Below are 110,973 nucleotides of genomic sequence, written 5' to 3'. Positions count from 1 at the left end.
GCCGCCTTGCCCTGGCACGGTGTGAGAGCCCCGGCTAGTGGCGCGAGCTTCGGAATAAGTGGGATCCGCGTGCGCGAGACCGAGATCGCGGGTAAGGAGCTCAGCCCTGGGCAGGAGGAAGCGGGGCCGCGCGTGCGGGCCACATCCCCACAGAGAGCGAGCCTTCCCCGGCCCACCACTCCGGGCAGGTCCACTCGCATGAGGGGGCGGCGATGGCGACGGCCGGCAGCTTGCCTGCAATGCCATCCCTCGAGCAGGCGAGGAGCCCGGAGGCTACCAGATGCGAGTCCTCTTTCCCACCCTGCTCGGGAGTCCAGAGCACTTGGTCGCATTCAGGATCTAGAGTGGGGAAGCGGGGCTTGTGTCTGGGCTGGACACATTGGGCTGCCTGTGCCGCTCGACCTGCGGGGAGAAATCAGGGTGGGAGTCACGACCGTGAGGCAGGGCTGCCAAGTGTGGCAGAAGAGGACACGGCCGTCTCACCTGTCCTTAGGTAGGAGCTTCTTCCGTGTCGACCTGCTGCCCTAAAGTCTTGGCTTTTTTCTTGGCTTTTTGGCGGTTGGCACAGAAGGAAGGCAAGGGGGAGGGGGAAAAATTGAAACTTACACTTTCGTGCGTCCCTCCCGGCGTGACGCTGCGCGCTGACGTCACGGGGCTGTAATGGTGGTGTGCCTCGAGATTTTTTTCATGAAACAAGTGTGCCTTTGCCCAAAAAAGGTTGGGAAACACTGCTGTAGCAAAACACTTCCTTTTATCTGATTTGAATGTCTCATTTCGTTGATGGTATCGGAGCCAGTATGAGAGATGTGATCTAATTTCATCAAAACTTTTTAATCTAAGCTGGTTTTCCTCTTCTTCTAAGAATATTCTATATAGGTTGGCCAGTTTCCTTTCATAATTTTTTTCTTTACTGCATATGCCACTAAGGGTGATATACACCAGGGTGTTTTTGGTTCAAGTAGATCTTTGTATTTGGCCCATACCACATATAGCAGTTTGCTTATATGACTCAAAAATCCTTTGTGGACCTTAACGTTACCATACCCTCAATAGGCGTGCCATCCATAATGGTTATTGAAGCCTTCCAAATCTAATAAATCCATATTCTGTCATAGCAACTGTTAAGGTGTGGGTGAACATATCAGACGACACAGCGATTCTTCAAACAGCTCTTGTTTATTCACAGGCCAGAACAAAACTGAACTGAAGGGTTCAGCCAGCCTGCTTATATAGAGCTCCAGTAGAATGCAACAGTAACCATTTTCGGTAACTATCCAATCACTGAACGTCAATTTCAATCCCTTATTTGCATATGTGGACCTGAACTATCTACAGTATCCTGCTGGCCCAGGGTGAGAACTTCAGTACATAACAGCAACCATTCTCTGACCCAGGAGAGGCAGGCTGCCTCATGGTATTATTTCAGATCTGGCAGGGGAAATCCCCCTCTTTCTTTTATATTTATTAATAATTTGTGCTTAATCCTGGGTGCCCCCCCCCGCCAGATGAATCTAGAGATGTCTCGTTGCCATTCTTTGAAGCAGCCCAATCCCCCTATCATCCGAATTGATTGGAAGAAAAAAAGCATTTTTGGAAGTACTTTCATTTTTATGGTGGATATTCTTCCCCAGAATGATCATTTTAACCTACTCCAAATCTCCAGGTTCCTTTTGATTTTTTTCCATGTTTTTATATCGTTATCTTGGAATAGATTTATATTTTTTGCCGTTAGCCATATTCCTATGTATTTTACTTTCTTACAGGTTGTCAGTTTCGAAGTTCTTTCTAGTTCCTCTCTTTCTTGGGCTCCCATATTCTTAACCAATAATTTCGTTTTGCTCCTGTTCAGTTTGAAGCCCGTCACCTGACCAAATTCCTTGATTGTTTCCGACACTTTTAATAAGCTTTCCTTTGGATTTTCTGTCACGATTATAAGGTCATCAGCAAAGGCTTTTAATTTGTATGACTTCTCCCCTACTACAATTCCTCTTATGTTTGTACAGTGTATTCTCATATTTAGCAGTTCCAATACTAGTGTAAATGGAGATAATGGACACTCTTGCCTTGTCCCTTTTCCTATATTACAGCTGTCTTTGACATTTCCATTTATGATTAGTTTAGCTTGCTGATCTGAATATATTGCCTCAATTCCTTTACAGAAGGTCTCTCCACAACCCATTCTCTACATTAATCTTTTCATAAAGTGCCAGGATATGTTGTCAAAGGCTTTCTCCGCATCTACTCGCATTAGTGCTGCTGGTTTATCACTCCTGCTTTCTAAATATTCCAAAATATCAATCACATTTCCAATATTATTTTGCATCTTCCTTACCAGAAGAAAGCCCACTTGATCTTCATAAATGATCTCTTTCAGCGTCTTTTTAAGTCAAAAGTTCTTTTGAAACTGATTTCCCCCTTTAAAAAGACTTAAAAAGGGAAATCAATTTCAAAAGAAATTGATTTTTTTTTTGATGTTGCAAGCACCAGCTGGCTTCTTCTGCAAATTGGTGAGAGTGTTTTTTTCTCTCTGAGATTAATCCTGGAGAGGGAATTGTATGTTTGTATACAACATTGTGAGCGTATTGCCACAGCAGCTTGATTGCTAAACTACCATATGTCTGTGTTCATTCATAGGCATACTAACAGGAGCCATACCATTAATTCACACAGGCGGGGGTGAAACGGAATGCTGTGTACAGCATCACTGTCAAATAATGTTGTGTGGAGTCTAAGGTCCACTTATAGCTCAGCCCAGAATTCCTACATCCCAGAACTAGTCATTATGGAAAAAGGAACAATACAGTGGTACCTCGGGTTACATACGCTTCAGGTTACACACTCCGCTAACCCATAAATAGTGTTTCAGGTTAAGAACTTTGCTTCAGGATGAGAACAGAAATCCTGCTCCGGCAGCGCGGCGGCAGCAGGAGGCCCCATTAGCTAAAGCGGTGCTTCAGGTTAAGAACAGTTTCAGGTTAAGAACGGACCTCCGGAACGAATTAAGTACTTAACCCGAGGTACCACAGTACTTCATTGTTTAGAATTCTGCTTAAATGAAAGAACATGGTACTTGATGCAGACCCTGGGAGAGTCCATGGAAAAGAGACTATTTTGCTTAAAAACTTAAGGAAGCGAAGGCAGGTTTTGCCAAACTTTTTGAAAACTAAAAGCGATTTGAATAGGGTTGCCCAAATCTGGTCTAAAACTAGAAAGAAATCAAATTCTGGACAAAGGAAGCAAAGTGACAGATTGGGTAACACATTTCAAGCCTGTCTAATGCTAAATTCTGAACATAGAGTTTACTTTCTGGTCATGAGACTTGGGCTTGTTAAGGGGAAACAATTGGACTCGCACGCAGGCTGTGATCTGATAAAAAAAAAGTCACCAAAATGTTCACCAGAAATGAAGACACCACACTGAGGAGCCCCGCAGAGCTGAAGAGATGGTCCTTTATGTATTAGAATACAAAGCATACGGCCTAGCAATAGTGTTGAGATTTGAATTCACTGATGGAGATATGGGTAAGGATCACTGGGGTTAAATGGCTATGCTGCGCTATCTGCCTTCTTGCAGATTCTGCTCTAGGTTGCAGAGTCCCGGATGAGCCTGAAGGATTTGGGTGAAGATGGTTGGTGCTATAGAGACACATTTTAGCTGTACAGCGAGAGTATCCACAGTGACATCACTCCTAATACCAAGCAAAGGACAGAAGAGACCAGCAGAGTCTGTGCCCTGCCGAATGCCTTGTATCAGATGAGCATCACACACTGTGCCTGCGTTTGTCTCTATGTGCTGCATCTTCTCTGCCTCACCGCCTCGCCATTGGAGCCACTGCTTTCACTCTCTCCCCTCTCCATTACTGAGAAAGAATTTCTTGTTCCAAAGCACCACTTCCTCTTCCCCTTCCTCCCTACTTAGCACTCGGTAAGTCTGGTTTTTTTGGCAAGGCTTCCGCATCACCTGAGGACAAAGGGGTGAAAGAAGAAGAACAGAACATTAGAGTTTACTTCTCCTCTTCTGATGAAGGATCAAATCACCTTGCCCCAAACTAACCCCAGGGTTAGGGTAAAGCCACCAGTTCGGTCGCACTGGGCACTGCGCTGCAGAGGGCACCATAACAGTGCTGTAGAACGGAGCGCAAGAGGCAGGGGAGGGCGCCAGGTTTTAGCATCGCACAGGCTGCTGCTGAAATTTGAGAGACCAAAGTTTGCCAGTACTAGCCAAGTGGAACTTGGCATCCTCTAGAATTGGTGTGGGGAACCCTCGGTCCTCCAGATGTTGCTGGACTACAACTCCCCTCAATTGCAATGGCAATTGTAGTTTATCAACATCTGGAGGGCTAAAGTTGCCCTGCACGTTTTCAGGTTGCGTCCCGCGGCGACCCGGAAGTACCGGAAAGGGTTACTTCCGGGTTTCACCATTTGCACATGCGCAGACACGCAAAATGATGTCACACGCATGCGCAGAAGCGGCTCATTGCGACCCACGTGTGCACAGACACGGGCTGCGTTCTATTCAGGTTGTGAATGGGCCTCCAGAACGGATCCCGTTCGCAACCAGAGGTACCACTGTACTCTGCAAAGACTGAACCAAGATGGGGAACAGAGCTGCTGACTAGCTGGAAATGACTTGCAAAAGAGCAGCCTCCAGATTTCTTGTTGCGCCACACTTTCCAGGCACAGGTCTGAGCTTTAAAGCTCCATGTCCAAATGGTTTTTGTTTTCCCAGGGAAAACCTGCATTTTACCACTGAATTGGAGCAGGCAGCAATCCATGGGAAATCACATTGATTCAGCAGCAAAAAAAGACTTCCCCCAGGGTGCAAGCCTGGGCAGTGTGCATGGAAATCCTGGGCTGTCTGGATGACAAGACGCCATTCTCAGTCTCTCTGGTGTGCTCCAGAGGAAAGCAGAGCAATACGTTTGGCACCAGCTTGGCTATAGGACGTGCCAGAAGGAGGCGTACAAGGTGCCATCCAAATGTCTTAGGGACGCCACACCGGATTTGTGTAGGGTTTGTTGTTGTTGTTTAGTTGCTTAGTCGTTTCCGCCTCTTCGTGACCCCCTGGACCAGAGCACGCCAGGCACTCCTGTCTTCCACTGCCTCCTGCAGTTTGGTCAGACTCATGTTTGTAGCTTCGAGAACACTGTCCAACCATCTCGTCCTCTGTCAGCCCTTTCTCCTTGTGCCCTCCATCTTTCCCAGCATCAGGGTCTTTTCCAGGGAGTCTTCTCTTCTCCTGAGGTGGCCAAAGTATTGGAGCCTCAGCTTCAGGATCTGTCCTTCCAGTGAGCACTCAGGGCTGATTTCCTTCAGAATGGAGAGGTTTGATCTTCTTGCAGCCCATGGGACTCTCAAGAGTCTCCTCCAGCACCATAATTCAGAAGCATCAATTCTTCGGCGATCAGCCTTCTTTATGGTCCAGCTCTCACTTCCATACATCACTACTGGGAAAACCATAGCTTTCACGATTCTTCGGCGATCAGCCTTCTTTATGGTCCAGCTCTCACTTCCATACATCACTACTGGGAAAACCATAGCTTTCATGATACGGACCTTTGTTGGCAAGGTGATGTCTCTGCTTTTTACTCCTGAGTTTTTTTTTCTCCCAAAGATATGCTGCAAGGTTTAGGATCAGAGTTTTCCTTCTACCTTCCCAGGCTGACAAGCCCCATCTGCCCCTATCACTGCACCTTTTCTTCTCAGTAAAACGCAGGTGTTCCTGGGGAAATCGCCATGACAAAAACAAGCAAATGCTCAGGCACGGTGCTTGAAAATGCAGACCTGTGCCCAGAAACATGGCACAAAAGGAAGTCTGGGTGAGCCCTCAATGCATGATCCAACTAAACAAAGGCAGCCTTGTTGCTTTCTACCTCTTTTCTTTTTAGTTGAAAGGAACGGGACGAGGATAAGCTTTGCCTTTCTGTAATGAGGGAGCACTCAACAAACAACTGATTTCTTATACTTAAGCTTCAAGAAGGGACCTTGAAGGTGTCATCTCCCACCTTCTCTCCAGCATGGCTGTCTTTCAGACACTGCTTGCTCTTGAAAGCGCAGTAGGTGGGGTGTTGAACTCCTGTCGAGTCGCAGATCTGGGAAGAAGGAAATGACAAGGTGGCAGGGGTGACAGGAACAAACCAACATGATGGGGGCAAGGGACAGACATTCCATTAATACTCACTTCTTTTGGGAAATCTCCTTTTTGGAAGGAGGAATACTCCGTCTTCAACCACAGAGACACCCGATAATCATCACAGCCTCGAGCAGCCAAGCGACCGCACCAATAGTCTGCTTTCAAGCCTGCATATGTCTCAACCCCAAAATACTCTTCTACCCCTGTGGGGACCTGGTGGTAAAAAATGAGGAGGAGGGAAAGGGGCGGAATCAATGGAACTTGTCCGTAAGCGAAGCTTTCTCTAATATCTGGGCAACCAAGACGTTTGGCTTACCCTGGATTGCATAGCCTGGTGTTGAGCCAAGATCCCTGGGTTGATGTAGGATGTGAATATGCCACCAACACAGTGGGTACGCTTCAGATTGGAGGCTCCTTGGCACTGCTCTGTCTTCAGGGAGCAGAAAGCACACTCAGAGCACAGGTCGGCATGGCGTCGGCCAAGGCTATCACACACCTAGGGAGTGACGGAGCAATGAGAAGGACCAAAACATAGCCGCGCCTGCTGGAACTATCTACCTCTTTGTCTTGAAGCATGTGGCAAACCGCTGTTGCGGGCGCAGTCCTTCCCAACATGTTGGTCCTTCTGTTCAGAGTGTGGCGCCTTGCCTACCCTGCAACGTTCCTCAGATGAAAATAGGGACAAATGTCTGGCGGCTTCTCCTCCTCCTCACCCATTCTCCAGCAGCCACTAGAGAGGAGGCTGGCAGTGGCAGCCATAGAGAGCCCATGAGATTCTCCTTCGCAGCTGCCACTGCTGTTGCCTGGGACAAGCACTGGCTCATCCTTCTCAGTGGCAGCACCATGGGCAGGGGAAACAGGGACATTTCGGGATCAAGTCAAAAGCCAGGATGGCTTTCGTAATTCCAGGACTGTCCCTGGAAAAAAGGGACTCTTGAAGGGTATGCCCTTGTAACTGAACTGGATCCAAAAATTGATTTGCTGCAAGGCCAGGTTCAAGGTACTTGTGTGAATTCTCAAAGGCCTAAATAACTTGGGCGCCAGTTGTCCTGTGTTCCACTTCAGTCACTGAGATCTTCTGATGGGACACTTCTGGTGGTGCCACACATCCCTGAGGCCTGGTTGACCATCACTAGAGACTGTGGAACTGTTTATTCTTCCCTCTGAAGTTTTTTGAAACCTTTGTATAGACAGGAATTTACCACATGAATGTTCTTTTTGTTGTTGTTGTTGTTATGTTTTATTCGGATGGTCTCTTTATTTTATTTTTATATGTTGCATTCTGCCTTGCTGCATTCTTTTTAAAATGAAAGTGAGGATTATAAATTCACAAATAAAGTTCTGTTCAACCAAACTGCCTCCCCTCCTCCTCTTATCAGGACCTCTTACTAGCTCAGAAGGTGGCACCGAAATTTAAGGTGGGCTTGGAGATCTCCCCGTTTATCAACTGCTGGGCTCTACTGTGAGAAGGTATGAAACTGGCATCCAGCACGGAGCTTACCAAATCCCCAAAGCCAAAGGTTTTTGACTCCATTTGTTTCCAGGCCTTGCTAACAGCTGAGGATATGCAAATGTCTTGCAGCACTGCATAGCAGAGAATCACCAGAGCTTCTTCCTTGTCAAGAGCTAAGAGGCTAAGGCAACAAAGGAGAAACGGAGAGAAGGAAATTGTGAGAAGGAGGGCCATTTTGATCTCCCAACCCCCTCACAATATCTCTTGGAGGCAGCTCCGATACCTGGGTGCTCATCAGCCCAAGAAGAAACCCCTGAAAATGGCAGCCTTCTATGTCAATCCCTGCCCCCTTCTCATTGTAACTAATTAAGGAAACATGGGGCTAAGATGACTCATGTGTGGGGAAATGCATGCTGCGCTATCTAAGTAGATAGAGTAAGGGGAAGTTGATATCCAACTGCCATTTTCAGTGGCAAACCCGTATCTACTCTCATGCCTTGTTTGAGCCTCAGAAGAGGTCCTTATTTACCGTATTTTTCGCTCCACAAGACGCACCAGACCATAAGATGCACCTAGTTTTTGGAGGAGAAAAACAAAACAAAAAAATATTCTGAATCTCAGAAGCCAGAACAGCAAGAGGGATCGCTGCGCAGTGAAAGCAGCAATCCCTCTTGCTGTTCTGGCTTCTGGGATAGCTGCGCAGCCTGCATTCGCTCCATAAGACGCACACACATTTCCCCTTACTTTTTAGGAGGGAAAAAGTGAGTCTTATAGAGCAAAAAATGAGGTAAATCCACAGGACAAGTGCCCCTATGGCGTAATGCAGAGTCTCACAAAATAGTTTTCCCTGGGTCCCTTAAAGGAGGAAACCTATGCTTTGGAGGAACCCATAAATGGTAGTCCACAGAGAGTCCTATTACCATACCACCACATTGATGGGCCGTCAGAACATGTGCATGTTTTTCCCCAATTACAGACAAGTAATCAAGTGACGCCTTGTTTTTGTGAATGGGCCATCGTGGATGGTGATTGGCAAAAAGAGAGAACTGCCCGTGCAATTGGAAAATTAGCAAAAGAAGTTGACAATTTCAAAGCAGATCTTACATATGATTGAATATGCAGTTGTTTAGGTTAATAAATAACTGATGCTAACATATAGGGCTGGATTTTACTAACCCGGACTAAGGAATCCTACTAGCACAATGAGGATTTCCTCCCTCCACCCCCCTCTGAAATCCACTCTGAAATCTGTCTGGAGAATGTTGCAGAACAGTGTGCGGGATGTGGAGACGGGAGAATTTGGCAAGCAGCAATCTTTGCCCTGATGGAATGATCATCTTAGTGCAGTACTGAATGCCAACCACAGACGTTGCTTTTGAAAAATTCGCAACATGCTCCTTTAAGCTCTACTTACAGCTGCCAGAAAATCTAATTGTGCTCTATGGTTTTGCAATGCATTACAGTGGTGCCCCGCAAGACGAATGCCTCGGAAGACGAAAAACTCACTAGACGAAAGGGTTTTCCGTTTTTTGAGTCGTTCCGCAAGACGAATTTCCCTATGGGCTTGCTTCACAAGACAAAACATCTTGCGAGTTCTTGCGAGTTTGTTTCCCTTTTCTTAAAGCCGCTAAGCCGCTAATAGCCGCTAATAGCCACTAAGCCGTTAATAGCCGCTAAGCCGCTAATAGCCATGCTTCGCAAGACGAAAAAACTGCAAGACGAAGAGACTCGCGGAATGGATTAATTTCGTCTTGCGAGGCACCACTGTATCTGAAAGTGTGGAACTGCCAAAGGCTTGGGAAACATTAACACTCTAGCAGGATACACCAGCAAACTCTTGGGTCCCAACAAATGTGCAGATATGAAACCCTGACAAACGTCTTGGTTTTTTTGTTTTTTAAGGAGAAATGTATGACTAGGGGAAAGGAGGAGGAGGGGTTCTGGAGGAAAGACGAGGCAGGTGAGGAGAACATTAGTCCCTTGTCTTAGTTCCAGATCCAGGGATTGGAGGACCCTTGGGTAACATGTCCCCCATCTTTGTGGGTCTCCCGTCTCCTCACCAAGGCACCATGACCTACTCCTTCGCCTTGTTCTTCTGGACCCAATCCCTACAACTCCCAGGGTAGGAGGAAGGCAGGAGAGAAGTGGAGACTACTGCTCTTCACTTTGCTCTTCTCATTGCTTGCATTTTTTGAGAAGATAGCTAAACAAGTGACAATAATGAACGGGATGTTTGCCCCCTTTAGGGCTGTGAGCATCAACTAGCGCCTGACAACACCTAGCGCCTGACAACACCATCGCTCCTTTGCTCTACATCACCTGAGGATGTGATGTGCCCCCCCCCCCGTTTCTTTATTTGAAACAACCTGTTATTTGTTCATTCAAACCAAACTTCTTTCCACATTCATGGCTTCTTGTCTGCGTTTCAACTTTTTGCCGTCGCTGCTGCTGCTTCCTGGGTCGGCACATCAGAGCTGATTTGGGGAAGCTGCCATTATAATTTCCCAGAATGCTCTGAGAATTGCATCATTGTGGGACATTTGGGGGGGTAGCGGAAAAGGCAAGTTCCATTAGCACCAACCCTTTCTCTCCATGTTCAAAGAAGTCTACGAAAAAGAAGTGGAAGTCCCCAAAATGAGCTGCTGCCACTCTTAGGGAAAGATAAAAGTCCCAGCCCTCAAATGGGTATAAATGGGATGACAATGAACCAATTTGTACCTATTAATTACTCAGGAAAAGTCATTCCATTACATCTAAAACCTCAACCGAAGTTTAATGCTTCGCTCATTATGAAACAGATACGCACCCTTAGAATCCACTCTTTCCTGAAGTAGCTGCTCTTTCTCTCTTTTTAAAAGTGAGTGGATTTGGTCTTCTTTGTTTTTTACTTGGTTTGAAAGTGTGTGGGCTTGTGGCTGTTTGTAACATGGCCGTCACGATGGATAAATAACTGAGGAACTGCTAGACTGGCCCAAACTGGGAGCTGAAGCGTTGCATCGATGTCAATAATTTTGTATATCTTTGGGTAAGTTGTTTTTAAAGGAGTAAGGATATGGAGAACCAATGATTTCCCTCATAAAACAAAGCAATGCAGCTGTCGCTCATCCACACACTGATTTAGCACTCATAGGGTGCTAGGCCCTGTACAAAAAAAAGCCTGTATGCAAATCCTGACCAGAAAGCACCTTACATTCAACAATTAAGAGGAACATGCATTGATGATGTAGGAGATCTGGGGAGGAGGCAGCAGGGAGTAAAGTGAGAGCAGAGGAATGATGGGGGTGTGTCAGTTGCTTTGCAGTGTGCCAGAATATCCAAACCCTGTACATTGTCTGTTGGGGTGACTATGTTGACCGAGTTGAAGAAGCAAGTCTTGAAAATAAACTTTAGGACTTTCCACATTATTTGTCCTCAATGCACTTTTTATTTTCTACTTATAACTTTAGTCCACACAAGCATTTTGGAAATATAGAAATATATATTTAGTCGATATAATGAGGGGAAACGAAAGGGAGGAGCCAGTGGGAGCTGACAACAAAGGTGTCCCATCGCTAGGCATCTTCCTCTAGGCCCTGCCGCCTGTGCTTTGGGGGCCTGTTTTCCTCAGCAAATGCTACTATTTTTGGCTTGGGAGCAAGACTTGCCCTTACCTCCCCTTGGAACCGGACTCTTCCTGGCTAGTCAGCATATTCAGGTCTCCTTCTCTGCCTCCTTCCTGTGATCCTTTGTAAGGCTGCGTGTTCTCGGCATTCAGGGACTGCTCCAGAGAGAACGCCATGCCGATCAGGCGGTGGATGCTCTTGTGGAGCTGCTGGTTTGAGAGCCCCTTGGTGACTGATGGCTCTTCAGTTTCGGAGACGGCCATTTCCGTAGTGGACACGGCTTCTGCAGTGGCCGCGACGAGCACGGCACTCACGTAGTCCGGCGTGCTGGAGGGAGTTGAGATGGAGCGTTCCCTGGCCACGGGCTCCTGGCCTGAGACGGCAAAGGAATATTTCAAAATGGCGTCGATGTTGGAGCGGAGGCGGGCGTCGCGGGAGGGTGTGGCACTGTGGTCTATTGGCGCCATGTTACGCAACTGGCTTGGGGATGGAGAAACGGCATTGACTTCGTCTTGATCCTCGTACTCGTCTTCATGTCTGTGCATGTGTTCGTACTCATGTTCATGCTCATGTTCATGCCCGTGTTCATGTTCGTGCTCATGTTCATGCCCATGTTCATGCTCATGTTCGTGCTCATGTTCGTGAACCTCATGTTCATGTTCGTGAACCTCATGTTCGTGAACCTCGTGTTCGTGAACCTCGTGTTCATGCTCATCCTCATCCTCTTCAAACTCTGGGCACAGTATCCGCTATCCAGGGTGGGGGTGGAGGAAGGAGAAAATTTGGGAAAAACGTGACCAAGTTGTCTTGGGTGACGAATCCTCTCTCCCACTCCCCCATGTAAAAGAGGACTGTCTCCTTTTCTCATCAGACCTAGTTCATTACCTGGTAATAGTAGTAGTACAGTGGTACCTCAGGTTAAGGGACGCGGGTGGCGCTGTGGGTAAAAGCCTCAGTGCCTAGGGCTTGCCGATTGAAAGGTCGGCGGTTCGAATCCCCGTGGCAGGGTGCGCTCCCGTTGTTCGGTCCCAGCGCCTGCCAACCTAGCAGTTCGAAAGCACCCCCAGGTGCAAGTAGATAAATAGGGACCGCTTACTAGCGGGAAGGTAAACGGCGTTTCCGTGTGCTGCGCTGGCTCACCAGAGCAGTGATGTCACGCTGGCCACGTGACCTGGAAGTGTCTCCAGACAGCGCTGGCCCCCGGCCTCTTGAGTGAGATGGGCGCACAACCCTAGAGTCTGTCAAGACTGGCCCCTATGGGCAGGGGTACCTTTACCTTTACCTCAGGTTAAGAACTTAATTCATTCTGGAGGTCCGTTCTTAACCTGAAACTGTTCTTAACCTGAGGGACCACTTTAGCTAATAGGGCCTCCCACTGCCACCACCGCGCAATTTCTGTTCTCATCCTGAAGCAAAGTTCTTAACCCGAGGTACTATTTGTGGGTTAGCAGAGTCTGTAACCTGAAGTGTCTGTAACCCAAGGTACCACTGTATTAGTATTAGTATTAGTATTAGTATTAGTATTAGTATTAGTATTAGTATTCTAGGCCACCAGTCTGACTGGGTGGCTTCCAACAAATTAAAACATCAAACATGGTAAAATATCAAACATTAAAAACTTCCCTAAACAGGGCTGCCTTCAGATGTCTTCTAAAAGACAGATAGTTGTTGTTTTTTCCCCTTGACATCTGACCGGAGGGTGTTCCACAGGGCAGGAGCCACTACCGAAAAGGCCCTCTGCCTGTTTCCCTGTGGATTCATGTCTTGCAGTGAGGGAACTGCCAGTAGGCCCTTGGAGCTGGACCTTAGTGTCCAGGCTGGACTATGGGGTGGAAACGGTCCTTCAGGTATACAGGGATTTCCCAATTTCCACATTCCTCCCATTAAAAAAGAAGAAGAAAAAGGACGTCCCCGCTTAAAAGACCATAACCACAGTGAAGGCCTATTTTCTGCTGCTATTCCAAGCAGACCTGGCTCCCTGGTGCGGTTAAGTCCAGCTCTATTTATTTCATATGTCGCTTCTATGCCAAAATAAGAGGTCTTCTGCATGATGTCTGTGGTTTAGGGGGAAATGGAAGCTTTCCACCTCACCTGGGATGGAAAAACATATAGGGTAGGACTACTGCTTACACCAGTGATGGCCAAACTTAGCCCTCCAGCTGTTTTGGGACTACAATTCCCATCATCCCTGACCACTGGTCCTGTTAGCTAGGGATGATGGGAGCTGAAATCCCAAAACAGCTGAAGTGCCAAGTTTGGCTATCACTGGATTACAACAAAACAACAACACCGCAAATTGGCTTATAAGTACAGTGGTACCTCAGGTTACATACGCTTCAGGTTACATACGCTTCAGGTTACAGACTCCGCTAACCCAGAAATAGTACCTCGGGTTAAGAACTTTGCTTCAGGATGAGAACAGAAATCATGCTCCGGCGGCGTGGCGGCAGCAGGAAGCCCCACTGGCTTAAGTGGTGCTTCAGGTTAAGAACAGTTTCAGGTTAAGAATGGACCTCTGGAACGAATTAAGTACTTAACCCGAGGTACCACTGTATAAAAACAAATTTACTAGAATAATAGCTAGAATAGAGATAGAATTGTAACCATTCAAGCAACAAACATACTAAGGTGCCATGTGCAAAACAAAGCCTGCAGATACTGTAAACGTGGAGTGGATAAATGTACAACAGTATCTTAACAAGTTACATGTGCAATAAACGTTATATAGACTGGATAAATGAACCGTTCAACAAGTAGTGTAAGTCCAATCACAGAACGGCAACCCTGTGCCGCCACAATAGCAAGGGTAGCACACTGGAGAATATGAAAAAGTTTTCCAAAGCTGTTTTTCAAAGATTGAACTGGATGAGATGTTCTTCAATGGGTCTTGAGTTGGAAACACAAAGCCGTATGCATGGATCAATCATGGGAAGGCAATTCAAAGCCGCCCCCCTGGTGAGAATAGCGCAAGTGGCCAAAAGGAGATCTGTTCTCCGGATATATTACAGGTTTCGCTATACGCTTCATCAGTCTGAGAAACCAGTCATACGAAACGGCTTATAACGTTCATTGCACATGTAACTTGTTAAGATGCAGTTGTACATTTATCCGCTCCATGTTTACAGTATCTCCAGGCTTTGTTTTGCACGTGGCACCTCAGTACAGTGGTACCTCTGGTTACGTACTTAATTCGTTCCGGAGCTCCGCTCTTAGCCTGAAACTGTTCTTAACCTGAAGCACCACTTTAGCTAATGGGGCCTCCCGCTGCTGCCGCGCCACCGGAGCACGATTTCTGTTCTCATCCTGAAGCAAAGTTCTTAACCCGAGGTACTATTTCTGGGTTAGCGAAGTCTGTAACCTGAAGCGTATGTAACCTGAAGCGTAAGTAACCCGAGGTGCCACTGTATGTTTGTTGCTTGAATGGTTACAAGTCTATCTCTAGTCTAGCTATTATTCTAGTAAATTTGGTTTTATACTTATAAGCCAGTTTGTTGTTTTGTTGCATTATTATTACTGTCACCACATTTGATATTTTGTGCATATACAAGCCTGGATTACACAAAGGGTTTCACCCCTCTCCCCCTCCCAACAGGCAACCCCTGAAATTTGCTGGCAGGATTGTCAGGAGGAGCCCCAGAACAGTGTGTGAGGGGATGTGGGGAAATCATCACGTCTGATAAGCTGGAATGCTCTGAAGCATCAATTTAGCATGATGTGGAATTCCTCGTATTCTTTTAAAGAGAGGCTTGAAAGAAGCACCGCTTCCCCTGGCATGCAGACCTATTTGTTTTTTCGCCTCTTCTAAAAGAATTTCGGCAGTGTTATGTACTGAGTTGAATAGGATCCAAAATGCAGCAGTCTGATTGGTCCTAGAACAATGGGATCCAAAAGGCAGCAGTCTGATTGGTCCTAGAACAATAGGATCCAAAATGCAGCAGTCTGATTGGTCCTAGAACAATGGGATTCAGAATGCAGCAGTCTGATTGGTCCTAGAACAATGGGATTCAGAATGCAGCAGTCTGATTGGTCCTAGAACAATAGGATCCAAAATGCAGCAGTCTGATTGGTCCTAGAACAATAGGATTCAGAATGCAGCAGTCTGATTGGTCCTAGAACAATAGGATTCAGAATGCAGCAGTCTGATTGGTCCTAGAACAATGCAGCAGTATGATTGGTCTGCAGGAGCCACCCAATCCAGCTCCAGGTGGAAGTGAATCCACAACCTGATTGGCCTACAGGAGAATCCCGGAATTAGCCAATCACGTGCGGCTCATTGTGTAAATAATGTATATAAAGCAGATATTGTGGGGGAACGCTGATTCCTCCTCACCACTATGAGCTGAATAAAGAGCATGAAATCCACTCTCGACTCCGAGTATATTTCAGGCAGGTTTTCCAAATAATATTAAATCTTCAAAACCCGATTACCGGGGGCAAAAGGAAAGGGAGAATGTGCACACAAAGAGCAATGTTCTGTCTTGAAACAAAAAAAGGTATCACCCGTCTCCTGCTTGAAAGCAGATCAACCCCTGCACCATTTCTACGGAAGATGAGGCAGGGCCAGGAATAAAAAAGCATCGGGAAGCTACATTCACTATTGTTTCTCTGGGCACACAGGTTTTGCAAGTTTTGGAAGCACCACAAAAGAAACTGCAAAAAACCTGCTGGGCCAAGAGGCCACTGTGAAATGAGCCTATCCACCACAGGCAGTGGTATTAGGGATGTCTGGTTGTGTTAACAGCACAACCCCTTCTCTGCATTCATTCCTCAGTCCTTCCAGCCTGGAGCCAAGGCAATATTAAAGCCCTGCTTGCTGCAGCAGATATAAAGGACCGGGGAAGAAAAGGCAGGAAAGTGTAGCGATTGCATAATCCCCCTATAAATTAAAATTTCAGCAGCTGGTAAGAGCATGAGTAGTTCAGGGATTTTTATTTCTTTTAATTATACGTTGTGTGCCCTTGCTTCTCAGTTTGACCCTTTTACATGGTTTTGTATGTTTTGTGGTATTTTATGCATTGTGACTTGCCATTATCTTTACCGATTGTAGTTTAGTGATTCTTTATTGTAATTGCTAAGTGTAAACTGTTTAATTTTTATTTGCTGATATTTAATTTTACTGTTTACTCTTACAGCCTGACGAATTACTGAATATTGCGTTACAGTCGTACCTTGGAAGTCAAACAGAATCCGTTCCGGAAGTCCGTTCGACTTCCAAAACGTTCACAAACCAAAGCACGACTTCTGATTGGCTGCAGGAAGCTCCTGCAGCCAATCAGAAGCTGCAGAAGCCCCGTCGGACGCTCAGCTTCCAAAAATAGTTTGCAAACCGGAACAGCCACTTCCAGGTTTGCAATGTTTGGGAGCCAAAACGTTCGACTCACAAGGCGTTCGAAAATCAAGGTACGGCTGTATTTGATATAAGTTGTTTATTTTAAAGTTGTGTTTTTATTATGACTTTTTTTGTATTGGATCAGATTGTTTATAGGCGTGCGATCTTTGCTGTCTATTTTGTTGTTTCTTCAGGTTGTAAACCGCCTTGGATATGGTAATATAGAAAGGTGGTACAATATACAAATTAAAAGTGGGGGAAACATGAGTGAAATATCCCTGCCCATCCAAACATTTGCCCTAAGATCTGAGCAAAAGCAAGGGACACGTAAGAAAATTCACCTTCCATACTGTAACAAACTCCTGACAGTCATGATTTCTGAATAGCGTATGTCAATTTAAGGCAGAAGTTTCTTGGCCTGTGCACTGGTGCCCCTTGTTGTCAAGGCTGCAAAATGGAGGAAGACTAATACAGTGGTACCTCAGTTCTTGAACTTAAACCATTCCGGAAATCTGTTCGACTCCCGAAATGGTTCAAAAACCAAGGCGCAGCGTCCAATTGGCTGTAGGAGCTTCCTGCACTCAATCTGAAGCCGCATTGGGTGTTCGGCTTCCGAACAACGTTTGCAAACCAGAACACTCACTTCCGGGTTTGCGGTGTTCGGGAGCTGATTTGTTCGGGAGCCAAGCTGTTCCGAGTACCAAAGTACCACTATAGAGCATTGTGCTATCAGGTCTCAGTGTAGCTCCACTTCTCAAGGCAAGCCGCTGGGTCCTTGCCAAAGCATCAGTAAGACTGTGGCCTGGTTTGTGTGGCCCCCTGCCTTGCCCCAGCCATCTCGGCTTGCCTGTCCACTCTCAGTCTCCATTTTTGTTCCAGCTCCGCTCTGGGCATCTTCTCATATAGGACCTTGTCCTGTATCTCGATCTGTGCCTCTGCACTAACCCTCCTGCAATCCTCCAATTATGTGGGAGGATAAAGGGTAACCTATTAAGGGACCTTAACGATATCCACATGCCTCAACCTTCTGCTTTTTAGCCAAATCACTCAGAATTTCGTATTCTTCTAAAAACAGGAGCTCTATTGCAGTGGGCAGACATCCTTCTCTCCCGCTCACCTTGACGTAGAACCTCCGGTTTGAACACCGAAACTGTGCAAATAGACAAAATGTCTCAAAACGTATGACGTGAGGAAGATCCGCACAGATGGGACCTGGAAGCAGAAGGCGAAAAGTCTTACCAGGGGAAGAAAGAACGAAAAGTACCATATCCTCCAGCGCTGCACAGAAGTAAACATATGCACCAGTTGTTGAACTGAGCTATACACTTATGTTCTCTATTGACTGAGGGGCCTGTGGCAGTATTTTGCCAAACAATGACCTACCATTGGCCAATTTCTTTCCCCCCATTTCCCTTAAAGCCAGGAGGAGACTTTTTACAGTGGTGCCTCGCAAGACAAAATTAATTTGTTCCGCAAGTTTTTTCTTCTTGCGAGTTTTTCGTCTTGCTAAGCACGGTTTCCCATAGGAATGCATTGAAAATCAATCAATGCGTTCCTATGGAGACCGCCTTCAGACCAGGTCCGGGGACAGTCTGTCCCCCGACCTCTTCTGAAGGCTGGGGGGGGGGGACAAGGGCTTTTCTTCCCACCGCCAGCCTTCAGAAGGCTGTTCTGAAGGCTGGCGGTGGGAAGAAAAGCCCTTCTCCCCACCTCCCGCCCCGCAAGCTCCGGGGACAGGAGGGCTTCGCTGCTGACCCCCAGCATTTTAAAAGCCCCCGGGACAGCGGAGGTCTTCTGAAGGCAGGCGGTGGGCGAAAGTCTTTGCTCCCGATGGCCAGCATTTTAAAAGTGGTCCGGGATAGCGGGAAAGCGCAGCGCGCTTCCCCGCTATCCCGGACCGCTTTTAAAATGCTGGCCGTCGGGAGCAAAGACTTTCGCCCACCGCCGGCCTTCCTGGACCTCTTCTGAAGGCTGGAGGGGGGCGAAAGGCTTTGCTCCCCACCGCCAGCATTTAAAAGAGGTCCCCAGAGATTTCCCTATGGGCTTTCTTCTTGCGAAGCAAGCCCATAGGGAAATTCGTCTTGCGGAACGACTCAAAAACGGAAAACTCTTTCGTCTTGCGAGTTTTTCGTTTTGCGAGGCGTTCGTCTTGCGAGGCACCACTGTACATTGTTTTGCTTCCAAAGCACAAGACATTCAGAATTGCATTGAATTATCGTTGCAGACTAATGAAAGCCCGTTCCCCTTCCCATGTAAATCCAGATTAATAGTTACAGTTGTGGTTTGGGGAATCAAAGTGGGGAAAGGGCACAATCCACTCCAAGGTACTCCTGGGCAAGCCTTGCACAGGTCTGTTTCCGGGTGAATTGTGTCCTTCCTGAACAGAACGGCAGTAAAGGTGAGCCGATGAAAACGCCTAGAGCATCTTCTGCTTCTCCTCTTAGGCCTTCATCTAGTAGGCCGAGAGTGGATCCACAACTGGGTCTTGGCCCAACCTAAGGAGGGTTGCTTCCCTGGCAAAGCCACCATTGTATTTTAATTTTTGAAGAGAAATAGAAAAATAAGAGGAGTATGGAGAGAGAAGGAAAGAGAGATGGGGCATGTCTAGCAATATATATCTTTTGCTTGTTCTATACTCGCTGATTGCGATAGCTATGCTCCTTTTGTGAACTATAGTTTGCTAGTTAATAATAACAATAATAATTTTATTATTTATTCCCCACCCATCTGGCTGGGTTTCCCCAGCCACTCTGGGCAGCTCCCAATAAAATATTAAAAACACGATAAAACATCAAACATTAAAGACTTCCCGAAACAGGACTGCCCTTCAGATATCTTCTAAAAGTCAGATAGTTGTTTATTTCCTTGACATCTGCAGTTTGCTGCAGATACTAAAAAGTATTTCTGCTGCGGATACTAAAAAGTATTTATTAGCCACCTCTCCGCCCCATCCTGACCGAACTACAATTCCAAGTGTTCCCCAGGGTTAAGAAAAACTGCAAACCCCGCATTTCGCCAGTGTAGATATGACTCGTGAAAGAGGAAATTATAAAGTTTTGTTTAAAGAAACAATTCAAAAGTTGGTTCTATGCTGAAAATTGGTTTTAAAGGTTGATCTGAAGTCTGAAAAAGTTGAAGATGGTTGCCATAGGACCCGCACAGACATTTACAGGCCATATCTAGAGAGATCTGTAGATTTACAGACTGCAGAAAAGGCTGTTGGTGGCAGGAATCATATACAGTGGTGCCTCGCAAGACGAAATTAATTCGTTCCGCGAGTTTTGTCGTCTTGCGATTTTTTTTCCGTCTTGCGAAGCACGGTGTCGGGAAAAGTTTTGGAAAAGCTTCAAAAATCACCAAAGTCTTTAAAAACCTCAAAAAAGGCTACCACACCGCGTTCTATGAGTTGCTCCTCGAAGTCAAGTCGCAACTGTATTAACGGTGTTAAGAAAAAGGAAACAAACTTGCAAGACGTTTCCGTCTTGCGAAGCAAGCCCATAGGGAAAATCGTCTTGCGAAGCAGCTCAAAAAACAAAAAACCCTTTTGTCTTGCGAGCTTTTTGTCTTGCGAGGCATTCGTCTTGCGAGGTACCACTGTATTGAAGAAAGTGCAACCAGAGTCTCTCACCACAAAAGGGATCTGGTGGGAATCTGGAGCGTGAACCAGTGATCTGCACATACCATCAGGGATCTCGCCATGGTTCTCATACTGATCCAGCTGTAGGATTTTAGGATCCTGGCAACCTTTGCTACGTCGGATCTGACACACCACGCTTGCCTTCCACTTGGGCCTCATGGACGCAAAAAAGTCCAGGTACTCGTCAGTCGTGAGGGGGCTGCCTGGCTGGTAGGACAAAGTCCTCGGGATCAACTGTGCCAGGAAGATTAGGAACCCTGAAGGAGAAGGTATCCGTCTGTCAGATTTTTATCGCTTATAGCCAGTGGCTGTTACAAGACATATTACAAAACAAAACGCATGTTATAAGAAGTCCAAGAGGAAATTAAGTTACTACAAAGATAAGGAGTACAAGGAGATGTTATAAGAATTTTAAGGTCTCAAATATAGAATAAATATTCATAATTGCACACATATCTAAATATATGAACCATGTGTCTGAAATAGTACAGGAGAGCAATCCTGGAGCCATTTTGACTCTCCCAATGACCTCAAATATTCCTCTGCAGTAAGGGAGGCAAATGGGGAAAGCCTTCCCAGTGTCTTTTTGCTTGCAAATCCTGTCTTTAAGGGCGTATTTGTGCATGAATAGGGTGAGCCTGTGACCTGGATTCAGGAACTAAAGTATTAACCATCACAAAAGAATAGCCAGGCTGCCCAGGTAATGCAATCAGTGATCATTATCAGGTATCCTGGAAGACAGGATTTCTGCTGTGGACCACCTCCTTCTATGATGTATGTATGATGTTTTGGGGGTGGTCTTGGGCTACAGGGTGGGCAATTTTAAAAAGTCTATATAAGGGCTTGAGCACCATTGTTCAGGGTTCTCCTCCCTCTTGTGTGTGGTGAGTGGGGACTCTGTTGCAACAGTTCCTTTAAAAAAGATCAGGCTTACTAGCCGCTTTGTTTCTTAATATTCTCTGGTTGGCCGCTGTTATTTTTATGAGGTTTGGAACTTAACAGGTTAAGAAGTTCCCATGATGCCTTATATTCTGACGTCAGCTGTAGAAGCTGGGAGGAGCTGGGAGGAGTTTCTGTCTGTTCCCCTCTGGTCTTTGAGTGAGAAAGACGCAGTTTTTCCTAATGGCGGCAAGGAGCACAGGAGATCCCTGGGGGAATGTCGGAATAAAGAGCTGAAATGGACAAACCTGGACTCTGTGTGTTTGTCTGGAAGCTAATTAAAGGACGTGACAGTTTCATCACCGCTGTGTTTATCTCTGCTAAGGCGTGACTGAAGAGCTGCGGGAGACGGAGCAGAGTCTCGCAGGGAAGTGTGCCGGGCGGCCATGAGTAGCTAATTGAGGGCCAATAAATCAATTAGCGGGGTCGCGCCAGATCAATAAATCGATTTTGCCACAGGTTATGGGTAATTACCGCTTGTAAAACTGTCACTGGAAGTGCCGGAATGCGTTTGAAGTTTGGCGGAGTTTTTTGCCTGGTGCTAAGAGGCAAGGAGAGCTGCGGAGCTAAAAGCAGCTGGCTGAAAGACACAGAGTGGCTGCCTGTGTTGCTGAGTGCTGGGACCAGCTGGAGCTCTGGGAGCTGAAGGCAGCAAGGAATCGCTTCTCCACGGGTGCCAGAGGAGCTTGTGAACTGTAAGTACAGCTTGGGGCCCCTTGGGAGAACGGAAGAAGATGGCAGGCTGCCAGGTCTTGGAGGACATTCCATGCTCACTTTAAGAAGTTGGGCAACCTGGCTGCTGATCTGAAGTCTACTGTTCTGGGTGCCAGGAAGCCAGAGGCCACTTGGCTAGTGCTCCAGGGAGTTTTATGAGGCTGGAGGCAACAGCAAGGGCCGGGAGATGGCTGCTTCAGAACAGAAAGGCAAGATGGCGCTGACCACCTTCGTGAGAGCCGGTGCACAGCTGGGAAGGGCTGTGGGCCCCAGAGGGGGGGCGAAGGTTTGCAGAGTCTAAAAGGGCTGTCTGGGAATGTGCTGCATTTGCTGGGAAGCTTCAGCAAAAGGCCAGAGCCCTGGAGAAGGAATACAAAAGCCTAGAGACGGCTGGAGCCCCTGTCCCTGATGCTTTAGCCACAAGGAGTGCTGCTGAGCAGGTGGGGGGGCGGACTTTTCCAAAGGCACGTTCAAAAAGTTTTCCACTGTACGTGCTGGATTGAAGTGGAGGTTCAGAGGGGGCGGAGCTGGCAAGGAGTGCTTTTCCGGAAGAAGGAGAAGGAGGCCAGCTGGGAGGAGCCCCAAGAGCAGTGTTTTTCCACTGGAGTTCGTCTTTGCTACGTGTGCAATTTGACGGGATGCTTGCGACGCTGTTGCCCCCACCGGAGCGGCGAGGCAAGGCAGGATGTTGCAAACTTTGCCAAGGTCAACCAGCTGAGTTCCCACGGGGAGTCAGTCTGGGAGAGAAGACCAGCGTGGGAACGCAAGGGAAAGACGTGTTTCACACGCTGGGGAGGGTTGTTTCTTATCACTGCTTCTATGGCAACTGTGAAGAACAACTTCAGCCAGGACACGGTGACACGCTGGGTGTTTTGGATTCTGCTATCAGGCAGCACCTGATAGGCAAGCCTACTGGCGGGCTGCGGAACTGCAGGGCTGTTTCAACAGGAACAATTGTTATGTTCACAGACAGAGCACAAAAATCAGTCTGTGGTGTGGCTAACGTGTTTTTCTCTCCCTTTTACAGGAGGAGCAAGAGGTCTACGTTGTGCCGGGACTGAATTGTTGTCGGTTATCTGTATCTGCTCTAATGACGCAGGGGTTCAAAAATGTGCTTTGAAAATGATACCTGTTCCATTTTCAGAGGGGGGCGACAACTGATCAGCATGGCGAAGAGCAAAAATAATTTCTTTGTTCTGGAGTCACCTCTGGAGGGTGGTGGGAAGGTTCCCAGTCATGTGCAAAAGTTGCACAGGTGCACAAAGGGTACAAACTCCGGAAATGTGGGAGGTCCCAAGAGTGCAGGGCATGCAAAGGTGCAAAGGTACTTGGTTTTCCCGGGTTTGGGAGGGTAGCCAAAGAAGCCCTTTGAGCTGGTTCACACAGATCTGTCAGGACCCAGGAGGTGTGAGAGTCTGGGTGAGGCCAGGTATGTGCCATCGCTGACAGATGGCCACAGCCAGGTTGGCTGGTGTCTCTCTCTCAAATCACAGGGGGAGGCGGCGCAACTGATCAAGGATTGGGTTGCGGAGGTGGAACTAAGGTTTTCCACCAGGGTGCAAGGGTTCAAGAGCGACCGAGGGTCACAGTTTACTGGGTCTGCTCTGGAGGAATTTTTCAAGGAAAAGGGAATACGTCACCAGGTGACGGGTGCAAAGTCTTCTCAAGGGAGAAGGGAGGCTGTGGCTGAACCCGGTGAATGGGGATCAGGTCCAGAATCAGGGTTCAAAACCCGGTGATGGGGACCAAGTCCAGGGTCAGGGTTCAGGGCAGGTTTGGGCATCTCCAAGGGTTGTGAAAGGAGTGTCCAGGTGTGAGGCTTCATCTCCGGTAATGGAGAAAGCTCACGGACGGGTTGTCAAGTCAGAGGGGGAAGAGTCTGACGGAGAAGACACAACTGCTGGCCCTAATGGGTCAGTAGGGTATCAGGTCACAGGTGCGTGGAAAAGTGTCGCACAGTGTGATTCTGGGAGTGTTGAAGGGGTTCAACAGGTGCCTGGGAAAGATGCCGGGAAGTGGCACAAGGCAAAGGGGAAGGTGTTGAACTCAGAGGGTCTTGTCAGAATTTTCGGCAAGAGGGGGTATGAGGTTTGGAACTTAACAGGTTAAGAAGTTCCCATGATGCCTTATATTCTGACGTCAGCTGTAGAAGCTGGGAGGAGCTGGGAGGAGTTTCTGTCTGTTCCCCTCTGGTCTTTGAGTGAGAAAGACGCAGTTTTTCCTAATGGCGGCAAGGAGCCCAGGAGATCCCTGGGGGAATGTCGGAATAAAGAGCTGAAATGGACAAACCTGGACTCTGTGTGTTTGTCTGGAAGCTAATTAAAGGACGTGACAGTTTCATCACCGCTGTGTTTATCTCTGCTAAGGCGTGACTGAAGAGCTGCGGGAGACGGAGCAGAGTCTCGCAGGGAAGTGTGCCGGGCGGCCATGAGTAGCTAATTGAGGGCCAATAAATCAATTAGCGGGGTCGCGCCAGATCAATAAATCGATTTTGCCACAATTTTCTCCTACCAATAGGAGATCCACTTAAGGACTCTCTACGGGCTCTGGAATGCCCCATAAGGGAAAAGGAGACGTTTTTCTTATAACAGCATGTTATAAAAACTCCAATAGGAAATTAAGTTACTACAAAGATAAGGAGTAAAGGTAAAGGTAAAGGGACCCCTGACCATTAGGTCCAGTTGTGGCCAACTCTGGGGTTGCGGCGCTCATCTCACTTTACTGGCTGAGGGAGCCGGCGCACAGGTCATGTGGCCAGCATGACTAAGGCGCTTCTGGTGAACCAGAGCAGCGCATGGAAATGCCGTTTACCTTCCTGCCAGAGCGGTACCTATTTATCTACTTGCGCTTGATGTGCTTTCGAACTGCTAGGTTGGCAGGCGCAGGGACCGAGCAATGGTAGCTCACCCCGTCGCGGGGATTCGAACCGCCAACCTTCTGATCGGCAGGTCCTAGTCTCTGTGGTTTAACCCACAGCACCACCCGTGTCCCTTTTAAAAGATAAGGAGTACAAGGAGACAAAAACAACACATGATCAGGCTATTCTGTGATCAACCTCAACTGCACTCAGATCAATGGGTCCTTTGTAAAGCATTAACTGCCAATACCACAGCAAAAAACGACAGCCACTAAAATACCAATAAACAAAACAAAACAAAACCAAAGCCACCCTTCTGCAGTTGAAAGGCCAAGCGAGAAGCACAATAAGTTATCCGTCTGACTTTCAGGCTAAATCTTACACACATTTACACTGTTGAACACAGTGAAACGTACACCTGAGTAAAAATGCATAAGATTACACTGTCGTGCACTTGTTATAAAAGATGGTGTTCCTTCACCCAATATTGAATACAGACACTTCTATGTAGATTCCCTCACAATAGCACAGGCCACAGTAGTTCATTACTGAGCAACCAGAAAGTAGAAGGGGGCCACCTATTGTCCAAAACAGAGATACAAAATTTGCCGAACTTTTCTGTGCCACCAAGCTTGTGCAGGCAATAAAGAAAAAGTGTTTCTGTAATCGTTGATGGTCTCCAATTTTTTTTTACATTGCTTTTATTGCCTATAGAGGCTGTTGTTGCAAGCTTTTTTTTCTGGTGTTTTTTAAACATGTAGTTGCATATAAATATTTTTTGTAAATAAAATTACTGAATGTTACTGAACCACTGCACCCAAAGCTTGTTAAATACAGTGGAACCTCAGTTTTCGAACAGAATCCGTTCCGGAAGACTGTTCGACTTCCGAAACATTCGAAAACCGAGGATCAATGGGCTGGCTGCAGAGTTAATGGGAAACAATGAAAAACATGTCTCAGAAACCGTACAACTTCTGAGGCGCATTCGAAAACGGAAGCAATTACTTCCGGGTTTTCGGTGTTCAGATTCTGAATTGTTCAGCTTCTGAGACACTCGAAAACTAAGGTTCTAGTGACTGACTTATCAAACCTAAACTTTTTATTTACCAATGAATATCTCTTAAGCAGGAGGGACGCGGGTGGCGCTGTGGGTTAAACCACAGAGCCTTGGACTTGCCGATCAGAAGGTTGGTGGTTCGTATCCCCGTAACAGGGTGAGCTCCCGTTGCTCGGTCCCTGCTCCTGCCAACCTAGCAGTTCGAAAGCACATCAAAGTGCAAGTAGATAAATAGGTACTGCTCCGGCGGGAAGGTAAACGGCGTTTCCGTGCACTGCTCTGGTTCGCCAGAAGCGGCTTAGTCATGCTGGCCACATGACCCGGAAGCTGTATGCCGGCTCCATCGGCCAATAAAGCGAGATGAGCGCCGCAACTGCAGAGTCAGTCACGACTGGACCTAATGGTCAGGGGTCCCTTTACCTTTACCTCTTAAGAAACAACGACAGCAACACCCAATTTCACAATTCATTGCGAAGGAATAGTTCATAAGAGACTTCTTAACTCACCCACCCACCCCAAATGTCCAGTTTTCTTCATATCCAGACCAAGCAGAATAAGTTAAAATCACAGTGGGATCAGATCGATGGAATAAGGCCCATGTTGACTTTTATGTCTGACTTCCACATGTTCATAGGAGCTGTCAGAAAAAGAGCACCGGCCAGAATATACAACCAAGCCAGTCAGGAGCAATGGCAGTTATAGGCCATATGGAGCCAAAGATGACCACAAGCCAGAAATCCAGCCAGGCTTCCTCTTGGATAAACGGAGAGGTTGGTCACTCACCCACCAGACAGGCCCATCGTAGCAACTTGAGCCTCAACATTGCCGTTCTGCATCAGGCTCACCCCATTTCAAAGGCCAACAAGGCCAGAAGCTGTTGGAATGAGAACACAATGACCTCACAGTCGAAGCCATTGCAGGAGAAAGAATCTAGGTGGACGAAGGAGGGTTGGGCAGGGGATGGGGAGGACAGGAAAGTGATTTTACATGTGGCAGCCAAGATATGAGGCAAGATAACACACCAGGTTCCATCTGTCATTGAAAGCAGTCGAGTGGGAAGCAAACATCTGAATGTTGTTGTTGTTTAGTCGTTTAGTCATGTCCAACTCTTCGTGACCCCCTGGACCAGAGCACGCCAGGCACTCCTGTCTTCCACTGCCTCCTGCAGTTTGGTCAAACTCATGTTCGTAGCTTCGAGAACACTGTCCCACCATCTCGTCCTCTGCCGTCCCCTCCTCCTTGTGCCCTCCATCTTTCCCAGCATCAGGGTCTTTTCCAGGGAGTCTTCTCTTCTCATGAGGTGGCCAAAGTATTGGAGCCTCAGCTTCGGGATCTGTCCTTCCAGTGAGCACTCAGGGCTGGTTTCCTTCAGAATGAATAGGTTTGATCTTCTTGCAGTCCATGGGACTCTCAAGAGTCTCCTCCAGCACCAAAACATCTGAATAATGGGCCACAATTTGATAGAAAAATGAATGGGAGCAGATGATGAACATAGAGATGGTCTTCAAGTCTGGTTCATTCAAGTGGGGTTTACGCAGGAGACGCTTGTGGGCGTTAATAAATTTGAGGTAGTGCCACTTGTGGATTTTTCTCCTCAGATACCGACATTTCTGTGTCACCTGCAAGAGAAACTGGGGAAGTTGGAGAAAAAGGACGACATTGTGGGACGGTGTGGGTGGTTGAGAAGGGACAGGTTTTACCACTGCAGGATTCGTTTCCAAGATAGCGCAGTCCACAATTTCCCACATTTAGTTGTTTGCAGGGCATGCTCTTTCCTCCACTAGGGATCAACATGAACATAGCTCTCTCACGGTGACATGCAAAAGGATTGCGGGTGCCTCACACTGCGCCAACTCCCATGTGTACATTTAAAATGGAAATAAGTAGGCGGGTACCAAAATGAAGCAGCACCAGTCCAGATAAAAATGGTAATTTAAAGATGGTAGTGAAATGGATGCAAATATCTATACAAATAGCACTATCTCTGGCTTTTTAGCTACTCTTTGAGACAGTTACCGTATTTTTCCGTGCATAAGACTAGGTTTCCCCCCCTAAAAATTATGTCAAAAAATAGGGGGCATCTTATACACGGATACATCTCCCCCTATTTTCTAAAATCTGAGTCCCAAAAATAGGGGGCATCTTATAGATGGAAAAATACGATATATTGTATTATGCCTGTGTTCATTCTTGCCTCCATTTACTTCTGTAGAACATTTTGTCCCAACTACAGTAAACCTGAAATGACTTTATTTGGTTACGGCAGTGTTAAGTAGAATAGCTAGGAAACACAAAATGGCAATAAATAAATAACCCCCCCCCCCGAAAGAGCACATGAAATAGAACATGGGCTTTAATAAATTTGTGGGCGTTAACTGGACCATCAACATAAATGAAAGTAGAAACCTGAAGGTAAGTAGCAACCAGGGGAGCAAGATGGTAGAAAGGCGGCCAGAACAGGAAGTGGAGGAAAAGGCCAATTCGAAGTCACAGTGCTAACCTATAAGGCCCTACATGGGTTGAGAGATCCCGACTTTGGGGGTAGCCTGTTGGGGGCTGCATTGTGGAGCCAGTCAAAGCCAAAATCAGGTGGCGCCACTGCAGACTTAGGTACAGTGGTACCTCACAAGACAAATGCCTCGCAAGACGGAAAACTCGCAAGAAGAGTTTTCCGTTTTTCGAGGTGCTTCACCAGACGAATTTCCCTATGGGCTTGCTTCGCAAGAAGAAAGCCCATAGGGAAATCTCCGGGGACCTCTTTAAAATGCTGGCGGTCGGGAGCAAAGACTTTCGCCCACCGCCAGCCTTCAGAAGAGGTCCTGGACCTCTTCTGAAGGCCGGCGGGGGGCAAAAGTCTTTGCTCCCCCCGCCTGCCTTCCCGAGACAGCGGAGACTTCTCCGCTGTCCCGGGGCGATCTTAAAATGCTGGCGGGCGGCAGCGAAGATCGCCCCGGGACAGCGGAGGCTTCGCTGTCGCCCGCCAGCATTTTAAAATCGCCCCGGGACAGTGGAGAAGTCTCGCTGCCACCCACCAGCATTTTAAAATCGCCCCGGGACAGCGGAGGCTTCGCTGTCGCCCGCCAGCATTTTAAAATCGCCCCGGGACAGTGGAGAAGTCTCCGCTGTCCTGGGGGCTTTTAAAATGCTGGCGGTCGGCAGCAAAGCCCTCCTGTCCCCGGAGCTTGCGGGGCGGGAGGTGGGGAGGACTTTTCTTCCCACCGCCAGCCTTCAGAACAGCCTTCTGAAGGCTGGCGGTGGGAAGAAAAGCCCTTGTCCCCCCCCCCCAGCCTTCAGAAGAGGTCGGGGGACAGACTGTCCCCGGACCTGGTCTGAAGGCGGTTTCCATTGATTCCATTGATTGATTTTCAATGCATTCCTATGGGAAACCGTGCTTCGCAAGACAAAAAACTCGCAAGAAGAAAAAACTTGTGGAACGAATTAATTTCGTCTTGCGAGGTACCACTGTATCTGGCTCATCCTAATAATCACGAAAAGCACTTTTTCGGCTGCAACACCCCATTGTAAAAATCCCTCTTCTGGGATGCTTGTCTGGTGCCTAATTTTTCATTTAGGTATCTAGCAAATACAGTGGTACCTCTGGCTGCAATTTGCCGCTTCTGCGCATGACCTCATTTTGTGCTTCTGCACATGCGCGAGCTGTGAAACCCGGAAGTAACCCTTTCCGGTACTTCCGGGTCACTGCGGGACATAACCTGAAAGAATGTAACATGAAGCAAACGTAACATGAGGTATGACTGTACTTAATTTTTTTTTAAAACCCAGGTTTTAAAAAAGACGGAAACGTCTTGCAAGTTTGTTTCCTTTTTCTTAACAACTTAATACAGTTGCGACTTGACTTTGAGGAGCAACTCATAGTACGTGGTGTGGTAGCCTTTTTTGAGGTTTTTGAAGACTTTGGTGATTTTTGAAGCTTTTCCAAAACTTTCCCGACACCGTGCTTCGCAAGACGAAAAAAATCGCAAGACGACAAAACTCGCGGAACGAATTAATTTTGTCTTGCGAGGCACCACTGTATTGAAAACCAGGTATCAGAAACAACCACTGCAGGTAAGACGGGCAAGTTAGAACTCTTAAGTGCTGAAGATGCCTCTTCTTCCATCAATGAGTTGCCTGCTGACCACCATCAGCTCTCTGAATCCCACCCCTCGACTCACAACCGAGAATCACTACAAAGTTTGTTGAATTGACTTTATTTAATGCCATATTTTACAACACGGGGTTTCCCCCAATACAAGCACCACCGAGAGAGGAGTGAATTCTGGATGGCCTCCGTTTAAAAATCCACAAAACACTTCATTCAGCAGGCAGGGGGCGCTCCTCCTCACGAAGAAAACGAGATCCATTCCAGTTGGCTCTAAAGGGTTCCGCTCCCTTTGAGAAATGGAATGTCGTGGGGGGGAAAGGGAAGGCCCATCTTCTCACCCAAGTTTACTGAACAAGGGGGTTGACTTGGTTGCCCCTCTTCTGGGACACAAATGAGAAATTTTTGGAGGAAATGTTTTATTTCTTCTCTTATTCAGGTGTCGTTCCTTCTTCCACCAACAAGTCTGGGTTCCTCCGAGCTAATGCAAGCTTTGGAACCTATGCAGGGTAAAAGGTGGTAAGAACGAAGAAGGCTTACTCCATCTTCCCCCTCAAGGGTTGCCGCCACAGAGGAACTGGGAAGCCGTGAGTGTTTCAGTACACGCAGGAACCATCATATGGATACAAACCATTCACAGGTAGCTCTGCTCACCCAGGATGAGACCCACCCCCTAACTATGAAACCCCAGGAACTGGGAGAAGGGTGCTGAAGCCCAGGAGTAGGGGTGGGTGTTCTGGTAACCACATCTGGACCTCAGAACACGCAGGTTTTATTTCTTCTTCCTCTCCTGGGAGCAGCGGGGGCAGAACCTGTAGCAGGGAGACAAGGCAAAAGCAGTAATCACAAGACAAATGGTGTCTGAGAACGAAAAGGCATCTAGAATTGCGTATTAAGAAATTCCCAATTCTGCAAGCAGAAAAGCAAGTAATATGCCATATTTTTCGCTCTATAGGACGCACCTTGTTTTAGAGGGGGAGAACAAGTTAAAAAAAATTCTCCCCCTCTCTGCTCAGCGCCCCTTCAACGAAGCGGCAGCGGAAATGGAGCCCCTTCCATTTCTCCTCCCGCTTGGCTGAAGGGGCGCTGTGCAGCTCTCCCTCTCTGCTGAAGCCAGGAGAGTCTTGCTCTCCTGGCTTCAGCAAAAGGAACCTGAAGCCTCCGGAGCGCATCGGGAACTCGTGCTACGCTCCGAAGGCTTCAGGCGGCTATCCCTGAAGCCTGGAGAGTGAGAGGGGTCGGTGCGCACCGACCCCTCTCGCTCTCCAGGCTTCAGCGAAAGCAACACGAAACCTCCGGAGCGCAGAGGGAGCACTCCCTCTGCACTTCAGAGGCTTCGCGTTGCTATCGCTGAAGCCAAGGAGCCTGCATTTGCTCCATAGGACTCACACACATTTACCCTTAATTTTTGGAGGGGAAAAAGTGCGTCCTATAGAGCAAAAAATACGGTAATAGGTGCTATGCAAACTGAGTAAATTTGTATACAAAAATTGCATTACCTGGAGGCAGGGTAGGAAAACAATTTGGATTCTGTGTGTCACTAAAAGTAGGAGACAGTCTGGTCTGACCTAGAGGGTACAATCCACTATGCATTTATTCAGATGCTCCTGTTCCTTTAAGGCAGTGCTTCCCAAACTTGGGTCTCCAGCTGTTTCTGGACTATAATTCCCATCATCCCCAGCTAGCAGTACCAGTGGTAAGGGATGATGGGAATTGTAGTAAGTTGGGGGGGGGGAACATTGTTTTAAGGAAAGACAGTGAAAGAAAACTTTCCAGTAGAGCATAATTTATGTTAATTGGTGATGTCATCTGGATTTTTCATTTCAGATTTTTCATCTTATCATAGGATGGTCCTATTCATACATTTCCTTCAATGCTGCGCCTAGGTTTCAAAAATATGTAAAGCCTTTTTGTTTGTTTTTTAAGAATTTGGATTTCAACAGTCTGCCAGGACTGCATGGAGCATTTGGAAGAAAATGGTTTTTCCACAAAAGAGAAATACAACTAAAGGTTGGAGATGCTGCCTCTTTTCAACAAAAACAACCTTCTCTCTGGTTCTGAGCTTTTGCAAGTCACTGCATCTAACCTTTTAAAGCATTTGTGTTGCCAGAAAAGTCCAATATACATTTCCCCCCACGTCGGTTGGTCTACTGTCCCTTAGACCTTGTGGGGGCAGGTCTATTATTATTATTATTTTTGGGGGGTGGAACAAATTCTTATGCCCCACAAATAACCCAGAGATGCATTTTAAATAAAAGCACACATTCTAATCATTTAAAAACACCAGGTAGGCCCCACGAATACCCAGAGATGCATTTTAAATAAAAGGACACATTCTACTCATGTAAAAACACGCTGATTGGGCCGGATCTGGCCACCGGGCCTTAGTTTGCCTACCCATGCACTATACAGTGGAACCTTGAGTTGTGGACATAATCCATCCTGGAGGCACATCCGCAACTCGAAGAGTTCGCATCCAGAAGTGCCGTGTTTGTGCGCGGCACAATTTAGCACTTCTACGCATGCGCGAGCGGTGAAACCCAGAAGTAACCTGTTCTGGTACTTCTGGGTTGTTGCGGAACGTAACACGAAAAGGCGCAACATGAAGCAGACACAACACAAGGTATGACTGTAGAAAGCAAATAGTCACTCACCATTTTCCTCTTGGCTTTGTTGTTAAGCCCACACAAGCGAAATGGAACCATTCAATGGAGCACTGGGGAAAGGGATAAAGAGCACAAAAGCTTAATGTTAGTGACCCCTCGTCTCTTCTCCATGTTAGAACTGTTTGGGGTTTCTCAGAGCTTCACTTTCAAGCCCTTTCCCTCCCTCTTATGGTTTGCCATCACTGTCTTTGTAAAGGATCAGTATGTAATTCTACTCCATAATGAACATTCCCTTCTCCCTTGCTCCTGACTCTCCCAAAGCTGCTTAACAGTCCATCTATCTATCTATCTATCTATCTATCTATCTATCTATCTATCTCTATGGGGCTCATCTGCCCCCTGTACTCTGAAGATATGTTACACACACACACACACACACACACACACACACACACACACACACATTAGAAATACACACACAAGTGGAATCATCCCTGCTGAAGAATCCGTCAACCAGTTCAGCGAGTGCAGCTTCTACGTCGTAACAAAGAACGGATACTGTCTCAGCGAGGGCATTTAGCCAGTTGCAACCAACCAGCTTTGCTGCGAGTCCTGCAGGGCCGGCTCCCTGCTTTGCTCCTCCTCTTTTCAGCTGGCCTGAGGAAGGGGCTGGACTGACTCCAGCTATAAAAGCTGAGGCTGCTGAAGATGCCAGAAGCTATTTTTGCTGCGAGTCCTGCAAAGCACTCTTGGGGTGGAGTATTGTTTAGGGTTTTTTTTTGTTGGGGGGGGGGTGTCAAGATTTAATTTTGGAGATGCATAAATTTTGCTGTTATTGGGGGGGGTTGTATCTTTATTCTTAAACCTTATGATTTATTTGGGGATTGTTTATTTTTCTGTATGCTTACAGAGATATTTTTATTTATGCTCATGACTACTTTTGTTATATTGCTGTAATTATGTACATGCTTTCATGTTGCAAGCTTTCTTCAGCATAGTTAACTTTGGAAAGGCAGCATACAAATGATGATGATTCAAATAAGGCCACAACAATGTCCTGAGTTATAAACTGCATACAGTGGTACCTCAGGTTAAGTACTTAATTCATTCCAGAGGTCCGTTCTTAACCTGAAACTGTTCTTAACCTGAAGCACCACTTTAGCTAATGGGGCCTCCTGCTGCCACCGCGCCGCCGGAGCACAATTTCTATTCTCATCCTGAAGCAAAGTACTTTCTGGGTTAGCGGAGTCTGTAACCTGAAGTGTATGTAACCCGAGGTACCACTGTATTCTAGTTTCAGAATCCTGACTTCCACAATGGTGTCATGAGGCCCTTTAGATTCCCTGCATCTGCAGCTGTTCACATTGCCCCAGAGCTGAGCCCCTCTCACCCCACACCCTCAACTCCCAAGAGAGTCTCTTACATCAGGGTTGTCACAACCAATCATCTCCCCATAGGAGACTTGGTGGCAGAGGCAGTAGGTGGGCTCATTGGGGTCCACAGGCATGTCCAGCACATCGGAGGGGTGAACATTTCCAAAGGTAACCGAAGGCATCCCGTACTCTGTGCTGCTTCAGGACGGAAAACAGAGTTAGTAAGTCATCAGTGGAGACTTCTCTCAGGCCCCTGCAATCAAAAAACGTCCCCTTCACCCCCACCTCACTCTGGAATAAACTAGGTAATAGGTAAAGGACCCCTGGACGGTTAAGTCCAGTCAAAGGCGGTTATGGGATTGCGGCGCTCGTCTTGCTTTCAGGCCAAGGGAGCCGGCGTTTGTCTACAGCTTTCTGGGTAACGTGGCAATAACGATTAAACCGCTTCTGGTGCAATGAAATACCATCACGGAAGCCAGAGCACACGGAAACGCCATTTACCTTCCCACCACAGCGGTACCTATTTATCTACTTGCACTGGTGTACTTTCGAACTGCTAGGTTGGCAGGAGCTGGGACAGAGCAACGGGAGCTCACACCATCGCGGGGATTTGAACTGCCGACCTTCTGATCAGCAAGCCCGAGAGGCTCAGTGGTTTAGACCACAGCGCCACCCGTGTCCCTTGGAATCAACTACCTTGGTCTCCCTTAAGAAATAAAGAACTTGCCAGCTTGGCACTTCTCACAATCCTCACCAGTAGGAAAACTGACCACCTAGTCTGCCAGAGTTTCTGGGCACAACAATGACCATGGCTGGTACTAGAATGGAGTAGAGCTGACATTGGGCGAGACTGGTAACATCTACTAACACAGATCCCTGCCTTCTGCCTGCCCCCTCTTCCCACTCACGTGCGGACTAGTTTCAGCTTCTTTTGGGCTGTCTTTGGCGCCTCCTCGTCAGAATTCTTCCCCTTGGAGCGAGCACGGGCTGCTTTCTTCTCTTTCTGGACCCGGCCTTCTGTGTGCACAACACGGACAAAAGGGGGGCAAATCAAGTACCTCTCTTTGGGACAAACAGAGCTTATTTGGCCTATAGAGATTGCTTTCAAATCTCTGTAGAAAAAAACAATTTGGAGCTCTATAAATCTCTCCCCCTCCCCACATTGGAACACAGCATTAGCAATCTGAATAAATTAAGCCAAATGTGAATCTCACTGCACACCAAAAAAGCCTGCTGGATCAGTTTACAGAGCCACCTTAGCCTGGCATCCTGCTTCTCCTGGTAGCTGCCCAGATGCCTCCAGGGAATCCACAGGCAAAGCCTGGCATGAAAAGAAGAGCCATTTCCCACTGCTGCTTAGTAAGGTAAAGGTAAAGGTACCCCTGCCCGTACGGGCCAGTCTTGACAGACTCTAGGGTTGTGCACCCATCTCACTCAAGAGGCCGAGGGCCAGCGCTGTCCGGAGACACTTCCGGGTCACGTGGCCAGTGTGAGAAAGCTGCATCTGGCGAGCCAGCGCAGCACACGGAAACGCTGTTTACCTTCCAGTAAGCGGTCCCTATTTATCTACTTGCACCCGGGGGTGCTTTCAAACTGCTAGGTTGGCAGGCGCTGGGACCGAGCAACGGGAGCGCACCCCGCCGCGGGGATTCGAACCACCGACCTTTCGATCGGCAAGCCCTAGGCGCTGAGGCTTTTACCCACAGCGCCACCCGCGTCCCCTGCTGCTTAGTAGCTGGTATTAAAAGGTATAGCAGTCATCCCCCACAAAAATTCCTAATGTGGAATACGGTGTTTTCACTGCCACTACACTGAGTTCATGTTTTCATTCAACTATCCACCATGGTCTTAAGAGCCGTTTCCAGGTTAGTCACAACTAGTTATGACTTCATTAGTGTATGTGGCTAAGATTTTCTGCCCCAATGGCCATCATTTTGCGCTAACTTGCAATGAATATCAAATGGCATTCATTGTTGCCCAATCTGGAGAGATCCTTTTGGTTTTCAAGTTCTTTAGAACCCATCATTTGGTGTCATCTGTTAGCTTCCCCCTCTTGTTCACAAAGGATTTCAGATAATTTATGAACAAGTCAAACAGTGCAGGTCTCAAAGCAGACCTGTAGAATACCTCACTGCTTCCCTTCTATTCTGAAAACTCTCGTTTTACGTCTACTCTATTTTATGTTCTATACCCAGACACTGTTCCATTAGAGGATAATTCTAAAAGGTTGCTACAGCAGGACTTCTGTTTGCAGAAGCTATGTGGATTTTCCCTCAGCATCTCTTGTTTTCCTAATGCTATTTTTGCCAATCTGTTTCTGCGGCAGAATCTACTTTATTTATTTCAGACATTTATATGCCACTTAATATTCAGAATTTCGCCTGCTACTTACATAACCATAAAACATACATGCAAGAGTTTTTTAAAAGGAAGCCTTCCTGCCTGTTATAGCTTCCTTGAATTGAGTAAATCACAATTACAATTTCTCAGGTTCATTTGTGCATTTTTCCTGTGGGATACATTTAATTGGAGTTTCTATTACAATGCTTTTTAAATAACCTCCTGGCAGTACTTTGGACTCGATGGCCCTTGTGGTCTCTTCCAACTCTATGATTCTATGAGTACTTGCTACTTCCTATGATGGGATAGAGCGGGTCAAGGTGGGAGCAAGGTCTATACAGGCCCAGTATACCTGAAGGAGTGTCTCCACCCCCACTGTCCAGCCCGGACACTGAGGTCCAGCTCCGAGGGCCTTCTGGCGGCTCTCTCATTGCGAGAAGTGGGGTTACAGGGAAGCAGGCAGAGGGCCTTCTCGGTAGTCGCTCCTGCCTTAAGGAATGCCCTCCCATCAAATGTCCAGGAAATAAACAACTATCTGACTTTTAAAAGACATCTGAAGGCAGCCCTGTTTAGGGAAGTTTTAAATGTTCGATGTTTTACTGTGTCTGATGCTTTAATTTGTTGGAAGCCGCCCAGAGTGGCTGGGGCCACCCAGATGATCAGCATACAAATAATAATTTGGTGTCGGCATCTCTTCCTTAACTTTGTTTTAACCAATCCTCTCTTCTTCTTAGAAGTGTCTTCTTTTAACATCAAATTCTACGTCGACACAACTTTTCGCCTACAAATATGTTCAATTTGATAGCACCAGATAGGCTTCCCTCCTGGTTGACTTCACTGTTCTAAGGCACAGTCACTTACTGTATGAAAATGTCTCTTTGCTGCAGCCTAGATGTACATTTACCCTGCCAATGCAAGCGTGCTTCAAGTCACCCATTATGAAATATTTCCCCCCTTGTCTACCTATTAGCATTTCCCCCCACTATGAGTTTGGGTGGAGTCAGGCAGCAACTGTGTGGATGGTACCCAATGAGTTCCATCTGCAAAATGGAAGGAAATACTTAGTAATTTTTCCTCTTCCGTACCTCTCTAGATTTGTTATAAATTCAAAACAGATTTAGGGGGATGCAAGGGGTCTTTCTTTCATAGTAACTTGTCCTGAAGACTGAAATTTTACTATCACCATTTCTGGACATCTTTCATTTGCCCCTGTTGCCACCCTCATGTTAGCCACTTCTACAGAAACCATAACTCACTCTTTTTGCCTTTACTAGATGAGCTGTCATAGTCACTTGACTCTATCTGCTTCTCTTTCAAGTCAGCTTCAAACCGGGCGAGATCCGTGTCCAGTCGCCGGATGTGCTTATCTACCTGCAGACACGGTAAGAGGGGGAGAGCGTTATTTTTGAGGTAATATGTCCCCAGCCACCAAGAGAGCAAAGACTTATACAAAGGCAAAGAGAATGGCAGCAGAAAGCAACTGCCCAAAGAGATACAGTTCTGCTTGGATGAAGGCTCTTCACAAAGACTGTCCAAAAAGCCCCACCTCATCAGGCCCCCTCGTACCATCTCATACGTCTGCATTGCGAGCTGCACTTTGTCGTCGCCAAACTCCTTGCACTTCCCATAGGCCTCTTGGATCTGCTTGAGGAGCCCCAGTTTCTCCTCTGAAGACAACGTCCGCGCATTACTGATATATTCTGTGGCCAGTTTATCAATCTCTGATTTGAGATCTGAAAGGAAAAGTAGGGTGCAGCATTATAGCAGACCACTCCGGCATGACACCAAACAGAAAGGGATACGAACACCAGGTTTATTTGTTCTTCAATGTGTGTCAAAGAAGACTTACATAGTCAATCTCAATCAGCAGAGGCTTTGCAAACTTACCTTCTGTTCGTTGGTCCAGGTCTCTCATGAGCTGGAAGTTTCTCTGCAGCTCAAAGGGCAAATTCTCAATGCCTAGAGAAAGAGGGAAAGTGTGAGATGGAGAAGAAGATCAGCTTGGTGGGGACCTGCCTGTGTTACTTCTTTCCTACACCTTCATTTATACTTTCTTTTACTGTACGCTCAACATTAACTCCATGTTGACTGAATAGCTACAGGGTGAATTTTACACCATTTAAAGCCAAGTAGCTGCATCACGGGAAGCGGGTGGCGCTGTGGGTTAAACCACAGAGCCTAGGACTTGCTGGTCAGAAGGTCGGCGGTTTGAATCCCCGCGACGGGGTGAGCTCCCGTTGCTCGGTCCCAGCTCCTGCCAACCTAGCAGCTCGAAAGCACGTCAAAGTGCAAGTAGATAAATAGGTACCGCTCCAGCGGGAAGGTAAACGGCGTTTCTGTGCACTGCTCTGGTTTGCCAGAAGCGGCTTAGTCATGCTGGCCACAGGACCCGAGAAAAACTGTCTGCGGACAGACACCAGCTCCCTTGGCCAATAAAGCGAGATGAGCGCCGCAACCCCAGAGTCGGTCACGACTGGACCCAATGGTCAGGGGTCCCTTTACCTTTACCTGCATTACAAGAGAAAGAAAGGGCCACTTCTTGTGTTAACAAACTCAGGTTTCCTAACCAAACATATACTTGAAATGAAGCTGCAGCCAATTTCGGCTCTTTGACTAGCATACTCATACGATACCCACATTTACCTCAACCATATTTTACATTTGTATGTGCACACCTTAAAACACATTTTGTTTATTTACTTCACGAGACTTGACCGCAATAAAACATCAAAGCATTTTTAAAAATAACAGAACAATAACATTATCAGTAAAATGATCTAAAAAATTCAAAAATGCTTAAAATAAATTATAAGCTAAAAAACAGATTAAAACACATGTCAATACAGTGATACCTCAGGATGCAAACAGGATCCGTTCCAGAGTCCCGTTCGCATCCTGAAGTAAACGCAACCTACGACTGCGCGTGTTGCGATTCGCCACTTCGGTGCATGCTTGCGCGCGCACACACACACACATTAACCAACTGCAATGGTGGTTGTGTGTGTGCTTTTTGTAAAGCGGGTGTTTGTGTCCAGCAATATCTGAGTGCACTACCATATTTTAAGCAGGGCAGAGCCAAACTGTGGATGTGGGAAGAGGAGGGAGGGGCTGTGGAATTTGCAAACATTATTACATTTAAATTTCACCAATGCCAATATCAAGCAGTTCCTTTCTTCCACCCTTCCTTCTGGGGGGTTGAAAAATAGAATGAGGTCTAAACTCAAACAGACAACGCACCCGAAGGGAAGGAACTGGAACCACGGAGCACATTGAGGGATTAAGCCGCAGCGCCCTGTTAAAAAGGAACCAGGGCGAACCCGGGTCGGCTGCTGCCGTAACGTGTGAACTGACCCACACGTAGGAATACGAGGTCCCTCGACCCCCCCCCTCCCCCGACTGCGGGCTTTCGGGGCCTCTGCCGCCTCCCGGGAGCCGCCTGCGCCGCCTGCCTCGAGCCGCGTCCCGCCCGAGCCCCGCGCCCGCTCTTACTGTCTAGGTAGTGCTCCAGGTACATCCCCGCCGCCATCTTGGGTTCCAGCCAAGCGCACGGGCTCTTTCCCCTCCCGCCGGCTCCGCCCACCTTGGCTTCGCTTCCGCCCTTAACAGGAGCAGCTTCCTGTTTTCGGCAGAGGCACTTCCGGCCCCTCTAGGCCGGGTGGCTTCCGCTCGCTTCCCAGCTCGCCTCCCCTTAGTCCTCCGCTGCAAAGGGAGCTCGGCTGGGAGGCAGCCGTTGTGTTTCTAATAGATCCAGACCACCAGTCCACTTCTTCAAGCCTATGGCTTGGGGGAAAGACATGTCTGGCTGGTGAGCCAGGATCTTGGAGGGTCTCCTTCCCCTCAGTGACAAGCATTTCCAACGACAACTACAAATTTATGCGAGTTTTATACCAATTTAACAGGGTTTCCCCCCCAGAGAATCCTGGGAATCGTAGTGTTTTCTTTTTTGGGGGGTGAAATATACTCGGAGTCGAGAGTGGATTTCATGCTCTTTATTCAGCTCATAGTGGGAGGAGGAATGGAAGTTCCCCCACAATATCTGCTTTATATACATCATTTACAGAATGGGCTGCACGTGATTGGCTAATTCCGGGATTCTCCTGTAGGCCAATCAGGTTGTGGATTCACTTCCACCTGGAGCTGGATTGGGTGGCTCCTGCGGACCAATCATACTGCTGCATGGTTCTAGGACCAATCAGACTGCCGCATTCTGAATCCTATTGTTCTAGGACCAATCAGACTGCTGCATTTTGGATCCTATTGTTCTAGGACAAATCAGACTGCTGCATTCTGAATCCTATTGTTCTAGGACCAATCAGACTGCTGCATTTTGGATCCTATTGTTCTAGGACCAATCAGACTGCTGCATTTTGGATCCTCTTCAACTCAGTACATAATGGGGCGGGTGGGGGGCTGATAATTTTTCACAAAACTGCAGTTTCAATGGTTCCTAGCAGAAGAAGGAATGGCAGCTAACGGGGGTAGATACTGCCTTAAAAATAGCCCTGGGTGTAACATGGATTCAGACAAAACAGGAAGCACAATTGCTTCATATCTGCTGTTATTCTGCCATCTGCAATCACTGGCTTGTCCAAACCTTTGTATCCCTCTGTGTGGGCGATACATATTGGGAACTTGAACGTTTTCTGGGCTCGATGGTGGAAAGCAAACACTATATTCCAGTTGCAAATGAAGTGCAGACGATTGGTAAGGCACTGGTGTTCTTCCATATCAATGCCACACCACAAAGCTCCTCCCAAACAAGATGACAGTCTTGCAGTTTCAGTTATTTAGGGCACATTTGACCCACTTAGGAGAAGGCCAAACAATATAGCTAATGAAAATTCTTACATCATTCTGTATTTTTGAAGCATTTATTTACAAATAATTTTCCTTTTCTTCAAGCTTTTATATTTAATACACATGAACAACACCAAGAACAGTGTGATGTAGAACCACAGAAAGCAGCACGGGAAAAACTTATGTACACAGCAGGAAATGGATCATAAGACAAGGTGGACAGAACAAGAAGGACACAAATACTTTCCTCCATGGAGCTTCACAGGCACACAAAAATTCCTGAAAATATTTCCCCAAAGCCAAATAAATCAGAGGCTCCAGTACACACAGGATTCTTTCTGCCCTCATTTCCTTATATATAGGTTAAAAGAGGTTCAAGTAGACCAGGGTCTCCAGAATACCTGGGACCCTGTTCTGTTCAGGATCCCAGAAGGAACAGACCTTTCAAAACACCTAAAGCCAGGGGAAGCGAGGCACTTTTCACTCCAGCTGGAGACCTTTCCCAGCTTAGATGCTGGTGGAGAAATTGCCAGTGAAGTCCCAGAGGGGCGTCTGGATGAAGAGCTTGACTGACTGACAGCATTCAGATACCGCTGTGTCTCTGAAATGAGGAAGGCTTGGACAAGAGAGGCACAGTAGGAGTATCCTGTATGAAAGCCCTTGTCCTCTGCCACTGTGGAGAGAAAAAGAACATACAAAGGAGAGATGAAAGGAGAGAGGCAAGTCAAGCATCCATCAAATGTATGCATCTGCATGTCTTGAGGAGAAAGGGGCCTGGGGTATAAGCTGTGTGATTTCCTTTAACTTAAAAGAGCCTTGTTGGATCAGACGCAAAGCTCTTCTCTGTTCAGTGGGGGGCTCAAGGGTGGTTACCCTAGGTGCAAAATTGTTAGGGGGCGCAAAATTTCAACACCTAGTGCTGCTTCAACGCAGCTGCGCACTTCCATCGCTAGGCTCCATTAAAAACGTATTCTCCATGCGAACCAGGAATTAACCTCTCCAGACAATGGAACACCTCGTCTTTTCTTATCTCTGTGGCTGCGACCTCCTGGGTGACGCGGATAGCGTTAGGCAGTTGGCTGTGCATGCGTACTCCGTCCGTTTCCCTGCCTTCCACCCACCCTACTCCACACAGCCCCAGGTGCTGGCAACCCATGCTACACCACTAGTCCGTTTTCACACTGTTGCTCTGGTATTCAGAGGCAGGTGCCTCTGGTTTAGGAGGTAGTGCATACAGAGCCATCGTGACTAGTCGTTGACAGCCTTATCCTCCATGTTTTTGCCTGTTGCAAACAAAAATTTGCCCTTTTCCCTTATGGGGTATCCAAGAGCCCATATAGAGTCCTTACATAGGTTGCCTTTTGGTAGGAGAGAATAACAGAGGCCAACCAGAGAATATTGCAAAGCAAAGCAGCTAGTAAGCTTGATCTTTATTGATCTGTTGCAACAGGGTGCTCCCCTCACACACAGGAGAGAGGAGGAACCCAGAAAAATGGCGCGCAAGGCCTTATAAAGACTTTTGAAATTGCCACCCTGTAGATCAAGACCACCCCCAGAAACATCATACATACATACATCACAGAAGGGGTGTAACCTAAGACCACCCCTCAGATACATCATACCTACATCACAGAAAAGGCGGTCTTAAAACAGAAATTTGAATGTTGTTTTTCTCCTGTCCTTGTTTATCTCTTGTCTGGCAGGTTACTTGATTGGATTGCCTGGGGAGCCTGGCCAGTCTTTTGTAATGATAAATACTTAGTTCCTGGGCCAGGTCACAGGCTCACACCCTATTCATATCTTAAATGTGCCCTTAAGACAGGATTTGTGAGGAAAGAGGCAATGGGGACGTTTCCCACTTTGACCTTGCAGAGAAAACATTTGCTCAGTTTAGGAATCAAAATGGTTCCAGGTCGGTCTTCCTGTGCTGATCTATGTACGTGCTTGGTTGGTATGCTTATGAACATTACCATATATCTAAGACCTCAAAATTCCTATTACATGCCTAACCCCCAATTCAATTTTAAATGGATACAAGTGACACCTGAAACAATGAAAACAGCCGACAGCCTGCCTAAGGTATGGAGATGGGGCAATACTGATCATTAAATCAGCAATCAGTTGGGAGGTGAGCATGTCAGTGATTCACAGTGTAAACGTGAAGGAGAAAAAGCCCTTCTGTCAGGCATCAGGGAATCTGATCCCCCCACAGTAGGCTGCCAGGAATAGACAGAGAAGGAGAGTTCTTACCAATGTATTTTATTCAACATTCACAGAGAGTGGCTTAGAAATGCAACCTCTTGGAGTAATGGCGTTACTCCAAGTAATCTCCACCCCCCTTCTCTCCTCAGTTGTCAACAGCACCACCCACCTGATGGTGGCCGCTTAGCGTCATTTGCCTCTGAGTCCTTTGCTCTCCTACTTTCAACGCTCACCGGGTTCTGGGAGAAGGGGGTCTGGAATGCTTTCTAGTGATAACATGTCAGCCAGCTGCTTTGGCTCTGCCTTCTCCTCTTCTCTCATTATTTCCCAGCTTCTCCCCTCTTCTGCCTCTGAGCTATGACCTCCCGCAAACCACTGTTGCAAATCTATACTGTCTTCCTCTTCTCTGAAAGATTCAGGCTGGGGAGACAGTCTCCGCCATTCCTCCACTGTCCAGTCCCTTCTGATCTTGCTTTTGGCTACATACCCTTGGGTCTTTGTTTGCAGCAACTTCTTGACCTTAACTCTCACAGATGAAAGTATGTGGGTAATGCCAGCGGAAGTATCAGAAACCAGAGAGGATGACTGAAGATTTCAATTGGTCTTGCGTAGCTTAACAGGGCCGAATGAGAGAAATTATGCAGATTTGCCCATTCACATCATTTATACAGGCTGCAGAATCCAACTTGCTTGGCTGCATACTTTTAATTCTTTTAAGCGAAGAATTGTGATTATAGGCTGTAATGATCTAGGAGCTGAATCCTGCTCCATTTACCTCCTGGCAGGCCCACCTGCAATCTAGATAAAATTTTGTAATATGTGCCTAGTGAACTCAATCCTTAAGCGACTTAAATGATTCTCTGTTATTATTGTTATAATTATAATTATGGCTTTTCTATTCCACCTTTCTTCCAATGAACTCAAAGTGGCATTCATGACTCTCCCTCAATCCTATGAGGTAGGTTAGGCTGAGAGATGGTGACTGGCCCAAGGTCACCCAGTGAGCTGCATATGTGAGCGGAGATTTGAACACTGGGACTCAGCTACATTAGTCAAAAAAAGTGTTTTGAATGTGTTACAAACATGCAACACCAGATGGCGCTGGGGAGCCAAAAAAATATCTTCCCCCCCCTTTCGTTATCACGACTGAATTTCTGACTTATTTATAGTGGGTTTTTCCTGTGTGTAGATCCACTCCCGGTCTCCACCCTAACCATCACACCCAACTCGCTCCATGTTATCCATCTTCACTATGGTACATTGCAATAAGCCATTCCGACCTACAACTCACCTGCTAGCTGCAATGTTTGAATCCGCTGCACAGTCATTTCTAGAAGAGCTGCCTTGTCCATGCGAGAATTAGGAAGAGGCTTTTGGGAGGGAAAAAAAGAGGATAACTGGAGACTGGCTTGGAACCGGGCAGAAGTGGGCATTGCAAGAGTAGAAAGAAGAGAATTTGGCATGGACAGGAACTACTCTCAACTGAACAAAGAGAGCTGGTAATTCGAAGAAACTATTATTCAGTGAACTTGGAGGGACATCCGCATCACAGATTGAAATCACTTTAAATTTCACAGTCCCCTATGGAAGCATCATGGGAATGGTAATTCCTAATAAGAAGGCAGGGATATCTGATTTAAAACATTCTCAGCACACTCCATGAAACCACAGCTCTGAAGGTTTTTTGAAGGAAGTTCAATGCACCGTATTTTTCGCTCTATACGACGCACCAGACCACAAGACGCACCTAGTTTTTGGAGGAGGAAAACAAGGGGAAAAAAATTCTGAATCTCAGAAGCCAGAACAGCAAGAGGGATCGCTGCGCAGTGAAAGCAGCAATCCCTCTTGCTGTTCTGGCTTCTGGGATAGCTGCGCAGCCTGCACTCGCTCCGTAAGACGCACACACATTTCCCCTTACTTTTTAGGAGGGAAAAAGTGAGTCTTATAGAGCAAAAAATATGGTAAGTTTTCTAGTGTGGTGTCTCAAAAGTGAATGAAATGAGACTATCTTCCCGCAACTCATATTGCATTTTCTTTTACTGGAACTTTTCTCCCAAACTGTCATTTGAACGCTGGGAGAGAGTGTCCTATACTCCAAGCTTCAAATTGTGAGCCTTTGGGTTTTGCATTTCGCTGCACTGATATCCAGCATGTTACCCAGTGGGATTGATTGTCTTCAGAATACAAAAAAAAAGAAATGAAAGATCCTTTTGTGTAGGTGCTGCCTGGCAGGAAGGAATAGGAGGAACCTATATCTGCACCACAAACCTCTTTCAGTGTCATACCAATTTAACTCTGCTGGCTTCCCTAAAAGAATACTTTGCAGTTTGATGAGAGTGCTAAGAATTCTCCCTTATATCCTTAAGCTCGGCTTACACAACTATACTTCTCAGGGATCCTGAGAGAAAGAGGGAGAGAATATGAAGAAACAAGTTTATTCTGCCACTGAAGACAGTTCGGAAACTTCAGCTAGTGCAGAATTCAGCGGCCAGGTTGCTCACCGGAGCAAGATGGTTTGAGCATATTACACCAATCCTGGTACGACTGCACTGGCTACCGATTAGTTTCTGGGCCCAATTTAAAGTACAGTGGTTCCTTGGTTCTCAAATGCCTTGGTTCTCAAATGCCTTGGTTCTCAAATACCTTGGTTCTCAAACGCCTTGGTTCCCAAACACCGAAAACCCAGAAATAAGTCTTCTGGTTTCCAAACGTTTTTCGGAAGCCGAACATCCGATGTGGCTGTCGGCTATTGTTTCTGGGGCGCCTGCACCAATCAGCTGCTGTGCCTTGGTCTTCAAACATTCCGGAAGTCCGTTTGACAGATTAAGTTTGGCACTTTTGTTTTTGCTATTTATTTTGCGTTTTTGTTTTTTGAGGCTTTTTCGGTTAATTTGTTTTTGGGACTGTGTGGAACCCAGTTCAGCTGCTGATTGATTGTGTGACTGCAGAAATGGATAAAAGCCCCCATCCAGATCATGACAGTGCAGGTAAGAAAAACAATTACTTTAAATTTTTATCATCTACAATACTGGCTTATTTTATAGTACAACACAATGATTATTGCTTTCATTTTATGGATCAATGGCCTCGTTAGTAAAATTCATGTTAAATTGCTATTTTAGGGGTTGTTTTTAAAAGTCTGGAATGGATTAATCCGCTTTGCATTACTTTGTATGGGGAAGCACGCCTTGGTTTTGGAACGCTTTGGTTTTGGAACGGACTTCCGGAAAAGATTAAATTTGAGAACCAAGGTACCACTGTACTGGTTTTGACCTATAAAGCCTTAAACAGCTCAGGACTGCAATACTTCAAGGACTGCCTCTCCCCATATGAACCTACCCAGACCCTGAGATCGCCTTCTGAGGCCCTAATAATAATAATAATAATAATAATAATAATAATAATAATAATAATTTATTTATACCTCGCCCATCTGGCTGAGTTTCCCCAGCCACTCTGGGCAGCTCCCAATCAAGTGTTAAAAACAGTACAGCATTAAATATTAAAAACTTCCCTGAACAGGGCTGCCTTCAGATGTCTTTTAAAGATAGGATAGCTGCTTATTTCCTTCACATCTGAAGGGAGGGTGTTCCACAGGGCGGACGCCACTACCGAGAAGGCCCTCTAACTGGTTCCATGTACAGTGGTGCCCCGCAAGACGAATGCCTCGCAAGACGAAAAACTCGCTAGACGAAAGGGTTTTCCGTTTTTTGAGTCGTTCCGCAAGACGAATTTCCCTATGGGCTTGCTTCGCAAGATGAAACGTCTTGCGAGTTCTTGCGAGTTTGTTTCCTTTTTCTTAAAGCCGCTAAGCCGCTAATAGCCGTGCTTTGCAAGACGAAAAAACCGCAAGACGAAGAGACTCACGGAACGGATTAATTTCGTCTTGCGAGGCACCACTGTAACCTCACTTCTCGCAATGAGGGAACCGCCAGAAGGCCCTTGGCGCTGGACCTCAGTGTCCGGGCAGAACGATGGGGGTGGAGACGCCTTCAACGCCTGTCTCTGCCTTCAACGTGTGCCTCCTCCATGAGAGGTGCAGAGGGTGGCAGCACGAGAACGGGGCCTTCTCTGCAGTGGCTCCCTGTTTGTGAAATGCTCTCCCCAGGGAGGTTTGCCAGGCACCTTCATCATACACCTTTAGGCTCCAGGCAAAAACGTTCCTCTTTAGCCAGACCTTTGGCTGATTGACATCCGATGCCCTTTTTAAATGTGTTGGGGAGGAGGGTTATTGTGCTGTTTGTTTTATTATGAATTTTGTGTTTTTATCTTCTAATTTTATGTTGCAATAGCCCTGAGACATGCGGGTATAGAGCGGCATACAAATTTAATAAATAATAATAAAGTAAAAAGTTGAAGCTTATCATGTTAGATACATACAGAAGCTTGATGGTGGATGCCCTCTCATCCCCAGTGGGATGTGTTATTATGGGTTATGGGGAGACACCAAACGTGGCTCCTTACCTTGTTACCTGGGCTGGGGCCACCTAGTAAGAGAGCCTTCAGTTGGTTGAGAGACTGGGCAATTCGATTCCTTCGCTTCTTCTCCATTAGCGGTTTGATGATCTGCAGATGAAGAATTCCTGCATCACTAGAGGAATTAACTAGGAAGCTGTTTGTCGTGCTGGGCAAGGACAAAAGGCGGAAGAGAAGAACTGGGGAACAGGGGGAGCAGTTGACCAAAGCTGGCCCCAAACACTGAAGTGCCTGAATCAGAAAATCCAAATAATATCCCCTCTCACTAATTTTTTATTACTTTTTTATTGATTTTCAAAAACAAAACAAAATTAAAGTTAAACTTTAACATTCAACCTTTTTTATCTTCTTATTTACCCTGCGCAATTTCGCGCCCGGACTTCCCTCCTTCCCTGCTTCGGTTTTCCCAATTTACATCCATTCCTGCAGATTCTTAATTACATTCTATATACATCACAAGATTTATGTTAGCCCTGCTACAGTTTTTAAACTTCTACAGTTATTTCGTATATACACAACAAATTTACTCCACTCCTCTTCAAACTTTGTCGCTTTTTGGTCTCAAATTTTATAACTCATTTTTGCCAATTCAGTATACTCGAATAATTTTGTCTGCCACTCCACTAGGGTTGGTAACTCTTGGGATTTCCACTTTTGGGCCACAAGAATCCTTGTGGCAGTCGTGGCATACAAGAATAATTCGCAGTCTTCTTTTCTCACTTCATCTCCTATTATCCCTAATAAAAAAGCCTCTGGTTTCTTTGGGAATGTATATTTGGAATTTCTTTTCATTTCATTGTATATCATATCCCAAATCCCCTCTCACTAATCAACATGGGCATGCAGTTGGGTGGGAAGTTCCCCCAAGTAATCCCCACCGAAATAAATCAGAGATGCACAAGATCACAGCCTCGCTCTTTCTCAACGGTTCATTTCAATGGGGATTGCAGTGAATATCCTGCAGAACTGCACCTGTTGCTCAGTTCTGTCTCCCTCCGTCTCTGCCTTCCTTACAACCACGTCAGCCCATACTTAACCCACCTCTAGACCTTTGCCAACACAGCTTCTCTCTCACTCTCTTTCCTTTTGCATGTACCTTTTTGTAGACCAGACGTTTTGGCTGTTCCAGATGTGGTTTCTTCCAGCTGCATCCCCTGGGTGCCCCTGTCGTCATCCATGAAGCTTTGCTATCTGCCGCCTCCAGGCTCATCTTGTCTCTCTGAGAATATTTTCAAATTTCCCTCCTTCTGCCCTCCCTTTAATTTATAGGGCATCCCCAGCACAGCTGTCACATTGTCTGCAAATCCTATTTACTCGCTCCTCAACAGAGGCAGCCAATGAACAGCTACAGAATCCTATTGGTCTTTCTGAGGGGAGGAGTGTGATGGTCTCTAGGAAGCCAGCCTGCACTCCAATCAACTCTCCAGAAGAGAGCCGGGAGGGAATTTTAAAAGGGGATTTCATTTCAGGCCGGCCAGCTGCTCCTTTCGGGACAGGGTGGGGGAATAAAAAGCATGAAGAGGGTGAATAGAGACTGGGCCAGAGGAGAGGAAGCTATTGAGATGGAAATGAGGGCAACAGAAGGTAGATGTGTGTTTTGCTGGATGGTGTGTGTGTTGGCAGCTGCGCTTGGGGTGAGAGGGAGACTTTGAAATACCAACACAACTCTGCTCAGGCAGAACAATCAGACCCTCCACTTAGCTTTGTAGGGTTGCCGGGGCAATGTGAGGCAGCCTTCACCTCTCAAACCGGGTTCTTTGTGAAAGGAATAGGCAGCAGAAGAATGTGTCATCACCCCATTCTTTTCCTAAGTAGCAGGCGGTGCAGACAGAAATGGGCCAACACAAGCAAAACATAACTTATATGTTTTCTAGAATGATCCAGGATGCCATTGCATGCTCATCTCTCTCACCAGCCACAGGCTTGCAGGGATTTCTGGCTGAGAACTTAAAAGAGCTGCTGACTTTGAGAATAGAGCGTTCTGGGCCGGATCAGCCTTTGGTTCGGTTTCAGTACAAGGAGCTATCATCGAATGCTCAGGATAATGTCAGAGACGAAGGATCAGCTAGACATAACATGGAGGCAGAGAGATAGCAGGAGCAACCAAATTCTTCTCTTTCATGATTCATGGCTATGGTGTTATTCAACATCCCTATAAAGCTCTAATATGCAAAATTCAAAAAGATTTGAGCTTCGCATTTCATCCGTAATGCGTGTTCTGGGCGTGTGTGTTTGCACTGTGCACGTGAAATGCTTGGTAAAACAGTGAGGTTCAGAGCTGTTTCCAGAGGAAGAACTGTGAGGGGAGAGAGTCAGTGTTGGTCAGAAGATAAATAATGGCTTTTCCCACCTGCCTTGCCCTATCCTCCAGCCCTAGCAGCCTTCAGAAGGGAGCTGTTTCCAGAGGAAGAACTGTGAGGGGAGAAGGAGACACTGTTTGCCACCAGGGGGTGGTTGGTTTCACCAGGGCTGCCAAACCTTCCGCCCGAGGAACCTTCAGAAGACAGTTGCTGCCACAGACATTGTGTGTATGTGTATTTCAATGAGCTGAATAGAGTGAAAGATTGTTGTTGTTGTTGTTTAGTCCTTTAGTCGTGTCCGACTCTTCGTGACCCCCTGGACCAGAGCACGCCAGGCACTCCTGTCTTCCACTGCCTCCCGCAGTTTGGTCAAACTCATGTTCATAGCTTCGAGAACACTATCCAACCATCTCGTCCTCTGTCGTCCCCTTCTCCTTGTGCCCTCCATCTTTCCCAACATCAGGGTCTTTTCCAGGGACTCTTCTCTTCTCATGAGGTGGCCAAAGTATTGGAGCCTCAGCTTCAGGATCTGCCCTTCCAGTGAGCACTCAGGGCTGATTTCCTTCAGAATGGAGAGGTTTGATCTTCTTGCAGTCCATGGGACTCTCAAGTGTCTCCTCCAACACCATAATTCAAAAGCATCCATTCGTTGGCGATCAGTCTTCTTTATGGTCCAGCTCTCACTTCCATACATCACTACTGGGAAAACCATAGCTTTAACTATATGGACTTTTGCTGGCAAGGTGATGTCTCTGCTTTTTAAGATGCTGTCTAGGTTTGTCATTGCTTTTCTCCCAAGAAGCAGGCGTCTTTTAATTTCGTGGCTGCTGTCACCATCTGCAGTGATTATGGAGCCCAAGAAAGTAAAATCTCTCACTGCCTCTATTTCTTCTCCTTCTATTTGCCAAGAGGTGATGGGCCCAGTGGCCATGATCTTTTTTGATGTTGAGCTTCAGACCATATTTTACGCTCTCCTCTTTCACCCTCATTAAAAGGTTCTTTAATTCCTCCTCACTTTCTGCCATCAAGGTTGTGTCATCTGCATATCTGAGGTTGTTGATATTTCTTCCTGCAATCTTAATTCCAGCTAGGGATTCATCCAGCCCAGCCTTTCGCATGATGAATTCTGCATATAAGTTAAATAAGCAGGGAGACAATATACAGCCTTGCCGTACTCCTTTCTCAATTTTGAACCAATCAGTTGTTCCATATCCAGTTCTAACTGTAGCTTCTTGTCCCACATAGAGATTTCTCAGGACACAGATGAGGTGATTAGGCACTCCCATTTCTTTAAGAACTTGCCATAGTTTGCTGTGGTTGACACAGTCAAAGGCTTTTGCATAGTCAAGGAAGCAGAAGAAGATGTCTTTCTGGAACTCTGGAGTGTAAGATAGGTTAGGCAAAGAGATTGTGACTAGCCCAAGGTCACCTAGTGAGCTTCATGGCTAAGTGGAGATTCGAACTCTGGTCTCCCAGGTCCTAGTCCCACACCTTAACCATTACTCCAGCTGTCTCTCTGCTTGCAAAGGTGCCACCAGCAAGCGTTGTTCTGGTTGTTTGTTGTTGTTGTTTAATCTTTGTGTCTGACTCTTGGTGACCCCCTGGACCAGAGCACGCCAGGCCCTCCTGTCTTCCACTGCCTCCCGCAGTTTGGTCAAACTCATGTTAGTAGCATTCTGGGTGTTAGGTAGTATTTAATCTCACAGTGGATGTGCTTATGTTGATAAGAGTTGAAAATAACATATTGTCAGGAACTGGGATGGAATGCTTGCTTCGTGTTCTTTAAAAAAAATAAAATACTGCTTTTACTGAGGTCTAGACATTCATGCTGGGGGAAAAATAATAATATCGCCAGAGTAAGCTCTGTAGGCTCCAACATTTCATAGATGAAAACAGGGACGTTCTTGTATACTCTCAGTTTTCATACCAAGAATTTCCGCTTCCCAGAGGACCCGTTGCTGAAAGCTGTTCTCCACCTGCTGCACAAAGCATTCATTCAAGATGGTAATTTGCTTTTCTATATTGGCTTCCCTGTGTTAGTAAACTGACCACAACAGATTCCCTCATTTGTCTCATGCCACAGGAGGTCTTGCTATTCTTTAAACGTCACTGATTAGAGGTAGTTAATGTGAGCAGAACAGAAGGGAGACTCTTGTACCTATGGACACAGTGTTTTAAAAAGCACCCTCGACAGGCAAAGGAAGAATGGTGGTTTAGCAGGAAGGAATGTCTTCTCCATTATACCCAGCAGATGGTGCTCTACAACCATTTTGTGTGGCACTTGGATAGCCACCAAAATCTGTTTGTGGCTCAATTATGTTCTTGGAGTGGTGATCACAGGATAATGATGATAATAATAGAGCATTTGGTGCTCCTGGGATTACTGTTTAGGTATGAAAACACACACCAACACACACTCAGCACAATCCAGTCAAAGCTAAACTCCATTGTTATACCCTCCAACATCTCTCTGGTAAAAAAAGGGACGTCTGGGCGGGTTCCAGTACATATAACAAACAAAATACCGTATTTTTCGCTCTATAAGACGCACCAGACCACAAGACGCATCTAGTTTTTGGAGGAGGAAAACAAGAGAAAAAAATATTCTGAATCTCAGAAGTCAGAACAGCAAGAGGGATCGCTGCGCAGTGAAAGCAGCAATCCCTCTTGCTGTTCTGGCTTCTGGGATAGCTGCGCAGCCTGCATTCGCTCCATAAGACGCACACACATTTCCCCTTACGTTTTAGGAGGGAAAAAGTGAGTCTTATGGAGCAAAAAATAGGGTAAATCATTAAATATTTGAAAACTTCCCTGTACAGGGCTCTCGTCAGATGTCTTCTAAAGGTTGTATAGTTACTTACCTCCTTGGCTCGGGGGTCACATAACACCATACCCTCTGATGAAAATAGGGGTGTCCTATCCTACCCTCCAACATTTTTCTGATGAAAATAGGCATACCTTGAGGAAAAGTGGGACATTCTGAGATCAAATCAGAAACGAGGATAGCTTCTGTAAATCTGGGACTATCCCTGAATAATAGGGACACATGGAGGGTCTGCATTGTGCTCACACTTCCATGAAAGCAGATGGACATTAAAAAAGGGAAATGGAGGCAGATGGATTCACAACTACAACACCTGTTTCGGGGTCTAGAGAGGGTAGCGGCAGTCTAGCTGCAGGTGCTCTTGGAAGAAACTGACCAGGCCGGCCCATTTTAGTCTGATTTTGGGCCATTTTGGGACAGAATTGGCATTTGTTGCCCTGAATGGTCTTCTTCAGGAGAGTGCCATGGGGAATGCAACCCTGCTGCTGTTGCTTGATCTCTCAGCAGCTTTCAACCGTGTTGACCCTCTGCACGAACCCTGTGCCTTCCCCAAATCTTCTCCAGAGCATTGGAGGAACCCCACAGAACAGATTTAGCGGGTGGAGGATCCTTTGCTGTGCACAGAAAGAGAGATGTTTTGCTTCGTGCTACATTGAACAAAACCCAGTGGGATGAAGCTGGTTTTTAAAAGATAGCCTTAGAAGGGGGGAAAGCTCACTTGCACAACCCAGCCACAGCGCAATTGCTGAATATACTTTGGTCCTCTTCATTTTTCTCCTCCTGAACTGCTTTGAGCTCTGCTTCTACTCCTGTGCAGTCATTTTCTCGCTGTGCTGCCAACAAACCTCCCCTCCCTTTTGACAACCCATGTTTCTGACCCCATCTCCTGAACTCCCCCTGCTGCCTTCGGAAGGTTGCCATGACAACATCCTGGGGGCCATAATTCGGCTGTGATAAATATGAGAAGAAGCTGCTCTGTTATTTTCTAATGGGGTGGGAAGAGAACCAATTTTAGGGGGAACAATTCTATTCCTTCTCAAACACCCTGTAAAGCAGGCAACAGGTGAATGGCCCAAATTCTGAGAAACCTTTGGCCAGCAGTTTGAGGACATGCAAATCGGTAGTGTTTCTTCGTCTCTTAACCGAAACATACACTTCCTAGATTCATGGGCTTTTAATTCAATTTTAAGATACTGCTCTAGGCATGACGATCGAGTTCTGACTTGTGCTAGAGAGGGAGCTCTGAGTGACCGCTGGCTTTCATATTTCCAAGGGGAGAGGGGTGCCTTGCTCCATTGTCCTAGCATGCCTCCATGCAAGCAGAAAAACGTTTTCCCTGGCAATAAACTACTTTCGGTTCTCTCCGAACCACCATCTTAAAGCTGTCAGGATTGCAAACAGCCCTTTAGCAGCAATATCTTTGCACCACCATTTCTGTTTAACATCCAGCCTGAGATCTCTGTGAAACTCAAGAACTAGCTCACTGCATTGTGACTTTCAGTGGAGCCTGATAGTTTGTGATGGATCGACTTAAATTATAAACCCACCTTTTTCGTCCGAGGAGCTCAAGGTGTTTCTCCACCTCCTCATTGAATGCTCAACAACCCTGTGAGGTAGGTTGGGGCCAAGAGTAGCTGGCCCAAGGTCACCCAGCAGGCTTCGTGGCAGAACAGGGATTTGAAACCCGGGTCCTAGTCTGACACTGGGATCTCCCCTTTGCTCAGAAGCTGAAGCTGAAGCAAGACTTCCATTTATCTTTCGGGAACTTTCAGGAACTGATCAATTCAGATTTTTCTTTAGTTAAAAGCCAGTGGGTGCACTACAGTGGCTGCATTATGTTGTTGTTGCTGAGTCGTTTAGTCGTGTCTGCCTCTTCGTGACCAACCTGGACCAGAGCACGCCAGGCCCTCCCGTCTTCCACTGTCTCCCGCAGTTTGGTCAAACTCATGCTGGTAGCTTCGAGAACACTGTCCCACCATCTCGTCCTCTGTCGTCCCCTTCTCCTTGTGCCCTCCATCTTTCCCAACATCAGGGTCTTTTCCAGGGAGTCTTCTCTTCTCATGAGGTGGCCAAAGTATTGGAGCCTCAGCTTCAGGATCTGTCCTTCCAGTGAGCACTCAGGGCTGATTTACTTCAGAATGGCCGACTCTGGGGTTGCGGCGCTCATCTTGCTTTATTGGCCGAGGGAGCCGGCGTACAGCTTCCAGGTCATGTGGCCAGCATGACTAAGCCGCTTCTGGTGAACCAGAGCAGCGCACGGAAACATCGTTTACCTTCCCGCCGGAGCGGTACCCATTTATCTACTTTCACTTGGATGTGCTTTCGAACTGCTAGGTTGGCAGGAGCAGGCACCAAGCAATGGGAGCTCACCCCATTGTGGGGATTCAAACCGCTGACCTTCTGATCGGCAAGTCCTAGGCTCTGTGGTTTAACCCACAGCACCACCCGCGTCCCTTTATTATTATGGAATAGGGCATCCCTATTTCCATCGGGAAAATGTTGGGAGGGCATGTCCATTTCTTTTTTTCGTTCAAGCGAGGCAACAGAGTGTTGAGCGGACTGGATGAGGACCACTAAACGGAAGCTGTATCTTGACAAGATGGAGGTATTGCCGTGAGGTGGGCCTGAGTGCAATGGTGTCCAACCTGTTCTAGATGCCAATGCACCTCCTCTGAGAGACCAGAGTTCATCGTTTGGGATCACTGATCAGCCTCTAGAACCAAAGCCAGATTCAACTGCCCTGGGGCACGAAGCACATTCCACCAGATACACAAAAAATGGAGAATTTCTTAGGTACATATGAAAAGCCCATGAATCAGTGCTCCTCTGTTGGGCGGGCAAAAGACAAAAGTTACATGAGAAAGAATGAGCATACAGCACCAGCAACTGGTTTGATCATTTAGGCCAGGGGTTGCCAACCTTTTTGGACTGGTTTGAATACTGGGGGCACCAGAAACAGAATAGTTGCAATGGATTGGGCGTGGCAAAATGGCTAATAATAATAATACATTTTTATTTATATCCCGCCCTCCCCAGCCGAAACCAGGCTCAGGGCGGCTAACAATAAAATAATACAACACTCTAAAATCATTTCATTATAAAATTAATTCAAATCAAATTGATGGCAACCATTGGGCTAGAGTTCTGTGAAGATTGCCAAAGTAGGGAGTCAGGCTGTGCCCTGGCCAAAGACTTGGTGGAACAGCTGTGTCTTGCAGGCCCTGCGGAAAGATGTCAAGTCCCATAGGGCCCTAGTCTCTTGTGACAGAGCGTTCCACCAGATCGGAGCCACAGCCGAAAAAGCCCTGGCTCTGGTTGAGGCCAGCCTAACCTCTCCGTGGCCCAGGACCTCCAAGATGTTTTTGTTTGAAGATTGTAAGTTCCTCTGTGGGACATACCAGGAGAGGCGGTCCCGTAGGTACGAGGGTCCATGGGGAACATGGAGTAAAACAAAATCAGAGTGACAAGCACCTTATGCTTACCACAGGTAGTCCGCTGTGCTCTGCTAGTCCCAATTATGGAGATCAGGAGTGGTTAGAGAGCTGGACTAGGACCCATGATACAAATCCCCACTCTGTCATGAAATTCACTAGGTGAATATGGATCATTCCGAGTCTCTCAGCTCAACAGGGTTGTTGTGAGGACAAAAATGGAGAGAAGAACCATGTATGACACCTTGAGCTCCTTGAAGGAAAGGTGGGATATAAACGTAACAATGAATACTGATGATGCTGTCTACTAACAGGGAGCATTCCTCAGTATACCAGGAAAAACACTACCTACTCTCATTTCAGAGAAATTGCTTATAACAGGGTTTCCCAAACTTGGGCCTCCAGGCTTTTTTGGACTACAGTTCCCATCATCTCTGACCACTGGTCCTGCTAGCTAGGGATGATGGGAGCTGTAGTCCAAAAAACAGCTGGAGACTCAAGTCTGGGAAACCCTGGCTTAGAAGATATCTGCACATTTTGCCCCACAATTTTCTTGCTAGGAGGGCAAGAGAATTACTTAAAAAAAGATAGATAGATCAGAGTCTGGGGCACTGCTGGAAGCCTTCATGGGAGCTAGGCTGGCAAATCCTGATTTAGACACAAGCAAGCACACTTCTATTTTCACACACTTTTAACAACTTCTAATGCTGCCATTTTTAATTTAGGCAGTTTTGATTTCACTGTCCATTTGGCTGGATTATTATGACAGTATGCTAGTTTTATTGTACTTACTGGTTTCCCTCCTACCTTTTGTTTAAAGCTCCCAGGGGAACATAAATTTATGTTGAAAATGAGTGGGACGCAAATAAATACATACATACACTTGCTGACAGTAACAACAAATGATACAGCCATCTCATCTACCTTCTCTGGCATTTATGGGCACTTAAAAGCAGTATGAAAAATAATAATGAAAGCAGTATGAAGACAAACAAAATGTTTGGGAATATGTGTGAACATTCTAATGTTTAGGAACAAAGAGGGGCACGAACAACACAATTTCTGAAGCTTTTTTTAAAAAAACCACGTTCAGTTTAGAGGATGGTTCGATTACAGCACCCCTTCCAGCCATTTCAATCGCTAAAAATTCAACCACACATAAATTTGGTCTCATGAAGGTTAAGAGGGCTTTCGGAGTTTATTCTTTAAAAAAAAGGTAATGAAATTAAATACAAAAAGATCTAATGCAATATTAAAAGTTTGAAATTTAAAATACCCCTCTCCCTCTGGGAAATGCAACTCGGAAGGTCTTTTGAGAGAAGTGAAAATTACACTGAACTGATGCTGAGATTTAACGAGGTACGAGCAAAAACAGGAAATGGTTGCCTTAATATTCAGTGACCCGAATTCCACTGGTACTCTTTCTTTACTGAAGACGGAAAAAGCATGAACACTGCCCAGCATTGGGAACATTTGGCATTTCTTGACTTGATGTGTTTTCATTGGCTACTTTTGACACTGTGTCTGCAGAGAAGCGCTTTTCTATTCACCATAAGCAACGCTGTGTTCTCGGCTCCCACTACCCATTTCCCTCAGATCTCTCCCCTCTCTGGTGCAGCTCAGGAGGTGGGGATGCTGACTGAAACAGCAACTACAGCCAAGGTAGGGGAGTGCAGAAAAGGGGGGCCAGTCTGGGAAGATGCCCACATACGCAAGGTGCTTTATGATTGCCAAATGGACTGTGGTGCTCTTACCCCAGCTCATGTCCTGTTAAATTTCCAGGACCAACAGGTAGGTTAAATTCTTGCAACTCCCCCCCCCCCCCCCGAAGGCTTCAATATCTGGAACCATGAGCAACTCTCAGCCCTGTCCAATTCTTTATCTCAATGGCCCACATCAGATTAAGGACACTGGCTGTTTCTACGCTTGGAAAACAGGATTCTCAATGTACACTCCACGGTCACCTCCTCGTGGAGGAGTGAGGAGACTGAGATAGCTGCTTCAACCTGGTGGATGAGTCGAAAGGTCAGTTTAAACAAGCCCCGGAAGTTGGAGCATGAAAGAGTTTGCGTTCTCATGTACAAAATGAATTCGTGTCCATCTCCAAGGCACATTATTTGACTCCTTAAGTGTGCTGAAAGCAGTGCACAGATATTTTTCTCAAAGACCTGAAATCAGCATACAAGAGTGTTCCAATCTTGCCCATGGTACACACATTCATACGCTGCCCCTCTGTGGTCAAACAAGTTTTGCCAATTACAAACCTTTTGAGCATAATTGGGGAGCGGGGAGACATGAATATAGGTGCCACCGGCTCGGACAGTGTTCTCATATGCTTCGGTTATGGTCTGTACACAGCCTTAGACTCTGCTGTGTTAGGGAAATGGCAACACTGCCTCATTTGTGGCTCACAAAAGTGTTGATCTGCCCCAATCTTTCTGGGAGGAATTGGAATTACTCTTATGCTGAAACACTGCGTGGGTATTCACATACAACAACTTTAGTTACTAACTCAAGGTTATGGCTGGCATGTGGAAGTTGGTACATGGAAATAAAAGAGGACACACCATTCCTGCAGCTCCAACAATGTTAGCAACCATGATCAACCAAGACATATATTATCAGGCCCAGGTAATTCACACTCCAAGGAGAAGGAAGTGTAGGATTCAGCCAGACATGTGCATGTTCGTGTACACACACACACACACACACACACACACACACACACACAGAGCGTACGCGCATGACACTTTTGTTAGGATATTCGCAACCACGTCTGACAACAGAGACAACACACACACACTTCCAAATTCATCACAGTCCCTGGAGCCCAACCTCAGTTTTGAAATGTCAATGCACCTTTTAGTCTCAGTGGGGCTCCGTGGGGCCCATTGGAGGTGGGTGGGGAGGGGAAGGTTATTTTTCAGTCCCAGTCCATCCCAAGAATTATCAGGTCACTTATGGATTTGTGTTCAAGCAGAAGCTGCTTTCTGCACTCAGGGAAGCAAGAGCAGTTTGCATAGAAGGTGGCTTGCAATGTTCCTGCTTGGCGGATCTCTCATGGATGAGAGGAGAACATGCAATCCCCATACTCTTGGCCTTGCGCATGCAGCTACTGCCAACGATTCCCAGTACCTCTTCATTCACATAGAAAAGCATCTGAACCAATTTCTCTTTTATGCACCAGTATTATTTTTTTATATAAAAAAAGCACAGTCCTTACAACCTCCCCCCCCCCCCCCATCTCCCCTTGCGGTATTCACATGCCCGTAAGGGATCTTCTCCTTGTTGTTGCTCAAATTCCAATCAGCTCCCCCCCCCCTTCCTTCCCTTCTTCTGTGATTCAAGTGATAACTAGGAAAATTGAAATGATGGCATAGGAAACCACAAGATTAGAGAGAGAGAGATTGGGGCGGGGGCAGAAGAAGAGGAAACGGGGGAAATAACTTGGAAGATGGCGAGAGCAGAAGAAGAGAAAACGGGGGAAGTAACATGGAAGTTGGTGAGAGCAAGAAAGGGCATAAATCAAGGATTGAAAAATAAAAGTGCGCAAGGATAATGCGTTTTATAAACACAGATAGAAACAGTTACAGCAAGGACAGAGCAGGCCAAATGGGGCTGGGGTGTGAATAGATATATCTATCTATCTGTATATATATATTTATATATATATAGATATATTTAAATTCAATGGGAGTTTGAGTCTATGCTTGGGGTTCCCCCCCCTTTTTTCATTGGTCTCTCTCTCTCTGTGTGAGCGGCTGTTTCCATCGTCTCCCCTCTTCTCCACTGTCCGCCCTCTGCAAGATTCAGTCGCTGCTTTGCTGTCTGTGTGCTGCTGGCACCGCAGCCACCTCCTTCCAGTTTTTTCTTGGCGATCGAGAGAGCAAAGGAAGCATTTGGATGATGTTGCAGCAAGGAGCAGCTCAGCAGTTCCTTTTCCCCTTGGCCCCTCAGAAAGGTCTCCCTTTTGGGGGTGCGGCCCGTGATCCTGGGAGGGAAGAAGTCAGAAGGGTGGCCTCCCCAGCCCCCAACCTCCCCTCCTCTCGGAGGCTTCATTTTGGCACTGTCACCACCAGCTGCTTATTTTGTTTTGGTTCAGACTTTCATCTTATTATCTGCAGCAGGCTTATTGTTGCAACGGGGGCTGAGACTCTCCCCCCCCCCCATTACTTCTGCATCTGGTTGGAAAGCAAGGCTTGCAACCTCAACGCCAGCCACCTGCGGCATGTGATTCGGCCGGTAGAGGTCAAACCCTCTGCAACACCCCCTTTTTGCCTACACTTCTGCAAGGTGGGCACATTTGGTACCTAGAACTGGAGCAGCCATTCTTCCTCCCCTTTGCAAGGAGGGGAGACGAAAAGAGCAAGCGCTCTCCGCTCCCCACCCAAGGGAAAGCTTCCAGAGGCTCCCTTGCCCTTGTTCATCCGCCATCGGCCAACCGCTGCTGCAGCCCCTTCCTTCAAACAGCTTCACCTCACTTAGGCAACCAAAGGGCGTTCTCCTTTCGTCTCGTAAAGTGACCGAAACGGGGGCTTTCCCTGGACAAACCAAAGATGCTTCCTGAAGCCGAGGACCCCCTCTCACAGGTAGCGGGCTCTTTCCCCTCCCGTCTAGGACGTGCCGTGGTTGCGCCTCGAAGCACGGATGGTTGAGCCAAGGGGCAGCCGCTACGGGGACACAGCCAACGCTTCCCGTTCCCCCCGCCCACCCAAAGGGAAGCTGTAGAAGAAGAGGCCAGAGGCTGCTGCGCGAGGGGAGGCCGCCGCACCAGAAATGCCCTCAGGCAAAGATTACGAGCAAGGAGTTTTTCCCCCGTTCCCCTCTAGCAGGGTCTCTAGGAGCTGGAAAGATGCTCCACCTGGATGGCGCTGGTGCTAACCGTGAGACAGATGTCTTTGTGATGTTCTGAAGTCTTGTAAGGGGAAAGGTCAAAGGAACACTGGGGCGGCGGGTTGGGAGGGTTGTCTCCAGACGGGCCTCCGGCTGCCCCGCCGCCTTGCGACTGGAAGTGCTGCTGCTGCTGCTGCTGTTGCGATGCCTGAGCCTGAGCCTGAGCCTGAGCCTGGGCCTGGACCTGGGCTTGAACTTGGGCCTGGACCTGGGCTTGAACTTGGGCTTGGACCTGGGCCTGCACCTGGGCTTGGACCACAGCCACCTGTTGCTGGGCATCAGGGATATTGTGTTTCCGCATATGCTTCATCAGGTATGTCTCCTGTAACAGAAGAGAGATGGAAAATAAAAACCAGACACAGACAGACAGAAGACAGGCAGGACAATTATCTCCTTCATACTAACAGAGAAGCCATGGGGAATCTCTTTCCAAAGAACTGCCAAGACCTATCAGTTGCCACCTGGTTTCCACACACACACACACACACACACACACACACACACACACACACACACCCAGCCAACACAGGATGGTACTTACTGAGGTGTAAGCCCGATTGCACATGGAGCAGTTGTAGATCTTGGCATGCTTGACCGTGTGGGTGGCCAAGTGGACCTCAAGAGAGGTGCCGTCCGTGTACGCACGGTGGCAGTTGTGGCACTTGAATGGTTTGTCTTTGTTGTGCTGCCGTCTGTGGGACTGCAGAGCGTGAGAGGAGAGAGAAGGGGAGTGGATTAAAGTTAGACTTCAGCCCCACTACTGATGAGTCAGAAACGAGGGTGGAGCCCAATAATAACAGTCTGGAAGGAATCTGTAAGTGGAACAAGAGGAGGAGGCCATTTTTGATCACCCCCTCTCTTCCTGTGCAACCCCAAAATCTGGTCTGGAGGGTCGGGGGAATCTTCTTGAGCAGGCTGAGAGATGATGCCGCAGGGGTAATTGCAGAAGATGGACCCCCTGCCCATTCTGCTCTCAGATTATTTAAGGGTCCCCAGACATCAGCGTAGCCAAGATTTCTTTGGGGGGGAGGACTTGGGGGGGCAGAACCAACATGACTGGTCAGTTAGCTAAGTGTTTTCATTATTTCACTTGACTGGAGGGGGGCAGCTGCCCCTCTGCCCCCCCCCCCCGGCTACGCCCATGTCCCCAGATGCAAACGCTGGTGCTTACCGTGATAAGTTCCTTCTCTGTAGGGAGGAACATGATTCTTCATATAGGATGTAGGACTACAACTCCCATCATCCCTAACCCCTGGTCCTAGCAGCAAGGAATGATGGGTATTGTAGTCCAACAACATCTGAGGGCCCAAGGTTGAGAAAGGCCAAGTTAGCTGGTAGTCACCCCAGAATTCCAAGCTCAAGAACAAGCGCTCCAAGTCTTGATTCCACAGAGGTCCTTCAAATCTCTATGCATCTGAGACTTCAAGCTTGCTCTTGACCTGACATACTGAACCTGCGACATACTCTACAGCCAGAGATTTATGCTTGCTTTGGACAGCCATACATATGCGAACTGGCCTCTCGGTTAATTGCCTTTGCACTTAAGGAACCCAAAGTGATATGAAACCAATGCAGGTTTCATTTATACTTAAGACATAAGCATGCTATTTGCTTCATTTATATTCCACCCTCCTCCGAGGTCAAGGCTGCAAACATGGTACAGTGGTGCCTCGCAAGACGAAAATAATCCGTTCCGTGAGTCTCTTCGTCTAGCGGTTTTTTCGTCTTGCGAAGCAACCCTATTAGCGGCTTAGCGGATTAGCGCTATTAGCGGCTTAGCAGCTTAGCGGCTATTAAAGGCTTAGCGGCTAAAAGGCTATTAGCGGCTTAGAAAAAGGGGGGGGAAGCGAAAAAAATTCGCAAGACTCGCAAGACGTTTTCGTCTTGCAAAGCAAGCCCATAGGGAAAATCGTAATGCGAAGCAACTCAAAAACGGAAAACCCTTTCGTCTAGCGGGTTTTTCGTCTTGCGGGGCACCACTGTACCCCCAACCCACCCACCATTACTTTCATTTATCAAGCCCTTGAAGCTCAGGGCTGTGAGACAGAAGAAGTGAGAATAAGTGACTGGACAAAGATCATAAGTGATCTCTTTGGCAGGCTGAGCAGGGACTTGAACCCAGGTCTTCATGGTCCTAGTCTGCAACTCTAACCACTATGCCACACTGGCTCTCTCTATCCACATATGTACACACGGCAGAAGCTATATTGATAAAACCTAGCTTCTTATTGTGGTGCCATGTTAAAAGACCCATTCGCCCTTTCCCTACTGTCTCTATTCCATTTCTCAGAGGCCAAGGTAAGTAATAGTGGCTTCAGAGTCTTGCTGATCCTCATCTCCTTACTTTGCCCCACACTTCCACTTAGGAGAGATCAGCTGTCGCTTAGCAGACTTTGAGCAACTATCTAAAGTTGTGCGAGTTGACTTGTCCTTCCTCCTCTTCTCTCTGCTGCCATCATGGGCGAGTGGTGTAGAATCTCTTCCACAAAGGTGTGGGGCATTGCAAGGGGGTGAAGTGGACCTAAATGCACCAGATGGCAAAGAGAGGAGAGCCGTCTCCTTTTCTTCTTGACGCTAGCATTGGCAAAGATGGGATTAGTTATATATGGTATTTCATTAAGAGGCTGCTAACTGAACCACCCGCCCTCGTTTAAAATATTCTGAAAACGACTTTGAGAAATATTTAACTTATCAGGTTAAATATGCAGTAACCAAGAAAGCGGCCAGTGTGTTGGGATTTAGCATCCAGTTTTGTTTCCTGGGCTCCAGGCCCTTCGCCTATGAAGACAGGTTAATTAAACCTTGCTTAAATTGCTGTGTCCAGAGTTCAAACTTGGGCACTTCACGAGGTTCTCCATCTACCCATCTCTTTCCCCATCCCACCCAATGTTCCTTCTCCCTTATCCCATCCTTCTTTGTTTCTCTGCTCCAAACTCATACCACATTTCAGGTCTGTTCAGCATAAAAAGGACGCAAGCACACCCTAAGCTATCCTTTCCAAAATCCTCAAGCAAAGCCTTTAATTTTTAGAATTTGTATTCTGCAATGCATGCTTCCCCCGTCCCCCCAAGCCATTAAAATTCATATGTAGTCAAGTTAAGAAGCATATTCCACACACACACACACACACACACAAACACACACACACACGGTTCACAGGAAGCAATGGCAGCTGTTCTGAATTCAGCATTCAGATTTGTCACTATTCATACTGATAGGAACATCTTAATTTTTATAGATGTAGCTATCTACCTACTCTGACAGGCAACAACCACTGATCTTCCCACGATTACTTAAGCAACCAAATCAGACTGCACCACAGTAATTGAAAAAAGCCACATGTGAACATCCTTGCCTTGTCCTTTAACAGATATTTAGACTTCCATCTCTCTCTCTCTCTCTCCCTCTCTCCCTCTCTCTCTCTCTCTCTCTCTCTCTCTCTCTCTCTCTCTCACACACACACACACACACACACACACACACATTTCTTCAGGCTGCTTATTTTGATTCAGAATTGCAAGCCTGCAGTAGGATAAAACTGGTCTGTTCCATTTATTGCACAATGTCTAGTGAACACTTCATTAATTTTATGCAATATCGGTACTAAAACTACTAATATTGGGATCAGAGAATCATAGAATCGGAAAGGACCCCAAAGAATCTCTAGTCCAATCCCCTGCAGGGCATCTATCCCATGCGGGGACTGAACCAGCAAACTTGGCATTATCAGCACCACGCTCTAAGCAACTGAGCTATCCACAAAAGCAGTCTAAACTGATTGAACTTAGGACCCACTGAGATCAATGGGAGCTGTCTTATCCCCAGCCCACCCTCCAAAAAGAACTCCAGGGATTTCAATATTTTCACAGTTCTTTTAAATTCTGATGAACGCCCCCCCCCCCCCAGTAAACAACTTCCTGCTCATTCCATGCTCTCAACACATCCCTGGTCACACCCACAGATCCTGCACTCGAGGAATGAACAGATATAGAGATGCCTTCTTTTCTAACGCTCTCCAGTCACAACTCCTTCCTGCTCTGGTTTGGAGAGATGAAGGACCATATAGTGCCATACTTCGAAAGGGAGTATGAAGCAATTTCACCACCTTACCTGCAGGTTGGAGAGCTGCGTGAAAGCCTTTTCGCACCCAGGGTGAGCACATTTGTAGGGCCGGTCTCCAGTATGAATCCTGCCGCAGAAAGGGAAAGCGCAAAGGGAAGATGAGCAGGAGAAACGCTGAAACAGAACCCTGCTCCCAGCAAGCCCTACAGATGAGCTAAGCAAGAGGTGAACTCCCCTCCACCAGGCTTATTCGTTCACTTCTCTCGTGTGAGCCCCGTGTCGCAAACCCTTTCTCCTTCGACTTGAGCTAGCTAAGGGCGGGGGAAGCATGCAAGATCGTGCAAGAACAAAAGAAGAGGGACAAGCAGCTCCTGGGCAAAAGGCAAGCTCACCGGTATCACAGTCACCCGCGGCCGTGCCAAGGGGGACTGGAGAGCAAGATCTCTGCTCAGGCCCTCCACAGCGCCCAAGGACAGGCCCACAGATCCATTCACCGGGCTTCCGAAAGAACCACCCCCAATGCCAGGCCAAAACTGCTAAAGGAAGTGGCTCCCCTTTCTTATCCAATGGAAGCTTCCCCACACCCTTGCTCCCATTCCTGTCCTCCCTCCGCCTTCCCATAGGTCGGGGCCCCTAATGACCCGTGTCTGCCTCCCGCTCTCTCTCTCTGTGACCCCCTGGGGGAAAAGTGTGGGGGGCAAGGGAGACTTCCCCAGGGCAGGCCCCTGCCCACCCCTGGTCAGTTGTCCTTTCTGCAGCCCTCACTCCATCCTCTCTGGTGGGCCGCTCCCTTGCGATTGACGGGGCCGGTCCGCCTCCCCCCCCCCGCGCCCCCCCACTCTGCATGCTTGGCGTGCGTGCTCCAAAAAGGTGCATGCTGACGGCACGGGGGGCCAGGCTGGGCCCCCAGCCTCCTTGGCCCTTACCGTGTGTGCTGCTGTAGGTGGGAGAGCTGGCGGAACGCCTTCTGGCAGTAACGGCACGTGTAGGGTTTGACCCCCGAGTGGATGCGGAGGTGCTGGGCCAGGTAGGACGTGTTGGCGAAGCTCTTGGAGCAGTGAGGGCACTTGTGCGGCTTGACAATCGCCGTGTGGAGCTTGGAGTGGATCCTGCCGAAGAGGAGGAGGAGGAGGAGGAGCAGGGGCAGCAGTTGGGATATGACCGCCAGCTGGCTAGCAAGGACAACACGAGGGACGGCGCCATGCTGCCTGGCGACAGGGGAGGGGAAACCAAGGAGCGCTCTTGCCCCCAGCAAAGAAAGAACGAAAGGCCAAGAGCGCTAGCTGCACCAGGAGGTCAGAGAGAGGAGAACCGGGCTGGCAGATGTGGGTGCTTGGGAAGCCCCGGGGCTGGGGTGGGCTTGGGGGGTAGGGGCGGCTGCTCAGGAAGTGCCGTTTGGGGAGGCTGCCAGTCCTGACCTACAGCTTTCAGTCTCCCACGGATCACAGAGGAATGCCTGTCTTGGACGGCTAAACAGCCCCCCTCAACTTGCCCCAGGCGGCTCTTTAGGAGAGTGCTAGAGAGCACACACGGAGGAGTACCTTCTGCTCAATGCACTAACGGGGGAACCACTGGCAGTCAATGTCAACGCTGCCCTGAGCAGTCTCCCCCAAACGGGCACCTGCCTCATGCGAAGATGCCGGCAGCACATGCAGCGCGGAAGGCTTCCCCGCCCTCGCGGCCCTTACCGTGTGTGCTGCTGTAGGTGGGAGAGCTGGCGGAAGGCCTTCTGGCAGTAGCTGCAGGTGTAGGGCTTGGCGCCCGAGTGGATGCGTATGTGCTGGGCCAGGTAGGAGCTGTTGGCGAAGCTCTTGGAGCAGTGAGGGCACTTGTGGGGCTTTGCCTCCGTGTGGGTTTTGGAGTGGATCTGCATCTCCGACTTGGAGTAGAAGGTCAGGGAACACATCCGGCACCTGAGACCAGGACGAGGGCGAAAGAGACAGGGTCACACACCCGTGCGCGAGGATACCTATCCACTGCTCGCTAGAAGGTTGCTGCTACCCCCAAGGGCTACCTCCTCCACCCCCAAATTCTGTTTTTCCCTAATTCAGTTTTGGTGAAGCGGATCTACAATAAGCTACACTTCAACTGGGGCAGGGGTGGGAATATTCCATCATGGGGGACGTTCTGGGTGGGCCCCCCAGGCAAAATTAAGGGAGATTCAACATAGCACTACAGGGAGAAAGGTCCGCTCACACAACGAGACTTTTCCACTCTCTCCTCCCCAAGTGTGCCCCCCCCACAAACTTGTTCTGAGAGCCCCCACCCCCAGCCTTCCAGAGCAGATTTAGGGGGCACACAGGGAAGAGAGGAAGGAAGTCCTATTGCATGAGTGGACCTCGTTTCGCACACGCAACGACTGGGGTGAATCTACCTCGGGTGATCAACTCTGCACATTAAACTCTGTGCAAACTACTCAGAAAAGTCAAATGCTTTGACATTAGCTCAGAGCAAGGTCACTGAGAAGTGTCAGAAGACTGGGCATGGCCTGGGCAGAGGTCCAAGCGGTGGACAGAGGACATGAAGGCTGCATTTGGCCCCGGGCTCCCGGCTCCCCACTCCCCTCCCCAGTGCCCTAGGATGTGGAGCTAAAGAAACCACGACACAGATACCCAGAATGGATTCAAACTGAGATGCCATGATACAAGCAATTGCTCTCTGCTCTGTAGAACTGAGTGCTGATTTTAATCAACAACGCAATCTGAATCCACGGCGTATAGTGTTAGAACAGTCACTTGCCTTTCCCAAACCAAAGAGCTAATCTCTAACCTATTCCCAAGCCTAGGTAAGCATTAAAAATTATAAGACACCCCCTCTTTTCAGGAGGAAATAGCCACAATCCCAGGACTAGAGGGGCTGCAGTTCACTTATGAAAAGGATGGCACACAAACTGCTCCTTTTCTACAGCTGATTGATTGGGGAACCTTTGGAAATCATCTTAGTACCTGGGATATCCCCTACTACTGGATGGTAAATGTTGCTTACTTACATTTCATTAACAACAGAACATATCTTTTTTAAATGCCATAATCATCAATAACAACCTAACATTTAGATAATGCACATATTCTAAAAGAACTTCACACATTGCAGGTTTTTTGTAAGATACAACAGGGTAAAGTTGGTCAGTATCAGCCTCATATTGCCAATGGGAGTGACTATGGCAGGCATAGGCAGACTTCGGCCTCCAGATGTTTTGGGCTACAATCCCCATCATCTCTGACCACTGGTCCTATTAGCTAGGGATCATGGGAGTTCTAGGCCAAAACATCTGGAGGGCCGAAGTTTGCCTATGCCTGGACTATGGCTACCTAATGAGTTGAGGGAAGGCAGAGACAAGATTTAAACTAAGGATTTCCTTATTCATAGCCCCACCTTCACCATGCAAGGGCTCAGATATGCTTTATAGGTAGGAGCACATTATTCACAAGGAAGATCACATGTTCAGGAAAGTCATGTGACCATAACTCAGACGTTCCTTCTCATTCTGCTTTGACTGGTGGGAAGAGAACTGTTGCTTCATGATATACAGGCCGCCCTTTCATTGTCTCATTCTACGTTTTATTTATTTAATTAAACGTTTTATTTCAATAAAAATATCAAAATATGTTTTTACGTATTAAAATTTTATTTTATGAAATACATGATAAAAGGAGACAGTAACAAACCGAAACAACAACTCCCATTTTAAATCCCTAACTGTCTTCTCATATGGCAGAGACAATTTTATAATAACACAGAACTCAGAGTTCATATACAGGTTTCCATATGAACCTGCTGGACCCTGAGATCATCTTCTGAGGCCCTTCTATGCATGCCTCCTCCACAAGAGGTCCAGAGGGTAGCAACAGGAGAACGGGCCTTCTCTGCAGTGGCTCCCTGTTTGCGAAATGCTCTCCCCAGGGAAGTTCGCTGGCCCTAACCCTTTAGGCACCAGGCAAAAACGTTCCTTTTTAACCAGGCCTTGGGCTGATTACCATCCAATGCCCTTTTAAAATATGTTGGAGGGATAGGGTTGCTTTTGTTTTTATTATGTATTTTGCGATTTTATATTGTGATTTTATCCTGTGAACTGCCCTGAGACCTGTGGGTATAGGGCGGTATACAAATTTAATAAATAATAATAAATGACAATAACAGATTGCATGTCTTTACGTAGTACTTTTTCAGACCGTTTGTGAAAGCAGAATGGTACTGCATGGCCCATGAGCACATGGCATTAATGAAGCAACGCTCTCTGTATTTCACTCTGCCAACAGTATCTATTGCTTGCCTTTTCGGATAGATTTTTAAATAGTTCATGTATGAACTGGCACGCTCCCTTTTCTATGCAATTAAAGCAGGGCTTTCCCAGACTGGCTAGAGCTCCAACCCCTCACCCCTCCCAAAATAGCCGCCCGGACACAAGGCTTTGGTTTGAATTTCTACGATTAACTTCTTTTTAAAAAAAAAAACAACAAAAATGTCTGGTGTCTAGTAAAATTCAACAGATGGTTTTGATTATGCAAAACCTTTTTTAAAATGGGAGCCTCACATGAAATGCCACTCTCTGCAGGTTTGAGTGTCAAGATCTCACAACTGGATTTCCTATAGATAGAAAATTCTTGTCATAGCTAAGCTGTTAACTCATTTTCCCCAGCATAACAGTCTTCAGCAACCCAGCTGAAATGGAGCTGGCCTCTAGGAAAGTTTGCATGAGCATTCCTCTGAGGAGAACAAGGGAAGGACAGAAGTAGCTGCTTTGAGAGAAAGAAGAGGGTTTTCAGTCTCAACTTTCCTTCCCAATTTTTGTTAGCCATTACATAAAAAGCTGGTCTTAAAAGCTCCCCAATTTTCCTTCCTCGGTATTCAGAAAGCTCTGTGAGGTTCTCAAAACCGCATTCTAAAAGGTTGCCATAATAATCTCTGCCTCTTAAAGCAGGCAGGATCGCTGTGCGAGATCCCGACCACACACTGCTAGAAGAATGAAGACCAGTAGAGGGAATATCATGGCAAAGTTTTCCACTTATAAAACAGTGATAGAAAATCACCATAGGAAAGCGGGACATTTCTAATCCCGTAGATGAAAAAGAATGCGCTATTACACGTACACATTTTGTTTTTAAGAACAAAGTGGGGCACTTCAGATCTTAAACAGGGAACAATGACCCCAACGTAGATATTTCTACATGTTGTGCTTTCCTATTTCTCAGCGCAGGGACCTCTGCTTACGAACTCACCCAAATCTTCTGCAAAGCCGCCTGCAAACAATTCAACATGCAGGAATGACCTCGGTCAGCCACAGGGAAGTGCTTTTGAGAGCAAGGAGTAAGGCAAGCCATGAGCATGAAGTCAAAACCAACACGCACTCCTTTGCAGCTCATCCAGGGACCACGAAGACGTTTCTCTAGCTCTCTGACTTTCAGAAAAACGTACCTACACTTAACTGGTTCTCCCCTCTAGAAGCATATGAACAATATCGAAAAATGTAAGCCTGGATACACTTCACTTGGGCTGAAAAGCTCACAGGAACATCTCCTTCTGGGAGAGTCCCTCCCTAGCTCAGTGAGGGAATACATGCCTTACATGCAAATGGTCCCCAAGTCCAACCCTGCAGCAAGGCTGAGGAAGACACAGCTTGAGATCTCGGCGAGTCAATGCCAGAATAAGCGGCACTCAGCAAGGACCTGTTTCAGGATTTATGGATCTCTATGCTGGGACTGAGAGAAAGCATATACACCCACAGCTGTCATAGTAGTTATTAACTCATACAAGCCGGAGAAGGAACATTAGTGCTGCACTGTGAAAAGGTAGCATCCTTTTCAAAATCTAATGCTCAAAGCAGCCGCATAGATCATCCTTCCAATGGTTCCATGTCCTCCGTATTTCAGAGAAGAGGCTAGAAAATTGAGCTTACTGAAATCCGACCTGGGGATTTACTGACTCAAAACTCGTGCCAAACTCAACGCTCAGCGCATACTTGGGAATCGGCAACTCTTTTTAAGCACTGAGCTCTTCTTTGCTCTTGACTGAATCCGTCTTTCCAAGCCAACCACAGAATGCAAATAGTTGCCAAAATCAAACATTACACCACATCATCAATTTCCAAGTGCTGCGGGTTTCTTGTTTGTTCCCCCCCCCCCTGCAAATGCAGAAGCTGGGGGTTGTACTCTGAATATATTCTCTCATTCACATGCATGCCTAAACAAGCTGATCTGGCAAACAAAGCTAAAACCATTTGGTAGTCTGGCAGTACCACCTTCAAACCAGTGGTGTCAAATATCCAGGCACCAGTATTAGAAACTCAGCGCCCAATGGCTCCTTAAACCAGGGTTACTGTCGCCAAAACGGAATATCTAGTTGCCATTTTGGGGCCGGACGGCACAAAAGTCGCATTTTTCAATACGACGTTTTGGTTCCTGAAATCTGTTCCGATCGTGCAGATAAAATACCGCTAATAGAATTCCGAAGGATGTGTTGCCACTGTGTGAAAACAGGCAAGATCCAAGGACCCCCAGGCATGCAGCTCCAGATGGTGGAGATGTCAGGTGCCCTCCTGGCACCCGGGCATCCTCACTTGGTCGCAAGTGGCTGATAGCTAGGTGCAAAATGTACCTGGCGAATTTTGAACGCTGCCAGTCACATGCCCACTAGCACCAGGAATCAAGCTGCAACAGGGTTCAAGAACAAGTGCCTTAAGTTGGGGAACCATACTGGGTGGAGTGGGGAAAGGCTCAGACAGCCCAAACACGCAACACCCCTTCAACAAATGCTGAGAAGAGCTGCGTGAGTGCACTATAAAAGAAGTATCAAAATGGTAAAAAGGTCAAGGGACCCCTGACCATTAGGTCCAGTTGTGGCAGACTCTGGGGTTGTGGTGCTCATCTCGTTTTATTGGCCAAGGGAGCCGGCGTACAGCTTCTGGGTCATGTGGTGAACCAGAGCAGTGCACAGAAACGCCGTTTACCTTCCCGCCAGAGCAGTACCTATTTATCTACTTGCACTTTGATGTGCTTTTGAACTGCTAGGTTGGCAGGAGCAGAGACCGAGTAACGGGAGCTCACCCCGTTGCAGGGATTCGAACCGCCGACCTTCTGATCGGCAAGTGCTAGGCTCTGTGGTTTAACCCACAGCGTCACCCGTGTCCCTATCAAAATGGTAACGGAAGCCTAAATCTCCTGCAGTTAGTAGCATTGGAACCCACAGATATCACACACAAGCATGCACTGATGACTGGAAGCAGGCCCTGAGGCTCCAATGAAAGGAGTATTAGGTGCCCTTAACACTATTCCTTCCTTCCAGCTGGTGAACTCTCAAACAGCTTGGGGACACGGCCATGTGAAGAGGAGCAGGGAGTCAATGTCAAATCAACGGAGTAACTCACACTGGATTATGCCCTCTTAGAAATTCCTCACCAAAGACTCCGGAGGAAACTTAGCCGCCATAGGATAAAGAACAGGAAGCAGAGAGTGGAATAAGTAGACTGTTCTCACAACAGAGAAATTTAATCAGTGGGGTCCCCAAAGGACCTGCATCGGGGCCTGTGGTTTTAAGCTCATTCATCTGAAGCTAGAGGCAAGCAGTGATGTAGTCAAATTTGCTGAGAACAGTAAATTGTTCAGGGTAATAAAAATAAAGAGGTTGAGAGAAATGAGAAATGTTCAGTCCATGTTAGCAGGTGGGGTGATTGCCTAGGAAAGCGATTTCGGATTGGGTTGGATAAATCAATGAAAAAGACAACTGAGGGTACAACAGTGTTGAAAATGACATTCCATGTCAGGGATCATTAGGAAAGGAATCAAAAATAAAATTGCCAATATTGTAAGGCTAGGGTTGTGATTTTTCGATTGACTTGCCTAAGATTCAGGACAAAGTGCTGCCTTTCGGAGAACCCCCCCCCAACCCTGAAGTCAATTCCGCCTTTTAAATCCTGGTAATGGCAGCCCTAGTAATGCATTTGTGCGAATCTATACAAAGTGTATACGCATGAGAGGGATATAGCACCGATGCCTCACTGCTAGACTTCCCACAAGATCAGCTGGACTAGACAGGACTTTGGTCTGATCCAGAAGAGCTCTTATGTTCGCTTCAGCACCACCATCATGCATGCACCTTCTCCTCTCAGACAGGCATCCACACTTCACTATGTGAAGGCAGCCCTCAAGCTGGAGATGCACAAGAACTGGGAAGGACCCAACAGCAATGCAATACCATATGGCCCCATGATGCTCTACGGCGAAAAAGGACAATAAAAAAGGCTGTACCAAAACTGCAAAAGATAAGACACAGCCTCACAGTGGTGCCAAGAAATCAATCTTTATCAAATATAGTTCTTGCCTAGCTCTGCAGTGTTTTACAGAAATGATTATTGGATAGAGAATGATTTCTTGGCGCCATTTTGAGGCTCTGCCTGCTCAACCCCTTCCTCTGTATGCTGCTACAACGACCTGCTTCACGACTTAACATTCATTATAAGTCCTTGGCTGCAGCAGCAGTCTGCTCCCATTGTAACTGTGGATGCTCAGAACCATCTTTCTTCAAAGTGTTTCAACAGGACGGACTTTGACACCCTCACAAACTGGACTCATTTCCAACAGAGGGGAGCATCTGCCTACACTTGATACCCACAGCTTTGGCCCAGAGTTGGGTATGGTTGAATATAACGTAACCATGTCCCATTAGGAGGAGGCAGTGACGAGAGGGCTCTGGGGAAATAGCCGTGTATGTCTGGCAACAAAACTACTCCGCCCTGCCTCATCGTAAGGACTGTATAAATGAGAAAAACCAAACGTAGCCTAGAGGATGCGATGGGTGGTAGTTACATGGCACAGAGGGTATCTGGAGCTTCTACAACTAGAACTCTTGCTGTTTCACCATGTGATGAGCTGCTGGATCTGTAAATGAAAGGGCTCCCTGGCTGCAAAGTATTCTTCGGCTACACAGTGACTTAATCCCAAGCCTTTTGTCTTCTCCCCATCCTCAGACCTCAAAGGACCACAAAAGTTGTCAGGTCCAGTTGGGACTTTGCCTAGGCCATTGCAACCTCAACTGTACACGCCTGCCCAGCAATGACGAGGTCTCAGAACTGGTCACTGATACACCAGAGACTAAAGCCAAGGCTCTGTGTCATGGTCAAGTGGGCAAGATGTCCCAACATCCAAAGCCCCCTTGAATGGGATCAAAGAGGAAGTGGCCAGTAAGAGGCTAGGTCTACTGGAATATTTTCAAGGGACCCTTCTATGAATGCACTATCAGCCTGGGTGGAAACACTTCTGAACATGAGATCTTGTTAAAAGTTCTACTGTTTACTGAATTAAATAGCTTCACGCTGTTGCCCTTTAGGCACACAGAGAACACTGGGCATCGCATTTCGCTGCCAAACTGCTGTAGGTAACTGAAAGTCTCCCCCCACCCAAAGGCTATTGCTACTATAATTGTATTCTGCAGCACCTTCTCAAGATCTGACAATCCCAAAACATCAGCGCCTATTTTTGCTTGAATAAACACTCAGAAACAACCACAGTTTTGAATATCAGTACTAACTTGAAGTGATCTTTTCCATGAACGAAACCAGAAGCTGGGAAGTCCAAGCTCTGACAACTATACCAAGTATTAACGCAGCCAGCACATCCTGCAAACCATGAAGTTCTAGGCTCCCCAGGGATCCTGGTCAACAGAGAGGAAGATTTTCATAATCAAAGTTTAGTGGAGGGGGGATATAGTTGGGAGAAAAATCAGTTACAATTGGTGGTGGAGATCTCACACCCAACACAGAATATTAGCTTATAAATTGGGCTGAAGTACTTGCTGCCAGAGATTGGGTCCAATTGGTACAGATTAAGAGAAAAGATCCAACGAACCCGCGTAGGCAGCAGTTATCCTGTTACAGCAATGCCAACCCTTTTAAGCTTCCCTTCTATAGGACAGCAGCTCCAATCTGCCACCACTACTTCTAGTCTGTCCTTGTCCCCTTAGTAGGGTCATGTGAAATGCTGCAGTGATAGTAAGTCACAAATGACAGAGCTCACCTCCTATGCGATTCTTAAAAGGTGCAGGCAGGCCTATCAGGGTCTAGCAATCCCATTGCCCCAGACTCTGAAAGCTCAATTGCGCATCTGCTTCCTTATCCCCTACATCTTACTTTGTCCTTGGTTCTTCCCTGCTGCCCCTTTTTATTATACCCAACCCATAATAGTTGCTTCCTTAAGTTGCAACTTTCTAGCCCGCTTGCTTCTTTGTTCTGTTTGCTCTAACACAAGTTTTTCCCAAACTTGGGTCTCCAGCTGTTTTTGGACTACAACTCCCATCATCCCTAGCTAGCAAGACCAGTGGTAAAGGATGGTGGGAATTGTAGTCCAAAAACAGCTGGAGACCCAAGTTTGGGAAACACTGCTCTAACCACTCCCGCCTTCCTTCCCTGTGCCACATACTCTCCCTTGATGCTGAGATATCTCTCTTTTTCAGTAGCCCTTTCTTCCCGCAACTCCAAGACTTCTTTGCTCACTAGGCCATTCCTCCCTTACCTGCTCTTCCCTCAGCCTCTGATTTCTCAATCCATCACCAACTCTGCACTCTTCCATCAGCCACTTTGCTTCTGGGCTTCCTCTCCCTTGACCCCTTTCACCATTCTTCAGCCTGTCCCTCAAGGGCTTTCAAGTTTTTAACCCAGCAGAATTGGCAACATTCCCCCTTTTTAACCAAAGTTGGGCTGAAAACATTCTAATGCCTTTGCTCCTTGAATAGCCGGAACGTTGTCAATGAGAATGTGCTGTGCAATCACACCTGATCATCTGATCAATGTCAGAGGCTCCATATTTTGTACTGCACTGGAGCAAGGAGTAAGAAGTTTCTTTGGTAGAAATGACAAATACTGAAGAAACAATCCATTTTATTCTGAAAAGCAATTTGCTTCTTCAACACTCCTAATAAACTACTATAAGCACCTTAAGAAACTACAAGTTGCCGCCTTGCCCCAATGTAGTCGTATAGTTTTGCTGGATTATGGCCACAGAGGACAAGCCAAGCCATTATCATTTGGAAACACTTGAGAGACGCTAATAAGCAAACTAGGACAGCAGCCCTCACCAGCTACAGAAGTCAACAATGGAAGTAAAAGGATAGAGTGCCAGCAGCACAAATTCTGCTTTGAATTCAGTCGCAAAACTAACAGGGCACGGAAAAACAGAACTAAGAACACTCCTCAGCACAAGTTCAAGACAAAATGAGCTGGCTTGTACCAATGCACCATAATGATCCTGGATTCCAGCAAACTATTTAATGCTACTTAGTAAAAATAAATATAGTATGCAAGACCATCTTACATACATGGAAGAGAACCCTGTAGTACAGACAGCAAACACCCCCACACAAGCACAACCTGTTCAGCCACACCACATGTTACAAGAGCTCGGCACAAGAGACAACTGGAATTGCTATTTGAGAGACAAATTCCTCAGAATTACAGAACAGTCAGAGCAATAGTTCAGCTATGCCAATATACTGAAACTACAAGTATCAAATATTCAGAATCCACCCTAGGACAAAGAAAGTATGACTATTCGGTATCTCATATTTACACAAGACTTGCAGCAGATGGAATTAAAGGTGCTCTCAGCATAAAATTATAGCCCCAGGCAATTTGCACTAGCCTCTCAAGAGTCCAATACTTTATTTTAACAATGAAATATAATCCTGGGAACTGAGGGCAACTTGTTTCTGTCTGGGCACCTTCACTGGCAACAAACAGACCAATCAAGCATTAGAAGGACACAACCATGGTTATCAAGGAAATCAACTTCCCAATCTTTTCCCATGGTCACATTTGACTTCAAATCTCCATTTAGGCTGAGATGTTAAGCTTAAGCTAAGGCACCCAAGACAATAAGGAAGCAGCCCCATGATTTCCTTCTTTAGCACATTCACTTCCAAGAGACTCTTTTACCAGTTTTGCAAAGAGGTACGAGAACTCCAAAATCTGCAGATACTTTCCTCCTGGTCTGGTCCCTAACCAACCTAGGGTGTAATCACTAACAAGCCTGCTTAGAGTTCTGGCAAAGGAAAACTCTGTATGTCAGACACTACAACCACCATTCAACACGTTAGCATGCATTAGCATCCATCAAAGCTAGGAACCTCTACTCATGATGTATAGACAAAACTCGTTTTGCACTAAACAAACCTTTGCACTCAGCATCTGTGGCAGAAAAACTTAAGATATTACTAGCTCTCTAGGTACCCTCCACCCCCACTGATCTGGGCAAACCCCTCATTGAAGTATGAAATCTATGAGAAGTAAAGTGGGGTTTAAAGTCCTGTTTTAGCTCATCCGATTGAGGTCAGTCCAGATATTGGTAGCTTTGCCTCCCCAGCCCCCAATCCTCTTTCTCCACTTCCCCCTCCAGTTTTTCCTCCTACATCTCTGTTTTATAACTTTTGTTGTGTTTTGGTTTCTAATGGAATGCATAGCCTCATGTTCTTTCTCCAGTTAAGGGGATGTTAAAGTGATCTACAAAAGCTTTGTTTTACCCCAGTTCTCCTATCACAAACTTGCAGCAAAGGAAAGCCCAAGAAACCTTAGACCAGAGGATAACCTCCTGATTCTTAGCATCTCCCACCATCTTAGAATAGGCAACACCTGTGCCTTGGGTTCTTTTCCCTTTCCAATTCTTTTGTCTTTCTCTCCTGAAGAATATCTACCTTTTAGTGACAGATGCAAAAAACAACCACCACCCCATGGCATCCCCTATGAAAGCCTTATAAGGGATGCAATGCATTTCTGGCATCTATCGCTGTCCCCAACACATTGCTTCTTCTCATTCCATATGTCCTGATCCTCTAGAGATCGACTCAAATACTTGCTGGTCCTATCTGAATGCTGCTTCCGTAACTAATCTTTTATTTCTGTAATTAACTATTTATTCAATTATTCCAGGATTGGTTGCTCATCTTGTTGCTAATTCCAGAGTGGCCCTTGAGCCATGCTATGACTTTTGGTTCACGAGCCAAACGTGTGTTCCTCAAGACCAGACAGGTAAGCTTTTCTCTGGTGTCCCTCATCTAACACTACCGCAACTCTTTATTTCCCTTCTGCCAAGACCATGATTAAACCAGAACCAATGAAGTCTAAAATTCAAAGTGCACACTAGCTGCCCATATGCAACTTTGAGCCCCATAACCACACCTGTATGTCTTGCCATCTTTGTGCTGGTCTTCATCATCCTCATTTGATAACACAAAAGGGTCACTCATCTCTGGCAGGCCAGATTCCTGTAGCCGCTTCTTTTTCCGACCACGAGGAGCTTTGGGGGTTATACCTCCAGCACCACCGGCTGCCCCACCCTCCAAAAGAGCTGTGGCCCCCTTCTTGGAAAGGTCGGGTACGACTTGGAGAGTTGCCTGGGAGCCAGGGGGAAGCGCTGAGACAATCATTGGTGCAGAGATGGGAAAGGTTTGCACGGAAGAGGCTGTGGTCACCAGAGACCCAGAGGGAGAAGTGATCACCAGGCCGGGACCTGCAATCAGGAAAAAGGGAAGGGTCAGATCCCAACTCCATCTTTCAAGATGTCCAAGGAAAGGAGGACTTGCACATTTAACGGTTCTGCCACATAAGGCATTCCATATGCTGCAGTAATTAGAGTCGGACTAGGACTTGGGTTGCTGCGAGGATAAAGGGGAGTGGGGAGAGGAAAAGCACTGGATGTTGGGTTTCAACAAATCTCACCACCACAATGATTGCGGTGCTCTTTTTTGGCAAGCACGACAAATGGCCAGCATTTATCTTGATTAGGGCTGGGTGATCTATTGATATATCACCCCAAAACCTGTTTCAAGTCCATATCATGATACTGGTTTCATTATTTTGGACCTGGCAATATATTGTGAATCAGTGTGTGTGTGTGTGTGTGTGTGTGTGTGTGTGTGTGTGTGATGCAAAAATCACAATGTGGGGGAAACCGTGCAGCCAGCCAATGCCTCTACATTGCTCCATTCTTATTTCAGACACCAATATATCAGTATATTGCAATGTTTAGCTGGTGATATATCACGATATTGAAAACTAGATTATTGCCCAGCCGTGCTCTCAATTGTGAAGCTGCAATGGTAGGTGGAGATCGTTTGCTGGTGACCTCCCAACCCTGCCCAGCTCCAAAGCTGAGGATGGCTGTGGATTGTTGACAGCTGCATGCCAAAAGAACCCAAAGAGCTTGGGCAACCCATGGCCTAACTAGGACCTCCTTTTCCAGGCTTTTCCTGCTTCTGGGCAGGAAAACTGTATAAGGAGAACTTGACATTGCTGCCTGAGAACAGTTGGGCTGACCTTCAGAACTGAGATGCAAACTCCCCCCTCCATCCCCAGCCAAATAGGCGAGAGGCATGGAGCTGGTGAACACAACTTTTGTAGACCTCTGTGCATATGATACTTTGTGCTTCTCAGAGGAAGGGTGTAATAAAGACACAAACAACCTACAATATAGTCGTACCTTGGATCCCAAATGCCTCGTGAGTTGAACGTTTTGGCTCCCAAACAGCGCAAACCCAGAAGTTAGTGTTCCAGTTTGAGAACGTTCTTTGGAACCTGAACGTCCAGTGCAACTTCTGCGGCTTCCAATTGGCTGCAGGAACTTCTTGCAGCCAATCGGAAGCCGCGCCTTGGTTTCTGAATGTTTAGGAAGTTGAAAGGACTTCCGGAATGGATTCCGTTCGACTTCCGAGGTACCACTGTACAGGACCGAAACCGAGACATTCATCTAGCAACAAGTAGATAGTTAGGTATTTTATGGGACAGAAGCATTCAGGCCATACTGTGCGTTCGGACAGCATGCTCTTCTTTTTCTACCATCTGAGACAAGGATTAGCCTTGCTCTTTGACCAAGAATGGCCCAAACACAGTTTCTTTGAGCTGCACCCCTCCACTGCTACGGCACCCTCCCAATCCTCTCACCTGTTGTCATGAGCCCAGCAGATTGCACAGGCACCACAGTGATGTTCTGCGTCACAGAAGCCTGACTGTGTGGAGTAAGCTGTTCTGGCTTGGTGTCAGAATCCATAGAAATGTTGGTGGGAAGGGCCACGGAGGTGGGTACAGTCAGTAGGGTGGGATAGTGGGCAGGAGCCAGACCGCAGCCCTTCTCTGAGGGCAAGAGCTGCTCCTTCATCTTGTTAATGAACATACTGTTGTCAATCTACAGCGGGAAGGAGGAAAGGGGAAGAGTTTAGAATAGCTACGGGGTAAACACTGCATGAAGCATGTTGCTACTTGGTTACTCCTTACCTGTCCTGAGACTGTGGGCACTGCTGGCCAAAAATATGGAGAGGAGTTGAAGTGAGATTCTTCCATTCTAGCTGGGGGAGATAAAAACAGAGAAGGGTTGATGTTAAACCAGGGAACCTTTCTACGTTACTACTGAGACACAGCGACTTTCTTATTTCAAGACAGCCCCAACTCTACTCCTGACACTCCATGACCTGGCTAAGCAATTTGGGGGCTGCTAATATGCTCTGATGTTCCAAATTATCCAAAATTTTCACTCTTCCTTCCAGTGCACTGCTTTGGGGGTTCTCCCAACATCCGCCTGAGACAATTTTGGAGGATGAGGAAGGAGGGTGAAGCTCTCTTAAGCTAATAGGAGTTGTTAGTTGAATCCCACCCATGGGCTTCATAGAAAGATGAGAATTTTGTGCTACTCAGACCAACATGGCAGGCGCGGGGGGGGGGGGGGGAGGGACCTTCATGTTTCTCTCGCTTTTCTCCTGAAAATTTGCCCAGATGACAAAGAAAATACAGAAAGGGAGATGTTGCACAGATGCGCATGGTTGCAATCTTACCAAAATCTTAAACAAAACGAACACCTTCCTTGGTGCAGAACTTTGGATGACAGAACTGCAGAACAATCCCTAGCAACTGAGGACACAGGCAGCAGATAAAGAAGCCTGCATTTCATCATTCTGAAGTCTATTAATGATTGCTGAATACTGGAAGTTCGAAAGAGGTCTCATTCGCTTCAGCCCATTGGGATGCAATGAGGTGGGGCCACATGGCCCAAATGTTCTGCTGACTTTGCTCAGCCAAAGGATACGTCTCTTAGCTCTGAATCCTCTGAGATCAACAGGACATAAAAAAACATTTCCCCTCTCCCAGATGTGTCAACAGAACGCCAAAGTCCTGGGTCCGGGCTCCCTGTTTGTAGTCACTCCCATGCTGCTAGTACACAACTCTCTAAAATAGGATATGCTTGATTAGTGCCACCCAATCTTAATTTTTCCTTCAGTCTGGAGGCCTTTGAAAAAGCCTCACTGCAAGAGCTAGAGTATTAAAAGAATATCCCAAACAGAACATGCAATGGTGATTTTTTTATAAAACACAACTGACATCCTTAGGTATGTCCTGGGTGTTCCACCTCATCATACACCCTTTACATTGTATGACAGAGCTGCCAGGAAAATGTTGCTTTATTTTTCTTAAAGCCATGTCCAGAGCCACCCACAATCATTCATGGTTATACATCTGAAATGCATGGCAGTAGAGTGTTGCCAAGAAATCATGTTAGTTGAGCCTTAATTTAAGTAGGAACAACAGCTAAGGAAAGACAGTTTTACAGAATTTTCCAAAATAAACATGGAGAAAATGTGAGTTTTACACCACAGCACAACTTCCACAATGGAAAGTTTACTCAATATGATAATGCCTACATATTTTCTAATACAAAACATGCAACACGGGCCTCCCAATGACCTCTGATGAACAATGGTTGCAATCCTATGCACACTTTCTTGGTGGTAACTTTAGAATGGGATTATATGGGAAAGTTATTTCTGTTGTCAAAGATAGGCCAAATAAATCTTTTTCTCACCTCCAGTCACCCATTAAGGGATACCAGTGCAACTTTAAAGCAAAACAAACTTTCCAACCAAAGTTTGTATTTACTGACAAAACAGATAATTTAAGAACAATCTGCAGAAAGACCACATTAATTACTAACATACTGTCACATATTCAAATTTCATTCACCTCCAACTTATAATTACAGAGCTCCCAAGGGTTTCCATCAAAGGATTAAGTATGGAGCAACAAAGCTATTAAGAAACATTATTCTTGATATCACTGACTGTTCAAAGCAAACCAAACTTATTGGGCATGCCTCAGGAGGGCGTGTTTAATTTTTCAACTTTCAAATTCAAAAAATGAGGGGTGCTAAAAAGCTGCAAGGACCTGGGAACTCAAAATATATTAATATATTTTAGTTTTGCCTGGAAAGTAGTAGGTGTGCAAAATTGTATAGAAATCATTAAAAATGATTGTCAAGCATTCGCAGTTATATTACCTGACATTTTCAGAAGATAAAATAAAACAAATGTTTTCAAAAAGTAATTTAAATGTTGCCCTATCACAAAAATAAATTCCTTGCACCCAAGAACTTATTTTTAAGACTCCTCACTAAAGAAATTTGCAAAAATTAAGTTTCATCTCCTAAAATGACATGCCCTAATGACTCAGGCTGGACCATAAAGTACTATGGACAATTAAACAAGCTACAGAGAAGGGATAGTACCTTATACAGAAATAAGCGTACTCAATTGCCATATTTCAGGGGCCTAGCTACTAACATCCGATACATCAATACAGATTGCAAGCTAGGACCTGTGCCCCGGGAAAGGCCTAGAGAGCAAGATGAGGTGCTTTTAAGGGCAGACTCCAGCAAAGGAAAAAAGAAACAGAAAGTTGCAGATACAAACACCCTGCTTACAATTCAGATTGTGGGGGAGCAAGAACTCGTATATTGCAATGCTAAGCTATGTTTATCCAGCGTTAACTATAAAAACATTAGGACCCCCACCCCAGAACATACAAGAAAATATAAAAACAAAGCAGCAACTTATCCAGTGGGCAAGATCCACCTACTACAAGACCCCTCCTTTCTGGAACTCTGTTTTGCCACCTGCTCTCAGGTAACCCAAATGCCCTCCCTGCACAAAACCACAGCAGTTCAAGAAGTCACAGCTTAGAAATGGAGTGAGGAAGATTTTTTATCAGCATTCGGAGTGCGGCCCGCAGAAGAATTGCAATGCACTTCAAAGCTGTACACTGAAATAAGAGGATAATTTGGTGGGGAAGGATATGCAGCCCTTGGCCCTGGGGGAAAAGCGAAAGGAGGAACCCATTTAAGCCCATAAGGAAAACTCCAGCAGATCAGGCTATGGGCCAAATGCCTATACAGTGGTACCTTGGATTACATACGCTTCAGGTTACAGACTCCGCTAACCCAGAAATTGTGCTCCAGGTTAAGAACTTTGCTTCAGGATGAGAACAGAAACCGTGCTCCGGTGGCGCAGCGGCAGCAGGACCCCCATTAGCTAAAGTGGGGCTTCAGGTTAAGAACAGTTTCAGGTTAAGAACGAATTAAGTACTTAACCCGAGGTACCACTGTAGAGAGCACCACTAGCTGGGCATGAAGGCACGCACCCCCTACCCACTATGCTGTCTGTCTCCAGCTTCTGGCGTTCAGCAGGATGCTGCCTCTGACCATGGAGGTTCCACAGGGGCACCGACCACCTCACCCTCCGCAAACCTGACTGAACCCCCGCCCCCCTTTTGAAGCCCCCCAAACCGCGATGCCAGAAGCGGCTCCCTTCTCCCGGTCCCCGAGCCCCCAGCCCTTCAGCAACCCGCCCCGCCGCCTCAGAGAACCGCCAAGGCGGCGGGGCGGGGAGCCGTGGTCGCCCCCCGGCCTGCCAACCCCCCGACCCCCGGCAGCCCCCCCCGGCAGCCCCCTTCGCTGGCACTGACCCCGCCCGCGGCCCCTCGCTCTCCGCCCTCCTGCCCGGGCCGAGGCAGGGAAGAGCGGCCGGGCCGACGCGGAGTCCAGCGGCGCACGGGCCGCGAGCTGAGGTGGGGCAGCCCCGGAGCCACCACCGCCGACGATGCCGCCTCCGCCGCCTCCTCCTCCCGCCGCCGCCGCCGCCACCGACGCTCCCGCGGACAGCCAGGCGGACAGCAGGCAGCCCTTGTCTTCCGTTTCCGGGTGACCCAGCCCCGAGAGGGCGCCTTGCCGAGGGAAGCCGCTCATGCTTTCCCGCCCGCTGCCCATCGCCCGGCTCCTCCCGCCCGGCCCGGCCCCCGGAGGCAGCGCCCCGGCTCTGGCCCAAGTGGCGGCAACGGCAGCCTCCTCCTCCTCCTCCTCACCGGAAAAGGGGGCCGCCAATCACTTCCGGGGGCCAGGGGGCGGGGCCTGGACACTAAAACTTCCGGGGCGCCCGGAGAGATTACGGCTGGACGGAGGGGCCCATCCCGATTCCCCCCTCTCGCGCGCCGGAAGTGACGCGGACGGCGGCCGAAAGCCGGAGTTCCGAAACAGAGGGCGGCGGGCGCGACGGCGGGCCGGGTCTGGCAGGGCGGCTTCCCTCAGCTACGGGCTTGAGGCCTGGCTTCCCCTCCTCTGGGGAGGCCGCTGCTTTGCTTCGTTCTTGCTTCTGTCATGCGTGTTGTTGTTGTTGTTTTGGCTTGTGTTTTTTATGTTGTGAACCGCCCCGACATCTACGGATAAAGGGCGGTGCAGTACAGGGGTACCTCGGGTTAAGAACTTAATTCGTTCCGGAGGTCCGTACTTAACCTGAAACTGTTCTTAACCTGAAGCCCCACTTTAGCTAATGGGGCCTCCTGCTGCTGCCCCCCCCCCCCGATTTCTGTTCTCATCCTGAAGCAAAGTTCTTAATCTGAAGCACTATTTCTGGGTTAGCGTATGTAACCCGAGGTACCTCTGTATTTCCTGCTGCAATACATGGTGTTGTATTTTGGGAATTATCCAGTGTTTTGTTTCTGCGGGGATGCATACCCCTAAACGTTTTGTGCATCTAAGTTTGGCCTCATTGAGGGGCAGTATTTCAATATGAATAGGAAAAGGAGAGTACAGTGGTACCTCGGGTTACAGACTCCACTAACCCAGAAATAGTAAAAGGTAAAGGTACCCCTGCCCGTACGGGCCAGTCTTGCCAGACTCTAGGGTTGTGCGCCCATCTCACTCAAGAGGCCGGGGGCCAGCGCAGTCCGCAGACACTTCCGGGTCACGTGGCCAGCGTGACATCGCTGCTCTGGCGAGCCAGAGCCGCACACGGAAACGCCGTTTACCTTCCCGCTTGTAAGCGGTCCCTATTTATCTACTTGCACCTGGGGGTGCTTTCGAACTGCTAGGTTGGCAGGCGCTGGGACCGAACAACGGGAGCGCACCCCGCCGCAGGGATTCGAACCACCGACCTTTCGATCGGCAAGCCCTAGGCGCTGAGGCTTTTACCCACAGCGCCACCTGCGTCCCAACCCAGAAATAGTACCTCAGGTTAATAACTTTGCTTCAGGATGAGAACAGAAATCACTCGGCGGCAGCAGCTGGAGGCCCCATTAGCTAAAGTGGTGCTTCAGGTTAAGAACAGTTTCAGGTTAAGAAAGGACCTCCAAAACGAATTAAGTACTTAACCCCAGGGTACCACTGTATACAGATTTAGTAAGTAAATAAATAGTAATAGCTGCCCCCGTTAAAGCTCTGGTTTTCCCAGTAGTGATGTATGGAAGTGAGAGCTGGACCATAAAGAAGGCTGATCGCCGAAGAATGGATGCTTTTGAATTATGGTGTTGGAGGAAACTCATGCGAGTCCCATGGACTGCAAGAAGATCAAATCTCTCCGTCCTCACTGGAAGGACAGATCCTGAAGCTGAGGCTCCAAGACTTTGGCCACCTCATGAGAAGAGAAGACTCCCTGGAAAAGAGCCTGATGTTGGGAAAGATGGAGGGCACAAGGAGAAGGGGGGGACAGAGGACGGGATGGTTGGACAGTGTTCTCGAAGCTACCAGCATGAGTTTGACCAAACTGCGGGAGGCAGTGGAAGACAGGAGGGCCTGGCATGCTCTGGTCCAGGAGGTCACGAAGAGTCGGACACGACTAAAGAACAATAGCTGCCCCCGAGTTAAATTAGTAGAGAGGCCTGGCTCACTCGTATTGGCTTCCAAGGGGCTCCTCGGCTCTTTTCTCCAGGCCTTTGGCCAGATAGTAGAGTGATTGATGCGGGCGGGGGGGGGGGTGGAACTCTCTTTTTCTCCCTCTCCACCCCCAGTGGAATATCTTGGATCTCTTTCTTGAGCTCTGTCTCTCAGCTGCCCGTTTAAAGCAAACGCTAACCTTTTATCTCTCTGAGGTTACTCAGAATATAAGCGGGAAAGGCATTTCTGCCTCACTGGCCAGGAAAAAGCAGTCTCTAGCCCTGCCCTGTAGGGTGTTCGTTATTACAGGGGGGCAATTTTTTGCATGGGGGTTCAGTTCCTGGCCGCTATGTGTGTCGGTGGAGCACGTATAAGCCCCTTCCGCCCTCTTCCAGGTCCAAAAGGACTTGCGCTTTGCCAGTCACTTGTCATTTAGATGTGCGGAAAATGGTCACCACCTGTAATTGCCTAATAAATACAAATGCGTTGGAATGGCAGGCAAACACTGGGGTGCCTATGTCTTGTTTATTTTTAAAACATGTTACTAGTATACAGAAGCAGATTTAGGGCAGTGTTTCCCAACCTTTTTTGGGCAAAGGCACACTTGTTTCATGAAAAAAATCTCGAGGCACACCACCATTACAGCCCCGTGACGTCAGCGCGCAGCGTCACGCCGGGAGGGACGCACGAAAGTGTAAGTTTCAATTTTCCCCCTCCCCCTTGCCTTCCTTCTGTGCCAACCGCCAAAAAGCCAAGAAAAAAGCCAAGACTTTAGGGCAGCAGGTCGACACGGAAGAAGCTCCTACCTAAGGACAGGTGCGACGGCCGTGTCCTCTTCTGCCACACTTGGCAGCCCTGCCTCACGGTCGTGACTCCCACCCTGATTTCTCCCCGCAGGTCGAGCGGCACAGGCAGCCCAATGTGTCCAGCCCAGACACAAGCCCCGCTTCCCCACTCTAGATCCTGAATGCGACCAAGTGCTCTGGACTCCCGAGCAGGGTGGGAAAGAGGACTCGCATCTGGTAGCCTCCGGGCTCCTCGCCTGCTCGAGGGATGGCATTGCAGGCAAGCTGCTGGCCGTCGCCATCGCCGCCCCCTCATGCGAGTGGACCTGCCTGGAGTGGTGGGCCGGGGGAGGCTCGCTCTCTGTGGGGATGTGGCCCGCACGCGCGGCCCCGCTTCCTCCTGCCCAGGGCTGAGCTCCTTACCCGCGATCTCGGTCTCGCGCACGCGGATCCCACTTATTCTGAAGCTCGCGCCACTAGCCGGGGCTCTCACACCGTGCCAGGGCGAGGCGTCATCGCCGCTCGCCGCCGCCCTCGACTTCCCTGTTCCCTCCCCTCCCTTGGGTCGCCGTGGTTACCGAGGACTGCAAGCTGCTCGGGCGAGCGTGGGGCATTAAGTGGGAGAAGGAAAATTAAAATTAAAACTCGCCTGAAGGCCGCCTCTCCGGATATCTTTCGAATTTTTCTAATTTTTCCCGCGGCACACCAGGCAACGTCTCGCGGCACACTAGTGTGCCGCGGAACACCGGTTGGGAAACACTGATTTAGGGTACTGGGTGCTAAGTTGAGCAGAGCATCGTGCAGAACAAAATGAGAGTTGCGGTGGAGGCACTGAATTCAGGTCTTGCACTATAGTATATCTAAATGAAAAAATAAACTACGCCCAACAGATTCTACTCCCACATGATCTTGCTTGCCCACAAGCAGTGAGCATACCAGACATAACCACCTTAGTTGAAGTTCTCAACTCTGAAACTTGGGAGACTTGTCTAGCCCTTTCCCTGCAAACCTTTAAGAAGATGGTGAAGAGAGTGTTGTTTCACTAGGCCTTCAATAGTGGGTTGATTTGCTCCCTCTGATTAGTCTTGTTGCAGCAGGTATCTGAACCAACATGCATGTCCAGCACAGACATGTATTCACACACCCAATGAGAGGTTTGAGATCTTTTGCTGGAGTTATAACATGCACCCATTTGTGAATATGTGTTTGCCTAAATAAAACACCTGATATCCGGTAGTTTATTCTGGACTGGTAATCCTAAAGACCTCTTAAATGCCAGACTGGTGACCCAGTAATTTTTAGAGGCAAGCAAACAGCTGTATATTGACACATTGACTAAGAAAGCTTGTTTCAGACAGTGAAATTACAATTTAAGGTGGCAGCAAATCCTACCATACATACACACCTTGATCTAAAGAGTGGAGTAATCCCTACTCGTTCTCAAAATTCTACAGAAGTGAGCACTAATTTAAGAAATGGAGGTGGAGGGAAGGAGAGTATACCTGTTTCTAAGCATGTGTGTGTTCTTGTGAGCCCTGAATGAAGGTCATCATTGGAGCTAGGAGAGCCACTGATTACAAATTTTAGGATTCCTTTCAGGCATGTCCAAAGTCCGTTTCAGGGACCTAATCTGGCCCACCGGTTGGTTTAATCCGGCCCCTGTGGCAGTTTATTTCCTGGAGTAAAATCCCCCCAAAAAAACTTCAATCCTAAAAAAGTTCAACAACTTTGGTCGGCCCTCACGCATGTTCACTTCATCAAATCTGGCCCTCTTTGAAAAAAGTTTGGGCACTGCTGCTTTATACCCTTCTGGTCAAGGCATGCCAGTAGAGAGGGGAGGGGGCCTTGAGATGAACAGATGGTTTTATTGTGCTTTTGAATTTATCCCAGCAGTGGCGTAGCGTGGGGGGTGCAGGGGGGGCCGGCCGCACCGGGTGCAACATCTGGGGGGGCGCATTCGCCGCCTCCGGAGTCGCCGAAGAACCTCGGGTGCAGGCTGTAGCAGAGCCCCATGTCTCGCAGAACCGACGAGCTGGCAGCGGCTCTCAGTGCTCGTCGCGGTCCCCGCGTGTCAGGGCCGCGGAGGGCGCGCCAGGCAGCCCCTCCTCACAGCCCCGCCGCCGCTGCTGCTGCTGCTGCAGCTGTTGGGCCATGTTGCATTTTCCTCGCCTCTCTGCCCTCCTCCGGGGCAAGCGGCGTCGTTTGGGCGGCAGCACCAGCGGCAACTCTCCTCAGATCACCTGACACGGACCCGCCGCCGCCGTGGCTACCTTACTGTAAATACCCCAGCCCAGGCAGCAGCAAGAAGAAGCTGGCAGCGGCGGCGGGTTAGGGGGCGCAAATTACTTGCCTTGCCCCGGGTTAGGGGGCGCAAATTACTTGCCTTGCCCTGGGTGCTGACAACCCACGCTACGCCACTGTATCCCAGAATTTCTTGCCTGCTTCGCCCATCTTGCAAGTTCAGTGTTTTGAGTGAAAGTCATCCTAGTGACGTGAACTGGCTACCTTCTGCCTGTTGTCTGGCTCACCATTAGGGAGTCTGAATACAGCATACTTGGCAACTATATTTACATGCATTGACCTTTATGCAAAGTGTGAGGAACTCGGCATATGCCTGAATGCCTTCAGGATGTGTTTGGAGTTGAGGCTGGTATCAGACTTCTACCAAGATCAAGCAAGGTTCACGATGCAGAATCTCATGTCCTATTTATGTCAAATCAATCTATATACTTCTACTATGAGCTTCAGAGATAAACCATAGACATAAGATCCGATTCACACACCTACTCACAGTTTCACTCTTTGGCTCCGCTCGCTGAATGAACTCTCCTTTTGCTTTTTGTGCTGCTGAACATTTTAGCACATTTCTTGCTTTTAAAATTTGTGTATTCATTTTATGATCGGCGTGCATTGCTTTAGAGCCCCTTAGAGCCAAAACACAGCTTGTACATTTTAATATGAATAAAAGTGCAAATGATGTCTGCAGGGAACCAAATTGTACCAGCCTAGAAGATGGGATACAGCAAATGTTGTTAGCAGTCCCAAGTCATTTTGCTACCTGAAACAGAATTCACATCCCACTATTTAACATGGAACACAAATCCCTGGGAAATTTTCTTGCACAAGTCTCACTGAAACGAATTTGGGCTACGTAACTTGTGCATTTCAGTGAAGCCTATGCATGAATTATGTAGACAGTAGAAATGGGGATAGCATTTTAAATTCTGTTTCAGGCACCACCATGACTTGCCACAGAGGATGACTTCAAATGGGCTGCCCATAGGTCACATTTGTCTTTCTCCCGTTCTTAAAAACTGGCTGTTAGCCATGACACAAAGATGGAACCTCAAAGACCAGAGTTCCCCTCTGCTGGATCCTCAGGCCAGCAACAGGACACAGGTATCGTCCAAGCCTAGTGGGCTACAACCTGCAAGGGGGCAGCGGAGGCATTGAGCTGAATTCACCTGACCAGGAAGAGAGCAAGTGTCTTTTGCAAACACAGCCTATCCAATGAACAGTGAGATGTTCTTTCAGGAGGTCAGGACAGCATAGCGGCTCATGACAATATAAATTATATATCTATAGCTAATAAATTACAGAATAACAATTATATAAAACAATGTTATAAACAGAACAGAGCAGCTTTTTGCTTGCTTTTGTTTTATAATCAGTCTATATGTATGAATTCACCAACATCAAAAGGGGGAAGTGGTAGAAGCAAATGCTTTTTAATAAAATGCAAGTTTATCTTGTGACAAGTGAGGCAAACCCCAGGTCACAAGCGAAGAAGAAAAAGATGAAGATGATGAAGATGAATGAATTTTGATCATATCAACAAATGGGGAACTGCAAAGGAAATAGCTTTCTTTTGAAGCATAAGCCAGAAAATGATGGATATTAGAAGGAACCTTCCCATGGGCTTATTTCCTTAGCTGTCATAATCAATATTTTAAAGCTGTTGCCTTTCACCATAATAAATGCAAAAGAGATGATAAAGGAAGAGGAAGAAAATGCATAAATTTTAGATTAAAAGCAAAGAGATGATATATTTTAACTACAGAAAGTAAGCATGTAGCCCCTTTATATATTGACTATTAATACGTCTAGCTATATATATATAAATCTGCAGTTTAATTTATTACCAGAATATTACTGCAAAACCTCTGCTCAAAAGCAGCCAGATGATTAATGTTTTGTATTTTGTTTTAAGATTTGCAGACAAATAAGTAATGACATTGACTGCCTGCAGTGTTTAACCAAGAAGGGGGAAAGTGTGGATATTTATCAATCCCTTTGTAGCTAAGCTACATATTACATAACTGAAGCACATCATCTTGAACCTGTCACAAAAGATATTGCAGAGGTTTCTAACTCTTTTGTAAAAAAAAGTTTTGAGGCAAAAAAAGAGAGTTTTATTTAGGACGTGGGTGGCGCAGTCGTCTAAACCACTGAGCCTAGGGCTTGCCGATCAGAAGGTCAGTGGTTCGAATCCCCGCAATGGGGTGAGCTCCCGTTGTTCGGTCCCTGCTCCTGCCCACCTAGCAGTTCGAAAGCATGTCCAAGTGCAAGTAGATAAGTAGGTTCCGCACCGGCGGGAAGGTAAACGGCATTTCCGTGCGCTGCTCTGGCTTCGCCAGAAGCGGCTTAGTCAAGCTGGCCACATGACTTGGAAGCTGTCTGTGGATAAACGCCAGCTCCCTTGGCCTATAGAGCAAGATGAGCGTGAAACCCCCGAGTCGTTCGCGACTGGACCTAACGGTCAGGGGTACCTTTACCTTTTTACTAGATCTGAGTGATCCTGGCTGAGGGGCAATTATTCAGTGGAAGCCTCACTCCATTCATGCCCCCACAACTGAGGGGGCCATGGACATATGACATCAGCATGCCATGCATGCATGCCCCACAAAATGCACACATGATGTCAGCCCACTGTGGGGCATGCTGACACCTCACGACTTGTGTGCTTGTTGCAAGCATGGGGGCGATCTGTTTCTGTCATTGCCAGGTATGCTCTGGGCTGCCTGGGGCAGTGATATCATCTGTATAGAATGACATTCTCTGGAGACATGTGGCTGTGACCATAGCCGCAGCCTTGCATTCAAACAGAAATCAATCATGACTCTCTCTCTCACTCTCTGTTCCCAGCTTGCTGCTTTTCTTCTAGCTAACGTCACTCCAAACAAATTCAACTCTCACTCTTAACTGTCTACAAGTTGGGGGAGGGCCCCCCACCCGTTTACCATCTCGCCCAGAGCCCCTTTCCTTTGTTCCCCTTAATGGCTCATCACCCAGGTGATTGCCTTATCAAGAAGCGAATCTGGCTTATATTTTAACACTTGCAAGATCTGGGGGTTAGGAGGGTCTTCGGCGTACAGCCTGCTTCCCAAACTCATAACTATTTTTTGGTTGTGTGGTCTTGTCCTCCCCTCTAGGGCTAATGATGCACTGGATAAGGCGGATGTCCTACTGGTGTAGCAGTGGCTGGCACCTCTCCATTTTGAGAGCATGCTGCGTTTTGCATTGTTCTGCCTGAAGCCCAAGCTAAACATTAACAGTAGCATCTACATAGCATCTACATAGTAGCATCTACCTTCTATTGCTCATTTCCTACATCATTGGGCCAGCTAATGTTAATATTTAATCCCCATGGCTGTCTTTCTCGTGAAAGAATGCACTATATGCTACCAAACTGTGTGCTGTCTTCTCCCTCACCCCCTCGCCAGAAAGATCTGTAAGTAAAGATGCTGCCTCGTCATCACATCACTTTTCTGAAGAAGTCCACTTGGGGGCATATCTACACTACAAATTTGTGTTGGCTTTTGTTGTAAACAAAAATTGCCCTTTTCCCTTATGGGGTATCCAAGAGCCCATATAGAGTCCTTGCATAGATTCCCTATTGGTAGGAGAGAATAACAGAGGCCAACCAGAGAATATTGAGAAGCAAAGCAGCTAGTAAGCTTGATCTTTATTGATCTGTTGCAACAGGGTGCTCCCCTCACCCGCAGGAGAGAGGAGGGACCCAGAAAAATGCTGTGCAAGGCCTTATAAAGACTTTTGAAATTGCCACCCTGTAGATCAAGACCACCCCCTCAGATACATCACACCTACATCACAGAAAAGGCGGTCTAAAACAGAAATTTGAATGTTGTTTTTCTCCTGTCCTTGTTTATCTCCTGTCTGGCAGGTTACTTGATTGGATTGCCTGGGGAGCCTGGCCAGTCTTTTGTAATGATAAATACTTAGTTCTTGAGCCAGGTCACAGGCTCACACCCTATTCAAACACAGACATACCCTTAAGACAGGATTTGTGAAGCTAAAGACAATGGGGAGGCTTTTCCACTTTGACCATGCAGAGAAAACATTTGCTCAGTTTAGGAATCAAAATGGCTTCAGGTCGGTCTTCCTGTGCTGATCTATGTATGTGCGGTTATGAACATTGCCATATATCCAAGACCTCAAAATTCCTATCACACTTTATCCCACCATCACAGCTACACCCAAAAGAAACCTAGGGGTTGTTGCTGAAGAGTTTCTGCGCCAGTTCCAGTTTCCTAGCTCCAGGGGAGCTAGGAAACCACAGTTCTCACAGGGGAGAGAATAAACCTGCCTCAATCTGTGGTGCTGGTTTGCCCTTGGATTAGGATTTGCAAGATGTCTTACTGGCACCAATTTTCTTGCTGTCCTTAGAACCTCAAGACTCAGCTTTTGCAGGTGGCGGACTTCACTCGTGTCTCCTCCTCCTCTGACACCCCCTTCCTCTCTCACACTAGCAGTGCTACAAACCACTTCATATCAGGAAAGTCCACAATGGCTGCCATGTTCCTCACCGGTGTTATAAGAATTCTAAGGTCTCAAATATAAAATAAATGTTCATAAATGTACAAGGCAAACACATAAGTATATAAACCAACGTGTCTGAAATAGTACAGGAGAGCAATCCTGAAGCCATTTTGACTCTCCCAAATTGACCTCAAATATTTCTCTGCAAGGAGGAAGGAAATGGGAAAAGATTTCCAATTGTCTTTTGACTGTAGGGGCTTAAACCTCCCTTTTCAAATGCAGTCTGGCAAGTATCTGTTAAGCTGAGCACACTATCAATATGTGTAAGAGATTCAGGAACTCAGTATTTACCATCTCCAAGGAATGGCCAGGCTACCCAGAAAATGCAATCAAGTAAAGCATTATCAGGTATCCTGGCAGACAGGAGAGAAGCAACACTCAAATTTCTGCTGGAGACCACCTCTTTCTGTGATGTATGTATGATGTTTTGAGGTGGTGGTCTTGGGCTACAGGGTGGGCAATTTCAAAAGTCTATATAGGGGCATGCGCACCATTGTTGGGGGTTCTCCTCCCTCCTGCGTGTGGTGAGTGGGGACCCTGTTGCAACAGTTTAAAAGGTAAAGGGACCCCTGGCCGTTAGGTCCAGTCGCGAACGACTCTGGGGTTGCGGCGCTCATCTCGCTTTATTGGCTGAGGGAGCTGGCGTACAGCTTCCAGGTCATGTGGCCAGCATGACAAAGCTGCTTCTGGCAAACCAGAGCAGCGCACGGAAATGCCGTTTACCTTCCCACCGGAGGGGTACCTATTTTTCTAGTTTTCCTTTAATAAAGATCAGGCTTTGCTTCTCAATATACTCTGGTTGGCCTCTGTTATTTTTCTCCTTAAGGAGAAAATACGGGCTCTGGAATACCCCATAACGGTAAAGGGGTGAGTGCCCCAAAATCCAACTATTCTGGACAACAGCCATACAAGAAATATGTAAAATAACTAAGCAAGTATTAGAAATCACCCAAGAATTGGCCCTACTATACATCTTCCAAGACAACAATGCCCATTTACACCGCAAAGAACTCATAACCCACCTACTTCCAGCAGCCAGAAACACCATAACCAGACACTGGAGAGACCTGTCAGGAGTAAGCATGGACCAATGGTACCAAATAGTATGGGAAACAGCCTTACTAGAAAAACTAACCAATAAACTGAAACTGACACGGGGACAAATAGAAGAAGACACCTTCACCCCAATAAGGCTCCCCTTCATCACATACACAGCCTAACAAGACAACAATAAGAATCCACCAACAGCATACGAATCAATATGGCTAACCTGATCCAAAACACCCACCCACCCCACTTACACATGAAAACAAAGACCACCAGAGCCAACCACAAATGAACAACCATACCCTAGGTCAACCCTAACCTCTCTCACCACCAAAGGAACACAAGTGAACAGCAGAGAACCTGCACAAGCAATGCTGACACCAAACCCTACATTTAGTAAGTAAAATAGAAACATCACCACCCGACCCCACCCCCACCCCCACCCATCTCCCCACCCCCACCTCTTTCCCCCTTTCTTCCTAATGTCTCAACAAATGAAACTGATTTGTAAAAATGTTACATGGAAAAAATACGAGAGAGAGAGAGAGCCATTACACATACTTCTTAAATCAAGAAAATCTTTAATAAAAATACATTTAAAAATTAAGGGCAAGGGTGCAGCTTTTTTTCTTATAACACAGGTTTCTATTTTTGTGCCACATGCAGTTAGGTCTCTCACTGTGGGGATGCAAGGAAATAGCACAAAAAGCCAGTGTATGGGTGTAACAAGAGCCACAACTTTATTGGCTACTGTATGGAAGTGAGAGGTGGACCACAAAGAAGGCTGATCGCCGAAGAATTGATGCTTTTGAATTCTGGTGCTGGACGAGACTCTTGAGAGTCCCATGGACTGCAAGAAGATCAAACCTCTCCATTCTGAAGGAAATCAGCCCTGAGTGCTCACTGGAAGGACAGATCCCGAAGCTGAGGCTCCAGTACTTTGGCCACCTCATGAGAAGAGAAGACTCCCTGGAAAAGACCCTGATGTTGGGAAAGATGGAGGGCACAAGGAGAAGGGGACGACGGAGGACGAGATGCTGGGACAGTGTTCTCGAAGCTACGAACATGAGTTTGACGAAACTGTGGGAGGCCGTGGACGTGCTCTGGTCCAGGGGGTCACAAAGAGTTGGACACAACTAAACAACAACAACAACAAGTATGTCAGGGGTTTGCATGGCTCAGGGCAAGGATCTGTTTACTGGACAGCGCACCTGCTGGCTGACATCCCTCCCAGTCCGCCTGTTGAAGTTGACCACGTAGCAGTTGCCTCACAATGGCACAGGACCAGTTGGTAACTGGGGTATGTAGCACAGACCCCTGCCCCCCAAGCTAGATTGGAGGCCCTAAAACATACCCCCAGACCCCTTATGGGAGTCTCTTGAACCCCTCCCACAAAATACTTGGGAGGAGCGGGAGAAAAGCCTGTATTTTTCTGCAGAACCAATAAGCTGGCTATGCACAGCACCGATTGGCTTGTGCCTGTGCCGTTACAAATCCACCTTCTTTTGTCCCCATAGTGGTTTTGGAGCTCTTTTCAAATTATTTCGAAAAACCTACAGATCGGAGAAGATGGGTGTTGCAGTCACGAACATTTGGAGACCACAAGGTTGGGGGAATATAGTGGTACAACATAGGAAATGACGCCTTTCTTCAACCAATTTTAGCTGTCTTATGCTATAAATGTTTTGGTTTTATACCAATTTAGCTGCTGTGCCTCACCCTTAAGTAAACCTGGAAAGCGTAGTTTGGCAAGTGTGCTGAGTATGCTGTGCTAAAGATCCTTAGTTCCCTCAACAGAATTATATTTCACAAAGTTTAAACCAGTTTTAAGATGGTAGCCTAGGCATGGCCTTAAAAACTGCCTGCCTCCAGTCACTTCTATGTCGGCCTTGACATGCATGAATGCATGTTAAATTAGCAATCTGAGTTTTGTCTCCAGTGAAAAGTGTGAAAAAAGAAACAAACAATTAATTCAAGGCTTTGGGAGGAATAATATAACAAGAGTACATGTTAGTTTTAAGATTAAGGTTGTTCTCATTGAACCATTGTAAAGCAACACTAGACATTTTCTGCATATTTCCTAGCACCAATTAAACCTAATTAGTGCTAGCAACTACGGAGGCTGGATTTCAGAGAAGACTCTGGATGAACTCATATTCTTATTTTTAAATGATTTTCACTGGATGACTATAATTACCCATTGGACGAATATTTCGCAAATGAACTGCCTTTTTGTTTTAGAATGATTTCCCATGGCATGTATATACGTTCTGAAGGATATCAGTTGTAAATAAGGAAAAGTGATCATTAGGTATACAGTATAAAGGTAAAGGTAAAGGTACCCCTGCCCGTACGGGCCAGTCTTGACAGACTCTAGGGTTGTGCGACCATCTCACTTAAGAGGCCAGGGGCCAGCGCTGTCCGGAGACACTTCCGGGTCACGTGGCCTGCGTGACATCGCTGCTCTGGCGAGCCAGAGCCGCACACAGAAACGCCGTTTACCTTCCCGCTAGTGAGCGGTCCCTATTTATCTACTTGCACCCGGGGGTGCTTTCGAACTGCTAGGTTGGCAGGCGCTGGGACCGAGCAACGGGAGCGCACCCCGCCATGGGGATTCGAACCGCCGACCTTCCGATCGGCAAGCCCTAGGCGCTGAGGCTTTTACCCACAGCGCCACCTGCGTCCCAGGTATACAGTATATGACACCACAAATTGTGGGCACCACAATTTAAGAAGGATGTTGACAAGCTGGAACATGTGCAGAGGAGGGCAACCAATATGATCAAGGGTCTCTAAGCCAAACCATATGAGGAGTGGTTGAAGGAGCTGGGTATGTTTAGCCTGGAAAAGAGAAGACTGAGAGGAGATACGGTAGCCATCTTCAAATATCTCAAGGGCTGCCACATGGAGGATGGAGCAAGCTTGTTTTTCCTGGTCTGGAGCGAAGGACTCAAACCAATGGCTTCAAGTAACATGAAAGGTGATTCTGACTAAACATCAGGAAGAACTTTCTGACTGTAAGAACTGTTCAACAGTGGAAAAGACTCCCTCGGGAGGCTGTGGACTCTCCTTCCATGGAAGTTTTTAAGCAGAGGTTGGATGGCCATCTGTCACGGATGCTTTAGCTGAGATTCCTGCATTGTAGGGGGTGGACTAGATGACCATTGGGTCCCTTCCAACTCTACAATTCTATGATTCTACATTTCTGGAGGAAAGACCATGCTTCATGGAAAGCTTCATGTGGATAAAAGCCTTCTTCTAAGAGGGAACTGGTTTTTGGTTTCGCTTTCTTTCCCCACTAAAATAGGAAAAAGATTGATGTTCCAAACATGAAATCACAAACAGTCCTTGACATTCTTGTTCTTGAGTGAGAAGATGCAGGAGACACCTCCAAGGGTGGTAAAAATGCAATAAACTAAATGGTCGACCATTTACTGCCTTTTAATGACACCCTAAAATACGTCTCCCGAGGCGGTCTCCTCACCCTGCTTAACAGCCCTGTATCTTCTAGAGAACAAAAACTTCAAGCTATCCATATTTTTTCTGTATGATAATAAGAATCAAACCGCTGCTTTCCTCCCACTTCCTTGCCTTCAACACAGCATTCCTTATCTATAAGAGACAGGCTGGTCCTATGTTTGGCTGCGCTATAGTCGCTATGCCAGAGCTAACGCTGGCACCATGCATTTACAATCCTGCGCACTCTCAGCATCAAAGGAGAAAGCAAAACAATAACTGAGGAAACAAACCCCAGTGTAGCAACGTCAGCTCTCACTTCCACAGCATCCTTAGAAGTGCCTCCATGAAATGTTGGGCACCAAGGATGACCCCATGCTACCCACGCAAAGGAGGTCCCGGTCAAGGTGCAATGGCGATGAGAGTGCCACACTTACGCCATGCGCTCTAGGATAGGCCTAGACTCCACATGCAGTCCACAAGGTAAGCTAGCTGGATGGGAATGCCCATAGTAGCAGAAGCTTCCAATCACCTGGACAGCAGTGTGCTGGGCCTGGGGGTAACCCATGAAACGCAGTCCAGGTCCTGTCCAGAATCCGAAGGTTCCACTGGGAGACAGTCCGAAAGGGCCAAGGCAAGGACAGGTACAGGATCTCAGGCAGGATCTAGCATACAGCAATGTTGCTCCCACAACCTGGGGCGTGGTCCGACAGCCTTTTATCTTTGTTGGGGTAACAGCCGGTCCTGATCCCCCGGCGACTCACCTCCCTGTCTCACCCAAAGGCAAGCACTCCTCCTGCGAGTACTCAGGTCTCTCCTTCTCTCAGACCTTAGTCTCTGCAGCTCGGGCACGTTGGTGGGTTACTAGACCCAGGGGCCACCTCCCCTGACCCAACCGGTAGTGGAACAACTGTAAGTGATGGCCCAGCTGGAGGCAATGAGGTAATGCCCACATCTGGAGCCAGGGCAGGTTCAAGCCCCTGACACGGCCCAGCTGGTGTTTGTTGTAGCTGGTGTTGTGCAGACTGGGACTCTTCAGGATCAGGCCCCAGACTTGGTTCAGATGATGCCTGAGGCAATGAATCCGGTGCAGACTGAGTCTCCTCTGGTTCCGAGCCCGAGCCCGAGTCTCAAGCCATCACAAGCAGCAACCAATACCTACTGCATGACCTCTGGCTCCTTCCACAGACAAGAGTGTGAATCCCTTGCCAGTCCAGACATGATCATCATCAGCAGGCAAATAGTCATCCTTTTGTCATAGACATGGTCACACAGGTTAGGTAGAGGAACTGCCATTGCAATCAGAGCAGCTGTGTAGAGCCATGGTTAAAAGGTACCCCTGTCCGTACGGGCCAGTCGTGTCCGACTCTAGGGTTGTGCGCCCATCTCCCTTAAGAGGCCGGGGGCCAGCACTGTCCGGAGACACTTCCGGGTCACACGTGGCCAGCGTGACGAAGCTGCTCTGGCGAGCCTGCACCAGCGCAGCACACGGAAACGCCGTTTACCTTCCCGCTATAAAGCAGTACCTATTTATCTACTTGCACTTAAGGGTGCTTTCGAACTGCTAGGTGGGCAGGAGCTGGGACCGAACGACGGGAGCTCACCCCGCCGTGGGGATTCGAACCGCCGACCATGTGATCGGCAAGTCCTAGGCGCTGAGGTTTTACCCACAGCGCCACCCGCTTCCATGATTAAGCCTAACATAAAAAGATCTCAGTTCTACAGGAGCATGCCGATTGGTAATCACACAGTTCATAGATGGAGTTAGCTTTTTATTAGCAAAAACCCAACCTTCACAGACTTGATTGAGTGTCAGGCCTAATGAGCAGAACATCTCATCCCCGGCGGTCTCATTCCCCCATGAAAATCAGTTGCTGGGACTGAAAGTCCCCGCCTCCTCACAGCCCCCTCCTCTCCAGGTTTCTTTCAGGCAATTGGAGACTGCACCTGCCTGCTGTCAACCTCTCCTCCGCCTTTTTCATGCCTCTTCTGGTTCTGGGACAAAGGGAAAGGGGCGGTTGTTGCAGCAGGAGGGGGAGACAGCTGTGACTCTTTGCCAGCCTGACTCATCTCTGGCTCTTGGCCTCCCTCATCCCATTATCCTGCTTCAGCTTCTGCCTCTGATTCTGGACTTCTCTCTGCCCCAGACTCCCCCCAGCTCACTAAGCCTTGTTTCCTCTTCAGTTTCTGACACCTCCTCCTCCCAGTCTTCTCCCTCTTCTCCCTGTGACCACTCGCCATTGTCCCACCACCAATCTCTAGGCTCTGAGCCTTCTTCCCTTGAGGGTTCCCCAGCTGTTTCCTCCCACCATTCTTCTGCGTCCAACCCATCCATGACGCCCAAGTGGATTAGATCAAGGGCCCAAATAGTCCAGCATCCTGTTCCCAATAATAGACTGTCAGATGCTCTGGGAAGTCCAAAAGCAGGCCATGAAGGAGGCAGTTCTCTCTTGCTGTCTCTGACACACACATCCAGCAACCAGCATTCAGAAGCACATCACCTTTGGGGTCTTCATCATAGAGACCAATCCTTATGTAACCAAAATGGAACTATCTATGCTGAAGACAGTCCTGAACTGTTCTGGTTCCCTGACATGTGCCAGGCTAGGGTGATATTGAGTCATGTGCCTGATTCCTTTTCCACTCCCCTTGTTTTTGTGGGACGTCATCCATTGGTACAGTCAAATGCAACACTCCTTATTTCCCAGAGTGGGCCCAGGCAGGGGGACATCCAGTCAGTGTAACTTCCTGTTCCACTGGTCTGGAGCATCCTCTCCCTGCATGTGACCTGGGAGATGGTGTGGCCCTGGCTGACTCCATAAGAGAGCCGTCATGCAGCCATTTTCTCAGTCTTGATTCTTGCTGTCTTGATACTGTTGTTGTTGTTCTATCTCTTGCTGTCATGCTGCTCTCCTGCAGCCATTTTGTTCTATTAATGTAATTCTGCTGTCTGCTGGCTCTCAGCTAGCAGCACATGAGTTCAGTCTCCATATGAGATGAACTCACAGTTTCTTTGGCCTTTTAGGGACCAAATCGTGAACTGCAATGTGAGTAAATTTTTTGTTACTTTACTCAGAAAGACTTTTGTGTCTTTATTCTTTTAAGAGGGATCAAAGGGCACACCAGGACATAATCTTAACTAAGAGATTCAAACGAATCTGCAAACTAGCTTCCAGCTATATTGAGAGGAATCTGATCTGCTACATCACTTACTAGTGTGAGCGAAGGAAGGATAATGCTTATTCAATATATCCTTTCCTACTATCCTAAACAGGGGACATGGGTGGCGCTGTGGTCTAAACCACAGAGCCTAGGACTTGCTGATTAGAAGGTCAGCAGTTCGAATCCCCACAATGGGGGGAGCTCCTGTTGCTCGGTCCCAGCTCTTGCCAGCCTAGCAGTTCAAAAGCACACCAGTACAAGTAGATAAATAGGTACCACTCTGGCGGGAAGGTAAACGGCATTTCCGTGCACTGCTCTGGTTTGCCAGAAGCGGCTTAGTCATGCTGGCCACATGACCCGGAAGCGAGATGAGCGCCGCAACCCCAGAGTCGTCCGCGACTGGACCTAACGGTCAGGGGTCCCTTTACCTTTACTATCCTAAACATTCCCACAGTTTTCAAAAGCAGGGGAGGTTTTTTTTTTTAAAGTTATAAAAAGGACACCGGAACACTGAGCACTCCTCCACCTTAATTTCTGTCGGCCGGCTCAAGCCTACCAAGGCATGGGATAAAGGATGTTCATGCCCCCACCTCCCAGGTTTGCATATCTACTGTTTGTCTGTTTTGTGTTTTCTCTATCTTGTTCCAATCGACATCTTATTTCTTGTAATATTTCTTTTAAAGGCTCCAGGGCAGGTGTGGGGAACCTCTGGTCCGCAGATGTTGCTGAGCCACAGCTCCCATCATCCCTAGTCATTGTTTATGTTTGCTGGGGCAAAGGTCCCTCTCGTCTGCTCCAGGGAGTTGACAAAAAGAGGTGCTCTGAAGGATACAGGGTTCTACACTCCCACCCACCATAGCTGTCAACCGTCCCTTATTTGGCAGGAAACTCCCTTATCCCAGCGCCGTGTCCCGCTGCTCTCCCTTATTGATGATGCCCCTTAAATTTCCCGGGTTTCAAAGGAAGCAGCTCCTCTCCCTCCCTCCCTGCCGGCCAGGGAGGAGGGAGGCTCCAGCTGTGTTGCTTGGCTGCATTGCTCACCCAATAAGGAGTCCAAGAACGACTGGGGGGTGGAGCTTGCATTCTTTGTGCCAATCAAATTGGCCGCATTGCCTGGGGACTCGCCTTTGCTCAGCGCTTCCCAGTGGAGAGGGGACGATGGTTTTCCTTGCTGCATCGCCTTTGCCGGGTTGCTGCACTGTGGGAAAAACCGTTTGAGGCTTCGTTTGGCTGCTGGCTGGGCTTTCTGCCTTTGGCTTGGAGGGGCTCAGAAGTTGAACATACCTGTGGCTGGAAAATCCCTTATTTTGGCTGCTGATCCCTTATTTTTGAGGCTGCTGGCCCCTTATTTTCAAATCTGTAAGTTGACAGCTATGCCACCCACCCCCACTTCCATTCCCTGTATAAGACCTTCGATGGAGCAAGTCTGATGCAGGGAAGCACAGCCTCGCATAGCTCACAGATCGGGTCACAAGCCAGACATGGACCAAGACATCTTCATGCCTGAAGCAGTAATTTCAAATGGTGGCCACTATGGTGTTAAAAAAACCAACCAAACAAAAAAACACGCACAAATATTTTTGCTTCCCTTTAATGGTACCCCCAAATTTGCTGCAAGAGACCTCAACTTGCCAGGCTCCACCACTGCCCTACCTCTGACAACTCAAACAGAAATGGGATTATGGGGCTTCGTTTCTCCTGCAACCCCCCCACCCCCACCCCACGAGTGAGATGGATCATGCAGAGGCAATTGTTGGTGCATTTAAATAAAAGGAACTGGCAGCCCCAATCACTTCGGTAATTAATTTCCTTATTAATTGGGCTTGTTTGAATTGCCTCCTGAATATTCATGAAGACTCATCACTTCCCCCCACTCTTCATGTAATGTAATTTATTCCCGTGCTTGATAGATCAACCTTGGAGGTGACATTTCTTCTCCAGCATCAGGACTCTGCAGAAGTTGGGGGCAGGATGCTGAGCAGAGATTTCCGCCTGCTACAGAGAGGATGACTCAGGCAGGCTGCTCCGCTTCCTTCCCCAGCCGGGCTTCTGACCTGATCTCTCCCCTCTAGTTATTTGGGCCACATCAGAGCCTCCTCAGAGCCGGAGGGAGGGAGGGAAGCAACGGAAAGAAATGACGGAAGAATAGGCCTTCTGGGCTCCATCACTGTCAAGCTCAGGACAGGCCAACATCTGAATCAGGAGTCTCATGATCTGTGTACTGGTACCCCTGGAGGTTTCAATGACGTTGATGTTGACTCCTAGTTCCCAGTTCCTTCTGTTCAAAAGATGCAGCACGGTCAGATTTTTTTAAAAAGGACTGAATATACCAAAGGATGCTTTGGTATAGCCCATAATACTGTTCTAGATTTAGAAGGGAGGGTCTCCTCCCTAAACCCTAGGAATTAATAAGTGGTGGGATTTTGAGTATTTGGGATGTGAAGGGAGGAATACCAGCTGCAGAGGAATTCCTGGGCTAGCCTATGGAAAACGACCTGGCCAAGCTAGGGCCATTAAGAAACAATGCACCCGGGGTTGTTGTTGTTGTTGTTTAGTCGTTTAGTCGTGTCCGACTCTTCGTGACCCCCTGGACCAGAGCACGCCAGGCACTCCTGTCTTCCACTGCCTCCCACAGTTTGGTCAAACTCATGCTGGTAGCTTCAAGAACACTGTCCCACCATCTCATCCTCTGTCGTCCCCTTCTCCTTGTGCCCTCCATCTTTCCCAACATCAGGGTCTTTTCCAGGGAGTCTTCTCTTCTTATAAGGTGGCCAAAGTATTGGAGTCTCAGCTTCAGGATCTGGCGAAGGGGCTTGGATAACTCAGAGAAGCTATGAACTATGCCGTGCAGGGCTACCCAAGATGGACAGGTCATAGTGGAGAGTTTTGACCAAACGTGATCCACCTGGAGCAGGAACTGGCAAACCACTCCAGTATCCCTGCCAAGAAAACTCCATGGACAAAGACAACAGCCAGGATATAGACCCCAAATGGCAAAAATGGACTGTGCATCAGTTACACTTGGAAAGGCTCTGTGTCTCTTTCTTTCTCTCTTTTAAATGCTTTTAAAATTATTTATTTAATCAACAATATGTACTGCAGTGACATACAAGAGTAAAGAAATAAAGAAAAAAATAATACAGTTGAATGAAAATTAACACACACACATACACATTTGGGTAGTTTCATTCACAACCGCTAGAAAAAAAACAATTACCATTATTGGTGTTAAGGTTCAGCAACAATTTTTTTAAAGATTTGTCTTGTTTATAGATTGTGTATCCAGATATTGTCCTGGAGGCCTAATGATATTCTGACAAAGCTGAGAAGTTATGAAAAATTGCAAATTGTGGCATATTTCACAGGAGGCATTGGAACACTGCTGTCATCATAAATATATAATATGTTTTTTGCCATGTAGTTGAAAATGAGTCTTTTCTAAATTGGCCCTCTAATATAGTTTTTCAGCAGTAGCTATGGACTCGATTTGACTATACTGTTGTCTCTTTGGACTGATTTGTAAGATCCAGCCTGGCCTGGTTTCTACTGCCAGCCTGCCCTCTGGCATCACATTTGCCAAGGACAGATGCATATAAACAGGACCGGCTCAATATATTTTGCTGCCTGAGGCAGACAAGATGGCGCTTCCCGCTCCGTGCACAAATGCCAGCCAGATTGGCAGTTGCCTCTTCTTCCAGCACTGCCATCTTCCGCTCTACTTGCACACCCTGCAACATTCCTCAGATGAAAATAGGGACATTTCTCACTGCCTTCCAACTGACCCTCCTCAACCCACTCCATTTTTTTGTCTCCTTCCCCTCCATAGAGCATTTCCTATCAGGGGAAGGGCGAGTCCCACCTCACCAACGGGACATAGCACAATTGCCCTCCACCGTCTTGTGAAAACCCCTGTGATGGCCTGGGAATCCAATTCAGAGGATGAACCAGAGGAATCCCAGCCTGCACAGGAGTTCCCGCCTCCAGGGCCGGCTGAACTGGGGCAGGGCCTTGATTATGAGGTGCCTGCACCTGTGCTGGATCCTCTGGAGCAGGCACCAGGTGAACCCATTCTGGCCCCAGAGGTGGTTGAGGACTCAGTGCCTACAGGTGAGTCTCCCCCTGGGCCCAGTAACCCTTCAGCCTCTCCTGAACTGCAGAGACTCAGGGCAGAGAGGCGACGGGAACTGGTTTCTCCCAGGAGGAGTGCTCGCCTTAAGGCCAGGAGAGGCGGGTCTCCTGGGGGCCGGGACCGCCCCTGGCCTCAGAGAAGATAAAGGCCAGTCAGCCCGGTCCCAGGTTGCGGGAGCAACGTCGTTGTTGAGTACCTGCTCCTGTCCGGACCCAGACCTGACCCTCCAGTGTTCCTGTCCTCGCTCAGCTTCCTGCTTCGGACCTCGCCCCGCTCCTTGCAAACTGTTTTCAGGCCAGTGACCCAGGACCGGACTTCGACTATGTCAACGGTAACCTTCCCCCCAGGACCAGCACAGCCCCTTAATTCCAATTCCAATTTATTTTATTGTAGAGTTACAAATATAAAGGGACGCGGGTGGCGCTGTGGGTTAAACCACAGAGCCTAGGAATTGCTGATCAGAAGGTCGGCGGTTCGAATCCCCGTGACGGGGTGAGCTCCCGTTGCTCGGTCCCTGCTCCTGCCAACCTAGCAGTTTGAAAGCACATCAAAGTGCAAGTAGATAAATAGGTACCGCTCTGGCGGGAAGGTAAACGGCGTTTCCGTGCGCTGCTCTGGTTCGCCAGAAGCGGCTTAGTCCTGCTGGCCACATGACCCGGAAGCTGTACGCCGGCTCCCTTGGCCAATAAAGCGAGATGAGCGCCGCAACCCCAGAGTCGGTCACGACTGGACCTAATGGTCAGGGGTCCCTTTACTAGAGTTACAAAAAGAAACACACACACCAATAAATAAATTTTAGAAAGGGGCAAAATTAGATGTGGACGCACAAAGCATTTTTAAAACCAGTACAATACTCCTTGTGCTCCACTCCACTCACTATTTCTTCCAGCCCAGGGCGGCCCTGCCCTCTGCCTGCCCCTCAGAGTTGGCGCATCATGCAGGGCTGGGCCTCAACAGCCACAGCTTCTCCTCTTCCTCTTTGCCCACTCTCCACCAGTCGCCATGACCTGCCCAAGGGAGGGGTCTGGCAGCAGCAGCCATGGGCAGGCAATGCGATGTTCCCTTGCAGCTGCCACCACCGCCATCGCCCGGGACAAGCAGCAGCTGATCCTTCTCCCCGAACCCAGCACTGGTGGGGAAAACAGGGACATTCCGGGATCAAACCAGAAGCCAGGATGGCTTCAATAATTCCAGGACTGTCCCTGGAAAATCAGGACACTTGGAGGGTGTGTACCTGAGGGGCAGCAGACTAATTTAGGGGGTGAGGGAAGGGCTTGTAGCACAAACTGCCTTGTCTTCCAACATCTTGCCACTGCTCTCCAAGAGCTGCCACCTGAGGCAGCTACCTCACTCTGTCCAATAGTAGTGCCGGCCCTGCATATAAGAACAAATCCAAACAGTTACAGTGGTACCTCAGGTTACATACGCTTCAGGTTACATACACTTCAGGTTACAGACTCTGCTAACCCAGAAATAGTGCTTCAGGTTAAGAACTTTGCTTCAGGATGAGAACAGAAATCGAGCTCCGGCGGTGCGGCAGCAACGGGAGGCCCCATTAGTGGTGCTTCAGGTTAAGAACAGTTTCAGGTTAAGAACAGACCTCCAGAACGAATTAAGTACTTAACCTGAGGTACCACTGTAATATGGACACTCTGCCTGCCTGAAGGACCTAAATACAGTCATACTTCTAGTTGCGTTAGGTCCATGTTGCGGATTTTCGGGTTGCGAATGCGGCAAACCTGGAAGTGTATACTTCCGGGTTTCTTCACTCGCGCACACGCAGAAGCGTTCTGCGTGCTTTGCGCATGCGCAGGAGCACTCTATTGCGTCACTCACATGTGCAGGAGTGGCACTCTACTTATGGACTTTTCGGGGTGCGAACGGCACCCTGGAATGGATCGTGTCCATAAGTAGAGGTACCACTGTACCGCAATATACATTGAAGAGGCTTGTCTTGTCAAAATCCCAGCAACCACATTCAGGGGAACTTGCCAGTTCCTACAATGTACTGGCAGTGGTTTCATAAATCTTCAGAGGCTCCTGGTTCACAGATTCCCACAGAGAGACACCAGGAACATGACCAAAACTCTCCCTGCAGTGTCTGCTGATGGCAAACCGATGGGACTCGACTCATAGCAAAAGCATTCTGGTAAGATGAGGGTCTCCTTTCTTCTCCAGATGCCACAATCTAAGGAGATGCTGTGAAAAGGCCAGGCACTACAGGGCTTGGCACATGGAAACAAATTTTGTTTTAAAAAAGAGGCAAAGGATAATTTTGTATTCAGCGCAGGCATTGCATGGTGTGTGATAAATAAGGCCTGAGGCCAGGTATACAATGACGAGCGGAAGAAAGAATATCGAGGAGCCAACCATTCATTTAGCTCTCTTCATCTCGAGCTCTAAATGAGAGAAGGTTCTTTGGAGAAAGGGAGCGTGGTAAAATAATTAAAGTGCCTCCTAAGTGCCAAAGAGGGCAAGAGGAAAGTTGAAAAAGCCGCTTCAATTGTTGCCGTTTCTAACACTCGAGTGTTTAACTTTACCGCCTTCATATCCTTTAAGCACGACGGTGTTTCCATTCCCCCTCCGATGCAATTTATAATGAGATTGATTTCTATAGCTAGCTTGTTGTCTGAATTATTCACCACGTCCACATTCACTGTGTTTTATTGTGTTTTATTTACATGCAGCTGTGCTTAGCATCTTTAACACCGCGCTTGTTCCCCAACGCATACCGAGGCCTTATAAGGACCGTGCAATTTCTCGCCGTTGGAAATTGCCAGTAGAGAACACAAGGCCCTCATCAGCCACTTCCCAGGATATTCAGCAGCGCAACGCTAATGGTACAAATACCCAAAGGGGTGGATGCTCAAACTTAACACTGGAATGATGTCATTCGTACCACAGCATCATCAGTGTCCATGTTTATTGCATCTTACAGATTTGTTTTAAAAACTGGCAAGTAGGGCTTGGCTTCTAACCACGACTCGTAATCCTTAATCTCCTTCTTCTGCTATGTCCCTTCCACCTTTGCCGGGTGCACAGAACGTCTTCCTGTTATCTCTCGCTTGGACTACTGCAATGCGCTCTATGTGGGGCTACCTTTGAAGGTGACCCGGAAACTACAACTAATCGAGAATGCGGCAGCTAGACTGGTGACTGGGGGCGGCCGCCGAGACCACATAACACCGGTCTTGAAAGACCTACATTGGCTCCCAGTACGTTTCCGAGCACAATTCAAAGTGTTGGTGTTGACCTTTAAAGCCCTAAACAGCCTCGGCCCAGTATACCTGAAGGAGCATCTCCACCCCCATCGTTCTGCCCGGACGCTGAGGTCCAGCGCTGAGGGCCTTCTGGTGGTTCCCTCATTGCGAGAAGCAAAGCTACAGGGAACCAGGCAGAGGGCCTTCTCGGTGGTGGCACCCGCCATGTGGAACGCCCTCCCTTCAGATGTCAAAGTGATAAACAACTACCTGACATTCAGAAGACATCTTAAGGCAGCCCTGTTCAGGGAAGTTTTTAATGTGTGACATTTTAGTGTATTTTTGGTCTCTGTGGAAGCCGCCCAGAGTGGCTGGGGAAACCCAGCCAGATGGGCGGGGTACAAATAATAAATTATTATTAATTATTATTATTATTATTCCTGCAATCTCTTGCCACTGGTCCTCCTACCTGCTTTCTTCATGAGCTGTTTGAAAGGAGTTGAGCCTTACCAACACTGGTCTCAATGGCTTTTTGCTTTCCTTTTGAAGACCCTGTTCAGCTGTTTGTCTCAAGTTGCACTTTGTGGAGGGACTGGGGGTGGGGGCAGAATTGCACCCGGTAGTCCTGTTTCGCTGTCACATGCCCAGCCAGCTTTGTCCCACACCCTGCCCATACTTTGGGGGGAAATTTGGAGGCAGGCGCGGGGGGGGGGGGGGAGTAGTCTGCTGAACCCAGGGCTGCAGCTCTTGGGGACAGCCTATACATCTTCAGCAAGCTTCTGTCTCAGAGCTTCTCTTGCTGAATGGAGAGTGTGGTCAAGGGCAGAGATGACAAGAGACATGGCTACTGCATGAGAACATGTTATCTCACCTGGTACTGCCAACATGGAGAGAAAAGGTTAGATCCAACCACAGGCATACCTAGGCTCCCTTGCGCTCTTGGTAAGGAGATGTAACAGTGGCTCTGAAGCTGGGAGAGACCATGGACCAGAAACTCAAAAAGTTTGCTTTTTGTTGCCTTTCACCCTCCGCCAGTGACTTCCCCTGTGGCCGTCAGGATCTGATCTACTCCAACTCCTCCTCCTCCTCCTCCTCCTCCATCCATCTTCAATTCTTAAGCACTCCTCCCTGATGCAATGCAGTTTTGCATACTATTTAACAAACATATACATTTCTGTGCACACTTTCCCCAAATAGCCACAGTTTTTTATGCGTGGTTTTTGGTTGGAGTTCTGCATTGCAAAATTCAGAGACGCGCAAATTTGGTTTGTCTGCATTAAAATGCGAACCAAATCAAATTGCTTCCCCATCTGTACCTCAGATAGTAAAAGAACTCCAAGCTTCGCTCTCAGTGTGTTTGGCACTTCCAGGTTCTCTTCCGTGGAGCGATCAAGAAACACATCATACTGTGCTTTAGGTATCCTATGTACAGTGGTACCTTGGGTTAAGTACTTAATTCGTTCCAGAGGTCCGTTCTTAACCTGAAACTGTTCTTAACCTGAAGCACCACTTTCGCTAATGGGGCCTCCCACTGCCGCTGTGCCACTGGAGCCCGATTTCTGTTCTTATCCTGAAGCAAAGTTCTTAACTCCCTCTGTGGTCCCAGGCCACAGAGAGGTTAGGCTGGCCTCAACTAGAGCCAGGGCTTTTTCGGCTGTGGCTCCGACCTGGTGGAACGCTCTGTCACAAGAGACTAGGGCCCTGCGGGACTTGACATCTTTCCACAGGGCCTGCAAGACAGAGCTGTTCCACCAGGCCTTTGGCCAGGGCGCAGCCTGACTCCCTCCTTCGGCAATCTTCGTGGAGCTCTGGCCCATTGGTTGCCAGTGGTTTGCTTTGAATTAATTTTATAATGAATGATTTTAGAGTGTTGTGTTGTACTGTTTTATTGTTGTTAGCCGCCCTGAGCCTGGCTTCGGCTGGGGAGGGCGGGATATAAATAAAATTTATTATTATTATTATTATTATTATTATTAACCTGAAGCACTATTTCTGGGTTAGCAGAGTGTGTAACCTGAAACGTATGCAACCTGAAGCGTATGTAACCCGAGGTACCACAATATATGGTTTTTCCAGCTATTTCTCACAGCTATGGTGAGAAAGAGCCACGTGCAATCTTGCAAAATGGGGAGATGTAATTGTTGCACGTGGCGACCCATTTGCTGGCACACAGACACAGTTCACCGACAGAAGAAGTAATGCCTCAAATAGTAACAAATGGCGTTCTAACGTTCCAAATTGCGCTGTCGTTGAACAGGCACTGTTTGAATAGATAATCAATGG

At 47.5% G+C, this 110,973-nt stretch overlaps 4 protein-coding genes across 12 annotated transcripts; all 4 read right to left on the bottom strand.

Annotated features, from left to right (window-relative positions):
• Positions 1-3,837: 3,837 nt before the first annotated feature.
• ACRBP (acrosin binding protein) lies at positions 3,838-26,615 on the bottom strand. The gene is made up of 9 exons (XM_028712907.2): positions 26,504-26,615; positions 20,198-20,410; positions 17,634-17,728; positions 11,236-11,936; positions 7,634-7,766; positions 6,449-6,628; positions 6,181-6,345; positions 6,005-6,091; positions 3,838-3,960 (listed from the first exon to the last, which is right to left on the bottom strand). The coding sequence occupies exons 1-9, from the start codon at positions 26,541-26,543 to the stop codon at positions 3,838-3,840; spliced, it is 1,737 nt and encodes a 578-aa protein (XP_028568740.2). The 5' UTR covers positions 26,544-26,615.
• A 3,300-nt stretch (positions 26,616-29,915) lies between these two features.
• Positions 29,916-39,760, bottom strand: ING4 (inhibitor of growth family member 4). Of its 4 annotated transcripts, none has more exons than XM_028712654.2 (8): positions 39,631-39,760; positions 38,029-38,100; positions 37,708-37,874; positions 37,398-37,512; positions 34,710-34,818; positions 33,852-33,999; positions 32,477-32,538; positions 29,916-30,634 (listed from the first exon to the last, which is right to left on the bottom strand). In XM_028712654.2, exons 1-8 carry the CDS (start codon positions 39,665-39,667, stop codon positions 30,595-30,597), a joined length of 750 nt encoding a protein of 249 aa, XP_028568487.1. In that variant the 5' UTR covers positions 39,668-39,760; the 3' UTR covers positions 29,916-30,594. The 4 variants fall into 4 exon arrangements, with proteins under 4 accessions (XP_028568487.1, XP_028568488.1, XP_028568489.1 ...); XM_028712655.2 differs by having other exon boundaries at positions 33,852-33,996; XM_028712656.2 differs by having other exon boundaries at positions 34,710-34,815.
• Positions 39,761-40,993: 1,233 nt separating this feature from the next.
• On the bottom strand, positions 40,994-49,057 carry LOC114587973 (transcription factor HES-5-like). Its single transcript, XM_028712878.2, has 4 exons — positions 48,713-49,057; positions 47,605-47,706; positions 44,432-44,510; positions 40,994-41,611 (listed from the first exon to the last, which is right to left on the bottom strand). Exons 1-4 carry the CDS (start codon positions 48,824-48,826, stop codon positions 41,313-41,315), a joined length of 594 nt encoding a protein of 197 aa, XP_028568711.2. The 5' UTR covers positions 48,827-49,057; the 3' UTR covers positions 40,994-41,312.
• Positions 49,058-57,334: 8,277 nt separating this feature from the next.
• Positions 57,335-84,279, bottom strand: ZNF384 (zinc finger protein 384). Of its 6 annotated transcripts, none has more exons than XM_028711520.2 (10): positions 83,890-84,279; positions 80,377-80,447; positions 80,047-80,287; positions 78,286-78,616; positions 74,649-74,771; positions 66,815-67,039; positions 66,053-66,235; positions 65,175-65,253; positions 61,606-61,764; positions 57,335-61,386 (listed from the first exon to the last, which is right to left on the bottom strand). In XM_028711520.2, the coding sequence occupies exons 1-10, from the start codon at positions 84,188-84,190 to the stop codon at positions 61,009-61,011; spliced, it is 2,091 nt and encodes a 696-aa protein (XP_028567353.2). In that variant the 5' UTR covers positions 84,191-84,279; the 3' UTR covers positions 57,335-61,008. The 6 variants fall into 6 exon arrangements, with proteins under 6 accessions (XP_028567353.2, XP_028567357.2, XP_028567356.2 ...); XM_028711524.2 differs by having other exon boundaries at positions 80,377-80,443; positions 83,890-84,021; XM_028711523.2 differs by lacking the exon at positions 83,890-84,279 and adding an exon at positions 80,931-83,640.
• Between the last annotated feature and the right edge of the window lie 26,694 nt (positions 84,280-110,973).

The sequence above is a fragment of the Podarcis muralis genome, chromosome 17 (genome assembly GCF_964188315.1).
Source record: "Podarcis muralis chromosome 17, rPodMur119.hap1.1, whole genome shotgun sequence".
Classification (NCBI taxonomy): Eukaryota; Metazoa; Chordata; class Lepidosauria; order Squamata; family Lacertidae; genus Podarcis; species Podarcis muralis.
The sequence above is the reverse complement of the archived record's forward strand: the minus strand, read 5'-3'. Positions and strand labels throughout refer to the sequence as shown.

What these genes read in the sequence shown, in the direction of transcription:
- ACRBP (XM_028712907.2), bottom strand. Translation starts at nt 26,543, where the DNA reads ATGTTGAGGCTCAAGTTGCTACGATGGGCCTGTCTGGTGG. An exon ending in ACCGGAGGTTCTACGTCAAG is followed by an intron (nt 11,937 to 17,633) that starts GTGAGCGGGAGA and finishes CACCCTGGATAG; the next exon opens with CGGATACTGTGCCCAGAGTT. An exon ending in AAGGAGATTTCCCAAAAGAA is followed by an intron (nt 6,092 to 6,180) that starts GTGAGTATTAAT and finishes CCTTCTTCCCAG; the next exon opens with ATCTGCGACTCGACAGGAGT.
- ING4 (XM_028712654.2), bottom strand. Translation starts at nt 39,667, where the DNA reads ATGGCGGCGGGGATGTACCTGGAGCACTACCTAGACA. An exon ending in CAATGCAGACGTATGAGATG is followed by an intron (nt 37,513 to 37,707) that starts GTACGAGGGGGC and finishes CCGTGTCTGCAG; the next exon opens with GTAGATAAGCACATCCGGCG. An exon ending in ATCTAGTAAAGGCAAAAAGA is followed by an intron (nt 34,819 to 37,397) that starts GTGAGTTATGGT and finishes TTGTGCACACAG; the next exon opens with AAGGCCGGGTCCAGAAAGAG.
- LOC114587973 (XM_028712878.2), bottom strand. Translation starts at nt 48,826, where the DNA reads ATGAGCCTGGAGGCGGCAGATAGCAAAGCTTCATGGATGACGACAGGG. An exon ending in AACGTCTGGTCTACAAAAAG is followed by an intron (nt 47,707 to 48,712) that starts GTACATGCAAAA and finishes CTTCATCTGCAG; the next exon opens with ATCATCAAACCGCTAATGGA. An exon ending in TCAAACATTGCAGCTAGCAG is followed by an intron (nt 41,612 to 44,431) that starts GTGAGTTGTAGG and finishes TTCTCTCCACAG; the next exon opens with TGGCAGAGGACAAGGGCTTT.
- ZNF384 (XM_028711520.2), bottom strand. Translation starts at nt 84,190, where the DNA reads ATGGGCAGCGGGCGGGAAAGCATGAGCGGCTTCCCTCGGCAAGGCGCC. An exon ending in TGCTGGGCTCATGACAACAG is followed by an intron (nt 78,617 to 80,046) that starts GTGAGAGGATTG and finishes TCCTGATTGCAG; the next exon opens with GTCCCGGCCTGGTGATCACT. An exon ending in CACCTACAGCAGCACACACG is followed by an intron (nt 65,254 to 66,052) that starts GTAAGGGCCAAG and finishes TTTCTGCGGCAG; the next exon opens with GATTCATACTGGAGACCGGC.